The sequence below is a fragment of the Carica papaya genome, chromosome 6 (assembly GCF_054855325.1).
Source record: "Carica papaya isolate Zhongbai chromosome 6, ASM5485532v1, whole genome shotgun sequence".
Classification (NCBI taxonomy): Eukaryota; Viridiplantae; Streptophyta; class Magnoliopsida; order Brassicales; family Caricaceae; genus Carica; species Carica papaya.
Genome location: NC_142314.1, coordinates 15123791 through 15238117, shown reverse-complemented (window position 1 = coordinate 15238117; position 114327 = coordinate 15123791). Strand labels below are relative to the sequence as shown.

The 114327-nt window shown below is 35.5% G+C and overlaps 6 protein-coding genes and 1 non-coding gene across 13 annotated transcripts; 4 read left to right on the top strand and 3 right to left on the bottom strand.

Moving 5' to 3' along the window:
- Window positions 1-51818: 51818 nt before the first annotated feature.
- On the top strand, window positions 51819-53622 carry LOC110813909 (TCP family transcription factor). Its single transcript, XM_022041187.2, has one exon. It carries the CDS (start codon window positions 51917-51919, stop codon window positions 52724-52726), a length of 810 nt encoding a protein of 269 aa, XP_021896879.2. The 5' UTR covers window positions 51819-51916; the 3' UTR covers window positions 52727-53622.
- A 963-nt stretch (window positions 53623-54585) lies between these two features.
- Window positions 54586-54657, bottom strand: TRNAT-UGU (transfer RNA threonine (anticodon UGU)). The gene has a single exon. It is a non-coding gene; the product is annotated as a tRNA-Thr (tRNA).
- Window positions 54658-54739: 82 nt separating this feature from the next.
- Window positions 54740-61112, top strand: PFD5 (prefoldin 5). Of its 2 annotated transcripts, none has more exons than XM_088206723.1 (4): window positions 54740-54989; window positions 55059-55162; window positions 55689-55766; window positions 60232-60898. In XM_088206723.1, the coding sequence occupies exons 1-4, from the start codon at window positions 54782-54784 to the stop codon at window positions 60370-60372; spliced, it is 531 nt and encodes a 176-aa protein (XP_088062849.1). In that variant the 5' UTR covers window positions 54740-54781; the 3' UTR covers window positions 60373-60898. The 2 variants fall into 2 exon arrangements, with proteins under 2 accessions (XP_088062849.1, XP_021896880.1); XM_022041188.2 differs by having other exon boundaries at window positions 54744-54989; window positions 60842-61112.
- Window positions 61113-61982: 870 nt separating this feature from the next.
- On the bottom strand, window positions 61983-65894 carry LOC110813896 (putative RNA helicase SDE3). Of its 3 annotated transcripts, none has more exons than XM_022041172.2 (4): window positions 65657-65894; window positions 64021-64793; window positions 63509-63730; window positions 61983-63146 (listed from the first exon to the last, which is right to left on the bottom strand). In XM_022041172.2, exons 2-4 carry the CDS (start codon window positions 64759-64761, stop codon window positions 62202-62204), a joined length of 1908 nt encoding a protein of 635 aa, XP_021896864.2. In that variant the 5' UTR covers window positions 64762-64793; window positions 65657-65894; the 3' UTR covers window positions 61983-62201. The 3 variants fall into 3 exon arrangements, with proteins under 3 accessions (XP_021896864.2, XP_088062848.1, XP_021896863.2); XM_088206722.1 differs by lacking the exon at window positions 65657-65894 and adding an exon at window positions 65277-65634 and having other exon boundaries at window positions 64021-64790; XM_022041171.2 differs by lacking the exon at window positions 65657-65894 and adding an exon at window positions 65277-65633.
- Window positions 65895-76184: 10290 nt separating this feature from the next.
- Window positions 76185-83241, top strand: LOC110813865 (pentatricopeptide repeat-containing protein At3g09040, mitochondrial-like). 3 transcript variants are annotated; one of them, XM_088222196.1, is made up of 4 exons: window positions 76185-76585; window positions 76670-76940; window positions 80007-82644; window positions 82744-83241. In XM_088222196.1, exon 3 carries the CDS (start codon window positions 80174-80176, stop codon window positions 82532-82534), a length of 2361 nt encoding a protein of 786 aa, XP_088078322.1. In that variant the 5' UTR covers window positions 76185-76585; window positions 76670-76940; window positions 80007-80173; the 3' UTR covers window positions 82535-82644; window positions 82744-83241. The 3 variants fall into 3 exon arrangements, with proteins under 3 accessions (XP_088078322.1, XP_088078321.1, XP_021896823.1); XM_088222195.1 differs by having other exon boundaries at window positions 76185-76940; XM_022041131.2 differs by lacking the exons at window positions 76185-76585; window positions 76670-76940 and adding an exon at window positions 77030-78366.
- A 593-nt stretch (window positions 83242-83834) lies between these two features.
- Window positions 83835-86273, top strand: PFD6 (prefoldin 6). Of its 2 annotated transcripts, none has more exons than XM_088222198.1 (2): window positions 83835-84236; window positions 85620-86273. In XM_088222198.1, the coding sequence occupies exon 2, from the start codon at window positions 85707-85709 to the stop codon at window positions 86094-86096; it is 390 nt and encodes a 129-aa protein (XP_088078324.1). In that variant the 5' UTR covers window positions 83835-84236; window positions 85620-85706; the 3' UTR covers window positions 86097-86273. The 2 variants fall into 2 exon arrangements, with proteins under 2 accessions (XP_088078324.1, XP_088078323.1); XM_088222197.1 differs by having other exon boundaries at window positions 83840-84249.
- Window positions 86274-88682: 2409 nt separating this feature from the next.
- Window positions 88683-103502, bottom strand: FSD3 (Fe superoxide dismutase 3). The gene is made up of 9 exons (XM_088221789.1): window positions 102699-103502; window positions 101614-101675; window positions 101349-101444; window positions 90816-91007; window positions 89975-90146; window positions 89595-89668; window positions 89486-89512; window positions 89354-89377; window positions 88683-89275 (listed from the first exon to the last, which is right to left on the bottom strand). Exons 1-9 carry the CDS (start codon window positions 102733-102735, stop codon window positions 89150-89152), a joined length of 810 nt encoding a protein of 269 aa, XP_088077915.1. The 5' UTR covers window positions 102736-103502; the 3' UTR covers window positions 88683-89149.
- Window positions 103503-114327: the final 10825 nt, after the last annotated feature.

Here is a 114327-nt window from a genome sequence, read left to right as displayed (position 1 = left end):
TGTAGGGAGCTGGATTTCTTTCTTGTTCCTTCACAACAAATTCCAAAATTATTTCATTTGATTTGTCTTGGGAAAACTGAACCACACCGTTTCTTAAGGAAAGACAAAAGGAAATCTTCACATCATAAATTAATCTAGTTTTTGACTTGGTTGAACTCAGGGGTAGAGTCGCATTCACATAGCCTTGTCAATTTTGTTCGTTTATTAAATGTTATTTCTATTTGCTTTGTTTTATTCTTAATTTTTGTAAGTTTTTTAATATAACATTGGGTAATCATTTTGGTTAAGTTGATGGTTATTCTCTTTTCTTCTTCTCTTTTTATTTCTTTTTCTTTTCTATTTTTTCCTTTTCTTATTTTTCTCTCTTTTTCTTTCTCTCCTTTTTTTAATATTCTGTCTTTCTTATTTTCTCTCTTGTTTTTTAGTTACTTTCTTCTAATCTTTCTCTTTGTTAAAGCTTACATAATAATAACAACAATAACTTAACATCTTAATTTTTTTCTGTTTAATTTTTATTTTTATCTTCTATTATTATTATTATTATTATTATGTGAGTAAAAGAAAAAAAAAAAGAAGAGAGATACAATTGAGAGAAATAGTGAGCAAAATAAAGAAGAAAGACGATAAAAAGAAAAAAAAAAGTTAAAAAAAAAAAAAAGAGAAGAAAGAAAATGAGAGAGAAAATATTAAAAAAAGGAAAAGATAAATAAAAAAAAGATAAAATTGAAGAAAATAATGATAGTAAAATAGAGAGGAAAAAAAAAAGAAAACGCACTTAATCCAAAATAGCCTATTTTATTTGTAATTAATTAAACCTAATTCCAAATCTATTTAAATATAAAACTTATTTTAAGCTCCAAAGCAACATTTTAACCCCAATCCTGACACAAAAGCCTAATCCAGGAAAAGCCCATAGAACAACGGCATGGTTGGGCGCCTATTGGGGACGATGTCGTTTTGTCTCGATCATGAAACGACACCGTTTTGCAAATGGTGCTTAAATACTTGGTTTAGGGCTGGAGATCAACAATCATAGATTTTACTTTGCTTCCCTTATATTCTGATTGAATAATTTTTATAATGAGTAATTACACAAGATTGTAATTATAAAATTATATTATGTTTAAAAAGATTATGTATTAATGTATGATAATTGCAACTATTTTGTTTGGATTGATAAAATGATATGCTTATATATTCAGTTAAATTATCAATTTATCTCTATCTTATTGTATGTAATATTAAATAAAAATATATATATTTAATTTATAATTAAGTTATTTAACTTATAAAATTATTTAAACTGTAATTTTTAATTAAAAAATTTATTAAAATATTAAAGAAAATAAATTTATTAGAAAAAATAAAATTTTAATTTTTTTATAGTTAATATAAAAAATTAATTTAAATTATAATTTTTTTATTTACGATTATAAATTAAAAAAAATTTAAAAAATTATCTATTGCATAATATTTATTATTATCATTTCTATGACATAAGTAAAATAAATAAATAAATTTTATTTAAAACAATTTTCAGTTTTGATAATTTTTAAATAATTAAATATTTACGTACATTTAATCAACTTACCTATTTTAATCATCTTCTTATTAATATATTAACGATCAGTATAAGTTATTTATCTTTTCATCTATTTATTTGGAGTTGGACTTTGTTTGGTGTTTAGCTTTTCACCCATTTATTTATAAATTATTTATTTTTGCTTATTAATATTCATAAAATAATTCTATTAAAATCTAAAATAAATTTAAATTTATATATAAAATTTTATATTTATTACAATTTAATTTATAATACTTTTTATTTTCACTCTATTTTTAAAAAAATAAATATAAAATAATTAAATCATATTTAAATTGTAAAGACTTGAAAGCTTAAGGAAAAGAACATATATTGAAATAACATAAGTAAAAAGTAATTTAGGGTTTATATTTCTTACAGAGTAAATTAAAATGTCCAATAGAGTTACGGAAATGTCTCTTTTAAAAAAGTTAGAATAACAGAAATAGAAATGAAACTAAATCTTATGGGATTAACCTCTACTAGCAACTTGATGGGATCCAGGAGGTATCATTTACTCGCAACTCTCCTACTGTTCAGAATCTGGATATTGATTTTCTTGATCTGAAATAGTTAAATAAGGGGATGAGCTACGTTAGCCCAGTAAGAATATCACATTAATCATTGATGCGAAAATCGAAGGTTAGTAAAAATTATAAAACAACTACTTGAGCAATTAATTTAAGTAAATTTATTTAACATAAAAGTCGTTTATTCTATACTTACTATTATGAGTTCCTAAAATCGACATACGAAGACAATAACTCAAATAACATTGTGATTCCACATCCAAGTGAGCAAGAATAGCAACTTACTTTTTAACTTGTTTACCGATACCTTTAAGGGCCCATAGGAATGTCCCCTGCGAATGAACTCAATATTTAAATTTGTCAACTAACCAGCCGTCCCCATATCCCGTCTGGTAATGTGCACCAAATATGTAATCGCCTCGATACCCAGTCCAGTATGAGGGGAACCATATCTCTCAACTCTTCCAGTATGAGACTTCTCAGCCCTGTCAGACTAAGATAATGTATACGGTAGGATTTTTACTATGTACCGGTTTCGTCCACCATTTCTTAGGGTACCTCGTAAGCTTTCCATATGTAGATTTACATCCTCAACCAATCACCAATTACATATTAATATCTCATGTTTACCAATCAACAATAAATCATGTAAAGAGATGACACATAAATCAAAAAAATGTAATTGAGACATTTATTGCAAAACAAACCAAAAAATAAGGATTATGCAGTTAGACAAAGTAAATAACAGAGTAAGTAATTAAAACTAGCAATTTAATACACACAATATAATAGTAAGTATTTTAGGCAGTACAGGAGAAAATAAGCAGTAAATTAGGGTAATTATGCACTGAGCGATTTCAGCTCCACTAGTGACCTATAATTAATTTTAAGGTTTTTTAATTTTCACAAAACACAGTATTATTGATTATTAAACTTCAATTTACCATAACAGGAAAAATGGTGAGGCATTCTTATCCTGAACCGGTGTCCAAAATACTGTACTTTTCACCGCACCTCCTCGTGGTCCTTGGGTTTCACAGATTTTTTTTACGAAAATTAAAACACCCGTCAAGTATCCAAAATGCCCAAAAAGACCAAAATAGGTATTTAAAAACCTTTTCAGCCAATTTTAGGGTTCCGGCAAGGTGCCGCCCCCGTGCTCCGACACTGGCTCCACCGCCCATGACAGTGGTTCGCCTCGGTTTTGGCCGATTTTGGCTAGGTTTATGCGTAAACCTACAAAAAAAAAAGCTAGGAGGCCTCGGGTGGCTGAAAAATGTAAAAAATTGAATCCCTACTGGTGAAAAGTCTATAGGTACGGCAGTTCCGCCGGTCCTCCTTCGCGGTCGAGGTTCCCCTTCGGCTAACCTAAACTAGAAAAGGACAGAGAATACAATGGTCAAACAATCACGCGAAACAGAAAATAGGAAGGGTGTCATCGGAAAGGGTTTTGAGTTTTTGACCACAGTGACTCAACCGGGCTTTGCCCGTAATCTTTGGCTCTCCCGTAGGCCCTTTAGCTCCGATATGATCATAGAGAGACTCGGGATCGAATTTCAAGCAAAAAGAAGAAACTTCTACCTATCTCGGCAATCAGCAGTGGCGGTGACGTCCCTCTAGTAGCTGATCTTCCCTCCGGCCGCCCTCCTTCTTTTTCTTCTCCAGTTGGGTGTCGACTAGGGTTTCGGGGCCGACTAAAGGGAAGTTTAAATACCTTTCTTCTCTCTGTTCCTGGTTGTTCATCCGTCTCGATGTGGAGCGAGGAGAGTCATCTGATTGTTGCTTGTTTAGGCTGATTGTGTGGGCGAATATGAGTCGTCCATTGCTATCAATCTCATCCATCCAATCGCGTCTGAAGAGGGAATGCATTTGGGTCGTTCGTGTACGCGAGGTGCGATCTGGGCTGTCAGATTGACCAGGCACGCGGATCACCCACGTGGCCTCGCGCGTAGAGCCGATGTCAGTGTGTTCACCATGCGACGCATTCTGACTCGTTGGGGCTGCTGACCGGGCCACCCACATGGTGAAACTTTTTTTTTTGCAATTTTACCTCCTGTTTTTAAATTTTCTTTCAAAAACACCCCTTTGTTCACAATTTTACATTTTTTTTCTAAATTGTTTTCAATTTTGTCCCTAATTTAATTTTTCTCAAAAATTTAATAAAAATTAAATTAAAATAAAGATTTAACTATTCATATATATATTATAAATCAAAAAATTATCTCAGACCAAATTTTTGGAACCAGATGTTACAACTCTCCCCCCCTTAAAAGAAATTTAGTTTCTCAAATTTGTCACCCTCTCCCTAGTCAAATAATTATGGGTACTGGGATCTGAAGTCTGATTCTAGCTCCCAAGTGGCCTCTTTCCTTACGTGATTTTTTCATAGGACCTTGATGAAGGGAATTTCTCTATTGCGAAGTACTCTACTTTTCAGATCCAAAATGTCTACTAGTACCTCATCATAGGATAGATCCTCCTATAGTGAAAGTGGCTCGTGAGATAAGATATGCAAGGGGTCTAGATTGTACTTGCGTAGTATAGACACATAAAACACATTATGAACTCTAGATAGCTCTGGAGGTAGTGCTAGTCTGTAGGTGAACGTATCAATCCTTTTCAAGATCTCAAACGGTCCAATGAACTGGGGATTAAATTTTCACCTTTTATCAAACCTGCTGGTACCCTTGAAATGGGTGACCTTAAGAAATACCCGATTGCCCTTCTCAAATTCTAATCTTTCATCTAGGTGTCCATATAACATTTCTGTCTACTCTGAACTGTCTGGATATTCTTCTCAAAACTCTTCTGTCTACTCTGAGCTGTCTGGATGTTCTTCTTGATTTTAACTATCTTGGTTGTCATCTCCTCTATACGATCTGGGTCAAATTACTTTTTATCACTCATCTCTTCCAAACAGATCGAGGACCTATACGGTCGGCCATACAATGCCTCATATGGGGCTATGCTGATACTTGTTTGGTAACTGTTATTATAGACGAACTGTATCAATGGTAGATGATCATCCCAATGGCCTCCGAAGTCTGGGACACAAGCTAGAAACATATCATCCAGTGTGCGAATTGCTCATTTTAATTGTCCATCAGTTTAAGAGTTAGAATGCAGTGCTGATAGATAATTTCATTTCCATTGTTTGCTAAAAACTAGACCAAAACTAAGAGGTAAACTTGAGGTCTCTATCGAATACCACTGTAACTGGAACTCCATGTAATCTGACTATCTCCCGAATATAAATTCTTGCTAGCTTGTATAATAGATCGGTCATTTTGATAGCCAATAAATAAGAGGACTTGGTGAGCCAGTCAATAATTACTCTGGCAATATCATGTCTCGAGCATACCTTAGGCAGCCTTGTTACAAAATTCATTGTGATATGTTCCCATTTTTACTCTTGGATTGGTAATAGCTGGAGTAACTCATATAGGCGTTGATGCTCTGCCTTAACTTATTGACATACTAGGCACTTGGAGACGAAATCAGTGATTTTTCTTTTTATCCCGCACCACAAAAAACGGGATCGCATACTCTGATACATCTTAGTACTTTCGGGATACATGGTGAACTTTGAGATTTGGGTCTCTGTCATGATATCCCTTTTTAGTTCACTATCATCTGAAATACATTTCCTGTCCTGGAACTTGAATAACCCATCAGTGGAGACTCAAAATTTTGGATTTACTCTCTGTTATGTTCCTTCCTAAGAGCTGTTAGGGTGAAATCAATCAATTGGGCTTCCTTTATTCTCTGAATCAGTTCGGTTGAATAGTTGGGTGGGCCAGGTATGTAACCCTCTTCAAGTCCATAAGCCATATATATTGTGTAGCCCCTATAACCCTACATTCAAAAATCATTAGGTGAGCCAACATACCTGCACTTTTTCTACTAAGCACGTCAGCTACCACATTGCCCTTTCCCGGGTGGTATAAAATCTTACAATCATAGTCCTTTAGGAGCTCTATCCAATGTCTCTAACGAATGTTGAGATCCTTCTGAATGAATATATGTTTCAAGCACTTATGGTTTGCATAAATCTCAAAAGTCTCTCTATACAAGTAGTGGCATCAGGTCTTTAAAACGTGGATAATAGCAACAAGTTTTAAATCGTGGGTGAGTTAATTCTTTTCATGACTTTTCAACTGCCTAGACTCATAGGTTATAACCTTCCTATGCTGCATTAAAACACAACCTAACCCCAGATAGGAGGCATCACTATACACTGTGTATCCACCCATCTCACTCGGTAGAGCAAAAATGGGTGCGATAGTCAACTACTTATTGAGTTCTATAAAGCTCCTTTGGCCCAATCCTCGTTCCACTCAAACTTGACATTCTTCTTTATAAGTCGAGTCAGAGGAGCAGCTAAATTAGAAAACCCTTCCACAAGCGTGCAATAATATTCTATCATTCTCAAAAAGTTATGGATCTCCTTAATCAAAGTCATTTTTTTCCAACCGAGTACTACCTCAACTTTCTTGGGGTTCACTGACACCCCATCCTTTGATATTATGTGCCCCATAAAGGTAGTCTGCTCAAAGCATAACCCACACTTGCTCAATTTTACATACAGCTTTTTTTCCCTAAGAATCTGTAAAACCTGAGTCAGGTGATGAGTGTGTTCCTCTCTACTCTTTGAATAGATCAGGATATCATCAATAAATACAATGACGAGCTAATCCAAGAATTACCTAAAAAGTTTGTTCATCAAGTCCATAAAAATGGCTTGCACATTGGTTAGCTCAAAAGGCATGACCAGGAACTCATAGTGCCCGTACCTGGTTTTGAAGACTGTTTTGAGAATGTCCTCTGCCCTGATCTTTTCCTGATGGTAACTCAAATGCAAGTCTATCTTAAAGAAAATCTGAGCACCCTGTAAATGATCGAGAAGGTCATCAATTCTGGGGGGAGTCCTCGTTCTTGATTGTGACTCTGTTCAATCCCCTATAGTTAATACATAACCTCAGGGACCCATCCCCTTTCCTTACAAACGTAACTCCAGCGCTCCAAGAATATACACTATGTCGAATGAACCCACTATCCTACAATTTTTTTATATGTTTTCTCATCTCTTCCATCTCTACACGACTCATGCGATAAGAGGCAACTAAGATGGACTGGGTGTCAGGCTCAAGATCTATGATGAACTCAACTTCCCTGTCCACTAGTAGTCCGGGTAGTTCATCAGGGAATACTTCCAAGAATTCTCATACCACAAGGATCTTTTAAATGCAAACTTTTTTCTTAGGTTTGCGTAGAAAAAACAATCGAGTTAAAGCGTCATATAAACAATGTAATTACCATGAGGGAATAATATCTAAAAATTTTATTAATTTGTAAATGACTCTTCATTAGAAAGATTAAATACAAACTTCTTACAAAAACAGTCTATGGTGGCGAGATACCTCGCTAACCAGCTCATCCCCAGAATTACATCAAAATCTTCTGTGTCTATTTCTATAAAGTTTACACTCAATTTTCTATCTGCTATCTATACGATACAAGCTTTGTATATGACTTCCCCTAGTAGTGTCTCATTCTTAGGAGTAGACACAAACCGCACAAAATCAAAATTTTTATGTAATACATTTAATTTTTTTACAAAACATGTGAGATAAAAGAATGTGAAGCACCAGTATCAATCAAAACATGTGCAAGGTTATTACAGATAGTGTATTTATCCTGAATCACGTCCGGGTTGGCTTCAACATCTTGCTGGGTGAAGGTGTAAGCTTTGTCCTAGATGGGAGGACTGATTTGATTCTAATTTTGCGGACACTCTCTCACGTAGTATTGGACACTCCCACATATACAGTAGGTATTGTTGAGATGATAGTAGGGTCGATGTCCATAATCCTTACCACAGTGTTGACAAGTTCTACCGTGTCTTATTATCGGAGACTTAGAAGGAGTTTGAGTCACTAGCCTAGATTTCTTGTTCTGCTGAATCGGTGCAATAGGTGTGATCGGTGTTGTGGGACCAGAAGTCTGGAATTTTTCACTGCTGTAGAGAAAATACTGAGATTCCTCTCTATTAGCTGTGTCTTGGCTAGGACTACTAAGTAGGTACTGAGCTCGAATACATACAGTTGTTGCCTGATCTCAGGACTAAAGCTCCACTTAAACTTTCTTGTCTTCTTCGTTTCATCCATCACACTCACAAGAGAATACCGGTTCAACTACAAGAACTTTCAGGCATACTCGGACACTGTCATCTCCCCCTTGACCAGATGTGCAAACTCCATTTTTTTCAAATACTGGAGGTGCCCTAAAGAATACTGTGCATTGAAGGCTATCAGAAACTATTCCCAAGTTACTGGGATGGGGCAGGGTGACCTGCTTCAACTGCCACCATCGACTTGCTTCACCCACGAGCATATAGGTGGCAAATATAACCTTCTGTTTATGAACCACCCCAAGAGTTGCGAACGTCTTCTCTGTCTCTGCTAACTAATATTCAGTCTTTTCGAATGAAGATATCCCTGCAAAGGTAGATGAGTTAGTCTCTTATACCTCTTAATGTAGTTTGGATCCATCATGGATAGAACTGGGTCCTTTTGAAGAGAGACTAAATTGTGTTGGGGAGGGGTCAGATAGCCCTGTGGCGGCACCTGACTGTATGGTGGGGGCACTGGATTATACTGTGGTAGTGCCGGATGATATGGTAGAGGAGTAGGGTTGTATCGGGGTGGCACTAAATCTTCTCACTACAAGGTGGCTAAAACTGTGGCAGTGGTGGAGAGTCAGACAACTCCCTCCTTTCTTACCGGGCCTACTAGGCATAGATAATTCTATTCAGCATCTCAAAGAGTCGATCGACATCCTCTTGAAGTGACCCATCCCAGGTCGCTTAGTTTAGCGGGGACTTTCCTCTTCTCATATCCTTGTACCTGTATTTCACAAGAAATGGTTGAATGACCAGTTGTATGTTAGTGTTTTAATCTTTGTGTAAGGAATGGTTATGAAGAATGCGACTCTTATGCCAATTATAAAGGCTCGAAACCTTCAGAAAAAGAACATATATTGAAACAACATAAGCAAAAAGTAATTTAGGGTTTATATTCCTTATATAGTAAATTGGGATACCCAATAGGGATACACAAATATCCCTTTTAAAAAAGTTAAAATAAGAAAAACAGAAATGAAACTAAATTCTTATAGGATTAACCTCCATTGGCAACTTGATGGAGTCCGAGAGATAACTTTTACTCGCAATTCTCCTGTTGTTTAGGATCTGGATATTGATCTTCTTGATCTAAAGAAGATTAAATAGAAGAAATGAACAACACTAGCACAGTAAGAATATCACACTAATCATTGATACGAAAATCAAAGGTTGGTAAAAATTATAAAACAACTAATGGAACCATTAATTTAAATAAATTCATTTAACGTAAAAATCGTTTATTTCATACTTACAGTTATGAGTTTTCAAAATCGACCTACGAAGATAATAACTCAAATAACATTGTAATTCCACATCCAAGTCAGCAAGAATAGCAATTTACCTTTTGTATTTGCTTACCGGTATCTCTGGGGCCCCATAAAGATGTCCCCCTACGCATGAATCGAATATCTAAATTTGTCAACTAACTAGTCATCCCATCCGGTAATGGGTGCCAAATATACAATTGCATCGATACCCCATCCGGTATGAGGGTGAGCCATATCTCCCGACCCTTCCAGTATGGGACTTCTCAGCCTCATCCATATGAGGTAATATCCACGGTAGGATTTTTTCTATGTACTGGGTCCGTCCACCCTTTCTCAAGGTACTCCATAAGCTTTCCATACATAGATTTACATCCTCAACAAATCGCCGATTATATACTAATATCTCTTGTTTACCAATTGATAATAAATCATGCAAAGAGACAACACGTAAATCAAGAAAACCTGATTGGGACATTTATTATAAAACAAACCAACAAATGAGGGCTATGCAGTTAGACAAACTAAATAATTGAGTAAGATATTAAAACTAACAATTTAACGCACACAATATAATAGTAAGCATTTTAGGCAGTATTGGAGAAATAAGTAACAAACTAAGGCAATTATGCACTAACCAAATTCGGCTCTACTAGTGACCTGTAATTAATTTTAAGGTTTTCTAATTATTACAAAATGCAGCATTATTGATTATTAAACTTTAATTTAATGTAACAAGAAAAAGGGTGAGGGATTCTTAATCCGAATCGGTGTTTGAAATACCGTATTTTTCACTACGCCTCCTAACGGTCCTTAGATTTTTGGAATTTTTTCTGTGGAAATTAAAACACCCGCCACGTATTCAAAATACCTCAAAAGGCCAAAATATGCATTTTAAAACTTTTTAAGCTAATTTTAGGGTTCCGACAAGGCGGCACCACCATGCTCCAGCGCCGTCTCTGCCGCCCACGGCAGCAGTTCGCATCAATCAAGCTAGTTTAGGCCAATTTTGGCTTGTTTTGTACGTAACATTTGAAAACCCAAGTTAAGAGGTCTCGGTTGGCCAAAAAATACAAAAAATTGAAACTCTACCGATATAAAGTTTTTGGGTGCAGCGGCTCTGCTGGTCCTCTTTCGCAGCCGAGGTTCCCCTTCAGCTAACCTGCAATAGAAAAGGACAAAAACACAATGGTCAAATAATCACGTGAAACGAGAAATGGGAAGGGGTTCATTGGATAGAGTTTTGAGTTTTTGACCGCGACGACTCAGCCGGGCTTTGCCCATGATTTTTGACTCTCCCATCAGCCTTTTAGCTCCGATATGGCCATAGTGAGACTCAGGATCGAATTTCAAGCGGAAAAGAAAAAATTTTACCTGTCTTGGCAATCGGCGGTGGCTCGGGTGCAATGGCGACGGCGATAGCGTTCCTCTGGTAGTTGGTCTTCCCTCCGACCACCCTCCTCCTTCTTCTTCTCTAGTTGGGTGTCAGCTAGGGTTTCGGGGCCAACTGAAGAGAAGTTTAAATACCTCTCTTCTCTCTGAACCTGGTCATTCATCCGTGTCGATGTTGAGCAAGAAGAGTCATTTGATCATTGCTTGTTTAAGCCGATTGCATGGGCGAATTTGGGTCATCCAATCGCGTCTGAAGAGGAAATGCATATGGGTCATTCGTACACACGAGGTACGATTTGGGCCGTCAGATCGCGTAGGTACGCGGATTGCCTGCGTCGCCTCCCGTGTTGAGCTGATGTCAGCATGTCCACCACGCGGCACGTTTTGACTCATCAAGACTACTGATCGGGTCGTCCCACGTGGTGAAACTCTCTTTTTGTGATTTTATCCCCTTTTTTCAAAATTTCTTTCAAAAACACCCCTTTTATTCACAAGTTCATTCATTTTTTCAAGAATTATTTTTAATTTCGTCCCTAATTCATTTTTTCTCAAAAATTCAACAAAAATTAAATTAAATTAAACATTTAACTATTTATATATATTTTTTATAAATTGAAAAATTATCTCAGGACAAATTTTCGAGCCTATGTGTTACATAAATATTTTAAAAAACAACTCCAAAATTATTATTAATTAATTAAAATCTATTCAATTCCAAAGCTTGACGAGCTTAGACTTTTTTTCTTATTAGAATTGTCTGCTTAATTTATATATTATAATATCAAAATTCTGGACAATAAATTTGATAGTAAAAATATAAAATGTGAAGACAATTTTTCATTTAACTTTTTTAATAAAAATTTAAGAATTTAAGAATTGAAAAAAAGATTATCATACATTGTCAAATTACAGTTCTTTTAAACCAAATATATTGTAGCCATGAAAAGTTTAAATTACAAATTATATAAATTATATATACAATTACTTCTTAATAAAAATTATATAAATTATATATACAATAACTTTTTAATAAGAAAAATAAATATTATAACTTTACTTTTTTTTATTAATTACAATGGTTGACAATATACCATGATATATCTATATAATTAATTGTCATTAACTCATATACAAAGAGCTAATTTGTTAATCAATTTTAACTATTAATCATCATTGAAATTTCATATATCCATACACATTTTTTTAGTTTCAAACTTCTAAATTTACATTTTTTACATAAATGTATATTATATATATATAGATAATTCATATTCATATTCTACATAAGTTCATCAATCCAAAACAATAAATTAGTGTATCAGAATAATAAGATTCATCTATTTTTCTAATTATTAAAAATACAACATATTTTTTCAAATTTCCTAAATCCGTAGTAGAGTCTTCCACTTCAGCAACAATAGCTTCCATGTTTACTTATCTAAAAATGCAAAGAAATTAAAAAATCAAATACTACAAAATAACAAGCACAAAATATTCGAACTTGAGATTTAATATAAGTCATTACCTGATGAACGAAGAAAATTCTGCATAAAAAAAACTACGTCGCTCAGGAGGGCAATTCATTAAAGCTTTAGCCATGTTTGGTTTGTCCATAAGAAGCATAAAAACTCTTGTTTCTTGGTATGAATTGAAGCCCATATGAACAACATCTTCATACAGCTAGCTTGCTGAAACAGGATCTTGTATGCTTGTTGGTATATCCTTGATTGCATGTGCAATCATTTGAACTTCCTCAGCCAGATAATCTTCTTCTTGGATAGTTGGCATACATCTTGATTTCTTCTGCTTGGAAAACTCTTATACTTCAAGTTGGGGATAGGAAGTAGGAGTTTCGGGCGTTAGATCATCACTGAAACTATCCAGACCACTAAAATCAATATTACCACCTAAATCTTGGGTACGTTGTTGGTTAGTCTCCTCAACGTTCATTTGACATTCAACACCACTCTTTTTTCTTTGCCCTATAGTAGAATGTGATGTCTCACTTGCACACCCATCAACTATATCCCTTCTATACATTTCTAACATTTTCTCGTAATTTCACACACATTTATTCCTCAGCTCAGCTACTACGGGTTGAGCCTAGGATGAATTAATATGTTAGTATTTGAATTGTATAAAATATTACAAACAACATAATTATACTAATAGATTTACCTCTATTAGTTGCACCCAAACTTCCTCTTCTACTTCAAATCTTTCAGTTGTCAGATTTTAGGCAAAATTGTTCATCCCATGTTTGAAAACATCAAACCATTTTGAGAATTGTCTTTTAAAATTTTTTATGCGGTTGTATATTCGCTCTTTATCAATGGCCAAATCAAGAAATGCAATCTGCAGTTCTGTAACTATACAATCAATGGCTTGTGTTGTGAATGTCTCATTCGATCTATTGCCACACATATGTTGATTGTAAAAGGCATCTAATAGAACGTCATCCATAGAAATCGTCCAATGGACAGTGTTACTCCCCTTATCTGCATGTCTATTCCTCCTAGCTATTTTCTAAGACACACAAGAAAACACCAAATATAATCATTTTAAATATCAATATGCAATAAAAATATAATTTGATTATAACAAAATAAATTCCAAATTACAATGTTCAATTAAAATACTAAAGTAACACACATGTTATAAACTATAAATATCTTAAACTACACAAATTCATAAGCAACACAACTGGTCCAAAATGTAATCAAATGTTGTAAGCAGCCCATATATCAGCTACTATCATATCTCCAATAGCTTTTCCTTTTCTCGTTTCCTCAGTATTGTCCCTAACATTATATAGAGTTCGTTCATTAGGAGAAACATTTAGAAGTTTTTCATCTTCGTCTGCAAAAAGTTCATCATTTGGATACTCTCCTTATAAATAGTTGTGCAAAATGCAACACACAAATATAATGTGATTAACAATCTTGAGTCAATAATGAAGTTCACTAGAGCTTTTAATAATTGAAAAATATTTCTTAAGAACTCGAAAGGCACGTTCAATCGCATTACGCAAAGTAGCATGACGAAGATTAAATGGCTCAAGAGCATTGCATGATGGATTCCTTAAGTATTCACTCAAATGGTAACGTTCTACCCTATAAGGAGTAATTAATCCACCCCACAGCATGAAACCAGCATCCACAAGGTAAAATTTACCTATAAACAATGAATAAATTAAATTATAACATTTTATTCAAAGTTATACATTATATATTGAAATTTAATATATGTTAATTATCTTCGGAAATTATTAGAGGATTCTAGTGTCTGTTTAATGGATCTTTTATTATTCTTGAATCTGATGCGGTCCCCTCCCACCCAATTAGGACGTATAAAAATTTTAAATCAAATATAAAGCTGTCAGTACATTTTGTGTGGGGAAATCTTTTCTCCCATAAAACTTTTGAACATGATTTCTAGATACTTTTACACGTATATGTGTTCCATCAATCGCACCAACACAACCTTGAAATTAATTGTTCATTAGTTAATTAAACTTAGACTTATTTTTTTTAACAAAATTAGTTGAATTAAAAAAAAATAGTTGAACTTTATTAACTTATATGTTCACCTTAAAAAATGGGAAGAACCTAGGATTATTGCCTATTTTCGAAGGAACTTGTGATCCATATGGCTGATTAATAAATTTATCTGCCATTCGTACTATACATCATAGCACATTATGGAAATGGAAATGATGACTTATCGTCTCTTTAGATCGTCAAAAAACTGAAGACAACTCGATTCCTCTCATTGTGTCCTAATAAATAAAGTGTCTTGGCTACTTGTTCCTCTACAGTTACATGAGTGGTGGGTCTAAGTCCATCATTTATAGCTAGTAAACGACATAAATTCATAAAGGTTGGAACTCTCATCCTAATGATATACTGACAAAACTCACTTGAGAACAAACTTTTCATAAGTTTATCTCAAGCTTCCTCTCAGTCTAGTCTTAATTTATGAGTACGCCTAAGTTTTCTTCTTTTGGGAACTAGCAGGATAAAAAGTATGACAAAGTACACTACTAAAATAGCTCCATATTTCCTAACATCCATCTTTCTTACCTTATGTGGAAACAGAAATAATGCTAAATGTCTGAAAGAAAATCACACAGTTATAAAATTATAAGAACTTATCACATAAAGAAAAGACAGTTGTATAAAAAAGCAAGATCTCAGCATATTCAACATTAATCTAAACCAGCCATGCCTTAATCATATGAACACTTTGATAAATAGAGATGTTCATAAGATTAAAAAAATCCTATAAACTTATTAGACTCATTGCAGGATTTAAATCAAGCAACACCAGGTTCTCTTTATGAGGAAGAAAATAGTTTAAGCATATTTCTAGCAAGAAAATAAACCAAAAATTGTTTGTAAACATAAAAAAATTACTAGATATTTACATCTTAAATAGTGAGAGAAGAAAAAAAAAACAAGCAGAGACGAAAGCCCATTGCTAGATTTGCCATGTTTTCCCAACCAACGAGGCAAAGTATTCAAATGAATTGCAACCATAAGAGACAATGAAATGATTTATATATCTGGGATTCGCACCTTCACTTTCTCTTATTCTTCAAAGTTTGATGATCTTACTTTTTGTTAATAAAAAACTTCAAAATAATCAATCAACATTAGTTTGGACACTACAACACAAAGGAAAAGACAATCAAGGACAAAATGAAGAAAGCAAAAAGAATTAAATATTCTTATATTTAATTTAATCACATAAAAGTTTATCATGGGCTGAAATATCTCATTTGTTTTATTTGTATAGTAGTTGACAGTTACTCCACTATTATTTTTATCTAAAAATTAATTGACTTCTTAGTTCTGAAAGACCTCACAACATATTAAAAAAAGAGCCACAAACAAACAAAATACAAAAAAAAGATATCATATTTTTTATGTTTACAGTACCCAATTAGATGAGGATATTTTTCTTATAGATGAAGCATTTCTTTTCAATGGCAAAAAATCTTGCTGCTTAAAGTAATGACAAAGACTCTAATAACTCAATGATTGAGGAGAAACTCAAGGGGGAATACTAGAATCATATCTTAGGATTTAAAACCTTACCTTCACCATGATACAGACTCCAAGTTCTTATGGCAGAGCACGAGGAGATTGATTATCAATATGATGATTGGAGTGGAAACCAGAAGCACGACCAGGGTCCTCATAGTCCAAAATAAGAAAACCATCAATAACAATAACGTAAGCATGAGACTTTTTAGTATAAAAAAAAACAACGAGCCTTCCATAGGGTATGTCAGAGGTGGACCAAGAGGAAGGTAACTCTCGTAAGCTACATTGCTAAACAGGGGGTGTCCTGGGGGGAGAGGCTACATGGGTAATTCAGATACTAAGATAATGTAGGAAATTAGGATAATGTTATACATTTTTTATTACACTATAGAGTTGATTAAGATCCAATTGATGTTTGTAGTAATTTCATATAATGACTTGCAGAAACATCATGTTGTACCAAAAGTTCTCAAATTTATATAAAAATCAAGTAGGACTTCGCCTTTTTTTTTTTAGGATTTTCTCATATCCCCCTATTTGAATAAGGTTGGAAAAAATGCCCGCCAATTCAGATACGGGATACTTCCCCCAACCATTAAAAGAAATGCTCAACAAAGAGAGGGAGTATTCCGACCATTCAATGCATAGAGACATAAATTGGAAAAAAAAATGTAAAATAATTGAGAGTCTCATAACTCATGAAGAACCACAACCAGACACCAACTTTGTAACGGCTCGTGAACGTGAAAGAAAGTAAATTATAAATTTAGTGCAGAAGCAAAATAATAGTGTTAGGGTTTATATTCTTTATACAATAATTCATGATACCCAATAGGGCTACGAGAATGATGTTTCTAAAAGAACAACTAATAATCAAAGAAATATAAAAGAAGTACGCAAGCCAAACGTCCTACTTGCAACCCTCTTATGAATCGGGCTCTGGATTTTGATCCTCTTAATCTGAAATAGTTAATGAAAGATTGAGCTATACTACTCTAGTAAGAATATCACGCTACTCATCGACACAGAAATTAAGGTGGGTAAAAATCATAAAAATAACTAATGGAGCTCTTAATTTAAGTAAAATTGATTTGTCACAAATAAAATTATTTACCGCATGCTTACCGTATTGAGATTTTTAAAACCGACTTATATAGTCAATAACATAAAAAATATCATAATTTTTATATTCAATCAGTCGGAATAACAACTTTCTCATTTATCAGCCTACTAGTATCTATGGGGGCCCATAGGGATGTCCCAACTAAGTGTGAACTATTTTTCAACATTTTTAACTGATGGACCGTCCTCATACCCCATCCGGTATGAGAGTGAAATGGGTCATCCCCATAGCCCGTCTGATATGAGCGCCAAATTACCAATCCTTGATACCCCGTCCGATATGAGGCAACATTCACGGTAGGATTTTCTATGTACCCAGTCCGTCCACCATCTCCCAGGATATCCAGTAAGGCTATCATTCATCCATTTACTTAATCAAATAATTTTCCGTTTACCTTTAATTTTTAGTTTCTCAATTAACTATAAATCACGTAAGACAAGCAATATATGCATCAAGGAAACATAATTGACTTATCATACAAATTTCAGTGTATTACCATGCATTCAAACTGTAAAATTAATCAATCAGATAAACATGACAAACAGTAATAAATAACTAGTTTTGGCTTCATTAGTAATCTATAATTAATTATGAATATTTTCTAATTTGTACAAAAGATCACATTATTTATAATTAAACTTCAATTCTATAACAAAAAATAGAGTGAGGGATTCTTACTCAAATTGATCTCCGAAATGCTAAACTTTCAGTTGTGTCTACTGGCGGTCCTAGGTTCCCTGAATTTTTCTTCAGGGATTAAAACACGCTTCAAGTACTTAGAAGTACCCTAAAAAATTCAAAATCAGTGTTAAGAACCCCTTTTGGCCAATTCTGGAATTCCGGCATAGTGGCTCCGCCGTGCTCCGGCAATGGCACCGCCGCCTGCAGCGGCAATTTGCCTCGGATTGGCCATTTTATGCCATTTTTGGCCGATTTCGGCCGATTTTGCACCCATCCCTTTGAGAAAACACGTTAAGGAGCCTCTGTTGACTGAAAAAAGTCGAAAAATCAAAGCTTACTGACGACGGGGTTTTCCGGTGCTGTGGCTTTGTCAGCTCACATTCGCGGTTGGGTGTTTTGCTTCGATCAACCTATAGAAAAAGGAATTGTGATTACAATGGCGGAAAAATTACACGAAACATGAATCGGGAAGGGCCTCATCGGAGGCGATTTTTGCTTTTTCCTGCGACGGCGCCACCGGCCTTTGCCCGCTATTTTCGGCTCATCTGTCGGTTCTTTTGCTCTGATTTGGCCATGAGGTGTTCAAAATTGAATTTTGAGCGAATGAAATTTTTTTTAGCTCTTTTAGCAGTTGGAATTGGCTCCGGCGTGGCTCTAGGCGGCAGTCGACTCCCTTCCCGGCGACTAGCTTCTCTTCTCTGGCGGGGGGGTCTGGCGACTAGGGTTAGGGTTTGGTGTGAAGAGACTTATTTATATCCATCTCTTTTTAATCTAGACTGTCCATCGCGTTTGATTTGGACCGTCCGATCGCATTTAAATAGAAAGTAAATCTGGACCATTCATCATGATTTGATCTGGGTCATCCGATCGCATTTAAATAAGAAATTGATTTGGACTGTTCATCGCAATTTAATTTAGGCCGTCCGATTGTGTTTAAAGGGGGAATGGATCCTAACCGTCCATGCGCGCGGAAACAGATCCAGACCATCCCATCACGGGAATGCAGATCACCAACGTGGCCTCCCTCGTAGCACCGTTTCAGCATGCCTTGCCACATGGCGTGCTCCGGTTCATCGGAGCTATTAACTGAGCATTCTACATGGCACAATTTTCTTAAATTATATTTTGATCCCCAGTTTTCGATTTTTCTTTCAAAAACACCCCCATAATCCAATTTTTCACTCATTTTTTTCAAAATTATTTTCAATTTCATCCTCCACCTATTTTTTTTCATTTTTACATTAAATAAAAATTCAAAAATTTAAAAATTATATTTATACATTAATTTTAAATATATTAAAATTAATTAAGGGTATTACAAACTTAATATACTATAAAAATTTTCTTTTCTGACGATTGTCTTTCTAATTAAATTCATCAAAAGATACTCAATATTATTCAATTAAAAAACAACGATAACCAAAGAAGGGAACCAACCTCAAAGGAGCCAAAGCATGAATATGAAAAAAAAGAATTATTAGGAAAAGAACAACTCTTACCAAGGTTAGTAAGTAATAGATGCTACTCAAATAAAATAAAAAAATTTATTGAGATATATAAGAAAAGAAATAAAACACACAGTGCTCCTCCTCTATTCGACAGTAACAGCAAGAGCAAAAGAATTCAGATCAAGCACAAACACAGCCACCAACTATAAAATTGAAGCCATATATATATATATATATGTGTGTGTGTATATATATGTTAAAAACCCAAATCAAGTCAACATATGAGACCCAAAAAAACTTGCTTTCTGTCTAGGCTTCTTCCACAAACACAGAAAAGAGGAAAGCATACCAGCAATCTAATAACAAAGAGAAAAGCATTAGATAATAAAAAAGAAAAGCATACTAGCAATAGGACCCAAAAAGAAAAGAGGAAAAAGGAACGATAAAATGAAAACTATAACCAACTGAATAATAGTAATGTACTTCACCAATCTAATAACAATATTAAAATAAAAAATAAGTTATTTTCATGAATAACACACCATTAACATCATGAATAATAATAATAATAATAATAATAATAATAATAATATACGTAAATGTTAATTTTACTCTCCTACTTTGTTTAGCTTCATTTCATCTTCTCATGAATTGTATGCACCCATATCACTTTTTTTTTGAAGAAGTTGCCTAAATCACTCTTGAATTACAATTTTGCACTCTGAACACCCCAGCTTAGCACCTCATAACTTTAAGACCTATTTACATTGACACTCTTTGGAATTTGAAATAGATTCGAAAATATATAAATTAAAAAGAGTGTTAAACAAATAAAACGACAAACAACAAAGAAAGAATGGGAAAAAAAAGGAAAATTTTTTGCTCACCTTTTTTGCTATGGGAAGATGATTTCATATGAAGATGATTTCATATAGAAATGTGTGGTCTTGAGGAAGCAAAAGAGAAGCAAATCTTAAAGGGTACTTTCACATGAGTTCAAATGGAGAAAATGCTTTGAAGAGGAGAAAGGAAGATGATTTCAGATGGAGATGAGAAGAAGAGAAGCATATCACGTGATGAAGGAAGCATATCGATAAGAAGAGAAGCAGATCGAGAAGAAGAGAACTAGGTCGGGTTGCTGAAGGAAAATGCATTTTGAAATGAGAGTTTTTTCAAGGGTAAAATGGGAATGAATAAATTTTAATAAAGGTATAATTGGAACAAAAATATGAGCTCATCAAAAACTAATGAATCGGTGGTTTTAAAAATTCGCCTAAAATTTGCCTTTTAGATACTATGAAACACCCTAAAATAACCATACTATCAAAAAACAAACATGATTTTGTCATCCCAATACCATACTTGTTGTGATGTGAACTCACCTACTCTAAGTGCACTAGTTCGAACATATATTATAGCGATAAATTTGTATATCGTCTCACGAGAACTAATATAACAATTACTAGAATCTCAACTAAATGATATTACTTGGCCAACGACTAAGAGAATGAATATAAACTAAAATTTAACAACAAAAACGATAAATTAGGAATAATTAACATTCAAGATATAATGACGATTAAGATTTTAGAATCCACCATGAGTTCCACTATGAATTTCCTTAATTCAATCTATAACCAGAATTTTCACCCAATTTCATTCAATCATGCAGTAATCTCTATCTCTAGATCAATTACCCTACCTACTTCATAATAACACATATCTTTATGGATATCAATTCAATCATGTATGAATTTGTGCATTAACATTCAATTATCAAATATATAGATTATGCTAAGTATCTATAGTCACATATAATCTATTGTGTTAACTTGATATTCTAATGAACAATCAATCTCTTAATTCAATCATTCATCATAAATTAATAAATAGATTATCATTCTATTTAAGCATTAAGCCACAAGATAACACTTAAGGGTTGGGAAAAAAAGACTTTTATAGATTAAACAAAGAAATCACAAAGTATCCGTTAGGGTTTCATCAAAAATTTTAATAGAGAAGTTTAGTTACACATCCTAAAAAAATTGTAAGAATCAAATCTAAAGGAAACATGAAATGATTAAGAATAACCCACAAGAAGAAACTCTTGATGTCTGCAGCCATCTTCTCTTTTCTCCTCCTCTAGTCTCTCTTTTTATATAGTTCAAGACCTAATATTTTGACAGAGTCCAAATCTGATCTAGCACATCCCACGGCCGTGTCGAATTGACACACAATTGTGTCTTCCTCAAAATTACGTTAATTTTTAGCTTTTAGACACGACACGACCGTGTCTCCCAACCACACGGTCATGTCTCTTTCATTGAGCAAACTAAAAATATTGGCTTCTTAACACATAGTCGTGTGTTAAACTAGTATAAGGCACACTACTGTGTCTTTCGAGAACATGATCGTGTCTCACTCCTTCTCAGAAATAGAAACACTGGCTCCTTAAAACATGGTCATGTGTTATGGCCATGTCTCCCACATCTTCATGTTTAAACTCTTTTTCGCTCAAATCTTATTCCAATCCACTCTAATTTGCTTTTAAGTCCCAAAATCATTCATGAAAAGTGTCAAAGATAATCCAACAGCATATGTGGCAAAAATAATCAAACTCGACTCAAATAAAATAGGAAAATATCTATAAAATTTAATTATATTAACTCCCCCACATTTGAGTTTTTTTTTTGTCCTCAAGCAATCTTAAATCCATTCCACAATAAAACCATTAATAAACTCCTCCTCATCAAGACTATATTGCCTCAAGATAACACAAAATAATATGTATAAGGGCATAATCATCGATGGAAGACAATTTAGCAACTTTAAAATATAAACCCCATCGAGTCCCATCTTATTCTTAGAAATTAAGTATCTAAAACATTCTATAAGTCATTCAATTTTTCGTAATATCAAAATGTTATAATCTAAAACATTATCAAGCTCAATTGGCAAAAGAGTAGGCATACATACAACTTTATTTTTACTTTTTTTTAAGCACCTTATTAGTTTTTCGGACTGTCAGTCAAGCTTTTTACACAAGTGAAGACATTGGTGATTTCGACCCCCGGTTACTCAGTTGGTCACACTTTTAAATGACCACTAGCTCTACTCATAACGACCATTTTATTTTTCGAGCCACATTAATCTATTAAGGAGTAAGCCCTCCCTATCAAAAGCAGTTGTTCTAAAGGCTCAAAATTGAGACCTCTTGTTAAGCTAGCATAGCATCAAACCACTAAGCTATGCCATTTAGTGGTGTAAAATTGAATGATCAATAGACTATTTTTTTTCTACTAACTTTACTCATAACTACCATTTTATTCTTCGAGCCAAATCAGTCCACTAAGGAGTAATCTCTCCCTACCAAAGGTAGTTGTGTTCTTAGGACTGAAACTAGAGATCTCTAGTTAAGCTAGCATAGCACCGAACCACTAAGTTACGTCATTTGGTAGTGTAAAATTGAGTAATCAATGAAGTATTTTTTTATTTTTTTATTTTTTTTCGCATACATATATATCTAATTCTATACCATAATACGTTTTCTTTTATAAATAATTATTCAGTTTAGATAAAAGAACAAATTTCATGACTCAAAGGATGTAGAAGATTCTAAACTCTTAAAATTTGAATAAACTATATAATATCAAATACTTCCATTACTAAATTGTTTCCACAAACAATCTTATCCCAGTACATATAGAGTTAATGTCATAATTATCATCATAGGTAGTCATGATGCAATAGGACACATCAAGATCAAACTATGGAACTTCATTAAGATTTAGAGGATAACAACAAATATAAAGAATTAGAATACCACTCTGCCACACTTAAATGCGACTATGTCCCCATAGTTTGCAAAGCATAAAAATGAAAGATAGTGACGATAAAAGAAACGAAATTTTTATGAAATTTTTTATGGAGTAGCATCCACTGCAGCCTTTATGAAGTTTGCAAAAAAACTAAAAACATAACGACAAATGCTAAAGGAAAATTAAGAAAACAAGTTGGTGGTAAAAGAGAGAAGGGAACTAAAAGATATAAAAGATAAAGATACATTGAAAAACAAACATAAAAAAAGATGAAAATAAAAATAAAAATAAAGAAGCAAAAGTGAGACTAACTGTCTGATAGTGGGTAGGGTGGAGGCTGAAATTTTATATACTGAAAATACACCATCATATAATGCTCCATTTGCCTTTGGTGTTCGTCAATTCTTTCTCGTCCCATACTAAGCTGCTCTAATCTCTCCTCTATGGTGGAACTTGAACCAGAACCTGTTCCTGCATCGACCTAGGGAGAATTAAGCTCAACCTTATCCATGGGTCCCGACCATATTGATTTCAACTTGTCTGGTGGTTCCTTAGTTGATGGCTTGTCTTTCACTTCACTAGAGCTACAAGTATCCTTAAATATGAAGTTCCTTAGTGCAATAAACTGAGCGCTCGCTTTTAACAAATTTATTTGTTCATTGACTTCTTCATTTTTAATGTCACTCTTTTCTCCAATCATGATACCTTATTCTAATGCATCTTTAAAGTAATTTTCCTGAAAAACACCTTGCATGACCGAATCAAGTGTATCAATCATGAAACAAGTATCATTTAAAGTAGGTGTATATTTTATGGATTCAAACATATAAAAAGTAATTTCCTCATTAAATACCCTAAGAGTCAATTTACCATCCTGAACATCAATTAAACCTGTAGCAGTTGCTAGAAATGGTCTTTATAGGATAATTGGTATCTCAAAGTCCTCTTCCATATCGAAGATCACAAAGTCTACTGGAAATATAAACTTATCAACCTTAACTAGAACATTTTCTATTATTCCAACTAGAATTACAAAGTAATTCTAGTAAGCTTAGGTTCTCTCAATCCTAACTTCTTGTAGATATCATATGACATCAAATTAATGTTAGCTCCTAAATCACATAATGTTTTTTCAATTGAAATGTCCCTTAAGTTACATAGAATAGTAAACTTACCTGGATCCTTTAACTTTTGTGGCATCTTGTTTTGTAAAATAGTTGAGCATTCTTCGTTAAGCATCACCGTGGCCACGTCTTCCAACTTCTTTTTATTGTAGAAAATCTCATTTAAGAACTTTGCATAGCTAGACATCTATTTTAAAGCTTCAACCAAGGGAATGTTAATATGCAATTGTTTAAAAATATCTAAAACTTACCAAACTGATTATCCAATTGTTGTTGCTTCAATCTCCCTAAATATGGAATGTTGGAGTGTCCTCCTCAATTGGGTAGCTCATTCTCTTGATCTTTTTTTTTCTTCTTCTTTCTTGTTTGGGTTGCTATCATATGCTTGTGCTATCTTTTTTGGTTCCAACTCCATTAATTTTTTTCCACTCCTTAACATTATAGCATTCACATGCTCTCTTGGGTTGGTTTGTATGTTACTTGGCAAAGTTCCTTGAGCACACTCGAAAATCAACTTTGCCAGTTGCCTAATTTGGTTCTTTAGACTCTTGACAGAGGCTTCATTACTTTGCAGCCTAGTGTCCGTTGCTGTCATGAATTTGGCAAGCATATCCTCTATGTTCAGCCTTCATTCGATGGGGGGCGGAGCTGGTGGGGTAGCTTACCTCTGATTATTTTGGTTTCCCCATGAAAAATTAGGGTGATTCTTCTATCTAAGATTGTAAGTATTAGAATAAGGATTCTCTTGTTGTCTTGGAGCCTCACCAACAGATTCCACTTGTTCAGCTGTTTGAGACGGGCCCCCATGTTATCTATTTTCTAAGTTAAAGCCTTAATTTATGTAGATAGAGCTGTATAATTATCAATACTATACAAGTTGGCATTCTTTCTTGATGAGGATCTCTCATTCTCCCATTAGTAACTATTGTTTGCCATTTCCTCACTCAACTTGTAGGTTGCCTCAAGTGTTTTATTATTTAATGTTCCTCTAGTGGCTGCATCAATCTTAGTCTTGATGTTGGCAGTGAGACCATTGTAGAATGTCTGTACTTGAAGCCACATAAGTAGACCATGGTGAAGAACTCTCCTTAACAGATCCCTATGGCGATCCCAAGACTCATATAATGATTTTCATCTATTTGTCCGAATATGGTGATCTCATTCATCAACCTAGTTGTCTTTGAAGGGGGAAAGTACTTGGCTAGAAAGTGTTGAGCCATGTCCTCCCAAGTAGTGATAGAACCAGCTGGTAATGAATTCAACTAAGTTTTAGATCTATCCTTCAATGAGAAAGGGAAAAGTCTCAATCCGATTGTATCATTACACACTCCATTGTGCTTGAAAGTGTCGTAAATCTCTAGAAAATTAGCGATGTGCTTATTAGGATCTTCAGCTGGGAACCTAGAAAATTGTACATTCTGCTGAATCATCTGGATTATGGCTGGCCTAATCTCAAAGTTATTAGCTGCTACAGCTGGCCTTGTGACACTTGGGGATGGAATAACATAATCCATCATAGTGTGCTCTTTTCGGCCATCTGGTTCGTCACCCATTATTGTTATTGCTCTTCTCAACGAATTTCTGACACGAGACCAGAGTCGTCTACTTCTTGCTTATACTCTCAATCTACGGTAAGTTTTCTCAATTTCTGGATCAAAAATCTGTAGTTCTTCACTGCTTCTAGTGATGCACTACAGAACCCCCTGCAATAGTTAGAAAAATAAAACAAACAAGGTAAAAGTACCAAATTAATAAAAATCAATCAATTCTAATATTGCTAGTATTAGTCCCTAGCAACGGTGCCAAAGACTTGTTGTGATATGAACTCACCTATTAAGTGCACTAATTCGAATACATATTATAGTAATAAATTCGAATATCATCCCACGAAGACTAATATAACAATTATTAGAATCTTAACTAATTGATATTATTATTTAGCCAACGACTAAGAGAATGAATATAAACTAAAATTTAACAATAAAAACAATGAATTAGGACTAATTAACAATCAAGATATAATGACAGTTAAGATTTTAGAATCCACCATGAGTTCCACTATGAATTTCGTTAATTCAATCTATAACCAAAATTTTCACCCAATTTCATTCAATCATGTAGTAATCTCTTTCTCAAGATCAATTACCCTATCTACTTTATAATAATACATATCTCTATGGATTAGTATGAATTAGTGCATTAACATTCAATCATCAAATATATAGATAATGCCAAGTATCTCTAGTCACATATAATCTATTGTGCTAACTTGATATTCTAATGAATAATCAATCTCTTACTTCAATCATCCATCATAAATCAATAAATAGATTATCAATCTATTTAAGTATTAAACCATAAGATAACACTTAGAGGTTGGGAGAAAAAGACTTTTATAGATTAAACAAATAAATCACAAAGTATCCCTTAGGGTTTCATCAAAGATCCTAACAGAGAAGTTTAGTTACATATCCTAAAGAAAATTGTAAGAATCAAATTTAAAGAAAACATGAAACAATTAAGAATAACCCACTAGAAAAAGCTCTTGATATCTGCATGCATTTTCTCTTTTCTCCTCATCCGGTCTTTCTTTTAATGTAGTTCAAGATCTAATATTTTGACATAGTCCAAATCTAATGTGGCACATCCCACAACCGTGTCGAATTGACACAAGGTCATCTTTCTCGAAATTATGTCAATTTTCAGCTTTTAGATACGATGCGACCATGTCTCCTGGACATACGATCGTGTCTCCTTCATTGTGTGAAACAGAAACACTAACTTCTTAACACATGGCCGTGTGTTAACCTGATATAAGGCATACAATTGTTTCTTCCAGGAACATGATCGTGTCTCACTCCTCCTCGGAAATAGAAACATCGGCTCCTTAACACATGGTTGCGTGTTATGGTCATATCTCCCACATTTTCATGTTTCAACCTTTTTTTGCTCAAATCTTGTTCCAATCAACTCTAACTTGTTTTCAAGTCCCAAAATCATTCCTAAAAAGTACCAAAGACAATCCAACAGTATATGTGGCAAAAATAATCAAACTCAACTCAAATAAAATAGAAAAATATCTATAAAATTCAATTATATTAATACCTTACATTAATTAACCACAAAATAATACCATCAAAACATAGGGTTAGTCGCTGTTTGAAGAAGATGAAGGTTCTAGAAGTTCCTTTGGCGTGCGTAAAGGCTGAAAAGAGAAGCATGGAGCCTGGTGCAATGCATATGTGTGAGAGCCCGTATTATACCGAGTGGAAGGAAGAGCGAGAAAGGAAACCACAAAAGAGAGAGAAAAGAAGATTTCTAGAGGGTGTTAGAGGAAAGAGAAAGTTGAGCATGGGGAGAATAATTTCATGATTTGGTAGCACCTTTCTCGGGATTTTAACCATCTGTGATTGAGTCCAAGATCCACGGTGAAAAGAAAGTTGTCTCCTCTTTAAATAAAAGAACTCCTGACCAAAAATATGGGATTTTTTTGGAAAGATTGAACCTGAGAGGAAGAGTAAATGAGAGAAAAGAAAGGTTGGGATTCAAGAGAACACGATTGAGGGAGTTTCGGGTTTGGAGAGAAAGGGATAGCTTTTGGGTGAAACCAGAGCGAGCTGGGACCAGAGAAAGTTTGTTAAAATGGAAATTCGAGAGTGAGATAGTGTGAGGAGATAAGAAAATTGTGAGTTGGAAAAGGAAAAAGGAGATTAACCCGAGGAGTAAGGAAAATATTTCTATGTTAAAAATAATGGTTTTAAATTATTTATTTTGTTAAATATTATAGTTCTAAATATATAAATTTTACAAAAAAAAAAAGACAATTAGTTGTAATTAATTATGGAGTTGTAATTATATCTTTATTTTTTAATACCCTTATTTTTTTAGCCTTATGATTTAATTCTCTTTGATGCTCTTATTTATTTATTTTTTTAATATTCTAATTTTTTTTTCTTTTAATACATTGATTTACTTCCATTTTTAACACTCACTTTCAAGTAGGAGAATAAATGTCTATTCCCAACTTGTCAATAAAAATTTAGAATGTTGGCCTATTTACGTCTTGAGTTTGATGGGCATGTATGTGGTACATATTAAGCCGCTATCAAGTTTTTCTTTGATGAAATATCTATCAATCTCAATATATTTGGTATGGTCGTGTTGTACCGAATTGTGAGTGATATTTATAACTGATTGGTTGTCATAATATAGTCGCATAGAATTTTCTCACTTGATTGTAAGATCTTCTAAGATTCTTTCTATCTGTAGTAATTCACATACTTCTTATGTCATTTCCTAAAACTTTGGTCCTGCACATGATCTCGTAGCTACATTTTGTTTCTTATTTCTCCAAGTGACTAGGTTGTCTTTGAGGAATGTACAGTAGTATATATTATATATATTTTATCTATAATTGATCTTACATAATCTGCATTAGTATAAGCTTCTATGAGCAATTTTTCGTTCTTCATGAACATAATTATTTTCATCGGTGACCAGCTTAAGTATTATAATACTTTATAAGTTGTTTGATTGTGCACTTCTTTCGGATTGTGCACTTCTTTCGGATTGTGCATGAATTCATTTATAATACGTATTGCATAAGTGATGTTTGGTCTTATGTAAGATAGGTAGATTAATCTGTCAATTAATCTCTGATATATTTTCTTATTTACTGGCATATCTTCCTATGTTATTTATAGTTTGTGATTAGGATCAATATGAATGTTAGTTGGTTTGTATGTTAACTTGTCAGTGTCATTTAGCATATCATAAATGTATTTTTGTTAAGAAACAAAAATTACGTACTTGTAGCAGGCAACTTCAATTTTAAAAAAAGTATTTCAACTTGCCTAATTATTTAATTTCAAATTTTTTGTTGCTAGACATTACTTTAGTATTTGTTATTCCTTTTCATTATTTTTTGTTACTATAATATTATTAATATATACTAAAAGAGTTATAACTCTCTATATCTCTAAGTGTTTGATGAAAAGAATATGGTCTCCTTAACCATGCTCAATGAGGATCAAGGTAGGACAAATCAAAGTAGGCCCTAAGAAAGCTTAAAAAGAAAGGCTTGATTATTAAAGGATGAAAATCAAGTCCATTCTACCAAAGGAGGAGCTGATCATGCCATGTCCTACGAAATAGGGAGACATGGTCGAGAGATTTTCTCTGACCTGAGAGAAATTTTCTCCTACACATGGGATTTTCTCTCCCTCTTCATCTCATCATCAACTGCCACAAAAAGTCCATAAACTCTAATGCTCTCGGTAATTCAAGTAAGAAGATCTCGATCTCATATCTTGAAGTTACCTAGCTGAACTTTTTTTTTTCCAAAGTCATGTTAAATATATTTTTATCATATTTAACATGTGGAGAATCAAAGGAACTTATTAACACCTCTTAGATGATTCTCTCACTTGATTTTCTCAAAAAAAGAAGAGTTCTCTCCTATGTCAACTTGGTTGGATTCTATCTCATTTTCACCACCAAAATTTCATTAAATAAGCAGTCATGATCAAGGCATTCTACTCCGAGATAGGATCAACCACATCCTTGAAGATTCCAAGCATTCATTCAAGAGAGAATAGTCCACATCCTAAGATATTGCTAACCCCTAACTAGTTATTGGAAGACCTGTAATGATTTGAAATATTATAGTCTTTTACTAGTTTTCACATTTTTTAAATTCTTGTAGTGTGTGATTTTTTGCAAAAAAAAAATGTGATTATTAGACTAGGCTTAATGGAGTTATACCTAAAAGTAGTAATCGTATGTTCTGCAATTGAAAAAGATATTGTTATGAATTTAATAAGATTATATTTTTGAAAATAACTTAAACTTTGTCATTTTAAGATAAGAAGTTGTTTTCAGTTAAAGTGTTAAATGCTATGAGTTATTACTTTAAAAAGTTATTAAAATGTAATTAAAACAAGTTTATTTTAACTCTTAAAATATTTTGCGGTATTTATTTTAATAAAATGTTTCAATTTTTTACAAATAGTACTCAAGGTAATGGATATAGTTCATTTTTAATGAATCTAAATCATCAGGGTAATTGCTTTAAATTTTTTTAAAACTTATTTAATTTTTTTTGTGAAGATTTGAAATCATATTATCTTACCTGAATCACTTATACACTTTCCATCTAGGTGCTTACAATTTATGCCAACTTTATATATCTTTGGCTATTTAAATTATTTATATAAAATTTACATAAAATTGAAAATGAATTTCATTTTTATATTTTGTGGTATAAGTTCTTTTTTTAACCTAAATTCTATGAACATTCCTTTCTATCATTCCACTATTATGAAGTTTCTTGGTATTGGTACAAAAATATTGGTTTTTTTTTTCCTTACATTACATATTTTATTTTAAGGAACAATATTACAATGTCTCCTCTTGTTTATGGTTTTTTCCCTTTGTTTTCTTTGAAAATCAAATTAATTGATTTTTTATTCAAAATTTTTTACTAATTTGAGACTTTTTTTTATTAATTTTTTTGTAAATAATGTAATAATAAAAATAGTAAGTGTGATAATTTCTTCTAAAAAACACATTTAACAGAATCTGTTTTAATCATGTTGATTTATTTCAAAACTAAAAATATTAAATGAGTTGCATTTTAAAGTAATTTGCTACAAACTTAAAACACATTTTTAATATCATATTTGTTAAAATAGCACAAATAACTTTTTTATTTATTATTATTTTTTATCTGCTTATATATAGCTGCATGTGTGCTGTATATGACTGTCCATAGTTATTGCCATTGACTATTTGTTCGTGGGTGAGAGTGACAATTATTCAAAAAAGCAAATAGAAAATCATACAAGTCAGAAATAATAATAAGAAAAATAATCATATTATAGAATGATCAATAGTTAAAATTAGTAGAAGAGAATAGTAATAATCATAGGAAAACATAATAATTATGCTTTAAAAAAATAATTAATTAAAAAAAGTTAATCTTCTTTTATTACTAATGGGAATTTCATATAAAATGCTGTTAATACACTAATTTAATATTATAAAATAAAATAAAAAGTTTAAACCATCTAACGAGGAAAAGAAGATTTTGTGGACTGTAGTAAAACGATTAGGCTAACTCTTAGACATCTGACGTGTCAAATTTTAATTGGGTCTCTTCATTTTCTTCCTGGCGTTTTCTAAATAAAAAAAAAAAACTGCTTTTTGAATTTACTACTGTTTCTGAAATTTATAATTTAATTGATTGAAAAAATATAATAATAAAAAATAATGGGTGTTGTCGTTTTCAACTTTCATCAAATACACCAAAAACAGTTGAGATGGGCTCCAGCTGCCTCAACCATCACCTACATGTGGTTCTAGAAATATTTCTCACTTACTTCTTACAAATTTATTTTTAATTTTGTTTAATAAAATTCTTTATTTATTTTTATTTTTTAAAAATGTATATGTAATAGTGTAAAATTATTTTAAGCATAAATAAAATACCGTACAATTTGAATTGAAAATAAAAAGTAAGAGTTCTATTTATGCATTTTCTATTTTCTACAAGTATCATCTGGTTCAAATTTTATAACTAGCATATGAGTGGGGATTTGAGAATAGATCATTTTAATTTTTTAATTATTGAAGAATTTGATCAATTTCTCAAATATGTAGAAGAATACAGATAACTCAAAAATTATTTGACAAAAAATTTTAATGAACGATTCAACCCGTACACCTTCTGAATAATTTTTAAAGTAGCCTTTAGATTTGTTGATCTCGTCTTGTGATGTGGCACTTGGTAAAATAGAACATTGGTTGCGTATTTGTGGAAGATTAATGGTAAGCAAGAACTGTGTGCGAGTAATGTGTTCACCTCAAATCCATTGGAGGCTGAGTGAAGCTATTATATTATCTTTTTAGATTTCTAGCAATATAGTATTTTTTTCATGTGAATATTTTGAGTGATTCTCTTAATGTTGTTAGATCTCTCTCGAACAATTTCAAAAGATTTCTGACATGATGTTTAATTTTGAATGTTTTAATATTACTTATATCTTTAAAATATTTAATAAGTTGTGTAATATTCGGACCCGAAAATTGGCCCGTAATAAAAAAATTTTATTTATAAAAAAAATACAAGTAATTAAAAAATTTCATTCTAATTTAAATTTTATTAAATTTTTGAAAAAAAGTGAATTATAGACGAAATTGAAAATAATTTTGAGAAAAACGGGTGAAATTTTAAATCCATGAGTATTTTTAAAAGAAAATTAAAAAATAGAGGGTTAAATCGTAAAAAATAAAAGTTTTACCACGTGGGACGGCTCGATTAGCAACCCTGGTGAACTAGAACATACCGCATGGCAACACCGCTGATATCGACACCACATGCGAGGCCACGCGAGTGATCCGTGTGCCTAGTGATCCAACAATTCAGATCTCATTCCGCGTGTGTAAACGGTCCAGATGCATTCTTTCTTTAGACGCGATCGAACGGTCAAATTCAATCCGATCGTGCAGTCCAGATTCATTCCCCGATTAAGATAAATCCAAAAAGCGAGAGAGGGCTACGTGTTCCCGAATGAACGGCCCAAATCAACACGGGATGATATTTAAGCATCGCGTTCCAGAGAACCCTAACCCTAACCACATTAGCCCTCGCTAAAGAAGAAGAAGCAAATGCCGGAGAAGGAGGCCAACCACCGCCGCCGCCACATCAGTGCCGCCGTCGACCGCCAAAAAAGGTAAAATTTTCTCATTCTCGCTTGAAATTCAATTATGAGCCTCCACGTAGCCATATTAGAGCAAAAGCAATAACAGGTGAGCCAGAAACTGCGAGTAAAGTCTGGTCGAGCTGCTGCGGCCAAAATCCAAAACACTCTCCGATGACCCCCTTTTCGTTTTCTATTTCACGCGATTCTTTGATCATCGTGTTAATCGTCTCTTTCTAGTGCAAGTTAGTCGAAGAAGAACCTCAGTTGCAAAGGAGGACCGGTGGAGCTGCCGCATCCAGAGCCCCCTCCCCCCGCGGGTAGGTGTCAATTTTTTTTTTAACCAATCGAGACTTTCTAATGTGTTTTTTTTCCAAAGATACGAATAAAACTAACCAAACTCAGCCTAAACCAGCCAGACCAAGGCAAACCGCCATCGTGACCAGTGGAGCTGATGCTAGAGTACGGTGATGCTGCCGTGCCAAAACTTTAAAATTTTTTGGAAAGGTTTTTCAACAACGATTTTGGCTTTTTAGAGTATTTGATATATCACAAGTATTTTAATTTTTGCATGAAAAATTTAAGAAACCCAAGGAGTTTTAGGAGGTGTAGTAGATAACACGACATTTCGAAACACTAATTCAAATAAGAATCTCTCACCCTATTTCCTATCACGGTAAATTGAGGCTTAATAATCGCATATATTGTGTTTTGTGAAAAATTAAAAAAATTCTAAAAATAATTATATGTCATTAGTAGAGACGGAACTAGTCAATTCATATTTTTCCTAATTCACTGTTTATTTTCTTGTATTGCTTGAATTGTCTACTATTATATTATACGTATTTAATTGATGGTTTTGATTATTTTTTTAGTTGTTTGGTTTATCTCATTGCACATTCCTCTATTGGTCTGTTCTAAAATAAAATATCTCAATTACGTTCTAAATGTACATATCACCTATTTGCATAACCTATAGTTGATTTGTGAACTCAAAATATTAGTATGAAATTGACGATTGATTGATGATATAGATATATCTATGAAAGGCTTACTGGGTACCTTGGGAAATGATGGACGGATTCAGTACATAGAGAACTCTACTGTAGACATTACCTCAAGCAAAGGAGGCTGAGAAGTCCTATACCTGAGAGGTTTGGGAGACATGGTTCACCCTCATACTAGATGGAGTATCGATACGATAATGTGTTTAGTGCCCATTACTGGATGGGGTATGGGGATGATTGGGTTAACTGACAAATCTACATTTTAGATTCACAAGTAGGGGAATATCCCTATGGACCAGTAGGGATTCCAGTAAGCAGGTTAAAAGGAGAATTGCTAATCTTGTTCACTTATACGGGGTATGGGGATGACTAGGTTAACTGACAAATCTACATCTTGAATTCACAAGTAGGAGAATATCCCTATGGACAATCAGGGATTCCAGTAAGCAGGTTAAAAGGACAATTACTAATCTTGTTCACTTATACATGAAATCATAATGTTATACAAGTATTTGTCTTTATAGGATGTTTAAAAAACTCGCGACGGTAAGTGTGTAATAAATTGTTTTCTTTATGTTAAATGAACTTACTTAAATAAAGGGCTCCATCAGTTGTTTTATAATTTTTACCAATCTTCAGTTTTTCGTATCAGCGATTAGCGTGATATTCTTACTCGGATTGTGTAGTTCACTCTTCTATTAACCATTTCAGATCAATAAAAATAAGATTCAAATTCTGATCAGTAGGAGGGTTGTGAGTAGATTACCTTCCAGACCCCATCAAGTGGTAGTGGAAGTTAACCCCTCTATAACATTTATTTACTTGTTTTTAATTATTTATCCGTTTTTTTTTTCACGAATCACCGTAGAATGTACATTCCTGTAACCCTATTAGACATTCAAATTTACTATGCAAGGAATGTAATCTTAACTTTATTATCTGCTTCCACATTTAAAATACAAATTCATTTTCTTTAAGTTCCGGATTTTTATAGGTTAACTTATTCTAAAGTTAAATAGGTTTTTATCTTTATAGTTTTTTGCCAAATAATAAGAGTACTATTTACTCAAAACATACAAAGTTAAAAGTGCAACACCCAAAACTTTTTATTTTATTTTATTTTATTTTTTAATTTATAAGCTTTTAATTTAATTTAATAAAAATAATAATAATAATAATAATAAAATGGGGTAAAATTATTTTTGAGATTTAATTGAAATTGATTTTGAGAAAAAAAAGGTAAAAATTTAGATTCTATGGGTATTTTTGAAAAGAAAATCGAAAACCGGGGGTCAAAACACAATTTAAAAAAATAACGCCACGTCAGCAGCGGACAGCCTGGATCTCATGAGTGTGAACGGCCCAGATTGAATCACGCACGGACGGCCCAGATCGCATCGTGATGGACGGCCCAGATTCATTCTCAATTTAATCGCAATCGGACAGTCCAGATTAAATCATGATGGACGGCTCAGATTGAAAGGGGAAGATTATAAATAATCGCATCCACACCCAACTCCAAACCCTAGCCGCCAGAACCCTCACCGGAGAAGACAACCCAACCACCGGAGGAACCCGCCGCCGCCGCACCGAAGGTTGTTATAAATTATGCTCCATTAGTCGTTTTTATTTTCTACCAACCTTTACTTTTGTGACAGTGATATAGAATGATGTCTTTACTGGGTTAGTGTAGCTCATTCCTTACTTAACCATTTCAAATCAGGAAGACTTGGTTCCCGAGCCCGTCCCGCAGGAAGACGACGAATAGATGTCTAAAGATTTTATAGTTTTATTTATAACATTCATCTCTACTATTTACTTTAGTTAGTTTATTCTTTCATACGCTTAGTACGTTTGGATCATTGTGTAAGGGATATTAATCAAAATTTTTATTCTGTTTCCGCACTTAGAATTTTTCTTATATATACATTTCTATTTAAAATTCCGGGGTCGTTACAGTTGGTATCAGAGCCGCGTTCCTTGGACCCATCCCTTACACAATAATACTTAGAGGAATACCAAACTGAGAATCATTACTCAACCCTTCTTTGTGAAATACAGGTGCAGAGAGATGAGGAGAGGGAGACCCCCACTAAACCGAGCAGTCCGGGATGATTCGCTTCGGGAAGATGTTGACAGAATATTTGAGATGCTCGAAAGGATCATTGCTGCTCAGTAAGGTCGAGAGGAGAGAAGGGAATTACTCGAACCTCCCCCACTACCACAGGTTGAGCCACCGCTGTAGCAAGTGGATCCTGAGCCACCCCGGTAAGAGCCTGCTCCTCCACAGTATTGCCCGGAACCACTGCCGCAGTATAATCCGGTGCCTCAGCCACAGTATTGTCCGGCACCGCCACAGTATAATCCGGTGCCCCACTATATCAGTAGGTGCCCCCACAGGGCCCCCAGTCTATCCTCAGCCCGGCCCAGTCCCTCTTCCACGGGACCCAGTTCCTTCTCTGATTGACCCAAGCTACGTAGAGAGGTACAAGAGACTAAACCCTTCCACTTTTGGAGGGGAGTCCTCTTCCGAAGATGCCCAGTACTGGTTGGCGGAGACAGAGAAGGCTTTCAAGACCTTATGAGTGGTTCCTGAGCAGAGGGTTACTCTTGCTTCCTACATGCTGGTGGGGGAAGCAAATCATTGGTGGGAGTTCAAGCAGACCACCCTGCCTACGCCAGTCACTTGGGAGCAGTTGTTAGCAGCCTTTCATGCGGAGTACCTCCCCGAGCACATCCGACATTTAAAGGAGACAAAGTTTGTCCAACTGGTCCAAGGAAACATGACGGTGTCGGAATATGCTCGTAAATTCCTAGAGCTGAGCCGATACTCCCCTAAGACATTGATGGATGAGGGCAGAAAGGCCAGGAGGTTCCAGTGGGGCCTCCGCCCAGAGATCAAGCAGCACTTATTGGTACTAGAGCTCAAGACATATTCAGCCGTTCTAGCAAAGGCACAGATCGTGGAGAGGAGTTTCAACACCCTTTCTCAGTCAGCAGGGAGTCACAGACCCTCAGCTCCACCCCGCAGACCAGCACCTACTACGCCTATCTAGCAAAATAAGAGGCTCAGACCGGTGATCCAGGTTCCCCCTCAGGTTCTAAGCGCAGCACGGGGCAAGATCTGTCAGCACTGCGGCAAGGATCACGGGGACCGACCATGCTATCACCTCAACAACACCTGTCGCATATGTGGTAGTGCTCAACATTATGCGAGAGAGTGCCCGAGGAACCAGAATCAAGGAAGACCTTCTTTACAGGACAGGGTTTACAACCTCACACAGTAGGATGTCGATGTCGACCCGGACGTGGTACATGGTACGTACACTATCTGTGACCATATTGCTCATATTTTATTTGACACTGCTGCATCGCATTCATTTGTTTCACATGTTTTTGCATTCAAACTTAATGTATCACCTTATAAACTTAATTCAATATTATTTGTGTCTACTGCTGGGGGTGAAACACTATTAGAGGAAGTTGTCTACAGGGTTTGTGCTGTAGAGATAGCAAATAGGAAACTGAGTGTAGACCTAATAGGGTTAGACACAGTAGATTTTTATGTAATTTTAGGGGTGGATTGGCTAGCGGTGTATCACGCCACTATAGATTGCTTTAACAAGAAGGTTGTATTTAATCCTCCTAATGAGGAACCATTTACAAATTAATAAAATTATTTGATACTTATTCCTTGATGGCAAGTTTCCTTAATTTTCAAGTACTTTAACCATACTATTTTCTCTAACTAGGCAAGCCCAAGAAGGAAATTTGTATCCAAGAGATTCTGGTAGTCCGAGACTTTCCAGATGTGTTTCCAGACGAACTGCTTGGACTGCTAGTAGACAGAGAAGTTGAGCTCACTATAGATCTACAACGAGGCACCCAGCCCATTTCAGTTGCTCCTTACCGCATGAGCCGCGTTGAAATGGAAGAGCTGAGGAAATAAATCACTAAATTGCAAGACAGTGGTTTTATTAGACATAGTGTGTCTCATTGGGGTGCCGAAGTCACGTTTTTCAGAAAGGAAGATGGAACATTGAGACTGTGTATTGATTATAGAGGATTGAATAAGGTCACAATTAAGAACAAATATCCTCTTCCTAGAATTGACGACCTCTTCGATCAGCTGCAGGGTGCGCAGGTCTTCTCCAAAATAGACATGCGATCAGGTTACTATCATGTAAAAGTAAGAACAGAAGACATCCCCAAAATGGTCTTTCGAATCAGGTACGGACACTATGAGTTCCTAGTCATGCCATTTGGGCTAACCAACGGTCTAGTCATATTTATGGATTTGATGAATAGGGTTTTCAGAGAATTCTTGGATCAATTTGTTATTGTGTTCATCGATGACATCTTGGTCTACTCAAAAAGTATAGAAGAGCATGCTCACCATCTAGCCCAAGTTTTGCAGGTCCTCAGAAAAAAGAAGGTATATGCAAAGTTGAGTAAGTGTAGATTCTGGCTTGAACATACTACCTTCCTAGGACATATCATATCGAAGGAAGGAGTATCAGTGAATCCCGAAAAGGTTGAAGCGGTACTTGGCTGGGAGAAGTTGATATCAGTTAAGGAAATCTGTAGCTTCCTGGGAATGGTAGGTTATTACCGCAGGTTCGTCGAAGGATTCTCTAGTTTAGCAGCTCCCCTAACCCGGCTCATAAAGAAGAATGCCAAGTTTGAGTAGAATGAGGACTGTGAGAGGAGTTTTTCAAAATTAAAGGAGCGGCTGACCACTGCACCTGTACTGGCTTTACCGAGTGGATCGAGGGGATATACAGTTTATAGTGATGCCTCCTATCTAAGCCTGGGTTATGTCCTGATGCAGCATGGGAAGGTCATAGCCTATGGGTCCAGACAGTTAAAGAATTATGAGAAGAATTACCCCACCTATGACTTGGAACTGGCCGCAATCATACACGCCTTAAAAACCTGGCGTCATTATTTATACGGAGAGACCTTTCAAATCTATACCGATCATAAGAGTTTGAAACACATATTCACCCAAAATGATCTCAACATGCGTCAGAGAAGATGGATGAAACTCCTTAAAGACTATGATTGTGATATCTTGTATCACCTGAGTAAGAGCAATGTGGTGGCAGATACTTTTAGCAGGAAAAATGTAGGTATCTTAGCCCATTTAATGGTTTCAGAACGCAAATAAATTGGGGCCACACAACAGGTTCGGCTTCAGGACTTGAAGAGAGTCGCATGTTTGGGCTGTCTGACCGTCCAACCGGAGTTAATATAGAGAATAAGGGAAGCCCAGTCAGTCGACCCCACCCTAGTAGCCCACAAGAATGATGCAGAACAGAGAGTGAGCTCAAAATTTTGAATCTCTGTCGATGGGTTACTCTAGTTCAAGGACAGGGTGTGTGTCCCAGACGACAGTGAGTTGAAGAGAGACATCATGATAGAATCCCACAGCTCGAAGTTTGTCATGCATCCCAGAAGCACCAAAATATACCAAAGCATGCGACCCCGATTTTGGTGGAATGGGATGAAGAGGGACAGAGCTGACTTTGTATCTAAATGGTTGGTATGTCAGCAGGTCAAGGCAGAGCATCAACGCCCAGGCAGGTTACTTCAGCCCTTACCGATCCTGAAGTGGAAATGGGAACATATCGCCATGGACTTCATAACGGGATTACCCAAGGTACGTTCAGGACATGACGCCATCTGGGTAATTGTTGACCGGCTTACCAAGTCTTTCCACTTCCTAGCCATTAGGATGACCGATCCCTTAGACAAGTTGGCAAGAATGTATATCTGGAAAATAGTCAGATTGCATGGAGTTCTAATGACAGTGGTATCCGACAGGGACCCCAGGTTCACTTCTCGGTTTTGGAGTAGCTTTCAGCAGGCAATGGGAACAAGGTTGTCTCTTAGTACTGCTTTCCATCCTCAAACTGATGGACAGTTAGAAAGGACAATCCGTACACTTGAGGATATACTTCGAGCTTGCATCATTGACTTTGGGGGCCATTGGGACGACCATCTACCCCTGATAGAATTTGCCTACAACAACAGCTACCAAGCGAGCATTGGCATGGCTCCGTATGAGGCGTTATATGGGCACTCATGCAGATCACTGATTTGTTGGGAAGAAGTGGGCGATAGAAAATTGTTCGACCCGGAGTTGGTGGAGGAGACAACGTCTAAAATAGTTAAAATCAGAAAGAATATTCAAACGGCTCAGAGTAGGCAGAAGAGTTATACAAACACCTGGAGGAGAGATATAGTGTTTGAATAAGGCGATCGGGTATTCCTTAAGGTCACTCCTTTCAAAGGAATTAGTAGGTTCAGCATGAGGGAAAAACTGAACTCCCGATTTATTGGACCATATGAAGTCTTAGACAGGATTGATACTGCCGCCTACAGACTAGCACTACCTCCAGAACTCTCCAAGGTCCACAATGTGTTTCATGTATCCATGCTACGTAAGTCCAACCCGGACCCCTCTCATGTCTTGGCTCATTAACCGCTTCTACTCTAAGAGAACTTATCCTATGAGGAAGTACCAGTCGGTATCACGGACCGAAAGAGCTTAGTAGTGTGGCAGAACCACTCGCTAAAGGAGGCTACCTGGGAGCTAGAATCAGACTTTAGAGCCCAGTATCCTCATTTGTTCGACTAAGAGTAAGAGGCAAATTTGGGGGACCAAATTTCTTTAAAAAGGGGGAGAGTTATAACACCCAAAACTTTTCTTTTATTTTTTTATTTTATTTTAATTTTTAATTTATAAAGTTTTAATTTAATTTAATTTAATTTAATAGAAATAATAATAATAATAATAAAATGGGGTAAAATTATTTTTGGGATTTAATTGAAATTGATTTTGAGAAAAAATGGTGAAATTTTAGATTCTGGGGGTGTTTTTAAAAAGAAAATCAAAAATCGGAGGTCAAAATGCAATTTAAAAAAATAGCGTCACGTCAGCGATGTCAGCAGCCCCAGCCAACCAGGACACGCCGCATGGCAGGGATGCTGACGCGGAGAGCCACGCCGGACGGAGCCACATGGGCGATCTGCGTGCATGCGATCGGACGGCCCAGATCCGTTCCCGCGCGGAAGGACGACCTAGATCAAGAGCGCGTGCGGACGACCCAAATTGAATCATGCACAGACGGTCCAGATTCATTCCTAATTTAATCGCGATTGGACGGCCCATATTAAATCATAATGGACGGCTCCGATTAAAAAGGGAATATTATAAATAATAGTATCCATACCCAACCCCAAACCTTAGCCGCCAGAACCCTCTCCAGAGAAGACGACCCAGCCACTGGAGGAACTGGCCGCCGCAACCCACCGCTGCACCGGAGGATTTTCTTATTGCCAAACAAGGTAAAATTTCTCCCATTGGCTCGTTTTTCGATGCTGAACTTCCATGTGGCCAAATTAGAGCCAAACCACCGGCTAATTGGTCGAAAAATACCGCTAAAGTCCAGCAGCGCCGCTGTGGGATTCTTCAGTTTTTGCCTCCGAATGAGTCCCTTCCCGGTTCTTATTCGATGTAATTTTTATACCACTGTGACAACCGTCCTTTTCTCTACAGGTTGACCAGAACAAAACACTAAATCGCGACTCGCGTCGGAGGAGTCACTGCACCTGAGAGCTCCGCCGCCGGTAAGTCTCAGTTTTCTGTAATTTTTTGGCCCACCGAGGGACCTAGGGGTGTTTTATCACAGGAACCAATGCAAGTTTGGCCGAATTCGGCCGAAAACGATCGGAAACAGCCAACCCGAGATGGATCGCCACTATGGGCGGCAGCGGCGACACCAAAGCACGGCGGAGCCGTCGTGCCAGAATTCTGAAATTGGCCGAAAAGGCCCTGGGTCTGATTTGGGGTTTTTTCGGGACATGTGCAGGTACCGGAAGTGTGTTTCAGTTTCCGAAAAAAAAATTCAAGGAATTTAGGGACTGCCCGTAGGCGCAGTGAGAATCCGATTTCAGACTCTGAAACAAGTAAGGATCTCTCACCCTTTTTCCTATTACGGCACTAAAGCTTAATAAATGATAAAATGGTATGTTGTGAATTAATAGATATGTATAATTAATTAAGGTTGCTAATAGAGCCCGAATCTGATGTATTTTTCGGTCAGTTGTTGTTTGATTTATTTTACAGTTTTAAATGCAGTATGGTGCTTGATGTGTTTATTCTATGATTTTGTATGCATGAATCACGATTTCATTTATCATGGTTTGAATTATTGTGAACCCGATGTTGTGTTGCCTTGTTTGGTGTCCATTACTAGTTTACGTGTTTATGTTTGATTGGATAATTGAGATTAAGAAACATGGAAAAAGGTATGTGAATTGATAAATGGATAATGTCAACAACCTAACTAGATATCCTGGGAGATGGTGGACGGACCGAGTCCATAGAGAACCCTACCAGGAACGTGGTCTCTCATATTAGACGGGGTATAGAGACTTTATGTATTTTGGCACCCATACCGAACGGGATATGGGGACGGCCCGTTTCACCTTCATACCAGACGGGGTATTGAGGTTTATGGTTTTGGCGCCTATACCAGACGGGATATGGGGACGGTCCTGGAATTAAGTTATTAATGTGAATGGTTCACGTGTAGTGGGAACCCTCTATGGATCCCCATGGATACTAATAGGCTGACAAAAGAGGAAATTTATTGCCTGATGATTGAAATACAAAAGTATGATATGTGTTATGTTACAAAGTGTGCATGATCTTATGATATTTATGATGTTATTGTTTCTCATAAGTTGTTTTCATGAATCTCACCGAGGTAAGTGGACAGTAAAAGTTTTTATCATTGATAAATGAGTTTGTTATAAATTATGCTCAATTGGTCGTTTTTGTTTTCTACCAACCTTTACTTCTGTGACAGTGAGATAATATGATATCTTTACTGGGTTAGTGTAGCTCATTCCTTACTTAACCATTTCAGATCAGGAAAACTTGGTTCCCGAGCCTGTCCCTCAGGAAGACAACGAGTAGATGTCTAAAAATTTTATAGTTTATTTATAACATTCATCTCTACTATTTACTTTATTTTTTTATACGTTTGGATCATTGTGTAAGGGATATTAATTAAAATTTTTATTCCGCTTCCGCACTTAGAATTTTTTTTATATATACATTTTCATTTAAAATTTCGGTGTTGTTACAAAAAGTAAAAATTTAGATAAAAATAATGTGATGGAAGTATTATGTAAAACATGGAAATGAAAGCATTAATTAATTATCACTTTACCCCATGAACAAAGCTCCTATATTAACACGCACACACACACGCACACACACAAATATATATATATAATTAAAATAACAGAACGTAAAACATGAGAAATGAAAGTGTTAATCAATTAACACTAAAGCCTATAAATAAAGCTGTTATACATATATATATATGCAGAAAATAAAAACTAACGAAAAATGGTCACCATTAGAAAAATACACGTGTCAAAAAATTTGGTCCCAAAGTGCAAATTAATTTATATAATTTATTCAAATTCATATTACGGAAGATAAATGTTCAGAGTCGGAACGGACAGAATTTAGCTTTATATATATTCACCATGCATGTAAAAAATCAAAATTCTAACGAATTATTTTGTGAATAATCTTTTTATATATATATATATATATTATAAACCTCAATAATCTTTTGTTCTAATATGAAATTAAAATATTATCATGATACCATCTGTAATATTTTGAGTCCAAATACTATTTATCTAAAAAAATTTGAAACTAAATTATTGATTTTTAAATATTTAAATTTAAATTATTAATAATGTAAGAAATGAATTCTTCAGAATTATATATATTTTTTTATGTAGAATTAACATATTATATTTATAATATAGACAATCATTAACTATGCAGGGACGTGGACTAATATATACTTATTGTCGATATATATATATATATATATACATACATACATATATGATTAATGATATAATTTTGTATTTCATTACCTGACCCACCATACATACATGAGATTAATTAACCAAAAAAAGTGTTTTAAGTTGGGAATAACAATTAATTAAAAAGACAACATCCCATCATTTATGGCACTTGGGGTTTTTCTGATAATTTTGTCTTTTTATTTTACTTTATTTTATTTTTTGCCCTTTACATGTACATACATACATATATATATATATGTGGGTGTGTGTGTGTGTGTGTGTGTGTGTATAATAAAAGACAGAGCAAATTGAGAAAGATCTAATAACAAACTGATTGCTCAAATCAAAAGATACGGAGATGGCCATGTCTAAACGACCCACTATCCAAAGAAGAGACTTATAAATTATACATATAATTAATCATGTTATATATTAACTATATATGCCAATAATATTATTAATAATTACGAGATGATGATGATGATGATGATGATGATGTATTATAATGGAGGAATGTTTTTTATATATTATTCATTTGCCAACGCAATCAAATTATGATCTTCAATTTATTTTATAATATATAATTTTATGCTGCAGTGGTTAGATTAAACAATATTGCATCTATACAAATATAAGCATATAATATAAATTTAAATGATGATTAAATTAAAAGTAGCGCATAAAACGCGGTTTAGGATACGGAATAAATGCTCTCGTGTGCATCTCCAATTTTCGCTCGTTATCATCATCCCAATTCTCTGTAGTTCTTCATAAATTTTTGTTTTACACATATAAAAATTTACATATATATATATATATAGAGAGAGAGAGAGAGAAGAGAAGAGAAAGGTCAAAAAAGATTATTTTATATAATATAATATACAATATAACATCATTGAGGCCTTTTGTTAACTTGACTAGAAAATAGTTATTTTCTTAAAATATTTCTGATCATCAAAATTGTCATACAACATCTACAATTAATATATAAATTGAAAAGTTATAAATATAAAATGCAAAATCAATAATCTCCATCATTAACATTAACATTTATCAATTTTAAATATAACTTTTGACAACTAATGCAGGTTTAGAATTATATTTTGCATTCACTATCTTAAAATCTTTAATTTACGTTTAGAAATGTTTGTTTTTGCTCGAGATTTCAAAATCGAATTCAAACGATAATATGATAAAATGGAGAAGGGAGAAGAAGCTCAAAAATGGCTATGAGCTAAGAAGAAGGAATAGGAAGACACTCGTGAACGGTTATGGGCTGAGGATTACAATGACTACTCATATGCTCCTGCTATAAGTTCAAAACAAAAGGCTAGAATGAAGAGGGTGGTGGAGTTTTTAGGTTGGGGTCGAAAGCAGCTACTAAGTTTCTCGAATCAACTGGGAAAAAGATACCAGCACCCAAATCTTAGGATACGACATTGTAGAGATTTCGGAACTGTGGAGCAGCCCAAGAAGAAGAAGAAAATTGTCTACGACGAACGGTTGTATTTGCTTTTTGAGAAGAAAAGGTCTGAAGAATCCAAATCTTTTACATGCTGGAGGCTCCTTTGTCGAAAACCAAGAAGTCGGTGACATTAGTGTTCCTGTCTAGTTCAAACAGTTTGGTTTGGAGAATGCTTCCTTAGTTTAAGAGAACAGCAATCTAATTTTCACATGATTATCCAATTTTTCTTAGTAAAAAATTGTTTTACTAACCTTTTCATCACTATCTAATTTTTCTTAAATAAATAATAAAATTATGATTTTGACTGTAAGCAAATAATTAACATTTTTAGTGATTTTAATATTCTAAACTCATATTAGTATTTTTGCATGTACATATATATATATGTATATAAAAATTAAATTCAAACATTGTGTCTCTAATAGGTTTGATCTGCCACATGCTAATTTTAAAGCCAAAAAATTCAAACTAATGATTGAAGAAGTAATGTTTAAGATAGTTTGTTATTGATTTAATTGACGATATTTCCTAATATACAATGTAGTAATAAAGGTAGGAGAATTACATCTTTTTTCATGGATAATAGAATGAAAATGTATTTGGTTTTTAGTTTTTATCTTCACTTCTGTATTTCATTGTCAATATTTAATAAAAAGAAATTTGAAAGGAAGAAGAAAATTTTGATAAATGTTATTTCAAAAATATTCACTTTCCATAAAATTCATATTTGTCTACCATTTAGCTTATTTGATTTTTTTTATGAGCTATTGAAATTTATTTTTATTTTTATTTTAATCATAAGTACTAATAAATCTTGTCTTCTTATTTTTAAATTCGATGGCTCAACCCTAGATAGACGATGAAAACTACCTAGTGGAGTACAACACAGACAAAGAAATTTTTCGATGGAGTGGTGAAATGCACAAACATAAAAAAAAAAAAAAAAAAAAAAAACACCAACACAAAAAGTACTTTATTGGATCGACACTGACACTTACAGATAAAAGATAAGGGAATAAATAAAATTAGATACCACAATAATTCTACTCGTAACGATGGATACTAGACGTTGTGCATATTGATCCGTGTAATGTTGTAGCTAACACATTAAATATCTTGCTTGGGGAGTACATTCCCTAGAATGAAACTCAAAGAAATTGATGGGGACCCACACAAGCGATGGAACATGTGGTCTAATTTAACGTATAAAGTAGAGAACCTTACCAGGGGTTGCGAATCCTCTTTAAATGGAGGGGCGCCTTCGGGAACACGAACATAGGTGGTGTATGGCTATCGTTATAAAGTAGAGAAACTTACCAAGGGCTGTGAATCCTCTTTAAATGGATAGCACCTTCGGGAACACAGACACAGGTGGTGTATGGCTATCGTTAACTCGTGATGTAAGGTGTTGGGTTAAGTCCTACGATAAGTGCAACCCTCGTATTTAGTTTCCACTGTTGAGTTTGTAATACCTAAATAGACTATCAGTAATAAGCTGAAGGAAAGTAAGGATGATGTCAAGTCATCATGCCTTTTATGTCTTAGGCGATAGACATGCTACAATGGTTAGAATAAAGCGTTGCAACCGCATGAGAGTGAGCTAACTCCAAAAATTTGTCTTCAACTCGGATTACAGGCTGCAACTCGCATGCATAAAACATGAATCACTAGTAATTATTGGTCAACCATATGGCGATAAATTTGTTCATAGGCCTTGTAAACATTACTCGTCATATTAGGGGGATGTTGAAGGCAGCGTTAATAATTATAGTGAAGTCGCAACAAAGTAATCATACTGGAAGGAGTAACTAGGTCGCCTCCTTTTCAGGGAGAGATAATACTTTTTGAGTATTTTTGTTTAATATTGCACCCGTGAACTTATTATTCTATGTCTAAATAAGTTGATGGGATCCCCATTTACCCCTTCCCTCATGTCACCACATTCTGACATGGGGCATAAATAGGAAAAAAATGGATTGAATTTCTCTCGCTTTTGGCTTAGCATAGCGGCACCAAGCAAGAGGCTTTCATGATGAGCTATTAGCTTAGTGGTAGTGTGTGCCCCTGATAATTACATCATTATGCTTGGGATGTGAGGACTCTAAGCCATAGAGATAATTCAATGTGTTCATCAGCACTTCACCTTGAGATGTGGTTAATTCGAGGCACATTAGCATAGTGTGCGTCCCTTGTTTGGATTAGCATTTTAAACCAAACTTCTTCTCATGAGGGTAGATAGGGAGATTCAGGTGAGACCTAGTGTAAATCTAACTTTTTATTCGTATGTGGGATTTGAGAGATTCATGGGCAGGAGGGACCACCACAGCTGCTCTCTTATCGATAATCCATACATCCCTTATTAATGGATGAATAATCATCTCTCAAGTACAGGTTTAGGTATGGTCTCAATAGAAAAATAAAATCAAGCATCTAACAACGTCTCCTCACAAATTAAGAAATACAAGATCAACCTTTTCATTCTAGAATGATGGAGGGATTGTACCATTCAAGTAATTTTTTCATGTTTTTCCTAGAGGTTTGGAGAAAGCTATAATTAGTAGGATTTTTCTAATCATCTCTTTTTGAAAGGAAAAACATAATTTTTTTCCCCTTCCCACAAGAACATAAACACAAATCTAGCTGTAAAAAAAATATTTAATTGATAAATAACTTATTTCTTAATCTTTGAACCTCTTATCCACTACGAATGCCCCTGACTGGTATAAGGAGACGTGTCTATTTATCTATTTCAAGACTTAAAATGGAAAAGGTTTGAAAAAGAGTCTTAAAATGTCTAGGGTTAAACCTGAAAGTTCTTTTCACGCCTTATTTTTTCTTCTCATTAAAGTTATTTCACGAATACTGTCCATGGTAAGAAAGATTAAGGAAATAATCATACTTGGAGAGCGTAGTATAATAATGATAAATATACGAGGCAGAGGTTGGATAAAGTGCTTAATTCCGTAGGTATTATCTGACCTTATCTGTTTAGTGTTCTTCATTATTTTATTGTTTCATTTTTTCTTTGCATTCAATATACATCATTCTTGTTAAGGATATGATAGCATGACTTGATTCTACAATAAGTTAATATACTATTGGGATAATAAGTAAGTTAGGGTTTGACAAAAAAACTTGTGAACAAATATAATCTTCTGGTATAGTACTTCACAAGTTTAATATTTTTGCATATTTATCATAAGATAAGTTTGTATTTTAGAGTGATTATATATTACTTTTTTTTTTTTTTTTTTTAATGAATCGGTAGACTAATCTATTTCAAATTTTATAGTTACTTTTACTTTTTTATCTTATTAAATGAGTAAATAAAGAAAATAGCAAAACACTAATATTTTAGATAAATTAAGTGATATATGTGTATGTAGGATTCCACTAAATTTTCGATTAGAAATACATGGCCAGGCCAAATAATTATATATATTTCCATGGATAACACATGCGCCATGTTTTTTCCTTACCATATGTTTGCTAGAAACCTCTTTCAACGGAATTTTAGAAACTTATATAATAAAGTAGAATTTTATTACTGAATTAACTATTTGATTGACCTCGTTACACCCAAATAAATACTAAATAACCAGTGAATGTAAACTTATTTACCGCCGGTACAAAATTAGTTTGTAAAAATTAGTAAATGTTACCGTCGGTAAAAAGCAAAAGCTTTGAATTGGGAAAAATAATGTGTAATTGAACAGCTGGCCAGGTGTCAATTTGCAACAACTGACTGTAAACTTATTTACCGCCGGTACAAAATTAGTTTGTAAAAATTAGTAAATGTTACCGTCGGTAAAAAGCAAAAGCTTTGAATTGGGAAAAATAATGTGTAATTAAACAGCTGGCCAGGTGTCAATTTGCAACAACTGACTCACTCACTGTCCTCAATTGAGGTCAAGATAAGTACCTCACGCGCCACACTGTCGGACGTGATCTTTTATTTTATTTTTTAATTACAAAAACAAAATTATTGTGAAGATTGTGTTTGGAACAAAGAATGTGAAATTTAATTTAATAACCTCAATTCTCATTTTTAACTTGTTATTTTATATATATTGAAAAATAAGTTAGTATGTGTGAATAAGGGTGTATATATATATGTGTGTGTGTGTGTGTATGTAAACAATTCATAGTTACACCACCTCCGGGTGATATATACGTAAATGTAATTGGCGTATATAAGTTGGAAAACAGCCACCCACATGTTGAATTCAGGTCTACACACAATAATGAGTCAGTAATAAATTCAATTTTCACAAACAAATTAATTTTGTGACGTATCTCATTAATTATTTATTGGTTGAAAATCCTACCACTTTAAGAATATGAATTCAAAATTAAAATGTGAGTTGGACATTTTGTGTACTTGTTTGTTAAATAATTGTGTCATATGGTGGTAATATTTGGACTGTTTCATATCATTATATTTAATTTTATGTAAAATCTAACAAATATATCTTTTAAAATTATAGTTAATTTTTAAAAATTTAAAAAAGAAAAAGAAACATCAAATAACGAGAGAAGTTATTATTTGATAAAGGAGGATAGCTTTTTCATGTAAAAATAGTTTAAGATTGTTAATTTCTTATATATATATATTTTTTTTTAATAAAACATAAATAAATAATTCAACAACAAGATCATTAGTTATTAGTACCGAGAAGAAATATAAAAATACCGATCTTGTTTGTCTTTAGAATGAGAGTGTACCGCAGCTTGATTAGCATATATATATATATATATATATTTCTAGGTTTTCGCCTTTGCTTGTATATCCATGGATTTTGTAGCTTTCTTAATGTTATATTAATTACAAAAATGTCATTATTATTTTTAATTTTTTCTTTTAGATTGTTGCTTCTTGCCATGAAAGCTTTTTCAGCCGTACAATATTATTTTTGTTTAATAGCTCGTCTTAAATTACAAGTTTATGGAATAAATCAAATTTAACATAAACGATTAATCCTGAATTTAAAAATTAAGTCTTATAAAATGACATAACTTACTCATTCAAAAGTAACAATATAACTTATTAATAACACCACATGTACACTTTCTTCACGAGCAACCAAATCTAAAATTTATTTAATTCTTCTTATAACATAACGTTGGTTTTTGACCAAATTATAGTTTAATTGAAAATTTTGAGAACTGTTGCTATCTTAAAAATTAATCCGTATCTTATGCAAATTCTAAAAAATAAAATTTAAATACAACATTCAATATTTAAGAAATTATCATATTATTATTACGAATCTAAAAAGTATGAAGATTTGAATTCATATCAGGGGACCAATTGGTAAAACCTAACTTTTTCTTCATATATCATGGCTTGACTCCACGAGACATAGTTATGAGATTAACATCAAGAAGGAACTGTCTCAAAACTGCAAAAAAGACTTATTGTCTTGCAGTTAAGAAACAATACTTTATATATGAAAGTAAAAGTTCTTTAACCAACAAAAAAAGAGAATGAGGGAGAGGGAGACTTATATTTTCATTAATGGCAAATGGCAAATGACATATAGAGTGAGTATTTACGCAGATAATTAAGCATACAGGTACGTAAACAAAAATAATATTAGAGTTAAAACTAATTACCATCTATAAATATATATATGTATTAAAAGCTGTTATATGTATATGTGTGTGTGTATATATATATAGACAGAGAGAGGATAAGCTTTTTACTTTTCCTTTAGAAAAAAAGGACATCATTTAAATGATGTGCATGTATATCAAATCAATGGATAAAACGATTTCGTTGTCATAAAGTACATCAGCCCCAACCCAAGTTATGATGTTATTTTTCCCATACCAAAAATTAGGCTAAAGTTCAAGAATCTATATATATATATATATATATGTTTTTAACTTCTATTTATTTAGTAGAAAAAAAATATATTTTACATATAAAGTAATTATTTTCTTAATTAAATAAATAGGCATTCAGATTATGTATTTATTATTTTTTTCAATAAAAATTTATATAGATTTGTACTTTATATCTTCTTAATATTATTATATATGTACACATTTGTAGATTAAATTATTGATTTTTAACTAGCTTTAAAAATTCTTTTAATTTATTTAGTTTTAACATATAATTAATACAAGGTTGTGAGAATTAAATAATCAAAAAAATAGAAATTTAATTAAATCTTAAAATTATCGACATAAATGTTTTTTTAAAAAAAGAGAGAGAGAGAGAGAGAAAGAGAGACCCCATTCAATCTTGGGGAGTTAATTGAGGTGGGAAGAGATGAATGGATAATCAACTCACACCACGTAGCTGGAACCTTCAATTCAAAAGTACGGAAATAACTGGGACCCACTCTGACAGCTCCCACTTAAATTCCTCTGCAAGGAGGCGCGTACCCCTCAGTACCAAGCAAACAGCGCGTCCATTTCAAGCTCCAGCCATGAGCTGTGTTAACCGGGTCCCACCACCCATGTGCCCTCCCTCCTGTCTCCACCAGCTCCTGCCGCTCAATGATTAGCTCTCTGTTCCCTCTTCCAAAACCCTTCCCTCTCTATACTCTATACCATTTTACCAAACCCTTATTATTTTCTCTCTCTCCCTTCTCAACCCCAACTATACAAGTCTTCAAATTCACTCCTAATTCTCACCCATGTCAAATTCTGACGCACCCAATAACGGTCTTGCGAATGGCTCCATAGTTGATCCTCAGAGGCAGCAGCCGCCCGGCAACGGCGCTCTCGCCGTCAAGAAGCCGCCCTCCAAGGACCGTCACAGCAAGGTCGATGGTCGAGGCCGGAGGATCCGGATGCCCATCATTTGCGCCGCCAGAGTCTTCCAGCTCACTCGCGAGTTGGGTCACAAATCCGACGGTCAAACCATCGAGTGGCTCCTCCGTCAAGCCGAGCCATCTATAATAGCTGCCACTGGAACAGGAACCACTCCCGCTAGTTTCTCCACCGTATCTGTATCCGTCCGCGGCAGCAACTCTACTTCCTTGTCATCTTCCTCCACTTCCTCTTCCATCTCATCGTCTCTCGATCACAAGCCTTTGCTGGGACCCGCTCCCTTCATTCTCGGGAAACGTGTAAGAACGGAGGATGATGCCGGTGGAAAAGACGACGGCGGTGTCACTGTGGGGTCCATAGTAGGTCCTACTACTCCTGGAGGTTTCTGGGCGTTGCCGGCGAGGCCTGATTTTGGGCAGGTTTGGAGCTTTGCCGCGGCTGCTCCTCCACCCGAGATGGTAATGCAGCCGGGGGGCGCGGCAGCCGTGTCGCAACAGCAGACGTTGTTTGTTCAGCAGCAGCAGCACGCGGCGGCCGCGGCGGCAGCGGTGGCTGCCATGGGAGAGGCGTCGGCAGCGCGGGTAGGGAATTATCTGCCTGGGCATCTCAACTTACTGGCTTCATTATCAGGCGGTCCAGGGAGTTCGGGGCGGAGAGAGGAAGATCCGCGTTGAATTTGATGTGGGTGCGAGTTTGGTGGAGGTGATGTCGTCGTGGAGACTACTTGGGTATATAGTTATAGACTATGATATATATGCGTACGTTTGTCATTGCTTTGTGTTGCGTGCGAGGATGGAGGAGGTAATTTGTAGTGGAAGTTAGGGTTAGTGTTAGAGCTTTGAGAAATTTCAAGCATGGATGAATGAATTCAATTAGGGTTTTTAGTACTTGGGTTGATGATTAATTAGGGGTTAGGTACTCTTTTTGGAGGTTTGGTGGGAGAGGAGAGAGGGAGTTTCAGAATTAATAGCGTTGCAGAATGTGTGTAGTGTATATTGCTTGTGTTGGTATTATAGAATTTAATTTTGTATTCTTCAACCAAATGGGTGAGTGGTTGCTTACTCAGAAAAGAAGAAGAAGAAGAAGAAGAAGAAGCCATGGAAGGTTTCTTGTCCATGTTGTTATGTGTTTGTATTAGTACCTAATTGGGTGTATAGATATACGACAAGTGAAGACACAAGCAATTTGACTCGTACCAAAGCTTTCTTGATTCATGATCTTGAAGCAGCCGAAAAATGGAGTTTGTGATGTGTGATTGTGCTTAGATTTTGCTGGAAGCTGAGAACAGCTATCAGTTATGGTGTCTGAGAATTCTAATTGGTATCCTGCAATATGGGAGTTCTTTTTTCTTCAATGCTTCAATGGTGTCTTAAAAAAAAAAAAAAGAAGCAGCTCTGTTTCCTCTCTTTTAAGACCTCTGTTTTTGGAAATTCTGCATCGTATTCTTAGCCGATTTCTTAGATTTATCAGTTTGAAAAATAATGTGTTATCCATGTATTTAAGTGGATTGTTTGGGGTGGCCTGTTGTGTGAATAATAAAAAAAAAAAAAACCCATCTGTTTCTCTCTAATTTCTCTTGACTCTTCAATTTATTTCTCCATGTAAATATAGAATTCATTCCCTGCTGCTAATACTCTCAATTCATTATCAGCTTTGGTTAATTCAATTTGTATGCATTTCTTTGAATCTCCTTTTGGAAAATTTCACTCAATGGTTTCTTCCTATTTGCTCAAGATTCCAGCCTCAATCATTTATTGAATTAGAGAGGGTCTTAAAAGCAGAAAAATGAAAAAAAAAAAAACCACTGCTTTAAATTCTTTTTGTGTTCTTAAATGAGAAACTCTGTTTGAGCTAAAAAAAAAACGAACAAGTGAGAGAGAAAGAAAAGTGAGAAGGGTTGTTTGGAGAAAAGATTTTATAGGTAGGAGGAGAAAGAAGAGGGGAAAAGGGTTGTTTGGAATGGGGGAATCTGGGTATTCTCAGAGGTGGTGGTAGTGGAAAAGGGACCCAATAGATCTGTGAATTGGTGTTATACATAATCAGAAAAAGAAAGAGGTGATGATTAGTGAGGTCGGCTTAATATTAGTTTTTAATCTAATTAATTAAAATTAATAATTGGGAAAAAGCCAAGGCTGAGCCTGAAGGTGTCAATAATTGAAGGTGGGGCCCATTAATTGAATGTCGTTGTTGAAAAGTTGTTGTAGGTGGTGGGAGGAGTGATCTTATGAGGCTGCTCCATTTTAAGCTGAATAGGGTTAAAACAGCCACAGGGTGAGAGATTTGATTTCTTTGACCCACAAACCTCCGGTGCTTGTCAGGGACGTCCGCTCGCCGGCGCCGGCCTTGGCCTGGGACTTGGACTGCCAAGTAAAAACTTATATTATGAGTATTATATTTAATTTACTTTAAAAAAAAAAAAAAAAAAGATCGGGGGTGGTGAAGTAAAAACGGTGCAATTAGCGAGTTTAGCAAAGCAGAAGTCAGAAGGAAACTGTCCGCACAAGGTTTGTGAAATGCTTATTAAAAAAAGAAATGCCCCCACGCAGGATCGAACTACGGACCTTCAGTTTACAAGACTGACGCTCTACCACTGAGCTATAGGGGCTTAGTTTCACTATGGGAGCAAGCTAAATAAATTTGACACGATAAACGAGTTTTCATTAAAACACCTACCAATGGGTTGTTGGGCGTGTAGAGTGAGGACGTGACAAGTTCAATTTCCAGAAAGAATGGCGTCGTCCAGAGGAGGGGGAGGGGGAGGGGCGGTGAGGGTAGGCGAAATGGAGAAAATGAACATCGACCAGCTGAAAGCATTGAAGGAACAGACTGATCTCGAAGTCAACCTTCTCCAGGACAGCCTCAATAACATTCGCACGGCCACTGGCCGCCTCGAGCTCGCTTCTTCCGCCCTCCACGATCTCTCCCTTCGTCCTCAAGGTCTTCTCTCTCTCTCTCTGCTTATTTATCCAGCTCTTTCTGATATGTTTTGTGTTCTTAAAACTTCAGGGAAGAAGATGTTGGTGCCTCTCACCGCTTCTCTCTATGTTCCCGGCTCGCTCGATGATGCCGAAAAAGTCCTCGTTGATATCGGCACCGGTTACTTTGTTGAGGTTACTTACTTCCTTCTTTGAATCTTTAACTTTTTGAGTTGTACAGCTATTTCGCGCTCTCTTCTCTTTTGCTTTTCTGTTTTTTTTTTTGGGGGATTGATGTATTTTCAATTATTTTGAAGTTCTGTTAAGCTTCAGTCATCCCTAAAACACCATAACAACATCCATGTAATAGGAGTCAATTGCGTCCTCATCTCGACATGTAGGATTATAGCTCAGAGAAAACAGAATCTATTTTTGCTGATTGTTTAGTGTCTCAGCAGCAGATTTCGAGTCTCGAAACGTATGGTTGTGATTTTACTATGTGCCTGGAGCCACAGTTTTGGTTTCTCAAAAAAATTTCACACGCTGATATTTGATTGGTAGTAGGCATGTTATTTGATTGTTTGATAATGTGAAAAGAAAAAGTAAGTGAAAATAGTGTGGGAAATAACGTTTCCACTCTCTGGAGGGAATACTGGTTCTTTTTCAATCTCCATTACTTCCCTAGTTATGAAAAAGCTTCTTGTTTTTGTTTTCATGTCAGAAAACTATGGCGGAGGGCAAAGCTTATTGTGAGCGAAAGATCAACTTGCTGAAATCTAATTTTGACCAGCTCATTGAGGTATTTTATCAATCAAAACTTTTTCTTATTATACAAAATCTGGATTTGTAGCAATAAAAATGTCAAAGCATTGAGAGTAGGAGAAAAGATAAGAGTAAGGTATCAGCTTTCATTATGTAGGTTATAAACTGCACTTGGGCTTACTTCTGTTCGAAAAAAGCAAAAAGAAGTATAGATATGCTAAAAGATTAAGTTGAAGACATGGAGAAGGAACCAAACAGAGTCTTTCTAATCTAGATGTAAATTAATATTTTTCACTTATACATTCTAATTGTATCAATAGACTGTCTTTATTTAGGATATTTTAGTATGGAACAATGTCATTAGCAAACACCTTGTGATGCCCCTTCTATTATGGTACGCAACTTGTGGACATTGGTGTTCTAGAAAATAAGTAACAGGAATCACCAATTAGTAGCTTGTATATCAATGAAGTTGAGGATTACAAATTTACAATGTCCAAGAAATTTTAGTCCCATATGTTGTCTTGTGAAAGACTGTTGATGTTTAACTAAAAACCTTCAAGCTGTTAGTTGTTAATTTTATGTTAGTTCTAGCATGCTTTCAGCACTTTATGTAGTTCAAAAATTTCATTTGTATTAATGCACACTGAGTATCTAATCTAAGCTGGGATAAAAGGACACATTCAAGACTGGTGATGGAATTTTGTTGCGCCAGTTGTGAGGATAAGCTTTGAGACTTTTTGGCTAGTAATTGTGTAATATCACATGGTCATTTGGTAGTTCAACTAATATAATATATTTTACATGTTTTGTGGAATATGTCTATCCTATCAAGGAAATTCAAAAGCAATGAGCTTTAAAAGGTCAATGTCCTTTACTAGTAAAATCTCAGGTACAGCCAGTTTAAGGTTCCTAATTTGCTGTATTCATATTTTACCGTGATAAGGATTCAAAATGTCTAGTACTTGCTAAGTGACCGTTTGACTAAGCTTCTAGCTTGTGTTTCAACTCTAGAAGAGTAGATGTTGGGCCAAATGCCCAAGTGGAAGCACTTATTGAAATAAGGAATTACTTTTAGCTTCTGATTAAGTAATATCAAAAGTCAATAATAGACAGGAAAATGAATAGTAATCAATGTATGAGATTTCCCTTTCGTTAATTTTTAGTTAAACGTTCCTTTTATTAATTCCTTTATTTAATTTTTTCAAATGAATGTGTAAGAGTAATTTGTTGTTAATAATTTAATATTTATCATAAATTATTTAAAAATTTTAAATTAAAAATTAAATAACTAAGAAACTAATATTTATATGAGAGGAAACTTAAGGAAACTTTCATAATATCATTTAAGTTATTTGTAACACTCATTTTAATAGTTATACAATTTTTTAATCATTTTAACATCTTTATTTAATTCTATATCATAATTAATTGAACACAGTGATATTTTTTGTTGGGGATCCTGAGTTAGCATTTATGCATGCTTCAAAAGATGTTGAGCCTCGTGAGAGGCAGGGTGATACAGGACAAATATGGTTGATCTTTTTAATTTGGGATTTGAGGATAAAAAACCTAAATATTATACCTAGAGTTTCTTAGACATTATATTTAAGAAGTTTTAAGTATCATACTTAAGAGTTTGCTTGCATCACACAACAAGAAACATGAGAAATTTTCAAAATATTGTTGGATACTTGAATAATCAATAAGTGAAATACTACTACAATTTATAACAATCTTTAAGTAATTGTTCCTAACTAGAGTTATATTAGGAAATAGTAAACTAGTAGAATTAGGAATAATATTCATAATAAGAATAAGAAATTAATACTAACAATATTAAGAATGCTAATTCTAATACAAAGAGGAAAATATTAATAAGAATAGAAATCATATCTCCCAACTCACCAGATGATCCTTGAATTCTTCCCCAAACCCGGGCAAAAGAAACTCTCATGTGACCCTCAGTCCTATCTGCTACCCTGTCAGGGATCTTAGACATACAACTTTTAAAATGCTTGGCTACCTTGTTTTCAACCCTCTTCCAAAAGTGTATGCTACTCGAGTTACCTCCCAATGGGACCCCCAGATACAGGGAAGACCATTCCAATTTGCTGCAACCTATTTCTATCACTAACTCGTCAATCGTGACTCCTCCACATTAGTCCTAATAAGTCCTCTCGTACCCAATATTTATCTTAAGACCCGAAATAGCTTCAAAAACTTGAATGAGAGTTAAGAACATGGGAAATTGGACTTATTATCATGTTGCCGGAATAGGACTGTGTCATCAACGAACTGGAGGTATGACACCTCAACACCTCAGCATTATTCCTACCTACCTTTAGGCCCTTGATCATATCCCCTACTCTCAGCCTTGGAGATCATTATGCTCAAAACGTCAACCACTAGAGTGAAAAGAAAGGGAGATAAAGAATCTCCTTGTCTCAAACTTCTAGAGCTTCTGACTCATTCCTGTAGTTTCCCGTTAATTATCATTGCAAAACAGAAGGTAGTCAGACATCCCTATATCCATTTTCTCCATCTAAACCCAAATTCTTTTCTCTCTATTGCCCTAGTCAGAAATCTCTAATTCACTTGGTCATACGCCTTCTCGAAAAGTTTCAAAACTACGCATTTCCCTTTTGATCTCCTAGTGTATTCCACAACCTCACTGGCCATTGGAGATGCATCTAGAATCTGTCTACCCCACAAATGCACTCTGATGAATAGATATCGTTTAAACAAGAGATTCACTTAGTCTATGGGATAGAACTTTTGCTATAATTTTATAGATGCCCTCGGCTTTAGCCAAAGGGATAGGGGCACACACAGTTCCTTTAATGAAAGGCCTATGGTTATTTTCTTGTGAGTACCTGTGGAAAGAGTTTTTGGTCTCTCTACCAATAAATTCACTTCTTCTCTCTTTCTGGTCGTTACCGAGTTTGAGTCGAGTTCGTTAATGAATTCTTCCTTTTCTGTCAATTTACCATCCAATGAAAAAGGCTAGTATTGGCATCCTCATCCTTCACCCATTTCAATTTTGTCTTTTGTCTCCAGCATTTTTCCTCTTGAATCCTTACCACATCTAAATCATTCTTAAGTTCTACTAGTTGTCTCTTTTGATCCTCCGAGGTGTTGCCCTCTACTTCCTTTTTATCTAAATCTCTCATTTTTTCTAATAGATATGCCTTCTTTGAGAAGACATTCCCAATAACTTTTTTGTTCCACTTTTTATTTTTATCCCCTTTTTCTCAATTTGTATATGAATCGAAATCCCTACGAATTTGCCCCTTTCTCGTCCTTCCATTCTTCTCTAACCATCTCTTTGAACCCCGGGTGTGGCAACCACTTATTCTCGAACATAAAAGGACTTGATCCTTATTTACCTGTTGGGATTCAAGTAGGACAGGGAAATGATAAGAAACAGAGAACCTCCTAGACCATATCCAGGATCGGCTTTGATGGGCCTCCGTCATTGCTCAGTTTGGATAGGCCTCCTGCGTAAATGTTGTGGTGGGCCATTGGCAGGAAATGGGTGGCTGTGAGACGAACCTGGCCCATTATGGACAGCCTTTTGGTAGCTTCTTTTTGTGTTATTCTTCTTACTCTTTTTTAATACCCATCTTACCATCCGTTTCCTAGAATCATGGACCATTATCAGTAACAGGAATTGCTGAATTTTCTGCAATATCTCCACAAATCCTCCCCCCATCCATATTTCTCTGTTGTAATGCTAGAGCAGATTGTGTGGCATGATTTTAGCTGATTGGAAATCGAATCATGTATCCAATCTGTCTTCTTTCTGTTCCTATTGTCGTGATTGGTGCATAGCCACTGTGTGGGTTGTTCGACAACTTTGGCAAACATGTCTGTCTATACTATTGGGAAGAGCTAACAGCCCTGTGTCTTTCTTCCCTCTGCGCCTTTTGGCTTCTCTCTTCCCTGCTCTAGAGGAATCACAGAAGACAGCATGTTGGCCATCTTCATCCACCCTGTTCCATGAGGACCCTCTGAAACACAAATCGTGTTGACTTATCCTGACCCCCTGGACTCCGCTCTTTCCAGGAATCTCCCACGTTTGTTCTTATTGATTGCAGCTATCATATACATTCCACCAATCCCCCCAAACGCCCCAGTGGATTCCTATGATAACATTTAATTGGTAATGAAACAAGTAAAACTTAGATGGTTGTGACTGACATTAATGCATAATTCATTTTATGACCATTAAAGAAAAATAAAAAAAAAAAACCTTTCATAGTAAGGCGATAAAGAGCAGTAACTGTAGTTGTTATATGCTTCTTTGCAAAATCCAACTTGTTAGTGTCAAGCCATATTTCTTGAAACCAATACTCCAGTCATAATGTCCTTATTCAGATGTTAACTAAGATGTTAACTAAGGGATCTTACAGAAGTGTTTCAAGGTTTGTGTGTTTAGGAGGAGAGGTTAGAGATTTCTTATCTTCATTTTGCAAATGAAACTATTTTCTTCTTTTCAGATGAGAATCAGTATAATAAATGATGTGAAATATAAAGAGGCGCCAATGCATGATCTTGTGGATTTATACCTCGGTTATCAGGTCGTTTTGAAAATTGAGCTCTTTAGAAGCATTGAAATTTGGAGGTTGAGGAGTTTGTGAATATGAGAGCTTCTCTTAAGTGCTGAGTTGACCTCTTGGCCTAATGGCACCTTTGCCACCCATGTGATTTTTCCAGTATTCATCTGTCAGATTTCTTTTTTTTTCTTTTTTGCGCGCAATGCTGAGTCCGGTGACCACCTTGTATAGAGCAAGGGTATATCTATTTGCAGTAGTAACATAATGCCTTGATCCTTTTCTTATTCTTTCTTAAAAAACTTCTCTCTCCAACTTATGTTGTAAAACAACTCATCTCATCTTTTTACCTTGTTTTCCTCTCCAGCCTGGTCCTTACATTGTAATTTGTATTTCCTTAGCTGAAGTGTGAAATGCAATGGAATAGCAGATTTACTTTTAGTTAATTTTGCTACAGAATATAGATGTTTTTAGATCCTGGATTTTCATCTTTATTATTATTTTATTGCTGTTACATTCTGTTGAATCAGCTGTGAGATGTTAATTGAAAATGCAGGTGGCATCCAAAAAGAAAAGTGTAGCAGATGAAGCTGCAGTAATCTTGCAGGCAAAATTGAGGCAGTTGGCACCTTCAACATAGGATTCCATGCGCGGTTTCTACTTAACTGAAAATTGAATTTCAAATCATTATAGAACAGCACTACCAAAATTATAACTCTCTTTCCACTTTTTTGTTTGAGTCAGGAAGATTTTATTTTCCCATCTGAATTATGCGTTCAAGTGAGTATATTTAAACGTCAGAGAGGTAATTTTTTTCTGGTACATAATTGGGGCATGCTTTTTATGTTCATTACTCCAAACTTTTCCTTTGTCTATACATTAGGACAAAGGAATAGCAATTTTGATTAAACGCCAGCAGTAATTACTAGCAGTTGGGACATAAACATGTTGATATTCCATGTAATATTTAACATGGAAAAGGTTATTTTGTTATTTAATCAATGTAAAATTTGATAGTACGTGATCCATGTAGAATTTAGAACACAGAGGTGTACCATGCGGCACATGCAGAAACATATGGTAGGCAATTTTTGCTTTTGCCAGATGACCGTCAAAGTAACAGGAGCCTGGCATTTCAAAATCCCAAGTAGAAGTAAACGATTCTGTATGCTCGAAACTCAGAAATTCCAAAAACCAAATAGGAAGTACAATTATTTCCTAATCTTTTAGATGTTATAAAAAATATTTCTGAAACAACAATTCCCCTACTTTTTATTATGTTACATATAAAGTCAGACATAGCATTTATATTTTTAGTAGAATCGAAAAATTGCTGCATCAAAATCTTCACTCTTGCAATTATCTGGTTCATCGTTGCCATGAAACACCTAGGTTCATCGTCTGCTTCTCTCTTCATTTTTCATATTTTAATATTTTCTAATCTTACAATATCACAAGCTTTGTCGTGAATTAGCCCAAGGAAAAACTTTTTGTGCTTGTCATTTATGTGTTCTTTTTTAGTTTAATGTTGAGGTAACATAAAACAAAAGTAGTTTGGAGGAAAAAATGTACATTTTCTACTTTATTTTCCTAATTTAAATAACATGAAAGAATTGATCAAGAAATTAGATTTTGATTTCTTTTCTATTTCCGGTGCATCTTCCAACTATTTTGGCTGTAAAAAATAGATTTAAAAATATCATAAAGGAATTTTGCGCTCTTATTTAGACTAGCCATCCCGGAAAGAAGTCTGCCACACAAACAACATTACCTTTAATTTTATAGTCCACAAGCATAACTAGTGAGGTACAAAAAGAAGAGAATAGAAGGCAAAATATACATGCAGCCAGCAAATAACATAGTTTGAATGTCGCAGCTGGTTGCCCTTCATGAGACAACAGAGCAATTCATAGATATTAAGGAGAAGGATTGTCCCTACTGTTTACCAGTCGAGAAATGAAGCTCGAATTGCGAGTCCTGTAGGGGTAGCTTGCACATAGTCTTTCGAAATATGATTCTTTCAATCCATTTCTTCGTGCAATTTCAGAGCGGACCCATTTTGAACAATTCCCAGGTGCACCAGTAACTATGACAGCAGTTCTTTCTGTGGCCAAATTAGCCAAGGCCACCATCACCTCTGGCTCAGTAGCTGATGAGGCATCCACCAAGAAGATATGACTGAAATGCCCAGCAGTAATTCCTTCGTGATGTAGCCGAAAGCTACTCACAAATGTTGAAAATATTATCCGGTACTTCCGGAATTCCTGGATGGAAGGACAAGTAAAACATTCCCCTTTGTAAAGACACGAGGGCAGGATGTCCAGAGGTACCCCATCGATCTCTCTGAATGCAGCATTGGCTCGAAACATGTCTGACTCAGGGATTTTCTTCTTCAAGCTACTCATTAGTTCATCACAAGTGTTATTTATAGGCGCACATACAAGTATATGATGCTTGGGATTCTGTTTGTAAAGTTGAAATATCACCTCTTGAACAACAATTCCTGTTCGTGAAAGCTTTGAATCTGTTACACACAGTGGGCCCTCTACAAGATAAGGTGGTGAACCCTGGAAGTCCAAAATCTGATGAACTGTGGACTTCTGATCAAGATCAAGTTTATAGTTGCATAGAATGTACGGAGCAGAACTAGCTATACGCTTATGGGAAACACTATCGGGGAAAATGAAGCTCTGAAATGAAGGATCTGATGCAGCTGCAATGGCCTGATGAGCCCTCTTTAGACAGACTCTGTTGAAAGAGAAGCTAATGTCATACTTGCATGTTGGATGGTGCTGAGAATGAAAATCATCTCCAAATTCAACTAATACTGTTGTGCTCCTCACGACACGATGTACCAAACCCTGATTAACATTCAAGAAAATGAGTAGATCTGTAGATCTCCAAAAGTTTCAAGATGCCATGATGAATATATAATGCTCAATTGCGATATTCGCTCCTGTCTAATATCCGCAAAAATGTAAAATGATTCAACAATCCGGCTTGACTAAGATTTACTCTAGTGCCAGTTAGGATTAAATGCAGATCGCTTAACTAAAACTTATTCTAGTACCAGTTAGGATCAAATGCATTAATGATGCTTTGTCACATTACTAACGATCAAATTATGAGCACTGAAATACTGAATCTGAAGTTCTTCAACCACAGTGTAACAAATTAATATTTTGTCCTAAAATTCAAATAGATTAAGTGTTAGGATGCTGACCCTAAATGGCTCAAGTTTCCTGCCTGAAGGTTGTGCAAAGACAAAATCCCTCGATAAGAGAAATGGTCGCCTTTCAGGGACTGAATCAACCTCAAACGCTACAAATATCTTTTTCTCCTTTTCCTTATTTTCAGATGTTTGTCGGTTCTTGCCTGACCTCTTATAGACTGATACTACTTCTAACTTCAATTTCACATTCTCCAACTGGAATTTGCACCATTTCTGTCCGGATAAAAGCATCAAATGTTAGGAACATAAGAAGAAAAAAACACATTTTCATAAGGTTATTAAAGAAGAAGGAAGAAATTATGTAATTAGTAAAATACTTGTACATGTGATAGTGTATATGTGTTGTTTATGGGTTTGTTAGATTGATTGACATTTCCAGTTAAAATGCCAGGCTAATGAACTCTACAAGCAAGTTTCATGAGCAATGATTGATTAATCACTAAAGATTCAGTTGAACTTATGGTCAATATCAATTTAGAGAAAGGTAGAGCTTTCACCCGTACCTCAATGTAGTAGTCTTCAGCATATAGCAGAGCAGAAAAATAATCACTGTATGTTGATGGAGACAATGGATGTTCCAGAACTCCAGGCACAATATCCTTCTTAATCAAGTCTATTATATTCTTAGGAATCATGTAAGTTGGCGATGCTCCAACCAAAATGTAGCTATCCTTGTTACTTGATTTAGATGAAGCACGAGATAGAGTTGGTTTCAACGACGGAAGGGGCTTAGTTGAAGGAGAAGGGAGCTCAGAATGAGATGGTGCTGATGGGTTCAAAAAAGACTTTGTGGGTTTAACATATGGCAAAGAAGAGGATGGAGTCTGTGATGAAGAATTAGGTGGCATAGACGACCGAGGTGAGTACGTGGTATATGAACTAGAAGTTGTTGAGCTCTGACGCACTTCATTAGTTCTTTCCACTGTGTTAAGACGTGAGGGGGAACTAGTCGTGCTTGGACCTAAAACTGACCTGCTCTGAACTAATCGACCTGGAGATGCGGCGGGTCTTGCCTTGCTACTTGTAAGGAGAGGAGATGAAATTGTGTTAGTAGAATGATAACTTTGTGTCCTTGACATTGACTCAGATTGCAACAAATGGTATCTAGAAGCAAAGCTATTCCCTGCAAAAGTCCCAAAAAAGCGAGACGCCCTGGGAGGATCTCTCCAATCATCATTGTCACCATGATGCTGATCTTCTTCACAACAAAGAATACATTTCAGGATTTCTAGAAACACAGACATTATATCCTTTTCCTATCAACCTGCGATTACTTCTGCACAATAGAGCAACAAAAATCTCCACCGGATCAGTCACGTAGTATTGTTTGTAAACAACTAAAAGCTTCATGCATTTGATCCATAAATATGATTATGAAAATAGATGCCTTTGCTCAGGTTTCATTAAAAAACAACATGACACCGTGTTTAGCACAAATAAAATTTTAGAAAAGAATGTGGAGTTCATCTGCAAATTATCAAGTTTATTTGCTCCAAACATAAGCTTAATTCATAAAACTCATTTGATACATAAACACATATATGCAAAAGATTTTCACAGGATACGGAGCTTGATGCTCTATTTCATAGAAAAGGAAATTGCATGCAAGTAACAATTTCTCGATATCAACTGTAATATCAGAGAGCACATAATATAAAATTGACATTACAGTTTTTGTGTGACTAAAAAAGAGGAAGGTCTGATATCCATAGAAGACGGAATTTCCGTAGAGAAGATAACGGTAGCAGAAGAATCTAACCTTTTCCCAGCTACCAAACAAAGGAGATGACCTTGCAGTGTAGATGAAGAAGACGACCAGGAAAGAGAGGCGCATAGCAAATCAATGAAGAAAAAATAAAAAGAAAACTAGTAAGCATCAGTATGATAGAAGAAAAAGATGGAAACGAAGGCAGATTCGGGGAAGAACTGTAAGTCAACTGTGGGAGTCTGCAACCTTGAATCCACTTTCGGGAAGAAGGGAAAGCAGAAATCTATATCTCACAGTGAATCAGAATTTTGAAGAAGAAAAAGGAGAGCTCTGTATGATTTTTAAAGCGGGTCCCATGGACGACTAAGAAGACTTTTGAGAGATATACAGGAAATATAATTAATATATTATCATCTTGTGAATTAAGATACCATTTTGATCATTGAGTGAATCCGAAACACTATATCCGAAGTAATATACGCTTAATACTGAGGATCTAATATGGAGATATTGTGGAAGCATCGACTAGCAATCTCATCTGTGACTGCCATTGAAATTGGATAATTGACTTGGGAATCACCAACTCCATGGCAACCAAACTCCAAAACATTTGAGGATGGGCTTGACATACTGGTATTAAAAGGCTCATCTTGGACGTTGATACCCTCCATTTCAAAGACCTTCTTTGACCTCAAATAAATGAAATGGCATGAAGGTCAACTTTTCTTTTCTACATTTTTATTTTCTTCGAGGGGATTTAAGCATGGGGGTGAGTCTTGTCTACCCTTTCCTTGCCAGTTAATTAATTAAGAACGAATCATCTCCCTTCATTTCTTCATCACCATAAAAATCTTCCTCTACACTGTGCCGCTTTCTTTTCTTTAAGGGGAAAGTACGTGCCATGGGATATTTGTAGCAGCCCCGTAAATTTAAAATGGAAATTATATTATAAATATCAAATGCGGAAGTGAAGTCAGAATTTGAATAACATCCCTTACACTAAAACCAAAAAAACGTGCTCACAAAATATAAAGGATTAAACTACCTAAAGTAGAAACTTGAAAGTAAAAAAAAAAACTACGAATGTGACTAGGGAGTCTTTAGGCGTCCCCTTCGTCGTCCTCCTGCGGAACCGGCTCAGGAACGATGTCCTCTTGATCTGAAATGATTAAATAAGGAATGAGTTACACTATCCCAGTAAAAACATCACGATATCTCACCGTCACGGAGGTAAAGGTGGGTAGAAAACACAAAAATACCAATGGAGCATAATTTACAACAAAACCTTTTTATTAATAATAAAACATTTACCATCCACTTACCTCGTTGGAATTTATAAAATAATATACGAAAGCAATAACATTATCATAATCTTGGAATCATATAAACAGTAAAACATAACACTTATCACGCCTTTTGTAATTCAATCATTATACAACATATCTTTTCCTCATTTACCAGCCCACTAGTATCCATGGGGATCCATAGGGGTCCCGCTACCCGTTAATCCTTAACACTTGAAATCCATTCCAGGGCCGTCCCCATACCCCGTCCGGTATGGGCGCCAAACCATAGACCTCATTACCCCGTCCGGTATGAGGGTGAAACGGGCCGTCCCCATACCCCGTCCGGTATGGGCGCCAAAACACATAAGATCTCCATACCCCGTCCGGTATGGGAGACCACAATCCCGGTAGGGTTCCCTACGGACTCGGTCCGTCCACCATCTCCCAGGATATCTAGTCAGGCTGACCACATTATACCATTACCCATTTACATAATTTTTCATTCTCTTTTTCCTCAGTCAGCATCATTAATCCACATACAAGCAAGCAAACAGTAATTTATGCTAAACAGACAACATACAGTATCAATATCCCGGTCATTTAATCCATAATCAATAAAACAGCAAAATATGCACACGAAACTATAAAATGAAAACATCGAACCTCATGCTGCATTTAAAACTGTAAAATAGGCCAAATAACAGTTAACCGACAAATACACTAAACTTGGGCTCCATTAGCGACCTTGAGCAATTTCACACATTCGTTGATTCATGAAATACCGTTTTATCATTTATTGAACTTTAAAACCGTGATAGGAAATAAGGTGAGGGGTCCTTACACGTTTCGGGGTCCGAACACGGCTTCACAGTGCGCTTGCAGGCTGTCCCTAATTTTCCCTGAATTTTTCCCGGGGAACTGAAACGTGTTCCAAAAAATCCCAAATTAGGCCCAAGGCCCCTTTCGGCCAATATCGCAACTTCGGCACGGCGGCTCCGCCGTGCTCCGGTGACGGCGTCGCCGCTTGCGGCAGTGGTTTGCCTCGGGTTGGCCGTTTTCGGCCACGCTCGCATTGGTTCCTGCGATAAAACAACCCTACGGCCCTTGGGGGGCCGAAAATTTACGGAAAACCAAAGCTTACCGGCAGCGGTGCTCACGGGTGCGGCGGCTCTCTGATGAAGTTCGTGTTTTGGTGATTCGGCTCCGATCAACCTATAGAGAAAAGAGTGGTGATCACGGTAATATAAAAATTGCATTAAACGGAGGCCGGGAAGGGCCTCATCGGAGGCAAAAATCGAGAAGGGGTGCGGCGGCGCCGCTGGCTTTCGGCCGTGTTTTTCGGCCGTTTGGTCAGGATTTTGGCTCCGATTTGGCCACTGGGGAAATCATCGTGGAAAAACGAGTCGGGGGTATGAAATTTACCTCGATCGGCGGTCGAAAATCCCTCCGGTGCGGCGGCGGGTGGCGGCGGCCGGCTTCTGGTTCGTCTTCTCCGGCGAGGGCAGGCGGCAAGGGTTTGGGGTCTGGTGTGGGGGTCTTATTTATACCATTTTGCCTTTTGATCTCAGCCGTCCATTTTGATTAAATCTGGGCTGTCCGTTTTTGATTAAATCTGGGCCATCCGTGCGATTAAATCTGGGCCGTCCGTGCGCGCGATTGATCTGGGCCGTCCGATCGTGCGCACGCGGATCGCCAACGTGACCCGTCCCCGGTCGACATAGTTTTGCCACGTGGCAGGTCCTGGTTGGCCAGGACCGCTGACTGGGTCTGCTGACGTGGCACGCGCGTTTTTTTTTTTTTTTTCTTCTTCTTCAATTTCCCCGGGCGCTACAATATTTGTTTAAATGAACTTCATTGTTGTTTGTTGATATACTCATTCAGATGCTTTTTATGTTGCTTCTTTGTTAAGGATTTTTGATATCAAAAGAGGAAGAGGAAGAAGAAGAAATTTTTGTTTTCCTTTCGGACCGGTCTGAACCGGTCCAAATAAAAAGAAAATACGATGTTATTTGAAGTTGGATTCAATTAATATGTTAATAAATTTAATAATGATTCTAAGTTAGAAAATAATTAAATTAAAATTTTAATTTAACTAAAAAAAACTAATTTGAATACAAATAAGTTATAGGATTCGGGCTTCCTAGTTCTTAGGATTTGGTACCAAACGGCACCGTTTGAACAGGCAGGGATTGTATTTTGCTGCTTTATTCGTCTCTGTAAAACAACCGAACAGGGCAACTCCGGTGATGAAAGGGGAGAGCTCAGAGGAAGCCTCCAGTAAACGGGCCTTCGGCTATGGTTCTTGAAATCTTCGGGGGAAAAAGTATTTTGTTGCAACCGAATAAGGAACAACGAGGGGCTTCGGATTCAGGAATCCGCTTCTGGAACCGAGAGCGAGGAAGCCTCTGGAATGCACGAGAAATGGAACGAACTGGAAAAAGGAAGAACCTCAGAATAAAGGGGGATTGAGAAGAACGTACGGTGACAAGAACAAACACAGGCTTCTGCTGGAGTATCTGCGGAGCGTCTGGAGGAGGTCCAGAAAGGCAAACCGAGAAGCATCTTGAAGCAGTGACAACGGCAAATGAGGCAGGTTACAAAGGCTTGGAGCACGGCAAGAAGGAAGCCGAGATTTGATATGCGGAAGCTACAGTGAGAAGAAAGAAACAGAGGAGAGATAGTTATAGAGGGGTAAACCAGTGAAGAAGGCCATAAATCACAACAAGGAAATCGATGACAGACTGAATTCCCCTTTGAGAACAGTATATTCGGCCCCCTTTACTTTTGTGGAGTTTAATTGTGCATCCGAACGTATAATATATGTATGTACATATATGTACATACATACATATAATTTTCCATTTTACGGTGTACCTGCTGAAAAACAAGGAAGTTGATGTTTCTGAGATATCCTTGCTAATTTTGATTCAAATATGTTTTTCCCTTCTTGCTTTCTTGATGTTGGATAAGAAATCTATGAAAATCTTTTTGTTGTAGAGTTGAATGGGCAGAGGGAAAGAATTCTTATTTGTCACACTTGTATGGCTTAAAATTTTGGGTTTATAACGGTTACTGATTTCACATTTTCATGTTAATTGGATGGATGTCTTCCAATGCTCTGCGATTGATGAAAGTTTAGTTCCAGTACTTGTATCCACTGCTTGGGATTTAATTCTGTCCAACTTTCAATTTATGAACTTTGAGAATACGCTCGGGCAAAAGGGTTATATTTTACAGGTGTTTGTTACTCAGAACTACTTTAGTTTGATTTTTATTTATCAGAGTTCTACTACTAAGTTTTTGGATTATGTTCCTATTCAATGTTCATCCTTCAATCATTATTCCTGTTAGTTTTTTTTTTTCCTTGTGTTTTGCTTGATTTGATTTGGTGCTTATGGTTCAAGGAATGAATCTGTTAGGTTCCAGTCAGAACCAAGAAGAATAGGAAATGAATTTGCTTCTATTTAGAGCTAAAATTACCACAGAATATTGCTGTAAAAAATCATCTACTTTATTCATAATCTGGGGAGCTTAAATAGAAAAAAATTACAACTAACGTTTCCTGTTATCCAGGAGCATAGCAGGTAGTGGTGGAAAGATAGTGATTCTAACATAAATAAGAGATAACAAAAAATCAGAAAAGAAGATGCTAACTTGACCGCTTCTTGCAGAGTTGCGGCGTGTTTAATTTCCCATGTTTTCTATGTTGGCGATGTCGAAATATCTGGGATTCTTCACTGGTGTTCTTAGAGATCTTCTTATCCTATCAGTGCCCCCCTCTTTTAGTGGAACCTTGTCCTCAAGGTTCAGAGGAACGGACTTTTCTTGTAATTCGAGGTTGTTTTCCTAGGTGGCCTTCTCTAGAGGCAGATGTTTCCATTTTACCAGACTTCCTTCAACAATTTAGATCCTCTTTTGATCCATCTGGAATCCAAAATAGTTTCTGGTTGCAGCAAGATGTCACCCTCTTTGTTGCTGGCAGGCAGGTCTTCAATGGGGGAAATTAAATCACCAGCCTTCTTTTTTAACATTGAAACGTGAAACACTGAGTGAATACGAGAGCCGTTGGGTAGTTGTAATTTGTAAGCAATTGTGCCGATGCGTTGGAGGATCTTATACAGACTATAGAAGCGGCATGCTAACTTTTGGAAAGCTCTCTTGAAAGTTGTTTGTTGTCAATATAGCTGAAGTTTAAGAAATACCCAATCGCCTACCTGAAATTCAAGGTCTCTTTGTTTGGCATTAACAGTTTGCTGCATTCTATGGTTTGCTGTTTGCAAGTTTGCTTTAAGTTGTCAAAGAAGGGCATCTCTGGTATGTAGCTACTGGTCTACCTCGTCAACAAAAGTGGAGCCATCTTGATAACGAGGAATGGTTGGCGGTGGCCGTCCATATAAAGCTTGGAAGGGTGTCATCTTAATTGTCGCATGGTAGCCTGTGTTATACTAAAATTCTGCCCATAACAGGAGAGAGCTCCATTTGTGGGGTTGTTGATGGCAAAGACAGCAGAGATATTGCTCAAGACTTCGATTCACAACTTCGGATTGGTCATTTGTCTACGGGTGATAGAAGGAGCTGAGCTGAGTGCCGGACATCTTAAAAAAATCTTGCCAGAAGCGGCTAATGAAGACTGGGTCTCTGTCACTAACTATTGATCTGGGCATTCCATGTAACTTTACTACATATTCCACAAACTTTTCAGCGACTATTTTAGCTGTAAATGGATGAGCCAAGGCAATAAAGTGGGAATGTTTAAGTAGTCAATCACAACAAAAATTGAATTTTTTCTATTAGAGGAGGGTAAGCCTTCTAAAGTCCATAGAAATATCATCCCATACCTGGCATGGAATGGGCAGTGGCTATAGGAGACTTACAGGGGAGAGTGTGTCGGCTTTGACCCGTTGGCTTATATCACATGCTACTACATATTCTTTGACATCTTGATACATGGCTGGCCAAAAAAAATATTGTGCTAAACGTTTATAAGTTCGCTGAATACCTGAATGGCTGCCGGTGGGCGAAGAGTGGAATTCTTGTAGTAGTTATTGTGAAATATCAGATTTTGGAGGCACCACAATGCGAGTTTTGAAGTAGATTAACCCATTTTTCCAAGAAAAAGGGGCCCCTGGTTTCTCAGTAGCTATCTTGGTTACCGTCTGCATGTGAAGATGGTGAGCTTAAGCTTCTTTGATGGTGTCCCACAGGTTGTTTTTAGGGAAGGAAATGACCTGTAAGGTTGGACTGCCTGCTTTTCGGGAGAGGGTGTCGACGGTTGAATTTTCTTTGCCGAGTCTATAGAGAACCTCGTAATTGTAATCAAATAATTTTGAAAGCTATTTTTGCTGTTTTGGAGTGGTGATTTGTTGGTCAAGCAAATGTCTCAAACTTTTCTGATCAGTATGAATAAAGAATTTTCTGCCCATTAAATATGGGTTCCAGTTTGATGGTAACTACAATGGCAAACATTTCCTTAGCATATGTTGACCGCACTTGCTTGTTTACTCCGAGTGCACGGCTCATATAGGCTACGGGTTGTCCCTGCTGATTGAGAACAACACATCTCCCCTCACTGGAAGCATATGGTTTTATTACAAAGGGTTCTTCAAAATTTGGCAGAGCTAAAGTGGGGGTTGTAACGACCCCGGAAATATTCAAAGAAAATAAAAGATAATTAAAGTGCAGAGCGTAATAAATGTTCAACGTTTATATTTTTTAAACAAATAACTTAAAGTACTAAATAGTGTTACGGAGTTCACTATTTTGAAAGAAACACAAGAATAAGAAAATAAACGAGAAATAAAGAAATCTAGCATTTACTCGCAATTCTCCTGCGGATTGAACTCTGGAACTTGGTCCTCTTGATCTGAAATGGTTAAATAAGGGATGAGCTACACTAACCCAATAAGGATATCACACTATATCACCGACATAGAAGTGGTATAAAATCAAAACATTAATAGAACACTTAATTTAAATAAATTCGTTTATCTTAAATAAATTCGTTTATCATAAATAAAATAATTTATTGTTCACTTACCGTAATGGGATTCATAACAACAATCTATGGAGACAATTAATATCATACAGATCATAGTTTCATGTAAAATCAGTAACATAACATACATATCACAAGTTTATATACCTCGTCAATAAACCAAACAATAACTGTCATTTTTTTCACCAGTCTACTAGTATCTATGGGGATTCATAGGGATGTCCTCACTACACGCGAACCCTCTCCTTTAACAATCTCAATTACGGGCTGTTCCCATAGCCCGTCCGGTATGAGCAACAAATTATTAAATCTCGATACCCCGTCCGGTATGAGGGTAAAGCGGACTGTCCCCATACCCCGTCCGGTATGAGTGTCAAATTATAATGTTTTCATACCCCGTCCGGTATGAGACAACGTTCACGGTAGGGTTCTCTATATACCCGGTCCGTTCACCATCTCTCAGGATATCTAGTAAGGCTGCCGTCTTCATCTATTCATTTTTCCACACAACTTTCCCGTTTTCCGTTAGTTTTCATTTTCCAAATCAATTATAATCACATAAGCGCATAAACATGCATCAGGAAATACAATCATATCTCAATTTTTCAACCAAACGGTGGTCACGTAAGGCAACAATACATGCACTCAAACCATAAAATTGATAAATCAGATACTATCATACTTTTCAACTGTAAAATAAGTCAAAAGAAATCAATTTCTGGTTCTAACTCCATTAGCAAGCCGTAATTAATTATGCACATTTACTAAATTCGCACAAAATACTATATTATTATTTATTTAAACTTCAGTTCTATGATAGGGAATAGAGTGAGAGATTTTTACTCAATTTGATGACCGAAAAACTAAACTGTTCGGCTGCACCTACGGACGATTTCTGGGTTCTCTAAATTTTTCTTCGAGAATTAAAACGCGCTAATGGTACTTACAAATGTCCCAAACAAACCCAAAATCAGTCCCAGTGCCCACTTGGCTAATTTCAGAATTTTGGCACGGCAGCTCCGCTGTGCTTCGGCGAAGGTGCCGCCGCTCCGATGGCAATCCGTCTCGGATCGGCTATTTTCGGCTGATTTTGTATCGATCCCTGCAAGAAAACACGTTAAAGGGTCTCGGTTGGCCCAAAAAATATAAAAAACCGAAACTCACCAGCGACGGGGCTCTCCGGTGCGACAGTTCCTCCGACTCACCTTGCGGTCGGATGTTTTGCTCCAGTCAACCTGTAAAGAAGGACACGGTGATCACAACGGTGGAAAAACTACACAGAACGGGAATCGGGAAGGGCCTCATCGGAGGCATTTTGTGAAATTTCCTACGACAGCAGCGCCAGGCTTCGCCGGCATTTTCCGACCAATTAACCGGTTCTTTTGCTCCGATTTTGCCATAAATGTGCTTAAAATTGAATTTCGAGCGAAAAGAAAAATTTTTACCTTTTTTTGGCGGTCAGAAAGGATTCCGGTGCGGCGGTGGGTGACCACGGTCTTCTTCCCGGCGGTCAGGTCTTCTTCTCCGGCAAGGGGTTCTAGTGGCTAAGGTTATGGTTTGGTGCGAATGGTAGTTATGTATATCCGTTCGCTTTTAATTTGAGCTGTCCATCGCGTTTGATCTGAACCGTTCGATCGCGATTAAATAGGGAGGGAATTTGGGCCGTTCATCGCGATCCAATCTAGGCTGTCCATCGCGATCTAATATGAACCGTCCAATCGCGTTTGAATCTGACCGTTCGATCGCGTTTAGGAGGGAGCGCATTCAGACCATCCGTGCGGACGAGAACGGATCTGGGCCGTTCGATCGCGAGCACGCTGATCGCCCACGTGGCACTGTGTCAACGCCCGTTGCCACGTGGCGCATCCTGGTTCATCGGGGCTGCTGACCGGGCATCCTACGTGGTAATTTTTTTTTAAATTGCGTTTTGACCCCTAGTTTTCGAATTGTCTTTCAAAAATACCCCAGAACGCAAATTTTTACCTATTTTTTCCAAAATTGCTTTCAATTTCATCCTCCATCAATTTTATTTCATTTTTTACTCTAAATTAAAATAAAAATAAAAATAAAAAGAATTATTTTATTACATTTAGAATAAAATCCTAAATTACAAAAAAATAAATAAATTTCGGGTGTTATAGGGGTAGTTGTCAAAGCTTGTTTGAGATTTTTGAAGGCCTCTTCTGCTTCTTCAGTCCACCCAAATTGCCTTTTTTTCAGCAAACTTATCAAAGGTCTGGCAAGAATCCCATATTGTCAAACAAATTTTCGATAGTAGCTAGTTAAGCCCAAAAACCCTCTCAACTCAATGATGTTGTCGGGGCTCGACTACTGGAGCATTGTTTGAATTTTGTTCTGATCAACCTTAACCCCTTAGGGAGTAATAATATGTCTCAAGTATTCCAGTTCCTGCTTCCCGAATACATATTTTTTGAGCTTAACAAAGAAGTGGTGTTGTCATAGGATGTCAAGAACTTGTTTCACATGGTCAAGGTGCAGAGCCTAGCTTGGACTATAGATAAGAATATTGTCAAACAAAATTACAACAAACTTACGGAGATACTGCCGAAATATGATGTTCATCACTGCTTGAAATGTGGACGGAGCATTGAAGAGACCGAACATCATGACGAGATTTCATAGTGGCCGTTATGGGTGTGGAAGGTCATCTTTTGAACATATGGACGATGAACTCTTACCTGATGGTATCCTACTGTGAGGTCGATTTTTGTGAAGAAGATAATCCTGTGAAGTTCATATAATATATCATCAACAGTTGGGATGGGGAATCGGTCTTTAGTGATGATCGAATTGAGTACCCGATAATCTGTGTAAAATCTCCTAGTTCCATCATCTTTTCTTACTAACAACACTAGCGAAGAGAAGGGACTAGTGCTTGGTCTGATCAGCCCAGAATTAAGCATCTCATTGACCTATTTTTCAATTTCTGATTTATGAAAATAGGCATACCTGTAAGGCTGTACATTGATCAGCTCTACTCCCTCCTTCAAGTTGATATATTGGTCGATTTTCCGGTTGTGTGGCAGCTAGCTGGTTGGGTTCTCTGAATAGGTCCTGGTAGCTGTTCAAGAGCGTCTACATTTCTGGATGAATGGTTGTCGTGAGAGTGCTTTTTTCGGCTAGAACGTGAATGGCAAGCAGGGAGGTCTTCCGATGGGTTTCCTTGGGTACCTCCTCTGCCGAAGCGATCTGGATAGGCAGGGCATCGACCCAGCGCAACCGTCGAAGTCACCCATCCCACTTAAACTCCGTGGTCATTCGATCTCAATCACAAACCACTGCCCCTAATTTTTCCAGCCATTGAACTCCAAGGACAAGATCGAGACTCGTTAGTGGCAAAGCATAAAGAGTAAGGGTGTTGACAACCATATTTTATTATTTTAGTTTATTACTTAATTAATTAAGATGGTGTAATTAGAATTTTATTAGAATAATAATCTCATGTAATTAGAATTGTAATAGAATAATTATTTTCTAATTACTAAATTAAAAATTATATAAATATTCCAAATGTAATAACTTAAAGGGTGAGAAAAAAATTATTTTTTTTCCAAAAATCAACATGATATCAGAGTCAAATAAAATTATTTTAGAGTTTTAATTTCATAATTTTTTTTCAAACCCTAAAATAGTACAATATGTTGGATTGGAACCCATTTATCAAGATTTACTCGCAACACCATCTCAGAAAGCCAACTTAGAGGGAGAGAGCTTGATCAAATTTGAGGAAGAAGCTGAAGAGTCGCTGCACAAACCAGATCCGGTTCAGACCCGACTCGTGCAACTGAAACTTCTCTGGCACGCAGCATCTTGATGGAACGATCTGCACGCAGTAGGACAGATCTGTTCGTCCAAATCGGCACGAGAATAAAGCCGTTTTTGCACGACCTCCATTGCAGATTTGAATCGGAGGAAGTTTTGACGTGCGCGGCTCACATGAAGGAGACATATCGCCACGGAAGAAGCTTTGGGCGAGGAGAGCAGAAGATAGATCCCCGTACGCGAAAACAAAGTGCCGAAGAAGACGAACCAGCCGCAGTCGTCTGCTTTGCGCGAAGGTGTTTTTTGGCGGTCTTTCGACACGATCTCACAAGATCCGTGCCGGATCTAAACCCATTGGTGTTTTCTGTGGTGATTGCCAGTGAAATCGCGGCGGTGTGTGGAGGCTAGCAGCGGCGTGTGGAGGCCAGCAGCGGCGTGTGGAGGCCAGCAACAGCGTGTGGCAGTTTTGGCGGTGCACGTGGTGGTTCAGTGACAGGGCATTCGAGGGTGTGTGGCGACGTGTGACAGCTTGTGTGGTACTCTGGTAGAGTTCAAGCTGTTTTAGAGCCGAATCGAAGTCGTGTCGTGCTGTTTTGAGCCGGCCAAGCTGTTTTGAGTCGAGCTGAGCCGAGCTGCTGCTTGACATATCTGGTTCTAGTTTCCAACACTTTTTTTGGGCATCCTTTGATACTGATTAGAATGATAACTTTTCAGAACTTGATTTATAAGGTGGCCATGTGCAATTTCTCTGCACTAACTTGAAGGGAGTGTTGACAACCATATTTTATTATTTAATTATTTTAATTTATTATTTAATTAGTTAATTAAAAATAATAATCTCATATAATTAAGATTGTAATATAATAGTTATTTTCTAATTAGTAGGTTAGGAATTCTATAATACCCTAAATGTAATAATTTAAAGGGTGAGAAAAAAAATTATTTTTTCTTCAAAAATCAACAAAGGGTAAAGAGGATACCTTGGAGGTGAACCGGCACGTTTTCGAACCGCCCTTGACATCTTATCGGGCTATTATTCGCGACCTTGATAAAGAAACTCTGAGTTGGAATCATCGGAAGCTTGAGCATACTTGTGACTTGCTCACTGATGACCTTGGGAGTTAAGCTGCTATCAACGAGGACGACGACGCAGTGGTTGCAGATAGTTGCCTCTATCCGCATTGTCTTGGCCGCTGACCAGCCAGTGAGTGCATGAAAGGAAATCTCGGGTTCTCCCGCATTTGACCCGTCGTCTCCTTCCTCTTTGGCCCCATCAAAGAGCAGGAGCTGCGGCCAACAACATCAGTGGCCGGCGGTGAATTTTTCATTGCATCTGAAGCAGAGGCCGAGCGATCGACGCCTCTGCATTTCTTCCCATGATAGGTGTCGTGGGGTAGCTTCAGTATTCTGGGTTGGGGGGCGATCGAGTTGCGTCCGACTTCGATGAATCTTCCCCGCCGGCCCAGTTGCTCTTCCCTCATGCGGGCCAAGGTGATGACCTCTTTCAAGGATTTGGGCCGAAACATCTTGATGCCTTATGCGATCTCGGGCTTAAGCCTGCCGATAAAGGTGCCCATTAGAACCTTTTGGGTCCAGCTCTGAACCTTATTCCCCAACCTTTCAAATTCTTTTTGATATTCCCTCAGGGTCTGATCTGCTTTACCCTAGATAAAACCTCATCAAAGTCTTTACAATCAGTTGACCCAAAGCAAGCCCATATTTCTTCTTCAAACCCCGCCCACGCCACCATTTTCCCTTCTTCTTTATAAGTCCGATGAAGCTATTGCCACCACTGGCTGGCTTCACCCTCTAGGTGGAAAGAAGCTAGTTGCACCTTCTGCTCGGGAATGCCTTGGTAGCCGAAGAATTGCTCGGTGCGACTAAGCCCTTCGGTTGGGTTGTCATCAGCAAATATGGGGAACTCAAGCTTTGCGAGCTTCAAGAAAAAGGGCTAATGGCCCCCGTCGTCTCTTTTGGTGCCATCGTCACGGAGTGGTTGCGTCAGTCCAGGCCGACTTGAGTGTTGCTGTTGGACCCTTCGCGGTTTGTCAACAGAGTATCCATCAACCGCTTGAGGGTATCCTCCATTTGGTGAAGCTTATCGACAACTCTCAACTCCATTCGGCTAAAGCTGTCTTGCAGTCCTCTGACACTAGTTTCCAATTGTTCAATCATCTTTTTGTTAAACATGACTTTGATACCAAATGCTAGGTCTTAGTCAGAATCAAGAAGAGTTAGAAATGAATTTGCTTCTATTTAGGGCTAGAATTACCACAGAATATTGCTATAAAAAATGATATGCTTTATTCATAATCTAGGGAGCTTAAATAAAAAAAATTACAACAGTTTTTCCTATTATCCAGGAGCACAGCGGGTAGTAACGGAAAGATAGTGATTCTAACGTAAATAAGGGATAACAAAAAATCAAAAAAGAAGACGCTTTTACCGCTTCTTGCGGAGTTGTGGCGTGTTTAATTTCCCATGTTTTCCATGTTGGCGATGTCGAAATATCTGGGATTCTTCACTGGTGTTCTTAGAGATCTTCTTATCCTATCATTTAATTTTCCATGTTTGATTTGGTGCTTATGGTTCGAGGAATGAATCATTTTTTTTTTCTCTTTGTTTCGAGTTATAGTTCATTTCTCCCTTAGATTCATAAACGGGAATGAGGTATGTTTTTTAGTGACTTTAGTAATGAATGTCACATGGACGTGTACATATGTTAAAATGATTTGCCTACACTAGTACGACGAATGTATTACACTTTCTATCCTAGGCAATTCAAAAATCTATATCTCAGTTTTAGCTAGTGCCTTCTTTATGCGATTGATCTCACTTTTAATAAGACTGGTAACGTTATTAGATGAATAGTGATTTTATTTTAATTTTTTTGGAGTGCATCAATGTAACCATTGCAACGGCCTTATTGGCCATCCTCCTCCTGTATTATCCTCTACTTTAGCCAAATCATCTTATTTATAGTTTTCATGAATGTTTAATGTAGTTTGGATGCTGAGACATAGATGATTAGTGCTTAATTTATACTCTTAATGGTTTGAGTCTGCGTATCTCATGGAGGTTGATGCAAAAGTTTTCTTGGTAATTCTTGATTTTCATAATCTTACATCCTATTATAAACAATCTAATTTTTTTGAGGCTGAGGATACTTCTGAAAATAGAAGTATTGTACGCAACTTAGATCTGTAAGAAAGTGGTATTAAAGATCCATGAAGAACAGAGGGAGTATTGGAGGTGGATCTGTCAGTAATTATTGAGTGTTTTAAGAGTATATATGAATAATGAGTTGCAAAACCCTATAAATATAAGCGTCAGTTGTCAATAATTATTCTAGAGTATGTAAAAAGTTATGGAAGGAAATTTAAAGTCTGCCAACCCATTTGTGTTTCCAGAGTATCTTTTGTTGTGGGAATTATGAGTGTTGACTGAAGAATTTTAATTTGGCTACCACATTATTATCATATAATCACTATTTTAGATGATGTGGTGTTTAGGAGTCAATTTTTGTTACATTAAACAGAAACACTAACTGGAGGAGTAAATTGGGTGTAAAATGTGTACTTCCTTAATCTTAAAAATTAGAAGTCAATATGAATTTAAAATTAACAACATTTTTTAAAGATCTGACTGTTAAATCAGAGGACATTATGGCACCTTTATGTATTTTTAACTTTTTGTTGTTTTGATTTAACATCGCAGAATTTTGTGAAAGCTCTATCTGGCAGGATTATTATCTTCAAGGTGGAAAGCTCAGATACAATCCACAATGTGCAAGCCAAGGTACCAGTCAAGGGAACCCACCTGACTAGCAAAGACATATTTCTGCAAGTAACCACAATTTCAAGCTCCCTTGTGCCATAGGCTTCATGAGAAGCCTTTTCTGGATCAGGAAATCAAAAATTTTCTTTCAAACCGTTCCTTTTCATAAACGCCAAGTTCATCTGTTCAGACCATATTCTTCTTCGCTTTCTAATTTGTTGGTGGGAAAGGACCCAAGTGTCATCTTCAGTGCCCTTTCTCTCTCTGAGAGTACCAAATCCCACATTCTTGGAACCCAAGTCCATGGGCATATTGTCAAGTTAGGATTGATAAAAGACATATTCTTGCAGAACAATTTGATAAAAATGTACTCTAGATGTGGGATTTTATCTGATGGGCTTAAGCTGTTTGACGAAATGCCCCAAAAGAATCTCGTTTCTTGGACTCTGACAATCTCAGCCACATTCCAAATAGGGGAATTCGATTTGGGTCTAGAGATCTTTTTGGACATGGTAAGAACTGGTTTTGTGCCAAATGAGTATGCTCTTGGTAGTGTTGTGAAGGTGTCATCTATACTGGGTGCTATTGAATTTGGTCTGTTTCTGCATTGTATTGCTTTGAAAATCTGTATGGAGAAAAATCCTTTTGTTGGTTGTTCCATATTGGACTTCTATGGTAAGTTGGGGGATATCGAGGCTGCTGAAAAAGTGTTCGACAGTGTGGACAGTCTTGATGTTGCTTCCTGCAATGCTATGGTTGGAGCGTATGCACAATGTGGGTATGGCTTTGAAGCAATGAAACTTATTTCATCAATGGTACGTAAAGAAGTAACAATGGATAAGTATAGCTTCATCAATGCTCTTCAAGGATGTTTGGTTACAGGTGATTTAAATTTTGGAAGACAAATTCATGGATTGATCATTTGCAGAGATGTGGAAAGTTGTTCTGTAATGAATGCTCTCATGGATATGTATATCAAATTTGGTGGAATGGACATTGCTTTGAAGATTTTTAGAAGAATTGCTAACAAAGATGTTGTGTCTTGGAATACTTTGTTGGGAGGTTTCTCTCAATATCCAGAGGTTGTTGCATCTTTCTTCCATGACTTAATGCTGACAAGTGTGAATCCCAATCATGTGACTTTCTCAATCTTATTTAGACAATGCGGTGAACTTTTTGATATCAATCTTGGGCTTCAGTTTTACTCAGTTGCTTTGCATCTTGGACATTTAGATGATGCGACTGTCACAAGCTCATTGATTGATATGTTCTCTATGTGTAAAGCAATGGAAATGGCACAGCTAGTATTTGATAGTGCTGTTTTCAAAAACATAATTAACTGGAATGGGTTAATTTCAGGTTACAATTTGAATTGTTGTTACAATAAGGCCTTACAGACTTTCTGTAATTTATGGGAGTTAGGAGTAGGAGCAAATGATTTTACCTTCTCCAATATTTTGGAAGCATGCGGGTCCTCGGGCAACCAACAAATGGTCAGGCAGATTCATGGTGCCATATTGAAGTCTGGTTTTGCTCATAAATATGCTTGCAGTTCACTAATTGCAGCATATGTTAAATTGAGATTACTAGATGATTCTTTTGAATTTTTCACTGGATCGGAGAGATTAGGTATAGTGCCCTGGGGAGCCATAGTATCTGCTCTGGTACATGAAGGTTATAGTTATGAAGCTATCAGATTCTTCCATGCTCTTACAGAAGCTGGTGAGGTGCCTGATGAATATATTTTGGCTAGCATTTTGAACAGCTGCGCTGATATAGGAGTATATACACAAACTAAATCTATTCATTCATTTGTTATCAAGTTGGGATTTGATACACAGGTTTATGTAATTAGTGCTCTAATAGATGCTCATGCCAAATGTGGGGACATTAAAAATTCAAGGATAGTGTTCAATCAGTCACTTGAGTCCAATGACACCATTATGCATAACACCATGATCATGGCTTATGGCCATCATGGTCTTGTTTTGGAAGCTATGGAAATCTTCAAGAAAATGAAGTTGGCTAAACTACAGCCCAGCCATGCTACGTTTGTTTCACTGGTATCAGCTTGTAGTCATGCAGGTCTCGTTGAACAAGGTCGTCTTTTGCATGAATCAATGAAGTTGGAATATGGAATAGAACCAAATCCAGATAATTATGGTTGCTTAGTTGATCTGCTCTCACGAAGCGGATTCATTGAAGATGCTAAGAGAATAATTGAAGAAATGCCTTTTCCTCCTTGGCCTGCTATTTGGAGATCTCTACTTAGTGGTTGCATGAAGCATGGTAGTAGAGAGATGGAGAAATGGGCTGCCCAAAAGCTGCTTCAGTTGGCTCCGGAGAATGATCCGGCACATGTATTACTGTCAAAGTTTTATTTTGGATCAGGCAATTGGGAAAATGCTGCAATGGTGAGGAGAGGGGTTATGAAAGACCCTGGATGTAGTTGGATTGAGACAACGTAGAAAAAAGATCCTACTTTCTGAGTAGACTTTAACAATTCTCTCAGTGGAGCTACTTCGGTAGTTGGTGATTTCAATCAGGAAAAGCACTTACATTGGCATGAGAAGACTACGTAAGCTGAACTACATGCCCATATATATATATATATATATAATATTTCTCAATTGGTCTCTTTCAGTCTCCCTGATGATGTTTATCTTTTTTATTCCAGGGACAGAAAAAGATTCCCAACTACATGTTATGATCATCTCATCTTGCCTTGTGGAGGCACTAACTAAGCAGGTTGTCTCTTTCCTTCTTCTTGGGAGCTTTCTTGGGGTAAGGAGGAAGTATATGTGATGAAACAAAAACCACAATGTTGTGTACATCAGCCCTAGCTAGAGATTTAGTGTTTGAATATTAACTCCTACTCTATTTATATCAAGATAAGGTAAGATGAGTGTGCACTTGATTTATGTAAAATAGCTTATGAGTGTTAATATTTAAGTAGTAGATTATATCCTTTTTCAAATGATGTTTATATATCAGTTCATGCTAGAAAACTGGACCATACCAGCATGGTCACTCTGCAACGAAGCAAACTAAAGGATCAAGGAAAATAGAGATTGATAAAATAGATCTAGTCCTGAGTTTGTACTGAAAAACTAAATTGTACAAATGTATTCAGTCGGAACCAGATCAGAATAAGAAGTTTTTAGTTTTGCCCTCAGTTCAAGAGAGTAGAGACTGATGAAATTGATCTGAAACTAGACTGAACCGATTAATTGAATATAAACCGCCCGAGAGTTCTTGAATTTTGTCAGTTTATATAGACTGTTAAGAGTCCAAAGAAAAAATTTCAGCCATATATAATTCTTTTTTTTTTTTTCAAAAAACTAAGGATGTCTATTGAATCTTTAATTTTTTATTAATTAATTTTAATTATACACTTCTTCATGTTGATTTATCTTAAGACAATAAATTAATTAGTATTGCTTTTACTAAATTACAGGACTGCCACTGAAATTAACTTTTATGTTTTAAAATTAAATTACAAAACTGTCACTAATCCATTTCCTTCTACTTAATTACAGATTAATACTACATTTTTTTTCTTTTTCGTTTTTTAGATTTTACTTTTAGGGTATTTAAATGTTTTTAATTTTAGTTTTTTTCTAATTTAATTTTAGATTTTTAAAAATAATCGGAAAATATTTTCCATTATTTTACAAATAGAAAAAATATTTCTTCATATTTATTTTTTAATTTTATAAATTATTAAGTATAATGATCTAGAAATAATTTAATTTGAGGTTTGTACTGAGTTTATGTACAACTAAAAACCAATAAATATAGAAGTAAAATAAAAAGAAAATGAGTTCCCTTCCTTCTGGAGTTCTCGCGTCACTCTCTCCCTTGATTCTTCCCAAAAACCCTAATCCCTAATTTCTATTCTCCAAATTTACCACATACCTTCATCCACTCCACCGCAATCTCTCCCAGCTGCCACTGAAATTTATACCCGAACAACCCTCTTCTTTTGCCTTCGTCGACTTCATGAAAGCTTCCTAGGTTCTTACATCAATTTCAACTAACTTCTTTCACCGTCAGACTTCTTCCTTCACGGCATTTCCCGGTCTTTTTTTTACTCTGTTTCCCTCGTTCACGCGATTTCATCACTTGCTGGATTCGTACCCGATCTTTACTCCTGTGGTCACCAAACAGGTATCTGTAAAAGGTAATTGCTTTATTTCCATCGCTCCCACATGGTTGAAGATTCGAAAAAAGAAACGTAGATTATTTTTGTTTATTCGTTTTGACTCATTTATGCTCTTTACCCACATTTGCGGATGTGACCTATTGGGTTTCTTTTTTTGAGGATCCTGGATATCTGTAGGAATTTTGTGCGGTCGATTGTTTCTCTTTGCTGTTATGGTTTCTCTTTAACTTGCTTTCATTTTTCTCTTTTTTTTTTGTATTTGACTATTGAAATATAACGCAAAGTTAAGGTTCATGCTACCTTGCTTTGATGTGAATGAGATAAACCGTTTGCTTATAGCGTTTAAGATCGCATACATTGAGATCTAGCCGTTTGAATCTTATGGGAAAATGCTTGGTTAATACTTATGAATGCGTGAACTCTGTAAAGCCGATTGATGCATGAACACTCTGTCTCATAGCTGAAGGCTCCATTTCGGTGTAATAAATTTTATGCATGTTTTCTAAAAAGAAGCCATACATTATCCAGGAGATACCCTTTTTTTTTCTTAATTCTGTTTGAATGAGGATGTGATTTTCTTGCTGTCAGTCCTGCAATTTTCTTTTTTTCACCTTGTTCCTTTCCCGGTATGCTTGCTTGCTTTGAAATTTGGAGAATGTCATGCTGTAATGGCCTATTTCCCTTGCTGGATTGAATGATCATAATAATACATGAGTAATGACTGATGACTCTGAAAGGACCAGGATTGGTGTAAATCGAGATCAAGTAAAAGCATAATCCTCTTGTCAGAGGTTAAGTAAATAAGAGCAAACTTAGTTTTGGCATTAACATTATGTTGATTGTGCATTAGGTTTAGGATAGATTGGCGAAGAGAACACATTGGGAATTAGATTTGTTTGCTTCATATGTGATGTTGATTTATTATCCAATGCCTGTTTTAATTTTGAAGCTTGATTTATTAAAACTGTTCGGGAGTTGGTTAGTTCGTTTTTTTCCACAATGTGTTGTTCTTTAATTTTTCTTGAAACTAATTATTTAAAATTTACATCTGCATGCATTCTGGGTAGATTCTTGAGCGTAAGATTTAATAGAAACAAAAAACTCTGTTGAGTAGGCCAGATTAGACGCAGCTAGCCTCTTGTTAGAAGAAGTATTGAGTTGTCCACGTTTTCTACAGATATTGTTTCTGATTGAACAGAACAAAGTGTATGCCCACAAGATTCCTTTAACAATTAAAACTTTAATCCCAGATCTTCAACTATTCCTTTCATTACTTAAAAGAAATCAGTAATTCACATTCTTGGTTTCCAGCTAAAGTGGAAGTTTAATTTATTAGTTTTCTTTTCTAGTATGTAATTTACTTATATGAACATATGATACCTCTACAGTAACTACTGGTTTGTCAAGAAAACCTAGGGAGGCAGCAGCAGCAGCAGAGCAGGCTACAAGAGAAGAAGTAAAAGGAGAAAGTAGTCATGAGTTCATCAACTCTTTGTGAGCTTCAGCGTGAACTCGAGAACAAAGCCAATGATCTTAGCAAGCTCCAAAAGGATATTGCAAAGAATCACCAAATGAGGAAACAGTACACTATTCAACTTGGTGAGAATGAGCTTGTCCTGAAGGAGTTAGATTTGTTGGATGAAGAGGCAAATGTGTACAAATTAATTGGCCCTGTGCTGGTGAAGCAGGACTTGGCTGAGGCTAATGCCAATGTGCGCAAACGAATTGAATACATCTCGGCTGAATTGAAACGACTCGATGCTACTCTTCAAGATTTGGAAGAGAAGCAAAATAGCAAAAAAGATGTGACATTGAAGTTACAGCAGAGGATCCAATCTCTCCAGACTGGAAAAGCCAAGGCTTAGTTTGCATTGGGTTTGTCAGCTGCAATGTCTTTTACATCCACTTACTAGTGAGGCAAATGCTTTTTCCCCTTGTTCCTAATTGAAATGGAATTTGTATTACATCCTCTATTGTCATTCCGGTTGCTCTGCCGTTTTCAACCATCATTTATGCAATATATCAGTCTTGTGTTGTCAAAAGCTAATGGCTACTGAAGACATACGAATTATTTTTTATTTGGTGTACTAATTGCCTATCTGTGGGACTTGTTAAGAGCAGGATTTCAGCCCAATATTAAATGGCAGGAGTATTTTTAGGTAAAAATAGAATGTTTTTAATTTTTGATAAAAGTGAAATTAAAAATTAAAATAGATATCTTTTTAAATTAATTTTTGCAGTGTGAATTAAATTATATTTTTAATTATTGTTTTTATTGATTTCATATTTCATTAATTTAATGTTTTAAAATTAAATATAAAGTATTATTAAGTGTTTTATATTTATTTCAATTATTAAATAATTTTTTATTTTGAAATTAATGATAATGATTGATACCAGTGATTTATAATTAATATTTAGATTTATATTGAATAAAATAGATTGTTTAATTAAATATAAATAACTAAATAATTGCAATAGTTAATTTTTATGTAATTTTTTATTAATTAAATATTTATTATTGATTCTGTAACATATTAAATTAAATTTAGTATAATATTTTATATTAAAAACATTTTTACAGTAAATTTTTATTAAATATAAACTATTTCTGAAGTGATTACAAATTATTTTTATCAGTTGAAGACAAACACCAAATAAATCCAAATAGACTCTAAAGATAATACAAATAATAGGTCATATTTTTGTATTTATGTGTGCGTGTGTGAATATATATATTATATATAAGGGGGGGTATGGGTGGTGCTGGTGGGTTGTTGATTTGGTAGAATATGGTAAGCTTATCATAAATAAGATCTTTATCCTAATAAGTAACAAACTAACTAATATAGTATAAACATCATATTACTTTTTTTTTTTTAAATTTGTATTAATAATTCATCATCTGTTGTAATAGTAGTAATGGTAGTAATAATAATAACACCAACAACAACGATAGTTATAATAATAGTAGTCATCAATAACAACAATGATAATGTAATGGTGGTGGTGATAACATGTAATTACAATAAATTGAGAATGATAGTAATAACAATAATAATATTTATAGTATCGAAAATGATAACTATGATAGAAACGCAATAGTAATAATAACAACAATACTAATGGCGGTGACAAATACTGATAATGATAATTATTGTTATTACAATGACTATGCGATGATGGTAGTTAATGATGATAGTAACCACATAAATCACTATAATAATGATACTAGTAGTAATAACATAACTTGTTATTATAATTTTGTTTTTCAAAAATAGATAAATAAAAAATATACAAATCATCATCATAATCTTTTTAAAATACTATTTAAGTAGGTGGTACTTTATTCAATTCTCTTATAATGACTATCACTATTTTTAATATAATAGTCGTGTTTTGTCTTTTCTATTAAGACTTTACTTTCGAACATTAGATAGATTAGAATAAAAATGCAACAGTAATTTAAATATAAACATAAAGATTTTTATTATAATATTTAGTTTTAGAAATGTGATATGGTCTTGAAATAATACTTTAAATTCTAAAAAAAATTCTAATTATGATATCATTGAAAGTATTGAATTGTAAATAACAGACAGAGTGTTTATTAATTGTGTTGTAACAGGACAAGTTTTTTTTTTAAGGTGAATTTAGTATAAATTTTTTATTCTAATAATATAAATTAAGATATTAAATCTAATCTAATAGCTGTAAAATCAATATTTGAATTTGTAAATAGAAAATTTAATTTTTAAATCGAATCCAATTGTAAGATTGTTATTAATTGAAATTTATTATTATTATTTAAATATAATTTTTATAGAAAAAAGTGAGAATTAAAATATTTTAACAATTTTATATTAATATTATAAACAGCTAAAGAAAGTAATTTGTGTAAATAGTGAATAACTATGATTTAATAAAAATATATTACCACATATTTGGTTATACTATAATTGATTTATGATAAATTGTGATTTATCTAAGAGATTCAGATCATTATATTATTAAGTTGAAAAGAAGTATGAAATTTGAATTATGAGTAGTAAGATTCCAACAAGTTACATTCATAATTTAATTATATTTGTTTAGAGAAAACATATTTTCTTTTCTAACCCTAATTATAAACATCAAGTTTTCTTAAGCTCTGCCAATCATCATTTCTCTAAACCTATTCAGGGGTTGAGTTAAGAAGATGTCTTTTCTTTTTAGAAAGAGATGATAAGATGGTATAAACTTTCTTTACTTTGTTATTTTCCACCTATATCTTATGAAGAATCCTCATATAAAGAAGGTTAATACTATTCCATACCTCCCAATATAAATTTTTATCTATTTTGTAGACATCCCTTTTTTTTCCTTTATAACAATTTATTTTACAAAAGAGAACCCAAATGATACCTTTTAGAGAGCAAAAGAAGGAGGAGCTTCCTATGAACGAAAATCCAAAACCAAAAGAATGCTAAAATAATACTTTCCACATTGTGTAACCCATTAGATCTAACAAGAAAAAGCTCTTTATGAACCAAAATAAGATATTTAACTGCAATACCAATCAACAAACTGGAACAGCCAAAATATCAATATTCGTTCTTTTGTTTCTTTCTTCCTCCAGGGACATTGAAGAGAGCCAAAACATGATTTGGAGGGGTACATGGAATCAGTACATGCAGCAATCAGAATACAGCATGTTGTAAATTCGAACTTACCGCCGCCAGCCTTTTCTTAGAAGGCTCTACAAGCTCATTTGAGATGCTGCTGAAATGAGACTGACACTTCTATGCATGGATGCAGCATAAGTACATAATTAGCTAGCAGAGTCGAGGACCAAAACAACCCTGCTACTCGCTCTACTTTCAGGTCCTCAGGTCTTTCCTCCTGTCAATTGAGTAGCCACTGATACATTTACGCCAAATCAAGCAATGGGAATCTTTGGTTCGCCTAAATTCACAAAGGCCTCTGCACGTGCCATGCGCTCCATTGCTGCACTCCAAGACACTAGGTGGTTCATAAACGTGTTCACATACTTCCCTCTGTCATTCTGCACAAGTACATGCCTAAGGATCATTAAGAGAATATCTAACAGTGAAAGAAAGGACAAGACTAAGAGTTTACGTGCCTTGTAATCCAAATAGTAGGCGTGCTGCAAGACCCCAAAAAAATGAGAATAATTAATACTGTCTGGATAGCAAAGTATAAAAGCTATCTCCCTCTTTTCTTGAAAGAAAGGGAAAGAGAAACCCTGACTTACCTCCCACATATCCAAACTGATGATGGGCTGCACAAGAAAACATGTTTGATGTGATTGTTAGGCAGATAACCAGGACATTATACAACATAAGAATAGCCAGTGTACATACAATATCATTCCACACAAGTGGAGTAATGGCGTTTGAGGTTTTAACTATTGCAAGTTGCCTCTCTTGTCTCTTCACTGCAATTACAGGACAAGTAAGGTATTAACAAGAGGTCCTCGGACATATACCTTAAGACAAACTGATGCATAAACACCCCACCACTTGAGACAGCTTAAAACCAATATTTAACATACAAAAAAAAATACTAGATGGCAATTATTAAACAATTTTCAGATTATTATTGTTGCTCTCCAAGCTGTTATTATTGTCTCTTCAGAACTTCAAATGCTGCAAAAAGAAAATGACTAAAGAATCATACCCTTCGATAAGAAAACAACTAGTTCATTTGACTCACATGCATATGAACTTAACAAGGTACTCACAGACAAGCCAAACCCAGCCAGAGCCAAATAATGTAAGAGCTGCGTTGATGAACTTCTCTCTGAAATTTGTGAAGGAACCAAAATCTTTTTCTATCTGCTGGAGCACACCAAGTTTTGGCAGATCCCCTCCACCTGGCTGCATGGACTCCCAAAAGAAATCATGGTTCCAGACCTGCATTATCAGATTCAACGGTGATCTACAAATGATTCACTCCTATAATCACATTAACCATAATCATTTCCCTTAGAACAGAAAAAAAAACTCGTAAGCTGTGTTGGAACAATTTCATGAGAAAGTGATGAAATCTTTCTTAAAGTGTGATAAAATATTAGAAAATAGGAAATTATGTGGTATACAACAATATGTTCCAAATTCCAGCAATTCTAGAAGAATTTAGAATATATTGTTCTATTTCCATATTGAATTATATGTAGTCAATTGTTTGTGATCGTGGTATATTTTCTAGAAGATTAAGTGTAAATTTACAAATGAATTCCACAATATTTCTAGATCTGTTCTAAACTTCCCTTAGTTATGCTAAACCCAGATAACTTATAATCAGGTGAAGTACTTGATTTTGTCTCCCTGAGAATGAACTGTAAAATACTAATTTTAATTTCTTTTATGTGTTTCTTGAATGTTGAACACATGCATTGTTGTTAAATACGTTGGCCCTAATTAGTTAGCTATCATTGCAGACGGGTGTCTAACACCTTTATCATAGTATTACTTGTTTTATCATCGATTGTATTTACTTGATTTACAGTAAGGTTGCTACACCTGATACAAGAGAGTATGATGATTCAATTTGGCATTGCATATCACCAACCTTAGACATACCTGAGCAGCATTGTTAAATTCCGGTAGGGGATTCCCATTGTTATATGTTGCTTTGACAAGTTCATCCATAGTATAGCCATATAGTACATCATTTTTCTGAAGCTGCTTATTCAGACCCTCCACATTAATGCGATGATGTTCCCCCCAGTGCTTCTCCAGAGTCCTTCGACTCATATATGGCTCTAAAGCATCCTGAAAAAGAAATTGGCAACAGAAGTGCACAGCTCAAATCAATGAAACTCTAAAAAGTAGGCTACTAAAAAGAGATCCCTTTGCCATTATCCTTGTATCCAGAATAAACTTCTAATAGAAAACATTTTAATCGGAAATGATTAGTCCGCTTAGATAAATCATTTTATGGATCAAACCTCTTAACTTCTATTCTTCCTTTTTAGATTTATCCAATTCATTTTATCCATTCAAACATATGTGAGGTCCACCACAGGATATGATAAATGCTACCGAACCTACCATCAAAATATGCATATCAATCTTCTTAGACCTCTTTATCATTTACTTCCTGCTTTCTATGTTTCAGTCACAAGATAAAGCTACACAATACAAAGATGCAATCAGTGTATCCTTTTTCAGCAAAGATTTTTTATGACGAGAATATATATCATTAGAGAGAAAAGAGAGAAGTACACAAGTAAGAAGCAAAAGATTCTCCTTAACAAAGAGAACAAAAAGAGAAAAAGGAACAAGAAACAAAGAACATAAAGAGCAGTACAGAACCACAACCAGTGCTTTTCCAAAATAGCGGAAGGACCATTCCTCATGTGCCCATTAGCATTAGAAAAAAGCCAAAAGATCATTCTATCCGAGACTCAAGAGTAACATTTCTCTCCAAAGACAGCACCCATAACTACAAATAGATTCTCTCCAATGCAAACTTTCCTCCTTTTCTCAATGCCTCATCGAGAATAAGAGATAAAGCACTCAAGGGAAGGGAACGGTACCCACAAAAGAGGAGAGGTATTAAATATCCTAATGTATGATAAAGAGATCTTAATCATATTACTTGGAGAAAACTTATTTAGAACCAAAATTCAAAATGTCTGATCTCAATGATCAAATCAATAACTTAATATTTGTAGAATAATTATATGAATAGTTTCCGAATAACTAAGCTAGAGTATTTTTATTTACAGTACTAAAAGTACAACCGAAATAAGAGTCTTAAGTATATTTAAAAATACCTTAATTAATTGAATAACCTTTTTGTAAATAAAAAGTATGGCATGGTATAGTATTTCACCGGCACCAAGGGGGAGCTAATTCATGTATAAAAAAGCACATATTAAGCAGAATATCAACAAGGTCCCCAAAATCCTCTCAAATTCATTTTCCACCCAACTTAAAAGCTCTCTTGCTGCTCTTATTTCAAAAAAAAAAAAAAAAGCTCACTTGTTCCTATCTCCCCACAGCACCCAAAAAGATAGTAAGAGGAATGAGACTCACTTTTCTTCTCTTCACAAATACCCATTCAGGCCCAAATCTCTTCCCTTACCGACCAAGGCATCTCCCAAATGGTCTTTTTACATAGAAAACAACCATTCACCAAAATCTTTCCCCTCCTCATCAGCTTGTCAAAGTAAGATACACCCACGACCTACTTCCCATGCAAAGAAAGCAACTCTAGGTAGAATATTGACCTTCCATATTGCCAAAAAGGAAATGTGATTTTCATGGTGTCATTCTCGGTCAAATATCTATAGAAAGATCTGACCAAGAAAGATTCTTTGATATTGAGACTCTAGATTGATTCGTCATTACACTCGTTAATTGAGGCAAATAAGAATGTATTAAGTGAGTCTCATAATCGTTAATTTTCCAATCATTTAGGTTTCTCATAACTTCCACATGTCACTCCCTTTCCCATCCTCTTCCCCTTCCCCTAAATTATCTCTTAATGACTCAAAAACCATGATTTCATTGTATTTTGCAATAGCATAAATCTCGAGAAACTGATCTTTGGGCAATCCTTCTCCAAGCCAAACATTCTGCTAAACTGATCTGTATCCTCGGTTTCAACCCTGCACATGAGGCAATGCTGGAATTTTATTCCTACTCATGCATATTTTTTTCGACATCCCCATCCCATGTAGTCTAGTCAATACTTTGGAGTAACATACGCTCTCCACAGTACCAAACTTTACAAATATAGTAAAGAATAACTAAATCGAATCCTCAGTAAATAGCAAATAATAAAGTCATACTAACAACTAAATCGAATCCTCATTTGCTCTTTGCATATGACACTCTAATCTTTTGTCATCCAAATGTACGGAACCTTCTTCATCTAAGATGTATTTTATTGTGTTTTCAAGGGGTTTCGGGTTTGAAGATTAATCTCCAAAAATCGGAATTGGTTAAAATGGATGGTGTTGGGAATGGCAGATTGTATGCAAATGTTTTGGAATGTAAAGAAGTGTCTTTACCAATTAAATATCTTGGCCTACCATTTGGTGCTAAATACAAAAATAGTTTATCTTGGGAACCGGTGGTGGAAATGTATGAGAGGAGATTAGCAAGCTGGAAAAGGAAATTTTTGTCAAAAGGTGGCAGACGTAAACTGATTAAAAGCACCATGGCCAACTTACCTAAATATTATTTGTCCACTCTTACAATTCCAGTATCTATTGCAAAGAAGTTGGAATCCATCCAATGCAAATTGCTTTGGGGTGATGAAGAGGATAACCGCAAATTTCATTTAGTTAAATGGGAGGAAGTTAAAAAACCTCTCAAAGATGGCAGTTTGGGTATTAGATCGATTGTTGAGCTAAACGTAGCCTTGCAAGGTAAATGGCTTTGGAGATTTTTACATGAAGATGACAAGCTGTGGAGGAAGATTGTTAAAATCCGTTGGGATTAGCCAGTTTGGGAAAACAGCAGCGGGGTGAGAATTGGAAGACAGCATGGGAGGAGGAGTTTCCAGAGAAAAATTATGATGCAGGGGCCCCAATTTTTCAGTAATCTGCACTGGAAGCTTGGGAGGGGAAACAGAATTAGATTTTGGCAGGACATTTGGATCGGCAAGGAATGCTTAAGGAGGAGATTCCCCAGAATTTTGCAATATCTCAGGCACAGAATATGCTGGTTCAGGATGCTTACAGCAGTAGAGATGGATTTGTTGATTGGTTAGTTAATGTTGTTGGAAATTTGCATGATTGGGAAATTGGTGAGTTGGAGAGTTTACTCCAGCTACTGCCTTCACGGAAAGGGCTGTCAGGGGAAGACCAGGTGCAGTGGAAATTAGAAAATAATGGTAACTTTTCTGTTAAGTCCTATTGCAAGCATTTATTGAGAAGTGACAACATGTCAAGACCAAAATTTCCATCGGGACAGATTTGGAAATCAAAGGTTCCTCCAAGAATTGCGTCTTTTGGTTCGGAAGCATGCAAGGAAAGTATTTTGACAATTGATAAATTAAAATCAAGGGGGATGGTTATCCCAAACAGATGCTATTTATGCATGCAGGCAGAAGAATCATGCAACCATATTTTATTGTGGTGACCTGTGGCCTTTGGAATTTGGAATTTGGAGTCTTGTTTTAAATCTTGTGGGTATTAGTTGGGTGACAGCGAGATCCATTAGAGAGGAGTTGTGGGATTGGGAGGGTATGTTTTAAGTGAATAGACTAACTAAGCTTATTCCATTGACTATTTTTTTGGTTCTTTGGAAAGAGAGAAATTCTAGACCTTTTGAGAATAAAGGAATTGATTTGTATAGTTTGAGAGATAGGTGGATGCATCTTTTTGGGTTTATGTTGTTAGAACATGACATCATTAGTGAAGTAAATTTTGGGGATGTCATAGATTCACTTACTACTTTGTAAAGCATTTGTAATTGGGTGCTACCCCTTTTCTTGGTACCATGTTAATGCATATATAGTCTATAAGCAGTATTTTCTAAATAAACCAAGTACCTTAACAATACATAAAGATTGCATCACATAAATATCTCTAATATCAAAATATGTACAATTTAGGATCTTCTTGCTCCACATCATTTTGTCCTACTTAGTGAAACCTCAACTTCAAGTTTTGAACTATCAAGTAGAAAATATATGAAAATTGGAACTTGTCTTCCTAATAATTGAAGCTTGTGAAACTTTGAATTGTTGTGAGAAAATGATAGTGCTTCCAAAATCATGGATTCTAAAGGAGCAAAGAAGAAACTAGGGATGCAAAAATCTATAAATGGAAGAATCATCAAACTTTGATTATCCATATTGGTTGCAGAAAATGTTTTTGTCGTAAATACTTCAAGTAGGGCTTCTTTGTTTTCATGGAGTTCAAATCCACTAGAATATTACCATCACCAACATCAAAAACATCATTGCTTATAACTTAATCGAGAGATCCATCATGAGGTAGCTCCATTTACTCAGTAAAAACATCTTTTACAATCTTCTTTTACCTCATCTATTAACTTGTTACCATTAGTTGGATCGTCAATGATAATAACATCACCTCACTCCATACGACGAGATAGATCGTGAGATTGATGGCCACTACATTGTTGTTATCCTACAAGGAATGCGTAATGATTTTATTGTTTGCATCAAAGATGGTTTAAACTTAGCTCCACAACTTTCAAGAACTCTCCCTACTAACTCATGAGCAATCGATGAAACTTTTTCGTCATTTCCTCGAACATTGTTCAAGAGAGGAGAGAGCAACTATACCGAGATGTACTAACTTTTTTGTAAAAGAGTGGACTTAATTTCTTCCATGTATAAGAGAACATCAGTTATGGTCCCAATTTACTTTTTCTTCTTTTAAGATAAAAAAAGCTACTTCAGATGACTGAACACAGGACTCCCAATATCGTACAACTTAAGTACAGTCACTCCATCCATTTCATGGTATAGTCATGGTCCCGATTTACCAATCTCATTATGGGATTTTCTTAATAGTATGGGCTTGTTAAGAGAGAGATCTCCTAGAGTAACAAGAAACTTTTTTTTTGACAAATTTTTCTGCAAATCCATTTCCAAGACAGCAAGTGATTTTTATACAAGAGGGATGAGGAACAGCTGTTCTAGTGGTTATTTTCAGAGAAGTTACTGCTTCAGATTCTCCCTATTTTTCTCCTACTATCCTACCACGCTATTACATAAATACCCACTTAAATATCCCAGTTAGTACGCATAAATCCAACACATGAGGAGCAGTTAATTCTCACAATTACTTTCACAGTCAGCCAACTGCCTTTTGTTTTTCTCCCTAATTTTCTTCTACTAAACACAGACAACCATAACACCAAATACATAGCAGCAACTTAAAAATAGCCACATAAAACAGCACTTGCAGACTACACAGCCACATAAAACGACACCTGCAGGTTACATCATTTCTTTTTCCTTCTTTGATACACCTTACTAAAAGCTGTTATTTTCCCACTGATGTTCCTCAAATCTTTCCATTGAGTTCAGATAGACTTCAGCAGGTCCTTGAACATTTCTACAATTAATTCTTAACCATCATGATCCAAGCATCACCTGACACAGTCTAATTCATTTAATCATTTGAAAAGTAAGATCTCTCTGACATATTATTGCCTAGTTTACTCACCTAATATTTTCAATGTAAAAACAGTTAACACAAAGACCTTTTTTATCTGTGCATTACAATATCAAGTGTGGTTATTCTAGTCAACTCACATATGCAATAACTAACTTCAAGTCTCATAGTATTATTTGATTGCTTGAGAAGTAGATCAATGATCAAGGCCCTTGATAATAGACAAAGGGTCTCTTGCATTGATTTTTTTTTTTTGAATAAAAGTATGAAATTGTATTGAAGTAAAGGTGTCAAGGGAGTACCACCTATTTACAAACAATTTACAAATCGATTAAACAATTGATTATAGAGCCGAGATCATCAAAGCATTCGATGTTAAATTCTAAAATAGCGAATCGGAAGTAATGGAATCAGTTGTCAGGAATGATTCTAAAGTTGATTTTTTCCTTCGAAAGCACAATTGTTTCTTTCCTTCCAAATGATCCAAAATATAATGAGAGGGACGAGGCTAAAAGTTTTCTTGTGACAGCTCAATCCTTCCCATGCATTGACTTAGATGGCTCACAGTACAGTTCTGAGAGAATACCTGACTTAGTCCAGGAAGATGAAGTTCACTCATTGGTTGTTCATAAGCATATAACCAATTTTCACGGGTCATCACTTAAGCCCTCTACAGAATGACACAATAACAATAGTTAGAGGTCCTTGTAGTGTGAAGTTTGTTAAATGAAACTCATATTTTCACTGATTCTTTCTTCCTTTTAAATCTCTGACTGAAGATGAAATTAAGCTCATTAAGAGGAACCTATAGATCCCTATAAGTTCAAAAAACTTGAAGACAAATTTTTTTGCGTATCTTATCCAGATTACTATTCTCTTTTTCTACAAGAAAACATAACTGCTCCTACGAATAGTAACTTCACCAGTTATAAGTAACTGTCTCCATATCAGAGAAACTACCTTCACACCTATCTTAATAACTAATTTATATCATTTCACTGAAAATAACAATTATGCTCTAGTAGCCGTGTGGCAATCATTTCTACTAGCCATGTGGCTCATACAATAAACACTCCTCGAAAAGGTGCTTGTTCTCAAGCACCCAAACCGGATATGCAGCCAAAAAGTGGCAGTATGGAATTACGCAATCCACTAGAGAGGCAAGCAGGTGCAAATAGAAATTCTTTTTTTATTAATAATTTTCTGCCTTGGATTCTGGATCCAATTTCCCTGTTTCACAACTGTCTCTCTCATCTATTGATTCCAACAGAAAAACTTTCTTGCATCAGTGTCCTGACATGACCTGTTCATCGGAAGAGAAGCAAAGACTGTTCTCCTGGCATCCATCAACTTTGGTTGGACTTAATCATTTAGCAAGCAAAGGTTGATTCTGGCTAGAAACAGATTCTTGCGAGCTGCCATTTCCCCCGCCTCAAGACTGACCACATGTTCATACAAACTTGCCAAGCTCAAGGCTGTGGTTTGGTCTTTTGGGCGTGTGATTCAACTTCAACAAAAACATATTTCTGCAAACCACTAAGAAATATTTAGATTCCATGTTCGGTTCTCAAGAATTTTGTGCGTGAGAATCTGTCTCAAACTCAACTAACATATTGCTGTTTCAGTTATAACAGTTCTCTTAGTTTATTACTCTGGATTGGTGGATCGAATCTCAAATGGCATTGCTTCTTGAAATCTTCCGAGTTATGTTGGATCGATCTCTTTTCCACCTTTAAAAACCAAAGTTAGGCATCTCCTTGAAGATGGAACAAAGACAAATTTCTCTGTTTCAAGAATCTCTTGATTCCAGAAGAAATTATTGCAGCAGTTTACACCAAAGAGGATTGATAGTGCCATCATAACGTTGAGAAAGCAACTTAGCCTATTCAGGAACAAAAGATTTAGGATCTGTTTGTCCATCATCCGAATGATCTCTGTCACAAGGGCCACAAGTTGCACTTCCTTCTTTGGTTACTGGTCGAGCAATTTAAAGATCCTCGATGAGATCATCGAATTGTATGCCTATGGCTTGCTACTGTTACACTAGCATTCCCATTTCAATTGGTCTTGTGCTCTGTCCTAATATAAGCTGAGAAGTCTCAAATTGATGTCGTAATGATATAGAGTCACCCATAACAAACGGCTCTAATACCAAATTGGCACGCCAATTGTAGTGTGAAATCTGTTGAAGGGAAACCTATTATTGAAGATGAATATTAAGGCTCATTAAGAAAGAACCTACAGATCTCCTTAGATTAAGTGCTTAAGAAACTTCAACACAAATTTTCTACATATCTAATTCATATTAATGTTTTCTTTTTTCTATAAGAAAACATACAGGTCCTAAGGATAATAACTTCACCTGTTCAAAGTAACTACCCCACATCCTAGAAACTACCTTCACACTTATCTTAATAACTAATTATATCGTTAAATACAACTAGATAAATAAACAAATACTAATAATTCTATTCTTGCAGCCATGTTTCACTCACTCTAACAGCCATATGTCAATTTCCAGAAACAATGTAGCTCATAATAATGTCTGAATGCTCAATCTCCCTTAAAAGTGGGTAGAGATCTGAACTTAACCAAATTGACCACAAAAAGTGGAAAACAAAAACACACAACAAAGTGCCTTCAAAACCAGTCTGAAAAGGTCAAGAATTTGTCCATAGGCGACTGAACAAGAGTGGCTGAACTGGATTGAGTCAAACTAGTTTAAACTGGTCAACAAAGGCTTAAGAATCCCAAGACCCACATGTCGATGGTTCTCTAACATCAAGCTTCTGGCAAGGGATCCGACTAATGGTGTTACTCGTCGTGGCTAGCAAGGAGATCTATCAATCGCAGTGGTGATCTGATGGTTTCTGGCGAGTGAGAAGGATACCAACAACGATAGACAACAAGATTTAGTGGAGGCGCCAAACGGAACCTTCTGAAATTGATGAACTTGGCAGGAACACCAACCTCGAAAAGATGGAAGTGAATCCTTTGCAGCCAAAGGGTCTCTATCTTTGTGTCACTTGGGGGTTCAGGATATGAGAGGCTATTGGTTTTGGTAGTAGGTTGTGAAGTCTGAAAAAGAAAAAAATACGGCTGCATAATAGATCGAAGTTAAACTCTTATACCAATTAATGTATGAAAATGAAAGTTTGAACGCAATACTTAAAAAAAAGTATGGAGGTTTGGGCAAGATGTTAAGAAGGTTGTGAGGTATGGAGGTTTAGGCATGTGCTCGTTAGTCGAGATGAACATGCCTTTGCAAGGTAAATGGCTACAGAAATACTTAAAGGGTGGATAGTGAGTCTTGGTGCTCTTCGGGTCGCTCCCATGGCTTGAGTTTGTGGAGGAGGATTGGGTTGAATAGTGGGAAATTCTCTCATTATGTCAAGTGGCAGGTGAGGAGGGGTGATAAAATTCGTTTATGGATCGATGAGTGGATTGGTAATGGAACCTTAAAGATCAATATCCACGTATTGTTAATATTGACAAGAGTAAAAGTATTGTTGTGGACGAGGTTTATGGTGGTAGGGGATTGGGGAGGTGTGGAATGTAGAAGTGGAGAGGAATTTGAATGATTAGGAGGTGGGGGAATATGAAGCTTTATTACAGCTGCTCTCGTGCGTTCATATGACTTTGAATAGGGACGTGTTGCTGTCGAAACCTAAACAAGATGGACAATTTACTGTGAAATCCTTTTATAATTCATTGAGGGACACTAATAATCAAGAGGTCCTGGTGTTCCCTTACAAATGGATTTGGAAGGCCCATGCTCTGCCTAAAATTTTTTTTTTTGCATGGAAAGCTGGAAGAGAGTACATTTTGACCACTGACAATCTTATGAGAAGAGGCAGAGTTATGGTGAATGTTTGCTACTCATGTAAAAGAGCGACAGAGACTTGTAACCATCTTTTACTTTGGTGTCCTATGGTTTACAATTTATGGTTTACAATTTATGGTATACGATGTAAAAAAAAAAAGAAAAGCATTAAAATTATTCTTTTGACTATATTTTGGTTGGTTTGGAAAAAGAAAATCAGATGGCTTTTGAAGGGGTGGAGAGAGATATTTCTAAACTAAAAGACAGTTGGTATCATTATTTTCGTTCTATTTTTTTGGAGCATGACATGTATAGGGTTGAGAATTTTGGACATGTCATTGATAGTCTCACTGTGATGCAAATATCTTTTGTTTTGCACCCCCTTGGTGAGTTTCAATATATTGTTTATATTTCTTATCTCAAGAAAAAGAACAAAAAGATAAACAAAATCTTTACTCCTGAGGGAGCATAAACCTTTCAAAAGCGTTGTTGAAGGCCACATTTTGGCTAATAGGACTATAGGTGAGATGGGTAAAGAAGGTTTACAGACATAGTTACCCAAAAAATTTGAAGTCCCAACTCTGTTATTAGGATTTTTTTTTCTTTTTTTGGGAGTATCTCTCTTATTAGGATTTGAAGAAAGAATAGATGGCTTAAGGTTATTAAGCACGGAAACCATGTTGGTTGTTTTTATATGATTAAGATTTCTACAAAAGAACATATTTCGAATGGTATAATCTTCAAATTGAACCATGAAATTAGAGAGGATTATGCCATAGGAAAAGGTTACAAAGATGCCAATTATGTTCAAAAGTTTTTTTTTCCTTTTTTCCCCAATTTTAGTGAATAAAAGGAGAAAAAAAAGGAGTTCAAGAAAAAAGTTAGGGACGCTCATAGAGTCACCCACTCTTATTCCTTTTTAGTCCTATAAAACAAAAAAGAGAACATATGTGAGCATCCCTTAGCTTCCTTTCCTTTTCCCTCGATCTCATGAATCCAAACATTAAGTTATATGCCAAGTTAAATAAAAGATATAACCATCACAAGATTTGACTAAATGAAATCAAGTTTTGAGCCATTTGTGTCAAATACATGTCCAAATATCAAGCACGCTATATTAACACATATAAAACAAATAGAAATGTCAATAATATATGAATTGAAATTTTTATATTCACTTACAAGCTTGTAAGGAGGTGCCTTCAACCCATAGTAAGCCACCCATTTCGGAAGTCCTTGGGACCCATTTGAGGTTCTCTTTTGTTTTTGCTTCTTAAACTGAAAACAGTATCAAAAAGAATCAACAGAAGCCATCAATCTTGCTGTTCATTTGAGCATTGAATTCTCTTTTTGTATGTTATAGGACAAAAACAAGAGAAGCAATTCATTTATATTTTGAAGGGTCAATAAAGCACATACTTCATTTTCAAGAAAGAAAAGAACAAACCGGAAAGAGAAGCCTAGGTTCATTCAGCTGCAGCCTAGAGTCCATCATTAAAAAAGGAGAACCTGCAAAGAAAAATTTAAAAACAAAACAATAAAGAATGATCAACATTGCTGAAATAAATGTGCTTAAGCAGGAGGGTGCTTCAAGTTACTTAAAAATTAAGCAGTTATGCAATTTGGATAAAGCGTCGATAGCAAAAAGTATGTAGCTTTTTATTTAAAAAGACTAAATTATATTTATTATAAATATCTTAGGACCCATGTTCTTTTAAAATGCTAATAAAAACCCTAAACTTTATATTCCCCTATACAAATATTCGAGATGAGTGTTTAATCTCAAAAACCTTCTAAGTAACCTATTCCATCCCACCAGCTCCTCCCATTTATTTGCTTGTTTTATCAGTTAAAAAAATTAAAAATAATTTACTTATTTACTTAAATGCCAATAAAAAATCTAAATTAATAAAATAATCAAAAATAAAACATAAAAAGCTAACCTCTGCAAGATTTTGTTATTAGTAGTAGTGGCTGGCTTTGAAGAATATATATGGTATATGTCTGCTATATATATCTCAAAACTAATTCGCCAGATGTATATTTTTTTACCATGGACTAAACAAAAACAATGAAACTTTAGAAGTAAAACCCCATTTCAGCAAAGTAGCAAACGGGCATGTAAGGGCTTAAGCCAAAATGAAACAGACAACCAAGCCAAATCTTTATATCGGATACAAGCAACTCACTGAAACTACAAAACTCAAAAAACCATAAAAATATAAAAACCTTGCTCTGTAAACAGAAATAACAAGAAGAAAAAAAAAATCAAGAAATGGGTATTGGATAATTCCTGTTTACGCCCGAAAATAACTACAAAGAAACCACAAACAATCAAAATCTGAAAAAGCTCTCGTCTTCCCAGGATGTCTGTTGGATGTACCTCCACTTCCCTCATATACCAGTAATGCTCTCTTCCTTATCTTTTGTGAACACAAACGAATGGAAGCAGAATCTTCTAAATCTGAAGACTTTCGACGATAAAAAGAAAAGAAAATCACGAATTTGAAAAGAAAAAGAAATGTGAGTTACCATTGGTGAGAAAGTAAAGACCAGTTGTGCCATGCATGATGAATGGAGAATCAAACAGATTCAGGGCGTGCCGGATAAGGATAATCGACTTAATAGAGTGAAAGGAAGTAAGGTCGCCGCTGTTTGATGCGAGAGGGTAGAGGCTCCCCGGCCGTTCCGGAAAAGGGGTAATGTGAGTCGGGGCAGTGAGAAAGCAGAACTAAATTAAACGTTACTCTAAAAATAAAAAGAAAAGGAAATACTTGCTGTCGTTTTTTAATAAAATCATGGTACAACTTATTATGTAAATTAAGTATTAAAATAAAGGGAATTGCATAATTAAAAAAAAAAAAAGATGGAACTCGAATCCCTAATAGATCCTCCATGGCAGTCTCCAGACACAAACAATGCCATTACCAGACAAGACTCCCCATCCAAAACCCATCATAACTTCTGACCCCAAAATTGATCTCCCTAGATCTAGTCAACTCATTATCTCTGAACAAAAAAAAAATATCCGGTCCAGAAAGGTCAATTCCATCATTAACTCGCAGCTCACAAGTCTCCCTATTAAACTTCAAGGACTAAAGTGGTCATTCTTGAAAGAGCATCAAATCCAGCTACCAGTACAGTCAAGAACATTACACAACCAACTAGAGGAATATAATCGTTTTCATAGGCTGTCATTTGCAAATCATACATAACTCATCATTTCCTCTTTGATTATTCTTATCATCAGCATATTGTAAAAGCTCTATATATAAATGAAGGTTTGACAACTCAACAACACAAGATGATTTCAGCCGGTATACATGACTTCATCTCCTGAAAAGTAAATCAGACGTCAAACAAATCGTTGTTCAGTTTAAGACACTAGTAGAAAATCAATTTGAAAGAAAAATCAATAGTGTTCAATCTGATATGGGTGGAGAGTACACAAGTCTCATCAAATTATTGCAAAATAGTGGAATTCTAATCAGATATCCTTGCCCCCTTACCTCTGCTCTAAACGGTAGCGCAGAAAGAAAACATAGACACGCCACTGAGACCGGATTAACCATTCTTGCTGAATCAAAAATGCCACTAAAATACTAGGTTGAAGCCTTTTAGACTACAACTTTCCTCATCAACAGATTACCTACACCCATTTTGCAAAACCTCTCACCCATGCAAAAATTATACAACAGATTACTTGATTATCACTTACTCAAAATCTTTGGTTGCACCTGTTTTCCATGTCTTATAACCTTATCAAATCACAAATTTTTGTTTCATTCCACTAAGTGTATGTTCTTGGGATATAGTCTTTAACATAAAGGGCAGAAGGGTTTGAGTTCTACAGGTTGAATATATATTTCCAGGCATGTAATAGTCAATGAAACACAGTTTCATTTCCACTCTAGATTTTTAAACACGAAATCATGATAAAACCAAACTATAGTGTCTTTCCCTATCTAGCTTAATACCTCTCAAATAGACTTTTACATACCCATACCCTCTCTTTCAAATTCAAGTAATGAAGACCCAATTGCAGAATCTACAGCAGCAGCAACACCTCAAGTTGAGTCACAATAATTGCCGCCTCAAAATCATCCAGAACACTCAAGTACTGGTAGTTCTCTGAAGTCAAATGAATTAGATTTTGATATTGGTCCGCCTGCCATACAAGAGATAAACATCAGACAAGAAGAAGAAAAAGAGATGTCAAGCACTCATAATCAATAAGAACTTACCAGACACTAGATGTTGACAAGAGCCAAAAGTAAGGATTCATAAACCCAAGAAGTACCCATCAGAATACCAACTCTTCAATGTCAAAAAAATAGAAACGGAACTTCTTGATGTGCCAAACTCAGTTGCAGCAGCGATAAATCATCCACTCTAGAAAGTAGAAATGCAAGATGAAATGGATGCACTTGTAAGAAACAAAACTTGGACCCTTGTTCCTCACAGACCCAAAATGAACATAGTGGGCAATAACTAGGTTTTCAGAGTCAAGGACAATGTTGATGAAAGCTTTCAGAGATGTAAAGTAAGGGTTGTAGCAAAAGGTTTTCATCAAACACCTAGTATTCATTTTAGTCAAACATTCAAACCAATCATCAAAGCATCAACTATAAGAGTAATATTTACCATAGTCATTTCAAAAGGATGAAATGTTACACAACTAGATGTGAATAATGCGTTTTGAAATGGAGAATTGAAGGAAACAGTTTATATGAGTCAACCACAGGGGTTTGAAGATAAAAAAAAAGACCAACCTTTGTATGCAAATTAAAAAAAAGCACTGTACGGAGTCAAACAAGCACCCAGAGCTTGGTTCGAAAAATTGAGACTAACACTACTATAATGGAGTTTCAAGAACTCAAAATCAAACACTTCCTTACTTTTTATGGTCAATACAAATCTTGTTATTATAGTACTAATATATGTTGATGATATTATAGTGGCAAGAAGCAACAACGAGAAGGAACAAAAGTTCATCTATCAGCTTCACAACTTATTTGCCTTGAAAAATCTTGGAGAGCTGTACCTATTTCTGGGAATTGAAGCAACACAAGATGAAACATACCTGTACTTGACACAAACTAAATTCATTAAAGAGCTATTAAAAAAGAATGATATGCTTCTCACCAAACCATGTGTTACTCCTGCAGCCGTTGGTACTACAATGTCACTTTATGATGGTGATCCATCGTCGAATCCAACATTATACACACAAATCATTAAAGCACTGCAGAGTGTCACTCACACACGACCAGACATCCTTCATCGTCAATAAATTGAGTCAGTTCATGCAAAAACCTACAAATCAGCGCCTAACAGCAGTCAAAAGAGTGCTTAGATATTTCAAGGGAATAATTGATGTAGGGCTGCACATAAAAGCTTATGACAGATTGACACTGGTAGGATACTGTGTGTTCTTTGGTGATACTCTAGTGTCTTGGAGCTCTAAGAAATAGAATGTAGTCTCCAAATCTAGTACAAAGTCGGAGTATAGAGCATTGACACATCTTTCTTGCGAAATCAGTTGGCTGGAATCTCTTTTTAAAGAACTTCACTTTCCTCTATCCCAAGGATCAATTTCCTAGTTTGATAATGTGAGTGTAAATGCCCTTGCAAGCAATCTAGTTTTTCAGTCTCGTACCAAGCACATAGAAGTTGATGTCCACTTCATTCGAGATAAATTGTTGGGGAAGCAACTGGACATCAAATATGTACCTCTTTGTGATCAAATTGTTGATTGTCTCACCAAGGCTCCCTCTCAATCTCAATTTAATTACTTCCGTAGCAAACTTAAGAGTGGTGTCAAGACCTCTTCCAGTGCCAAGGTTGAGGGGGGATGAAAGAGCATCAAATCCACCTACTAATACAACCAAAAATATTACAAAACCAGCTAGAGAAATATAACCGTTTTCACAGGCTGTCATTTGCAAATCACACATAGCTCATCATTTCCTCATGATTATTTCTTATTCCTTAGCTGAAGAATATTATACGTTTGTTACAACAGTTGTATTAATCACAAACATGACATTTGAGTGTGCCATTTTCGTTCTTATCACCAGCATATTGTAAAAGCTCTATATAAATAAAGGCTTGGCAACTCAGCAAAACAAGCTGAGAATTGTCCAGCATTAAAACCTAATTTATCCAAATTTCCTTATAGTCTCCACAAAAGCCATTGATAGTCTATGACATAGGTCAGTTTTCCTTCTTTGACCCTATATAAAGTCTAAACTAGAAGAAAAATAAGATGAGATTCATTAAAGAAAAAGACCTAATAGTTAAAGAAAAAAAAAAGTACAGAACTCCTTGTAGAGCCTTTTCAACCAACCCACACAAATCAAAATATGACTATGGAGACATACCCATTGCCTCCAACACAACTATGAGGTTCCTCATAGCTAACTATAAAATGTTGTTTCATGCCTCTGCAATTAGATCATTAAGGGAGTTGGAGAAAATGCACAAACTATTTTTTTTTCTCTCATAAACTAAGGTGAATAAACATAGAATGTGTCAAATCTTGAACAGTCAGCACTTTACAAATTTTGAAGTTCATAAACATTAGAACAAAAGGAGGCCTTTACCAAGCATGGAATCAAGGTACATCAATATTTTGTCATCTGATGCTAACTTCATCACTACAACAATCTTAGGTAATGATATTATCATTGCTTGGATTTTCTTTGCAGTACATAATATATAAAAGTGGTCTATTTTCATTTTGTCATTTTTTATCCCACATCAATGATGGGAAAAGATGGGGAGGCTCTTTTTGCTAGAAAATGGTAGACTCTCCTTCATTGTTAATCATTTACTAAAAGACAAAATATTTACTTATTTTTACTTTGTTTTCTTTAACTTAGTTGAAGAAATAATAGTTATTTTCATGGTGTTTGTGGTTGAATCTTATTAAAATTCTGGTGTTCTCTTTATTTATTGTCTATGTTTTCTTATCTATTTTATAGCTATTGTTAAAAGTTGCAATGATATATTATATTAGTAAATTATAATTCAATGTTAAATTCTATTTAAGAAGATAAGATCTTACGTGAGAACACTTATAATATCAAGGTCAGAATTTTGAATATAGGTTGCAACATAGTCTGATCTTCCACATTAAAAAAATATTCTAATATTTTGTATTGTCAGTTTTTAAAGACAAATTGGAGCATAAATGACATAGAATATGTTACAACCCAAAGATCTCTAAGGAAAACAATCAAGAACCCCAAGTATTTCTAAGTCAGAAGCATGGAAAATGTGGAAAATTAAGCAACCCATCATTCCTCAAGACTCGGTCAAGCTATCTGATTTTTTTTTTTAATTAATTGTTATCTTTTAGCTGTTATGGTTGGTATCCTTGTGCTTCCTGAATAGCAAGAAGAAGTTGTTGTAACTCTTCTATTTAAGCTTTTCAGTTCATAAATAAAAGGAAGTATTAGATTGCACTCAATTTTATGGTGATTCTAACACTAAATAGAAAAAAAATTTCTTTCAATCTCTCTTGGTTCTGATTGGGACCTAACATTTGGTATTAGAGTCATGTCTACCAACAAAGAAACAATTGAAAAACTAGAGATGAGCATAGGCGGACTGCAAGACAACCTCAGCCATATGGAGTTGGGGTTTACGGCCAAATCGAAGATAATCTCAAGTGACTGACAGATGCCCTGTTGGTGACCCGTGAAAGGTTCCAGCAGCAATATGTAGGGTCGATTGTGCCTTCTGTGAACGAGCCATGAAGATGTGTCAGTAGAAACAACAAAAGTCGTTAGTCTTTTTATTCCAAACTCACGAAGCTCTAGTTTTTCACCTACTAGGGCGACGATCCGACAGAGTAGTTGAAGTGTGTAGAGTAGTTCAAGGATTATCAAGGCACAGTCACTGACCAAAAGGTGCAACTGGCCTCTTTCCACCTGGAAGGTAAAGCCAAACAGTGGTGATAGTGGCTTTGCTGGGCTTACAGAAAAGAAGGGAAGATTGTGACTTGGGCCGCATTTGAGGAAGAATTGTGGACTCAATTTAGGTCGACAGAGTGTAAGGAATTTGACGAGGTCTTGTTCAAAATGAAGTAGACTGGACCTTTGAGAGAATATCAGAAGGAGTTTAAGAGATTGGTAATAAGGTTTAGGGTTCGACCCAAAAGGTTCTGGTGGGTATATTGATTGGTAGGCTTAAACCCGAGATCGCGGACGGCATCAAAATGTTTCAACTCAAGTCCTTAAAGGAGCCCATCAGCTTGACCCGTATAAGGCAGGAGCAATTAGGTCGATAGGGAGACTTACTCGGTTCAGATGCAACCCAGTCACCCCACCCCCGATCCTAGCCACTGAAGCCAACCTGAAGCGCTTGCTGTGGGAAAAGATGCAATAGCGGTAGGCGCAAGGCCTCTCTTTTAGCTATGATGAAAAGTTCACCACGGGGCCATAGATGTCATCGACCTCATATTCTGCACCTAAACGAGGCTAAAGAAGAAGAAGATGGTTGAGCCCGAGATTTCCCTCCATGGGTTCACGGGCCGGTCAACAGCTAGAATAATGCACATTACTACCACCATCTACAACCACCACTCATTGTCCTTATTGACAGTGACTTAACTCACAGTTTTATCAGTGAGTGAATCGCTAGCATGCTAAAACTTCCGATGATTTTGACTCAGTTCTTCTCCATCAAAGTGGTCAATGATAGCCTGATGAAATATTAAGGGAGGTTTGAAAATGTGTTAGTCCACCTCCAAGGTATTCTCTTTTACATTACTCTTTATATTTTGCCACTAACGGATCTCGATCTTGTCCTTGGAGTTCAGTGGTTGAAAAAATTAGAATTGATGGTCTGTGACTGGAGCTGGATGACCATGGAGTTTCAGTGGGATGGCCAGCATCAACGATTGTATGGCGTCGATGCCTCACGCATATAGATCGCCTCTGCAGAGGAAGTAGCAAAAGAGACCCACCGGAAAACCTCCCTATTTGTCGCCTGCATACTGGCAAAGGCAGGAAACCCAATGGTCAATATTTACCCAAAAATACAGGCCCTCTTAGCTAGGTACCAAGATCTTTTCAGGGAACCTAATCAGCTACCACCAACCCGAGAAATTGACTACCATATCAACCTAAAGGATGGTGTCGAATTGGTCAACGTCTTACCTTACAGGTACGCCTACATTCAGAAAATAGAGATTGAAAAGTTAAGGATCAATTTTCAATAATAAGAGTGGACGGTATATTAGACGAACTTCAAGGAGTTGTTTTTTTTTTTTTACCAAACTTGATCTCCATGCTGGATACCACTAGGTGAGGGTCCATCCACTGGATATTCATAAGACGGTCTTTCACACTCATGACGGCTATTATGAATATCTAGTAATGCCTTTTAGCCTCTGTGATGCCCCCTCCACCTTTCAAGTGGTCATGAACACCATATTTCGGCCGCATCTCGGTAAGTTTGTTCTAATTTTTTTAATGATATACTGATTTATAGTCTTAGTTGAGCTTTGATCTTGATCATGTCAGATAGGTTTTTTAGATCCTCCAAAAAAACCATTTTTTTATCAAACTTAATAAGTGTGTATTTAGCCAATAGGAACTTGAATATCTACGTCACATAATCACATCATAAGAGGTTAAAGTAGATCAGAATAAAATTCATGCAATGCTCGATTGGCCACATCCTAAAAACATTACTGCACTGAGAGGTTTTCTAGGCTTAACAAGTTATTACTGAAAGTTTGTCCACCATTATGGGATCTTAGCTAAACCATTTACCAACTTATTAAAAAATAGACAACTTGGGTGGACTGAAAAATGAGTGATGATAGAGTTCACATGATGTTGGTGCTTCAACATAATGATAGAGTTCACCGAAATAATATAGTTGGATACTATGATACTGACTATACTAATGATTTGAATAAGTGTCGATCTACAATTAGCTACATGTTTACTCTTACAAAGGCATTTAGTTGATTGGAAGTCCACTTTGCATTTAACAATGGTTTTATCTACTACAGAGGTAGAATACATGGCAATTATCGAGGTTGTGAATGAGACAATTCAACTTTATAGGTTACTCGGGAGTTAGGAGCTAGAAAAGCACATCAATTATACTGTGATAATGAGAGTGTTATTCATTTAACAATGAACCAAGTCTTCCATATAAGGACAAAACATATCAATGTGCAACATCACTTTATTCGAGAAATTTTAAAAACAGACACATCAAAATCCTAAAGATTCGTACCACTAAGAATCCTACTAAAATATTGACAAAATTTGTGGCAGCAGTTAAATTCAAATATTTCTTGTACTTAATCAACATTATCAAAATTTAAATATTGGAAGATATCACTAAAGAAAACTTTTGAGTACTGATTTGTAAGATGAAGATTAGAAATTCGCTCCGGTGAAGATTTGCAAAAGGGGCTCATTTTTCTTTTGTTATTTTTTATCCTTTATTGATTATAAGACAAGATAAAGGACTTCTTGTTGCTATAAAATAGCAGTTATCTTATTTTGTTAGTCATCACACAAAAGGCAAAAAAAATTCTCCCTTATACTATATTGTCTTTTCTCCCTCTTTCTATGATTTTCTAGCGTGAATAATAGCTATTTTGGTGAGGTCTAAAAATCTAAGCTAAGTTGACTAAATTTTGTTAAAATTTTGATATCTTCTTTATTGTATTATCTATGTTCTATTTATTTATTGTCTATTTAATAACTATTATTAATGGTTGTAATGATATATTATATTAGTAAATTATGGTTTAATATTAAATTTTGTCTAAAGAAATTGGATTTTAAGTTGAACTGCTTGCGATCCCTCCAATCTTTCTTGAGAATTTTTCCTACTATAATTTTCTAATTCAATCATTCACTCACTATAATAGTATCAAAGCTCTAACTAGCTATTTTAGGAAATCAAATAAAATTACCTTCATTAGTGGTTGATAACTTTAATTTAGTTGTCAATCAAACTAAATAAGGCAGATATATTATACCAGTAAATTATGGTTTAATATTAAATTTTGTCTAAGGAGATTGGATTTTAAGTTGAACTGCTTGTGATCCCTCCAATCTTTCCTGAGAATTTTTCCTACTATAATTTTTTAATTCAATCATTCACTCACTATAATAGTATCAAGGTCTAACTATAAATATCAGAGATAGTAAAATTTTCATATAGTACACCTTACATTATTAAACAAAATCTATCCAAACTAGCTATTTTATGAAATCAAATAAAATTACCTTTATTAGTGGTTGATGACTTTAATTTAGTTGTCAATCAAACTAAATAAGGCAAATTCTCTCCACACACTCACAATATGCAAGTAATATTTACAAAGATCATTAATCAACTAAGGCTTATGGACTTGGGCTATATTGATAATACCTTTACTTGGAACAATATATGATTGGATTTAGCTAATATAAAAAGCAAGACTGAATAAAGGTATGACAAATAATACTTGGATTAATATGTTTTCTCACTCTAAACTACATTATTACTAGACATATTTCTCACTCTCCACTAATCTATTTATCAAAAGCGCCATGGCCAAAGAAAAAAATGTTTAAATTTGAAGAAGCATGGCTACGAGATAATTCTTGTAAAAAAAATTATTCAAAAAGCATGTGAAAGTATAATTCATTGCTCAAAGGTCACAGTTTACACTAAAAGATCACCAATACTAGATAAACTCTCTTAGAATGGAACAAAAAATATTTTAGGAATATCGAAAAAAAATCAAAGAAATAGACAAGGGATTGGGGCAAGTTTAACAATTAGAACCTACAAGTTTCAACTTAAATCATGAAGCTAGGAAATGTGGAAGTAATTGGTAATACTTATGCACTAAAAAATAGCTTTAGCTTGAAGTACTTGGTATGAGTGGTAGGGTTGAATCATGTTTGTAGCTTATGATTTTGGTCATAGAATTACTCATCTACAATCATAGCGACTAAATTTCTTTTAACGACTACTTTAAAATGAAGTTTTGTTTATTAGAATAAAAAAATACTTTTCAAATCAGTAAATCTGTAAATCTAAACATGCAATCTCGTATTGAATCAATGATAAATATAAGCGAAAACATACCTGCATCCATAACAGAAGAATTATTTGTGTCTTGTGGTAAGTATTTCTGAATCAACATAATGCCTCAAAAACTATTTTTTTTTTTGTGACGAGATTTTAAAAAAATAAAATAAGGAATTTGTGATTCGGGAACCATAACCACCTTTTATGTCGATAAACTTTTACAATTCTTATTTCGCACATCATAAAACAAGACTATTTTAAAAATAATATTTGCACATTACAAGCATATACTTAAAACTGATACATTAAAATCCAATACTTTTTAATCATATTTGATCACTTTTAAACGGGCTCATAAATTGATAGTCTAATACGTATTTCGAAACTCACATTAAGCCCACATGTCAGAAAAAATTCAACAATCTCCTACTTGGGTTTTATGTGACACCTTAATTATGTGTTAAATAACCGTAAGAGTATTCAGAACTCTGCTATTAATACCTGAATGCATCACCAAATAATCTTATCCATCGATCATAACGACATAGGATCAAAGCGGCCTTCGCTACAGCTATCATAGCTAAACACATCAATGGTCACATATATCAGTATAACCGAACAACATGGATCAAGCATGGATGTGCAACGTGAAAATTACATGTTATGTGATTTAACCATTCCTATTTCCAACTGGTACTGCATTAACCTTAATGAGATCAACTGTAAGAAAATTCAGAGATAATACATATGAATAAAAAAATAAAACACAAAAATTATAATGAAACCATATATACATAAACCAAAACTAAAATATAAAATCTATGACATATCTTACAAAATAAATACAACTATGGTAGAAGACTCCCACTGAACCTATGCATCATCTTATGATACAATATCCTTATGAGCAGTGTGCTCATAAAAGATCTTATGTAGTAATCTATTAGTGAGCAAATCCGCAATCATAAAGTTTGTTTTAATATGGTCTATTAATATATGCTTACTCTGAACTTTTTATTTAACAACTAGGAACTGATATCAATATATTTTGACTTCTCAAGCTCATATTCTTGTGTTCTACGATTTATTATCACAAAATAATTTTGATGGTTTTTATATGCCATAAATAATATACAGCATAGCAAAATTTTGCAACTATATTCCATGATTGGATGTCTCATAACAAGGTACAAACTCTGCTACCATATTAGAAAAAGCTACAAGTGTTTGCTTAGTACTCTTCCACAAAATAGCTCATCCAGCAAACAAGTAGATATAGCTTGATGTAGATTTTCTGCTGTCTTGACATCCGACAAAATTAGAATCAGAATAGCCAATGATCTCCAATTTTTCTGACCTCCTGTATCTGAGTATATAACTTTTTTGTTTTCTGTAAATACCACTTGACACGTTTCGCTATTTTTAAATGATCTATACATGGATTGTTTAAATATCTACCTAAAATCCTAATAATGTATATAATATTCGAATGCATACAAACCTATGCATACATAAAACTTCCTACAACTGAAGCACAAGGAATCTTTTGCATCTCCATAGTCTCTAAGTCATTCTTTGGGCATTAACTTAGAATAAATTTATCTTCTTTAGATATAAGGTTGTCATCTACTTTATAATTTTATATGTCAACCTTTTAAGAATCTTTTTGATATAGCTCTTTCGATATTCTTGGGGCATTAACTTAGAGTAAATTTATCTTCTTTAGACATAAGGTAATCACCTGGTTTACAATTCTATACGTCAAACCTTTTAAGAATGTTTTCGATATAGCTCTTTTGTGATAATTGAATGATATCTCAAAAGTGATCCTGATATATGGATCCCTAATACAAAAGAGGCATCTCCAACATCTTTCATTTTAAAATTTTTTTGTCAAAAATCTCTTGGTTTCGTGCAATAAGCCTATATTACTACTAGCAAGTAGTATATCATCGACATATAAAAGTGGAAAAATATATTTAATCCCACTAAATTTGTGGTATACACAATTTTTTACTAAATTCATCTTAAAACCAAATGAAATGACGACTTGATGAAATTTGTGATACCATTGATTGTAAGCCTACTTAAGTCCATAGAT

What these genes read in the sequence shown, in the direction of transcription:
- LOC110813909 (XM_022041187.2), top strand. Translation starts at nt 51,917, where the DNA reads ATGTCAAATTCTGACGCACCCAATAACGGTCTTGCGAATGGCTCCATA.
- PFD5 (XM_088206723.1), top strand. Translation starts at nt 54,782, where the DNA reads ATGGCGTCGTCCAGAGGAGGGGGAGGGGGAGGGGCGGTGAGGGTAGGC. An exon ending in GCACCGGTTACTTTGTTGAG is followed by an intron (nt 55,163 to 55,688) that starts GTTACTTACTTC and finishes TTTTCATGTCAG; the next exon opens with AAAACTATGGCGGAGGGCAA. An exon ending in ATTTTGACCAGCTCATTGAG is followed by an intron (nt 55,767 to 60,231) that starts GTATTTTATCAA and finishes TCTTCTTTTCAG; the next exon opens with ATGAGAATCAGTATAATAAA.
- LOC110813896 (XM_022041172.2), bottom strand. Translation starts at nt 64,761, where the DNA reads ATGTCTGTGTTTCTAGAAATCCTGAAATGTATTCTTTGTTGTGAAGAA. An exon ending in CTGAAGACTACTACATTGAG is followed by an intron (nt 63,731 to 64,020) that starts GTACGGGTGAAA and finishes TTATCCGGACAG; the next exon opens with AAATGGTGCAAATTCCAGTT. An exon ending in GGAAACTTGAGCCATTTAGG is followed by an intron (nt 63,147 to 63,508) that starts GTCAGCATCCTA and finishes AATGTTAATCAG; the next exon opens with GGTTTGGTACATCGTGTCGT.
- LOC110813865 (XM_088222196.1), top strand. Translation starts at nt 80,174, where the DNA reads ATGAGAAGCCTTTTCTGGATCAGGAAATCAAAAATTTTCTTTCAAACC.
- PFD6 (XM_088222198.1), top strand. Translation starts at nt 85,707, where the DNA reads ATGAGTTCATCAACTCTTTGTGAGCTTCAGCGTGAACTCGAGAACAAA.
- FSD3 (XM_088221789.1), bottom strand. Translation starts at nt 102,735, where the DNA reads ATGCATGGCACAACTGGTCTTTACTTTCTCACCAATG. An exon ending in TCTTTACTTTCTCACCAATG is followed by an intron (nt 101,676 to 102,698) that starts GTAACTCACATT and finishes TTTTCTTTGCAG; the next exon opens with GTTCTCCTTTTTTAATGATG. An exon ending in CCTACTATTTGGATTACAAG is followed by an intron (nt 89,276 to 89,353) that starts GCACGTAAACTC and finishes GTACTTGTGCAG; the next exon opens with AATGACAGAGGGAAGTATGT.